Source organism: Sus scrofa, chromosome 7, assembly GCF_054392235.1.
Source record: "Sus scrofa isolate SSC_HxYL_T2T_F1_AM1 chromosome 7, Sscrofa_HxYL_maternal_Yorkshire_Landrace_v2.0, whole genome shotgun sequence".
Classification (NCBI taxonomy): domain Eukaryota; kingdom Metazoa; phylum Chordata; class Mammalia; order Artiodactyla; family Suidae; genus Sus; species Sus scrofa.
In genome coordinates, this window is record NC_139389.1 from 24,752,924 (window position 1) to 24,897,102 (window position 144,179).

General features: G+C 38.6%; 8 protein-coding genes and 4 pseudogenes across 8 annotated transcripts; 4 read left to right on the top strand and 8 right to left on the bottom strand.

Moving 5' to 3' along the window:
• Nucleotides 1-11,641: 11,641 nt before the first annotated feature.
• LOC110259016 (olfactory receptor 2W1-like) lies at nt 11,642-12,604 on the bottom strand. Its single transcript, XM_084970364.1, has one exon. It carries the CDS (start codon nt 12,602-12,604, stop codon nt 11,642-11,644), a length of 963 nt encoding a protein of 320 aa, XP_084826490.1.
• An 11,173-nt stretch (nt 12,605-23,777) lies between these two features.
• LOC146401391 (olfactory receptor 2J3-like) lies at nt 23,778-24,795 on the top strand (annotated as a pseudogene).
• A 10,270-nt stretch (nt 24,796-35,065) lies between these two features.
• On the top strand, nt 35,066-35,935 carry LOC146401392 (olfactory receptor 2J3-like). The gene is made up of 3 exons (XM_084970496.1): nt 35,066-35,306; nt 35,392-35,507; nt 35,639-35,935. The coding sequence occupies exons 1-3, from the start codon at nt 35,066-35,068 to the stop codon at nt 35,933-35,935; spliced, it is 654 nt and encodes a 217-aa protein (XP_084826622.1).
• A 2,208-nt stretch (nt 35,936-38,143) lies between these two features.
• Nucleotides 38,144-39,082, bottom strand: LOC146401393 (olfactory receptor 2B11-like). Its single transcript, XM_084970497.1, has one exon. The coding sequence runs from the start codon at nt 39,080-39,082 to the stop codon at nt 38,144-38,146; it is 939 nt and encodes a 312-aa protein (XP_084826623.1).
• An 11,545-nt stretch (nt 39,083-50,627) lies between these two features.
• On the bottom strand, nt 50,628-51,590 carry LOC146401394 (olfactory receptor 10C1-like; annotated as a pseudogene).
• A 15,050-nt stretch (nt 51,591-66,640) lies between these two features.
• On the top strand, nt 66,641-67,521 carry LOC146401395 (olfactory receptor 2J3-like). The gene is made up of 3 exons (XM_084970498.1): nt 66,641-66,819; nt 66,871-67,090; nt 67,222-67,521. Exons 1-3 carry the CDS (start codon nt 66,641-66,643, stop codon nt 67,519-67,521), a joined length of 699 nt encoding a protein of 232 aa, XP_084826624.1.
• An 8,368-nt stretch (nt 67,522-75,889) lies between these two features.
• LOC110257992 (olfactory receptor 2B11-like) lies at nt 75,890-76,828 on the bottom strand. Its single transcript, XM_084970365.1, has one exon. The coding sequence runs from the start codon at nt 76,826-76,828 to the stop codon at nt 75,890-75,892; it is 939 nt and encodes a 312-aa protein (XP_084826491.1).
• A 14,331-nt stretch (nt 76,829-91,159) lies between these two features.
• LOC146401396 (olfactory receptor 10C1-like) lies at nt 91,160-92,122 on the bottom strand. The gene has a single exon (XM_084970366.1). The coding sequence runs from the start codon at nt 92,120-92,122 to the stop codon at nt 91,160-91,162; it is 963 nt and encodes a 320-aa protein (XP_084826492.1).
• Nucleotides 92,123-99,911: 7,789 nt separating this feature from the next.
• Nucleotides 99,912-100,846, bottom strand: LOC110257988 (olfactory receptor 2B11-like; annotated as a pseudogene).
• A 14,938-nt stretch (nt 100,847-115,784) lies between these two features.
• On the bottom strand, nt 115,785-116,747 carry LOC146401397 (olfactory receptor 10C1-like). The gene has a single exon (XM_084970368.1). The coding sequence runs from the start codon at nt 116,745-116,747 to the stop codon at nt 115,785-115,787; it is 963 nt and encodes a 320-aa protein (XP_084826494.1).
• A 12,319-nt stretch (nt 116,748-129,066) lies between these two features.
• On the top strand, nt 129,067-129,984 carry LOC146401398 (olfactory receptor 2J3-like; annotated as a pseudogene).
• An 8,433-nt stretch (nt 129,985-138,417) lies between these two features.
• LOC146401399 (olfactory receptor 2B11-like) lies at nt 138,418-139,248 on the bottom strand. The gene has a single exon (XM_084970499.1). The coding sequence runs from the start codon at nt 139,246-139,248 to the stop codon at nt 138,418-138,420; it is 831 nt and encodes a 276-aa protein (XP_084826625.1).
• Between the last annotated feature and the right edge of the window lie 4,931 nt (nt 139,249-144,179).

Below are 144,179 nucleotides of genomic sequence, written 5' to 3' on the forward strand. Positions count from 1 at the left end.
GGTGGTGAGTTAGGGCAAGGAGAGATTGTGAGAAGAACTATACCATTTTTCAGAGAACATGTTTACATGATCTCCATGTAGAGGTGGCTTCTCTCCTCTAGCAAGAGGGAAAAAACTACTTCCAGTTTGCAAGGTTCAGAGAAATCTAGATATTCATGTTTTTGAGGTGCCACTGTACAGATATCCATCATTACAGATGCAAATGTCTGACTCTTTCCCTTTTAGGATCCTGACTTTAATATAAACAGTCTGTTCATGTGCATTTTGTATCCTTTGAAATCTTGTGACCCTTATAATCATTTTAAGTGCTTTTCTCTATTCGGGATATAAAAATATCTTTAAATGCTTTCATGGAGGCTTACTTACTGTTACAGCATTCCCTAGTTAGTGGTTCTTTTTTTTCTATTTCTTTGATGGTTTTTATTTTTTCCATTATAGTTGATTTACAGTGTTCTGTCCATTTCTACTGTACAGCAAAGTGACCCAGTCATATTCATGTATATATATATACACACACACACACAAATATATATATTCCTATCCTCCATCATGTTCCATCACAAGTGACTGGATATAGTTCCCTCTGCTATACAGCAGGATCTCATTGCTTATCAACTCTAAATGCAATAGTTTGTGTCTATTAATTCCAGCCTCCCACTCCATCCCACTCCCCTCCCTCTCCCTTGACAACCATAAGTCTGTCTTCCAACTTCATGAGTTTCTTTTCTGTGGAAAGGTTGATTTGCGCAGTATATTCCAGATATAAGTGATATGCTATGGTATTTGTCTTTCTCTTTCTGACTTACTTCACTTAGTATGAGAGTCTCTACTTTCATCCTTGTTACTGCAAATGACATTGTTTTGTTCTTTTTTTTGGCTGAGTAGTATTCCATTGTGTATATATACTACATCTTCTTAATCCATTCCTCTGTCAATGGACATTTAAGTTGTTTCCATGTCTTGGCTATTGTGAATAGTGCTGCAATGAACATGTGGGCACATGTGTCTTTCAAGGACAGTTTTGTCCAGATATATGTCCAAGAGTGGTATTTCTAGGCCATATGGAAATTCTATATTTAGTTTTCTGAGGTACCTCCATACTGTTCTCCATAGTGGCTGTACCAGTTTACATTCCCACCAGCAGTGCAGGAGGGTACACTTTTCTCCACACCCTCTCCAGCGTTTGTTATTTGTCGACCTGTTAATGATGGCCATTCTGACAGGTGTGAGGTGATACCTCATAGTAGTGTTGACTTGCATTTCTCTAATAATCAATGATGTTGAGCAATTTTTCATGTGCTTGTTGGCCATCTGTATGTCTTTGGATAAATGTCTATTCAGGTCTTTTGCCCATTTCTCAGTAGGTTGATTTTTTTTTTATTGTTGATTTGTAAAAGTTGTTTGTATGTTTTAGAGATTAAGCCCTTGTCAGTTACATCATTTGAAACTCTTTTTTTGACCCAGAATCGCCAAAGCAACCCTGAGAAACAAAAACCAAGCAGGAGGCATAACTCTCCCAGACTTCAAGAAATACTACAAAGCCACCGTCATCAAAACAGTGTGGTATTGGTATCAAAACAGACAGACAGACCAATGGAACAGAATAGAGAATCCGGAAATAAACCCTGACACCTATGGTCAATTAATCTTTGACAAGGGAGGCAAGAACATAAAATGGGAAAAGGAAAGTCTATTCAGCAAGCATTGCTGGGAAACCTGGACAGCTGCATGCAAAGCAATGAAACTAGAACACACCCTCACACCATGCACAAAAATAAACTCCAAATGGCTGAAAGACTTAAATATACGACAGGACACCATCAAACTCCTAGAAGAAAACATAGGCAAAACACTCTCTGACATCAACATCATGAATATTTTCTCAGGTCAGTCTCCCAAAGCAATAGAAATTAGAGCAAACATAAACCCATGGGACCTCATCAAACTGAAAAGCTTTTGCACAGCAAAGGAAACCCAAAAGAAAACAAAAGGACAACTTACAGAATGGGAGAAAATAGTTTCAAATGATGCAACTGACAAGGGCTTAATCTCTAGAATATATAAGCAACTTATACAACCCAACAGCAAAAAAACCAATCAATCAATGGAAAAATGGGCAAAAGACCTGAATAGACATTTCTCCAAAGAAGATATACAGATGGCCAACAAACACATGAAAAAATGCTCAACATCGCTGATTATAAGAGAAATGCAAATCAAAACTACCATGAGATACCACCTCACACCAGTCAGAATGGCCATCATTAATAAATCCACAAATAACAAGTGCTGGAGGGGCTGTGGAGAAAAGGGAACCCTCCTGCACTGCTGGTGGGAATGTAAACTGGTACAGCCACTATGGAGAACAGTTTGGAGATACCTTAGAAATCTATACATAGAACTTCCATATGACCCGTCAATCCCACTCTTGGGCATCTATCCAGACAAAGCTCTACTTAAAAGAGACATATGCACCCGCATGTTCGTTGCAGCACTATTCACAATAGCCAGGACATGGAAACAACCCAAATGTCCATCGACAGAGGATTGGATTCGGAAGATGTGGTATCTATACACAATGGAATACTACTCAGCCATAAAAAAGGATGACATCATGCCATTTGCAGCAACATGGATGGAACTAGAGAACCTCATCCTGAGTGAAATGAGCCAGAAAGACAAAGGCAAATACCATATGATATCACTTATAACTGGAATCTAATATCCAGCACAAATGAACATCTCAGAAAAGAAAATCATGGACTTGGAGAAGAGACTTGTGGTTGCCTGATGGGAGGGGGAGGGAGTGGGAGGGATCAGGAGCTTGGGCTTATCAGACACAACCTAGAACAAATTTACAAGGAGATCCTGCTGAATAGCATTGAGAACTATGTCTAGATACTCATGTTGCAACAGAAGAAAGGGTGGGGGAAAAACTGTAATTGCAATGTATACATGTAAGGATAACCTGACCCCCTTGCTGTACAGTGGGAAAATAAAAAAATTAAAAAAAAAAAAAGAAAATAGTGCTGCAATGAACATCGGAGTACAAGTGTCTTTGCGAGTCGTGGTTTTCTCTGGATAGATGGCCAGGAGTGGGATTGCTGGATCAAAGGGTAGTTCTATGCTTAGTTTTCTGAGGACTCTCCATCCTGCTTTCCACAGTGGTTGCACCAATTTACAATCCCACCAACAGTGTACTGGGGTTCCTTTTTCTCCGCACCCTCTCCAGCACTTATTGTTTGTAGACTTTTGGATGATGGCCATTCTGGCTGGTGTAAGGTGGCACCTCAGAGAGGTTTTGATTTGCATTTCTCTACTAATGAGTGATGTTGAACATCTTTTCATGTGTTTTCTGGCCATCCGTATGTCTTCTTTGGAGAACTGTCTGTTTAGATCTTCTGCCCATTTTTGGATGAGGTTGTTTTTTTTTTTTGGTATGGAGCTGCAGAAGGTGTTTATAAATTTTGGAGATGAATCCCTTGTCCGTTGATTCACTTGCAAAGATTTTCTCCCATTCTGTGGGTTGTCTTTTTGTGTTGTTTAGGGTTTCCTTTGCTGTGCAGAAACTTTGAAGTTTGATTAGGTCCCATTTGTTTATTTTTGTTTTTATTGTCAGTACTCTAAGAGGTGGATCTGAGAAGATGGGCAACGCCTGATCCTTAACCCACTGAGCAAAGCCAGGAATTGAACCCGCTACCTCATGGTTCCTAGTCTGATTCATTTCTGCTGCGTCACCATGGGAACTCTGTGGATTCTTTAGTTTTTGAAAAATTTCACATTGGTTTTCCGGGAATGGGTAAATCCAGATTGTGAAGCAAGTGCTTTTGTCTTAGACGTGCAATATAATGTGTTTTTGAACCCCTTTGCCTAAATCGAGATGTGTTTTTCTGAACCCTTTTTATTTCCCTATTTTTTCTTTCTTGCTTTAGCCCTTTACTTATGGGGACCATTTAAATGAAATTATTAGCAGTGCTTCCCCATTTGGCTTCACTTCAGAATAACTGGGATATGTGGAAATTTTAGAAATACAGAATCTAATTCCCGTGCCCTCCCCAGAGGCTATATTATTCTCTGTTTATACTGCTTCTCTGGACAATATCATATAGTTTCAGGGCTTTAAATGCCAGCTACATGTTGATGGCTTTCAAATTTGTTTCCAGTCTTTTCCACTAAGCATGAAACTGGTAATCCCGACCACCTAATTGCATTTACATTTGGATGTCTAACAAGAATATGAACCTAGGAGTTCCTGTGTGGCTCAGTGGGTTAAGGATCTGGCAGGGTCACTGCCGTAGCTCAGGTGGCCCAGGTTCAGTCCCTGGCCCCGGAACTTCCACATGCCATGGGTGTGGCAAAAGGGGAAAAGAGAAAGAATAAGAACCTAAACGTGGCTAAACTAGAACTCTTGATTCCCACTGTGCCAAATCTGCTATCACCTCAATCTTCCTAATCATAGTCTATGGTACAAAGATCTGCCTATCACTGGCCAAAAACCGTAGTCATCCTTAATTATTCCTCTGCCATCACCTTGAAAGTCTGAACTAGTCCAAGTTTAACCTGTTCTTCCCATGTCTACTGTTACACTGAGCACCTGCCTTCTTTTTCCTGGATCACTCAATGGCCTCATATCTTGATCCCTGCTTAATTCATTCTCTGTGTGAGAGCCAAAACTCTTCCTTTTTGGGGGGGGGAGGGGGGCGGGGAACATTCCTGCGGCATGCAGGAGTACTTGGGGCAGGATCAGACCTGTGCCATAGCAGTGACAACGCTGGATGCTGAACTGCTAGGTCACCAGAGGACTCTCCAAAAGAGTTCTTAAAAAAAAAAGCTAAATAAAATATTTTCATTTACCTGTCTGAAATCTTTCAAGACTCTTATGTACCTAGAACAAAATGTAGACTCCTTGAGATGGGGGCCAACCGAGATGGCAACAAAGGAGATTCCTGAACTCCACTCTTCCCATGGACACATCCAATGTGCAACAATACAGAGTATTTCTCTCTGAAAGAAATCCAGAAACTACTTGAGTGACTTCTCTACACCTTGAGTGGATGAGAAAATACTCACGTTCTGATGGGTGGAAATGATTGAGACACCCCCTCACCATAGCTCCCCCCTGCCCTGCCCTGCCCTGGCAGAGCACTATACAATTGGGAGAAACTCCCAGCTCCCAATTCCTCCCTGAGGAGCCCAGGGTTTGGACCCCATAAATGTCTATATTTTTTGGCTTTTTTTTAGGGCCACACCCGAGGCATATGGAGGTTCCCAGGCTAGAGGCCAAATCGGAGCTACAGCTGCCAGCCTACACCACAGCTATAGCAATGTCCGATCCAAGCTGTTTCTGTGACCTATACCACAGCTCACAGCAACACCGATCCTTAACCCACTGAGCGAGGCCAGGGATTGAACCCTCAGCCTCATGGATACTAGTCGGATTTGTTTCCACTGCACTACGAGGGGAACTCCAGAACCGCATTTTTAACACCCCAGCTTTCAAGAGTTCCATCTGAGGGATGGACCCTCCAAACTCTTAACTCTGAAAGCCAGTGAGACTTGCATCCATGAGACCCTCAAGACTAGAGCAAAGAAAGAGGAGTTGTTAACAGATGTAGGAGATGTGACTCATTCCCCTGGGTTGACTGTTGAGGGAGCAAACAGAAAAGCTGATCTCCCAGGCTTTCCCTGAAAGAGGCCCATTGGCAAACTTTAAAAGCAGCTGCCCTAAGGGTCAGGCTTTTAATTTAGCCCACATCTGGTGGCTGGCTGTGATCGGCCCCAGAGACTGGGGAAACTGGTAGGCACCTTTTCTGCCATCTCCCAGTAGTCCCCTCCAAATCACCAGTATCTCCCTGGAAGGAGCTTGTATGTGCCTCAGAAATTTCACCGCGGCCCAAGGGACAGGTCCCTAGATGGGTAGGCTCTGATGACCGATGGGCCTTACATTCGTGAATCCCACAGGACTGTAGCAAACAATGTTATACGATTGATATATGACACTGTGTATGTTCAAGATGTACAGTGTCACATTTAAATATAACATTATAATTACCACCATAATGTTAGCTAACACCTCCATCATGCCACATAATAACCACTTCTTTTTTTGTGACGAGAACATTTAAGACTTAGTCTCTTAGCAGTGGAAACATTTGTTTTGAATATGGTTGACTATAATCACCATGCTGTACCTTAGATTTCCTGAACTATTTAACCTTCTAGTTGTACTCTTAAACATCTCAGTTCCCCAGCTCTCTAGCCCCTGGCAGCCAGCATTCTACTGTCTGTTTCTAAGAGTGTCTGTTTTAGAATTCACGTACAAGTGGTAATGAGTAGGATTTGTCTTTCTCTGCTTAACTTCTCTGACTTAGCATCCTGACTTCAAAGTCCATTCATGTTGTTGCAGATGGCAAGATTTTCTTCTCATAGCAGAATAACATTCCTGTGTGTGTGTGTGTGTGTGTGTGTGTGTGTGTGTGTGTATGTGTGTGTGTGGTATCACATCTTCTTTATCCATTCACCCACTGATGGACATAGAATGGGCTGTTTCTATGTATTGGCCATTGTGACTAATGCTGCAATAAACATCGAAGTTCAGGTATCTCTTTGGGATCCTGTTTTCATTTTCCTTGGCTATATTCCCAGAAGTGGAATTGCTGTGTTATATGGTAATTCTATTTTTAATTAAAAAACCCCTTCATATTCTTTTCCATAGCGGCTCAAACAATTTACATTCCCACCAACATACACAAAAGTTCCCCTTTTCTCCACATCCTGACAAACGCTTGTATTTTTTGCCTCCCAGATGCTAGCCATTCTACTAGGTGTAAGATGATATGTCATTCTGGTTTGGATGTGCATTTCCCGGATGATCCGTGAATTGAGCACCTCCTCATAAATGTGTTGGCCACTTGTATGCCGTCTTTGGAGAAATGTTTATTCACTTCCTCGGACTGTTTTTCAGTTGGGTTGTTTGTTTTTTGGCTATTGAGTTGAATGAGTTCTTTATATATTTTGGATATTAGCCTCTTATCTGAGACATGACTTGCAAATATTTTCTCCTATTCTGTAGGTTGCCTTTGTGTTTTGTAGATTGTCTCTTTTGGTTTTTCGTTTGATGTAGGCCCATTTGTTGATTTTTGCTTTAGCTGCTTGTGCTTTTAATGTCATATCCAAGCATTCTATTAAAATGGTCTCTTTTCTGGTTAGTTTGGTCCATTCTTCCAAAAATCTGTATTTGTTGGTAGTGCCAGGAGAGATTAGGGTGATGTTTGCTTTTTTTTTCCCTTCCAGAATTTGATAGCACAATACATTTGATAAGACATTTATATTTCTTCCATTTCCAGTTGTTTTAGTGACAAATAATTCACTAGAATATTCCTTAGGAGTCTATTTAGGTGATACAAGCCCAAATTTCATGGATTAATTTTAAGTTCTGATTGGCTTTATTAGGTGATTCATGAACTGAGCACCGTCTCACCCAGGGGAATGGGTAACGTCTCCTACATCTGTCAACAACTCTAGAAGGGCATTACAAGGGATTTTACAAATAGGAAAGTTTTTATAGGAAGAAAGGTGGGGTAAGGGAGTTAGTTAATAGCCAAAGAAAAGTAAAGATTTTTTTCATGCCAGAAAATCTTCTCTTTTGGGGGGAAGAAAATGGCAAGGGTTTTATCATGCCGGTTGCCTTTTCTTCCTCTGGGAGAATGGAGAGGGCCCATGTGACAGATTATACCTCATTGGTGCTGACCAGAAAGTTCCACATACTGGTTGATTAAGATCACATGGGTGGTGAAGGTTGAAACTGCAGTTAGGTTAGGTATTAAATCTAGATTTGGTATCATGGACTTTAGCACAAGTGATGTCATTTTGGGCCTCTGGTTTTCCTCTTTAACACGGGGAACTAGAAACATCTTCCAAGTCACCGCATAAGAGAGAATTCTTGCACGGTTGCTCCATATCAACACCTCGTATATTATTGCCATTTTGATTTTTTTGGATTTTATAATTATTATACTTTCTTTAGGAGACCTAAGTTTCATCTTACCTATGCATGTCTCTGAAACAAACCTGAAAAAAAATAATTGCATGGATTTTTTTCCATGTATTTGAGTCTTGTAGTAATTGGGAACAGTACAGGAGGATTTTTTCTTCAAAATTAATCTTTATATTTCCAATTTGCCATAATGTCTGACATTATGTTAGGTACAATGTTTGGTACCTAAAGTAATTTGATTTATATTTAATATGTCTGATCATTGTGATATGTAATTTCTGGTTAATACATCTACTAGCCAGACTTACTTGCCTTTCTTTGCAAAATCAAAACAGTAGATACACATGAAAATTTATGGCAGTCCATCAGTTTGTGTATTTACGTAACATCAAATTGCATGAAATGAATTTCATATGGGTGTTTGGATTTAGTGGTATTGAAAGGTCATTGATTTAATGATTTTTTTTTTGAAAGGTCATTGATTTCACAATTTTCTTTTTTTTTGGAATCATTTTCAGGCAGAGCTACTTGATTAGTGAATGTCGTTAGTGGAAGGAATATTAAATAATACATATGTTCTTTTCTTTATGATATTTGTCTTAAATTTATTTCAAGTTTTATTGAGACATCAGTGGGACATATAAAATTGTATTGGTTTTAGGTGTACAATGTTGTAGTTACTATAATGAGTTAACTTTCATCACCACACACAGTTACAATTTTTTTTTTTTCTTGTGGTGGGAACTTTTAAGTTTTCCTCTTAGCAACTCTCAAATAAACCACATAGCATTGCTAAGTACAGTCAGCACGCTGTATGTTACATCCCCGGGACTCATTTATCTTATGACTGGATGTTTGCACCTTTTGACCACCTTTGCCTATTTTACCAATTCCCATTTGTGGAGCAGGGTGGGGCCCTGCTCTCTGGCAAGTACCGATCTGTTTTCTGTATCAATATGTTGAGTCTTTTTTTAGATGTGACGTGTATGTGAAGTCATATACTATTAGTCTTTGATTTATTTCACTTAGCTTAATGCTTTCAAGTTCCATCTTTTTTTTTTTTGCAAATGGCAGTATCTCCTTCCTTTTTATGGCTAAATAATATATTAATATATTATTATTTACATAATTGCATAGATTTTTCAGGTGTTTACATCATATTAATCATATAATAACTATGGATATATATATATATATATACATATATATATATATATACCGCATTTTCTTTATCTGTCATATTTCTTTGCTAAAGCAAAAGCAGTGGTTCCCAAATGTTGACCATATAACATTTAAACACACAAGGTGATTTCTCATAATACCTTTCACACAGTGGGCATTTCATTCATGTATTCTTATTGATTGCTCAATCTGGTTTCTGTTTATCAACACATTTTTAATCTCTGAGGCTTTTTACTTATATTCTTTGTTCTAAGAGACATCTGTGCTGGTTTTTAGTCTCCATGACTTTACCACACCCTATTCACCTTGATGTTTTCTGCTGTTTTCAGATCTTATAGAACCTTTAGAGTTCATCTCAAGTGCCATCTACTTCATAAACCTATTTCCGTTTCCTCCTAATCAGACTTATCCATTACTTTTCTGAGAGCCTTTGTACTTTTTGCCTGTGCAAAATAATTTAGCACGTATGGTTAAGTCGTTGCGGGGTAGATTCTAATTATATTATGCAATGTTGTTTTTTCAAATAGATAAAATGGTGTTACTTTTGCTTGCATATATAGTTTCACATTTAAACTTATGATACAGAGATCAGGAAGCACGCAATTAATTCTGTCAATCAGATTCATCATTTGCTTGCCTTGAAAAGTCCGCTGGCTCCAAGTGACAGTGCTGTGCCTGGACCCCAGCACTGTCCCAATTTGGAAAGTCTCTCCACTGCCTACACACACACGAGATATCCACTACTGTTTGTTCTGTGCAGAGACAAAGATTGTGAAGCTAAGTTTAGGCAACCATTGAAAGAAGTGGCAGGAAAATAGGGAGATCACTTTAATATCCATTTTAAATTAAACACACAGAGGCTTGGAACAAATTAAGTAATTTTTTTCTCAAGTGGAGAGAAATTGAGGTTCAATGACTGGTCTTCTGAGTCCTAGTCTAATGTGTTTGTATCATACAATTTTTCCCCCTCATTAATCTTTTCTATTTCTGCAAGAATATTGACACTGTGCTAGCAGAGCATTTAAGTTAGATGAGCTAGAGCATCTGTGGTAAACTCTCATGGATGTTGATGTGAGACTCAGGAAAGTAACCTTTCCTCAAGGAGAAAATTAGATTTAATTACTATTACTCTTACTATTACACTTACATTTTTCAAGCGACATATTATTCCACAAGTGTGATATCAGGCTGACTAAATTATGGAAGTCCTGATTAGCTTATAGAAGTTCAGTGTCTTGAAAGGATTTATTGTAATTTAATGTAAATTCCAAGTATATACCCATTAATTGTGAGAAATAAAAGGGAGGTTAAGTATTTGAAATTTTGGTTCAATTTGCAACCCAAATGCCAAAGACTGGAAAAGAAAATAAAAGTAAGTGTAAGCAAGAAAACAAACAATCATGAGCATAACCTGTAATTTTCTCCTGAGTCCATTACTATTGTGTATTTTGTGTACTTGGATAATTGAAGATAGCAAAGTCTTAATGTATTTTCTAGCCCTATTAATTATAGATGGTACTAAGTTAAGAGCAGACTTAGCACAGAACTTATGTACTCTCTGTGAACCTTTTTTTGTGGGATGGTGAGCTGTTTCTGAAGGCAACTCTAAAAAGGTATTATGTGGACCATAAGAACGTCGACACTATTCTTTATCAAATTAAACATGTTTTATGTGAGTCATTATTGTCGTTCAGACTGGGGAAGTGAAAATTATCCAAAGACTCCTCCTTTCTTTACATTTCAAGAATTGTAATGTGATAGAGGAGAAAATATTACCTTTTCTTTTACTTTTAAAGTCCAACAATGTATCCAAAGTTCCAAATCCATCCAGATTATAATTATTAATAAGGATTACAATTATTAAACAAAGCCGTCTTTTAGAGATAGGTTTTAGATCATAGAAAAATACCAAAGTTTTATTCATCATCACATTTTCCCATAAAAATATAAACATTATACCATGATATAGGACAATGAAAATATTTATTTTATGAAATTCCACTACATACACGTATTAGTACAATCCCTCAAAATTTATGTAAATTCCATGTAGATTTATGTCAAAAGCCTAACTCACCTCCAACTTGTCATATTTTCTTTCCATTGGGATTGAGACAATGATGAAATAAATCTTTCATGAATGAATGAGAAATGAGTAAGCCTTTTTTGTCACCTTTAAAATCCTTTAATTTGTGCCTTCTCACTCCTTTGTATCATGATAAAGAGGTAAATAGGCTTAAGTAACTTAGAGCCATTACTCAAGATAATGATATTGATGTCATGATTAGACGCCAGAAAAGGTAGGGTGGTTATATTGTTTGCATCCACAAAGTGTTTGCATCCACAAAGTGTTTGCATACAAGAATTATTACATAAATCGATCTCTGTGATCTAGGGATTACTTGCCTCAGTAAAAACGAAAGTTAGATAACCTTATTATTGCCTCCATCACATTAATTTTTTCTATGACTTCCAGGTCCTTTTTGATTTAGTAGATTTGTGATCAACTCTCATCAGCTTCTTCAGTGCCTCCTTCATGTCTTTATTCCTTAAAGTGTAAATGAGAGGGTTGAGACTTGGTGTGATGATGGTGTAAAAGAGGGTGAGAAACTTACCCTGACCTCTGGAGGCATTGTTACCTGGTTGCAGGTACATGTAGATAATAGCTCCGTAGAAGATAGACACCACGGTGAGATGAGATCCACAGGTATTGATTGCTTTCCGCTGGCCTGCCCTTGACTTCATTCTCAGCACAGCTTTGGCAATGTAGCCATAGGATATAAGAATAAGGATGAGTGGTGTAAGGACAATGGCAATGCCTAAAGCAAAAACAGACAATTCAACTGCTGTGGTGTCTATACAAGCTATCTTGAGCATAGCTGGCAACTCACACAAGAAATGATCCAGAAGGTTGTTTCCACATCTAGGCAGATTCAGAGTGAGTGTACATAGTACAATGGAACAGGCCAAACTAATGCTCCAGACCATGATAATCATCTTGAGACATAAATGTGGGTTCATGATTACCAAATAATGGAGGGGCTTACAAATAGCTGTGAAACGATCGTAGGACATAACAGCTAGGAGAAGGCACTCGATGGAGCCCAACCACATATAAACATAGAGCTGAATGACACAGCCCCCATAGCTGATGGTCTTATGAGGCCCCCACAAGTTAACCAGCATCTGAGGGACGATGCTGGTTGTGAAACATAGGTCTAGGAAAGATAAATTCCGGAGGAAGAAGTACATTGGTGTGTGGAGGTGGGAGTCCAGGAGAGACGCAAGAATGATGGCTGTGTTACCGACCAGTGTGATCAAGTAGAAGGTGGCGACAACTCCTGACAGGGCCATCTCCAGTTTGGGATGGTCAGAGAAGCCCAGCAGAATGAAATCATGCAGAGAAGTAGAGTTTCTTTGGCCCATAGTCCTTCAGTGCCCAAATCCTAAACTGATTTTGGGGTTGGAGAAGGAGAGGGAGGAGAGGGTAGGAGGAAGAGTAGGTGGAGGAAGAGGAGGAGGAGGAGAAGAAGGAGAAGGAATGTGTCAACATAGAGTAAAAATTTGATGAGATACAGAAGTAAACAAGGTAGAGAATTTATATGAATAATTGAAAAAATTAATGGTACAAGTAAAAATTATGGCCAAGTAAGTCTGGTATTTGTAGGTTCTTATAAAGTAATAAATTTAATATTATATTTTTATCTAGATGACCTTACCTCTTAAATTCAGACCTAGCTCTTAAACTTAGGGTCTGAATTTTCTCATATGTCAGTCTGGAAGTTTGGACTAGAACTTTTTCTAAAATAGTGTGATTGTGTGATTATCCATAAAACTCAGCTACTTGATGTGGGAATATTATTCTTTAACTGAGTTAGTGAATTCACTTATTACATCTAATTATTTGGCTTTTGTTGGAATGAAGGATTAGTCCTCTTTTCCATTAGTTATTTACCAATTTGATTTACACCTTTGACTTTCTGATATATTATGTAGTAGATCTGGCATGATTCCTTGGTACCTTTATCTTTCTCAACTCAGTACCTAGTTTATCACCCAAACTGGTACATTTGAATTCAAACATATTTGTTAACCATCCTCTCACTTAAAAATATGTCCTCCATCACTATGCTAATCCAAAAAAGTATCATTCTGGTGAGTGTTATTGATGATGAGGAAGACTGTACATGTGTATGGGGAGGGCATAAATGGGAAATATCTGTACCTTTCTCTCAATTTTGTTGTAAACCTGAAACAGCTCTACAAATAAAGTTGAATAAAAAGATAGAAAACTTAGAGAAAAATATATGAATGAAAATTAAATTTAAATATCAAACTGGTGACACTTTCTCTCTGTATGGTACCAAAATTGTGCTTACTGTTTGTTATACTATTTCAATATATTTCCTGAATATTATGAAGAAATTGCTTCAAACTATGGCCATGATTCATAAGTGGACACATTTATAAGACTAAGTGGTATGGCTGAGACAGTTGTATTGAGAGAGTCATTTGGTGATTTCCTCAGAATTAGCTTCCCAAGAATTATTTGAGTCTAGGTTCTGCCATTGACCAAGTTGGATAGTAAGAAAAAATTAACTTTCTGAAATGTATTACAAGCTTTTATACACCATTAGAATTATGTATTGTCTGAGCAGGGGGTGAATTAATAATTAATGATTACTTATTTTGATAGGCATATGTTTTATGTAACCTCTGAATAAGACAGAACTTCAGTTAAAATTATATGAATGCAAAAATGAAAATTCTTTTAAAATTAAAGACAATACCATACAATTAATTTCTTAACTATTTCAATTATTCTTGTAGCCTCGAAAGATTAATTTGGGAAGGGAAAATACCCATCTATTAAAAATCTCCCATAGGAAATCTCCCCGTAATTTTTCATGCTCATTGTGAGATTTAGAAATGGATCAAAAATGTGAATCCTTTCTAGCTCTTCAGTCTTCATGAATAAAATATTACATTTCAAGCCTTCATTTTCAATTTAATCTACATTTCTCTCTTTTTAAAAATGCTGAATCAAGGAGTTCCCGTTGTGGCTCAGCTTGTTAAAAATCTGACTGATATCCATGAGGATGTGGGTTTGATCCCTGGTCTTGCTCAGTGGGTTAAGGAAGAATCTGGCATTGCTGCAGGCTGTGGCATGGGTCACAGATGTGGCTTGGATCTCGCATTGCTGTGGTTGTGATGTAGACTGCAATTCTGATTTGACCCCTAGCCTGGGAACTTCCATATACCTCAGGTGCAGCCAAAAAAAAAACAAATCCAGATGATTTCTCTGAAATTTCACTAGAGAAAGAAAAAGAAAAAAAAAAGGAGAAATAAAAAGAAAAAAAGGAAAAAAAATGCTGAATCAAAATGTCTGAAATCACAAATCAATAAATAACATTAGGATTATAACTTTTAAAATTGTAAATCACTATGCCATATACGTGAAACATGTAATATTGTACACCAGCGATACCTCAAAAAAGTAATAGCATCATGCCCTCTACTTACAATAGAGAATAAATTTTTTTTTTTGTCTTTTTGCCATTTTCTTGGGCCGCTCCCATGGCATATGGAGGTTCCCAGGCTAGGGGTCGAATCGGAGCTGTAGCCACTGGCCTACGCCAGAGCCACAGCAACGCGGGATCTGAGCCGCTTCTGCGACCTACACCACAGTTCACGGCAACGCCGGATCCTTAACCCACTGAGCAAGGGCAGGGACCGAACCCGCAACCTCATGGTTCCTAGTCGGATTCGTTAACCACTGAGCCACGACGGGAACTCCAAGAGAATAAATTTAATTTTTCCTCCATAATGGAGATAAAGAGAATTTCTCTTCAGAGGTTTACAATATTTATTTGTTCTAAACGTCCTGAAAGTCAGCAGGATCCTTAGTCTTTGTAGTTCCAAATTCTCTTTCTTTTACGTCCCACAAATTGTTTTACCAACTTAGACACACTATTTTCCAAGAGATATTAAAGAGTAACATTACTGTGATCCAGAGAGCGTTTCCCTGATGTTGTACTTTTTGACCCGTGTGGAGCCCACTCTGTGGAAACCAGATCCTGGTTAAGCATTTGCTCTCCGGGGCTGCAGCTTTCTCCTTTTTTTTTCCTGCAGCGCCACTGCGAGTTCTGTTTTTTTCCTGATGTGTGTTAAAATATAGATTCTCGACAGGACTCCTCCTTCTTGAACATGTGACTTCGAGGAAGGGGAGGAAACGTGTCAGAAATTCTTACTACTTGTTCTGACTTTAAATCAGCTTGCAAATAGTCTTGGTCCCAGTGAAATATTAAAAAGCAACCATTAATTCAAAATAAGAATAAAACAAAACCCAGACCTCAAGAAAGGTTTCAAAGCCATCCAGACTACATCCCATTGATTTCAGTAGAGTGCCACAGAAAAAAAGCCTGTAAATGAAACAGCTGGAGAATTAGAAGATATTCTGATATTTCACTAAGAGAAATTTAATAGATGCAAAAGTTATTCACTGACAGAAAAGCATAAGATAGGGAATGAGGAAAATGTCTTTTAGACATTTTTCTCTAGTAGTGAATATGTTACAAATAAACTTTTCTGTTAGAGTGTGCATTTCCAATACTCAAATTATAGTATGTGTTATTTCTATAAAATAATCCTACCATTAATAGTACATATTGATTTGGAAAAAAGTTGCTGTAGCGTATCATTAAAAAAGTTACTGGAGCGTATAAAAAAGATATCTGATGCCTGAGGTTGAATAGTAATTTTATGAAAGATATTCAATCTGCAAATCCCTAAATAATAAGTTGAGGATCATAAGATTTAGACTTTTATACAGTCCTAATGTGGCTTTGTCTTGATGACTGTGATTAGTAATTCAAACACTTCAGTATCTGTAACAACTAATTCTGTTTGTGTCGTAGAGGTCAGTGTTTAAACCCCCCAGTTCTAGAGTGAGTAGTACTCAAAAGAGTTTTATGAGTTGGCTTATGGTCACAAGACTCCCTTGAGTTAAAATTACATTCCACCAATAATTAATAAAATACAGAAGCACAAATTGATTGCCTTATGATATGTACATGTTTAAATATTGCAAGTCTCATCTCTGAGTCATAAAACAATTTTAACTATCTGCTTCAGTATGGTAATAATTTTTGTATTCTATATTTGAAACGTAGTGTGGTGTAAAGTAGATGGAGCCAGACTTTCTGAACTGAAATCCTGTGGTTTTAGTTATCAGCCGTGTGAACTTGGGAAAATTATTTAACTTTTTGGAGCATCAGATTTCTTATCTATAAGAGAGGGATAATAATGCATACTTTAAGCAGTTAGTATGAGGATTAAATAAATTTAATATACATAAAACAGTATAATACTGGTTAACACATAGTAAGCATTCAAACAAGTGTTAGCTATTACTATTTCAATCAATTCAAGAGGTGTGTATGCTGTAAAAATAATCATTTTTATCACTTTTGGTAGAGCTGATACTGGTATTTGACAAGATATATGGTAAACACCTCTCCTTTTTTTTTTTTTTTTTTTGGCAGCACACTTGGCATGTGGAAGTTCCCAGGCCAGGGACTGAACCTGTGCCATAGCAGTAATTAGAGCCACAGCAGTGACAATGCCCGATCCATAACCCGTTGAGTCACCAGGAACTCCAACATTTTCCCTTTTTCAACCACTACTTTTAGAACTGTATACGTATAGTGTAAATATTATTTATTTATTTATAAAGATAGTAAGAAACTTAAAATAAATCAATGACACATTTTTTGGTCTAGCAAAATTCTAAACATATGGAAACTTGACAATATCCACTTTGATTTAAAGATCTCAATTTCATTCTTGTATTTTTTTCTATTTGCCTTTAGTTTTCTATAGCTTTCTTTTTTCTTTTTAAAAATTTCTTTAAAGTTGGAATTGAATTTTATAATTTAAGTCCAATTGTGAAAAATATTCAGTTTTTGTTTAAGAAATTAAAAAACAAAAATGTATATAAATTTTCGTATATGTATATTTGCTTTAATTACATTGCTGCACTGTGATTCCCTAGTCCCTTGATCCTTATTCTATAGGTATATTCCATGGGTTGGCTCCTCTGGAAAAATTACAGAGCAATCATCTAGATTCTTTAATTTTTGGAAAATTTCCCAGTGTTTTTCCAGGGATGGGTAAATTCAGATTGTGAAGCAGGTGCTTTTGCCCTAGACATACAATATAATGTCTTTTTGAACCCTTTGACTAAATCAAGAGGTGTTCTTCTATTTCCTTTTTATTTACCTTTTTTTTTCTTGCTTGCTTTAGTCCTTTACCTTTAGGAGACATTTACAGCGAATTATTAGCAGCACCTCATTGTTTGGCTGCATTTCACAATAACTGGAATATTTGGAAATTTTAGAAATATAGAGTCTGAGACTCCTATGCCCTCACCAGGGATTCTAGTATTCTCTGTTTATGCTGCCCCATTGGACACTATCATATAGTTACAAGGCTTTAAATGCTACCTACATTTTGATGGCTTTCAAATTTGTATTTCCAGTCTTCTCCATTGAGCATCAAACTGGTAGTTCCAACTGCCAAACTTCATTCATTTTTGGATGTTTAGCAAAAATATGAATCTAAACATGGAGAAAATAAAACTCTCGATTCCCATTGTGCCAAATCTGCTCTCTCTTCATTCTTCCTAAGCATAGTAAATGGGAGAAATATCTACCTATTACTGGCCAGAAACCTAAGGCCATCCTTAATTACTCCCTTGCCCTCACCTTGAAAATTTTACCTATTTCAAGGTTTACCTCTTCTCTCCTTATTTATGGCTACTGCCAACAATGAGCCACTCTCTACCCCCGACATCATCCAATGGCCTCCAAACTTGTTTCCCTCCTCTAACTTTATTCCTTTTCAATCCCTCCATTTGGCAGCTAAGTGTTCTTAAAATTTTTATTTTTTTCCACTTACTTTTTTGAAATCTTTTAAGAATCTTTACACACTTAGAATAAGATTCAGACTCCTTATCATGACCTAGCCCCTTTTATCCGACCAAACTTCTTCCATTCTCTTCACCCCTGTGTCTCTCTAGGAATGCAAGCATTTAAAAGGTTTTTGCACTGTCCCACTTACCAGTAACATTGTCCCAAGTTGTGTTCTTTATTTTCACTTTGTTTCTCAGCTATCATCTATTCAATGAGAGCTTCCTTGATTTTCTAATCTAAACTAAGATCCTCTCCACCCCAGTCTTCTCTATCATGTTTTCATATTTTTTCTTTAATAGCCCTTACTATACATTTTGCTTTTTAAAAATGTATTGTCTTAGTCTCTTTGGGCTGCTATAACAAAAATATTGTGATTGGGGACTTAAACCAACAATTATTATTATTATTATTATTATTATTTTGTCTTTTGTCTTTTAAGGGCCACACCTGTGGCATATGGAGGTTCCCAGGCTAGGGGTCTAATTGGAGCTACAGCTGCTGGCCTATGTCACAGCCACAGCAAAGCCAGATCTGAGCCTCATCTGCAATCTAAAGCTCACGTCAATGCTGGATCCTTAACCCACTGAGTGAGGCCAGGAATCGAACCCACAACCTCATGGTTCCTAATCGGATTCATTTCTGCTGTGCCATGACTTGGGAAACTCCCAACAATTATTTCTTATAATTTTAGAAGCTGGGAAAGCCAAGATCAAGATGCTGGCAGATTTGGTGTCTGGTGATGGTCTACTTTCCTAGTTTATAGATGCAGTCTTATTGTTGTGTCCTCTCTGGGCAGAAGGGGCAAGCGAGCTCTGTGGAGTCTTTTAGAAGAGCACTATTTCCATTCTTGAGAGCTCTGTCCTTGTGACCTAGTCACCTCCTGAAGGCTTACCTCCTAGTACTATCACACTGAATCACATTCATCTGCTTTTATGAATCCAAAAAGATATTATTGTGATTTTGTCAAAGAGTGTTCTGCCCAAGTTTTCCTTTAGGAATTTTTTAGTATCTGGTCTTACATTTAGGTCTTTTATCCATTATGAGTTTATTTTTGTATATGGTGTTAGAGAATTTTTTTTGCCACACCCATAGCCTGTGGAAATTCCTGTGCTAGGGCACGGCTGCCATCTATATCACAGCTGTGGCAACACTGGATCCTTAACCCACTGTGCCAGGGCAGGAACTCCTCAGAATGTCCTAATTTCCTTCTTTTACACATAGCTCTTCAGTATTCTTAGCACCACTTTCTGAAGAAACTGTCTTTTCTCCATTGTATGTTCTTGTCTCCTCTGTTGTGGATGAATTGACCATAGTGTGTGGGTTTATTTCTGGGGTCTCCTGTTCCATGGATCCATGTGTCTGTTTTTGTGCCAGTACTGTACTGTTTTGATTACTGTAGCTTTGTAGTGTAGTCTGAAATCAGCGACGATGATTCCCCCAGCTGTCTTCTTTTTTTCTCAAGAGTGTTTTGGCTATTCAGAGTCTTTCGTGTTTCCATACAGATTTCATTTTTTTAATCATTATTTTTAAAATTAATTAATTTATTTTTAGTCTTTTGTCCTTTTAGGGCCACACTCATAGCATATGGAGGTTCCCAGGCTAGGGGTCTGATCGGAGCTGTTGCTGCTGGCCTACACCAGAGCCACAGCAAAACGGGATCTGAGCCGCATCTGTGACCTACACCACAGCTCACGGCAACACCAGATCCTTAACCTACTAAATGAGGCCAGGGATCGAACCTGCAACCTCATGGTTCCTAGTCAGATTCAATGGGAACTCCCCATACAGATTTTAAAATTATTTGTTCTGGTTCTGTGAAAATGTCACTGATATTTCGAATAGAGATTTCATTGAATCTTTTGATTGCTTTGGGTAGTATGGTCATTTTAATAATATTTTTTCTTCTAATCCAAGAACCTGTTATATCTTTCCATCTATTTGTTTTGTCTTCAGTTTCTTTCATTATTGTCTTGTAGTTTTCCAAGTACAGGTCTTTTTCCTCTTCAGGTGGTTTGTTCCTAGGTATTTTATTCTTTTCGATGTGATGGTAAGTGAGATTGTTTCCTTAATTTCTCTTTCTGCTCTTTCATTGTTAGTTTATAGAAATGTAAGGGATTTATGTGTATTAATTTTGTTTCCTATAACTTTGCTAAATTCATCAATGAGCTCAAGTAGTTTTCTTGTGGTATCTTTAGGATTTTCTATACATGATATCATGTCATCTGCAAATAGTGACTGCTTTACTTCTTCCTTTATGGTTTGGATTCCTCTTATTTCTTTTTCTTTTCTGATTGCTGTGGCTAGAACTTCCAAAACTATATTGAATAAAAGTGGCAAGAGTGGACATCCTTATTTGGTTTCTGATCTTAGAGGAAATGCTTTCATGTTTTTCATCATCAAGTATGATTTTAGCTGTGGGTTTGTTATATATGGGCTTTATTATGTTGAGGTATGTTCCCTCTATGTCCTCTTTTATAGAGAGTTTTTTTTTAAATCATAAATGGATGTTGAGTTTTATCAGAAGTTTTTCTGCATCTATTGAGATGATCATATGTTTTTTTTCAATTTTTTTATATGGTATATATCACACTGATTGATTTATAGATATATAAAAATCCTTGCATCCCTGAGATAAATTCTACTTGACCATAGTGTATGTGAATCCAACATAATGTATTGTTGGATTCAACTTGCTAGTGTTTTGTTTGTTGGTGAAAAATTTATTGTCATTTTAGAATGAGTTCATGATTATGCTGAATGCATTTCTGTGAAGAGTTTTTCCTTGTGACTATGACACCAATTTAACCAGGAAAGCTCCTTGAAGGGCATTAACTGCAACCCTGGGATTTATCCTCCCAATGGCCCCAGTCAAGAAAAGAAAGTCATATTACTCTTTTTGTTCCTGTAAAAGCCCCATTTGCTCTGGAGTAAGGGGTGCATCCCCTGATACCTTAAATGCCCTAAAGAGTTCCCATGTTCTGCTAAAAGGAAATCTTTTGGATAAACCTAGGCTCTCTCTTCTGTGGCAATGGTAATCATAATTATTTTCAGACTACTTTCGATAGTTAGATTATGTACATTAGCAAAGATGGACTATGAGGGCAATTAGGTTAATGTTCTTAGGTCACATGACAACCAGAGAGCTTCATATTAGTTTATACATGATGAGGGCATAGACAGGAAGAGAATGATAGAGAAGGTGGACAAACACAGGGAGGTCAGTATTGAAAGAAGTTGATGGAGCACTAAACCAGGTTTACTATAAAGGAACGAATAGGACAAGACTTAGAAAAATGTCTATTAGTAACAATGGGGGTGAGAAGAAAGTGCCAAGCCATCTGCTTTCCCAGTAATGACTTAATGGAAGAAAGAAAATATTTTATTCCATGGTTTATAAAGTCTACCTTTGATAGGGTCTTCATTTACCTCTTTTCCACTAAGAAGAAAATCAAACCACAAACCTTTGAAGTTTTATCTTCCTGAATTCTGTATTTTTTCTGTCCCTTACCTCTTATCCCTTTTTACTTTTAGAAAAATTCTGAAAGACAGGTAATGAAAGTACCACAAAGCTGCTACTTTCTTTTAATTAATATAATATGAAATTAAGGCAGCTTTATAAGGGAGGAAAACTATGTCTGCATCAGAAAAAGTACCCATAGCATTTGAATTCAGATATCTTATGATGTATTAATCCTTATTCTAGGAGAATTTAAAAAATCCATTAGAATTTTTCTGTCATACCTTGAAAAGCTGATAGTCATTGACAATACCAATAACATCAAATGGTATATAGATACCTCTATGCCTGCCTAAATCAGTCTTAGCCAACTTCAATGTTCCTGGGTCTCCAGCTTGTAACTCAACCAATCAGACACCTCTGGTTTTTTTAAGCCAGTAAAAAAAGTCCCTCAAAAGATTGGAGGTGAATCTGTTTGGGTTGAATTTGTCTTTTGTCCTATTCAATTAGAGAATGTGAGAGGAGCAGAAGTGGCAGGGCAAAGCTGTTTGGGAATATTTAAATGGTGGATTACTGTGACTTGCAGCAATAACTATATAATAAAAGTGTTTATTTTTTCTATGAAAGATGGATAATGCACAGAGAAAATAAGCAACTGAAAATCAAACTATTAGTAAACATTTGAATTTCTTAACTTTATTATTATTATTATTTTTTTTTACAAAAGAACCACCACAAGATGACCTTGTATTTGGATTTTATGTGATATTCATGTCATTGTCCCTTATTTTTTTTTATTTTTTATTTTTTTTGCTTTTTAGGGCCACACCATGGTGTGTGGAAGTTCCCAGGCTAGGGGTCAAATCAGAGCTACAGCTGCTGACCTACGTCATAGCCACAACAACCCCAGATCTGAGCCGCATCTGTGACCTACACCACAGCTCACAGCAATGCCACATCCTTAACCCACTGAGCAGGGCCAGGGATAAAATCCTGCTCCTTATGGATACTAGCTGGGTTCTTTTCCACTGAGCCACAACAGGGAACTCCCATGTCTTTGTCTGTTAAAAATTAGTGGATTTTCTATTCAGATTCTCTCATTTCAAATCGTAGACCTAAAGACATATGATGTAATTGTAAATTATGGCTTAGAATTTAATTTCTTAGCTCTTCTTCTAAGAAATTTTGTGGAAACTACCTTTTAGCCTTATTTTCCAGATCTCACAACCTTGTGATATATGCACTTTCAAGTACCACAATCAGAGTTCCTCCTCTCTTTCCTGATCCAAACACTTTCCCTTTCTTGCTCCTTCCTAAACCTTTTCTTTGACTGTCCCTTTTTTTTTTGTCTTCCAAAAAAAGTTGTCTTCTCATTTATGTTTGGAAGCATTTTATCACTGAATTCTCCAATCTATTTCACTTCTCAGTTAATTAATTAAGACTATCAGTCGTTTTTGTTTCTTTGTTTCCATAAAGGCCACTTGAGTATGTGGCTTTACCACCTCAGCACTTCATTCCTCCTTTACCTTCTGGGTGCCATTGTGTGGACATTGTCCAGTGGACCACTTCTGTGAAGTTTCAGCACTGCTGTGATTATCATGTGTTGATACTCATGCAATGAGATTCATCTTAGCTCATTATTGTGAATATTAATAAGTTGGTGTGTGCATGCATGTGTCTTTATACTTGTATTTTCATGTTATTTTTGTCTGAGAATAAGCTGACAACATAAATAAATAAGAATATTTCATCCTTTCTATAAACATATTCAACTGAAATTGACTTTTTCATTCAACATCGACATTTTAAAGTTACTACTGAATTGTTTTTCATCTCATGGTAAATTCTCTCAGCTTTATGTAAGATGATTAAAACTGGAGATATTTCTTTCTGTGTAATCACAAAATTGGAAATAATCTGAACATTACGGAAAGGAGGATAAAGATTTCTTTTTGTAAAGAAAGGGTTTTTTTTAAATGAAAAGATATGGGATATCTTTAATCATTTATCCAAATGCTAACTTATGGATGCACAAAGGAACTCATTAGCTTGAGAAGTTATTGATTGTATCTACAACAGGGCAAATGTCTGAATGAAACTTCAAAACAAAACCATAAAAATCCTACTGTCATATTGCAGTATTTGGAAATGGCATAGATTTTTTCCCCAATCAGTTTTCAGGGGTTTGACAATGAGTGGGGCATCCTTCAGTTTATGTGCTTCTTTCCTCAGGTATTGGAAAAAAATGAATGATGAAGGAAAAAAATGCAAGTTCTCAAGATTACTTTATTCTACTGGGTTTTTCTAATTGGCCTCACCTTGAGTTAATTCTCTTTGTAGTTATTTTGATGTTCTACTTGATGACATTGATAAGCAACTTGTTCATCATTATCTTGTCATACTTGGACTCCCATCTCCACACTCCCATGTACTTCTTCCTCTCAAACCTGTCTTTTCTGGATCTCTGCTATACCACCAGCTCCATCCCCCAGTTGCTGGTCAACCTCTTGGGCCCAGAGAAAAACATTTCTTATGTTGGGTGCATGATTCAACTCTATTTTGTTCTTGCATTGGGAACTGCTGAGCGTGTGCTACTGGTGGTGATGTCCTATGACCGTTATGCAGCTGTATGTAGACCCTTGCATTACACTGTCCTCATGCACCCTCGTTTCTGCCATCTGTTGGCTGTGGCTTCTTGGGTAAGTGGCTTTACCACCTCAGCACTTCACTCCTCATTTACCTCCTGGGTACCCCTGTGTGGACATCGTCAGGTGGATCATTTCTTCTGTGAAGTTCCAGCACTGCTGCGACTGTCTTGTGTTGATACCCGTGCTAATGAGCTGACCCTCATGGTCATGAGCTCCATTTTTGTGATCATACCACTTATTCTCATTCTCAGCTCCTATGGTGCGATTGCCTAGGCTGTGCTGAGGATGCAGTCAACAGCTGGACTTCAGAAAGTCTTTGGGTCATGTGGAGCCCATCTTCTGGTTGTATCCCTGTTTTTCATTCCAGTCATGTGCATATATCTCCAGCCCCCAACAAGAGGTTCTCAAGATCAAGGAAAGTTCATTGCCCTCTTTTATACTGTTGTCACACCTAGCCTCAACCCTCTAATCTATACCTTGAGAAACAAAGATATAAAGGGGGCAGTTAAAAGATTAATGAGGTGGGAGAGGGAGATGTGATGGATCACCTGTTTAGCAGCTTTGAAGAGTATTATCTATCTTGGAGGGTTCTTCTGGTCCTTTGAGACTTTTTTTTTTTTTTTTTTTTTTTTTTTTTTGTCTTTCCTATGGCCGCACCTGCAGCACATGGAGACTCCCAGGCTAGGGGTCCAAATGGAGCTGCAGTTGCCAGCCTACACCAGAGCCACAGCAACGTGGGATCCAAACCATGTCTGCGACCCACACCACAGCTCACGGTGATGCCAGATCCTTAACCCACTGAACAAGGCCAGGGATCAAATCCTCAACCTCATGGTTCCTAGTCGGATTTGTTAACCACTGAGTCACGATGGGAACTCTGAGACTTATTTTTGATCTATAACCCAGCAAGTTTAGAAGAAAAGTTCTGCTCCAAATTTGTTGTTCTTTTAAATAAAAGAATTAACCAATTGGTTAACCAATTAACCAATTGGTTAATTCTGGACTATTATCTAGAGATAAACTTTTTGATGTGTACCACTTTAATCTATTCAATATTTAGTGTCTATAGAAATTAGGCAGTGGGTTTTAAAATCAATACACTAATTTATAGAGCAAATATTAGTAACTATAGAAAGAGAGGGGCATACAGCAAAGACTTCGGCTAATGGAGTTTTTGGTCATTAATAGCCATTACATTTACGTAAATGGTAAAAATTTTTTGGCTGGAACACACTTTTTCCACGATACTACATTACATGAGTGTTTTGTTCTGTGGGCCTATATATATATATATTATAAAGAATTGCCTGTTCTAAATGGTTCATTCATTCATCCATTCCTTTATTTATCTACTTATTCATTCATTCATTCATTCAATTCATTGGCTAAATATCTTCTAGATTGTTGGCTTGGTAACATAGATGAATTTTTCCTGAATAGAACTCACTCTCTAGTGGTGGAAATGACAGTGTTAAGATAGAAAATGAAGTATCTGTATAGGACTTAGTTTCCAATGGGCACAATGCTAATAAATTAATGTATCTTTAAAAAAATCTAAAACAAAAGAAGTTTGGCCAAAACCTTGAAAATAAATACCAGATGGTAATTTCTGCAGGAAGGCAATCTCATTACATGAAATAAAACCAAACAAACAGAACAAGTTTAATTTCCTTTAGTTGAGTTAGTTAATGACAAGGATATCGTTTAAATTTAAGGTACCTTAAAGCTTTTCTTTTTAAATATCATTAGTCTTTGCTGTGTAGCATGAGTTTTTTTTTTTAATGTAGAACATAAAATTGGACCATATTTTTTAAAGTTACCATTCCTTATGGTAGATAATGACCAAAAAAATCACAGCTATGAGAGATTCTCAATTAATACAGCAGATATAGGCTTCTCTTCTCCCTCAACTTTTTCAAGGTAGTTAGAAGTATATGGATAGTGGGAACAATTTCTAACATTGTGATTTATAGACTGCTAATTCATGAGAACTTGTAAACTGGGAACAATCATGTTAAATAATGTTAGAGGATCAAATATCTGAAGCAGTTAATACCAGGCTCTGAAAACAACTTGATTCATCTAATGGATGTCTTAAAAACTTACCCATTTTTATACATGGATGTCTTCTTCTTATTGAATTCTAAGTGGTATTTACATATTCTTGACTCAAGTCCTATGTCAGATAAATGTTTTATAAATGTCTTCTTCCAGTCTGTGGTATGCTTTTAGTTTCTAATAGTGTCTTTCAAAGAGCAAGTTTTTAACTTTAATGAAATATGCATTGTTTCTCCAAAAATCATACTGGCATTTTGATTGTGGTTGCATTGAATTTGTATACCAATTTGGAAAGAGCTGACATCTTGGTGATATTGAGTCTTCTGATTTAGGAACCCAGTATATATCTCTATTTAATTACATCTTTTTAGTTTCTCTCAGAAGGATTGATGTTTTTATTATACAGATTTTGTACCTATTTGGCAAAATTCATCCCTAAGTATTTAATGTTTTCGAATGCCATTGTGAATGACATAGAAGTACAATTGATCTTTGTATATTGACCTTGTATCCTGTGACTGCTAAATACGCATTTTATTTCTGGTAGACTTTTAATAGATTTTTAAAGATTTTCTGAGTACATGATCATGTCATTCATAAATAAGGACTTTTATTTCTCTCTCTCCAACTGTTATTTCTTTTATATTGCTATGTTACTCTGTTGCACTGGCTGTGATTTCCAGCTTAATGTTGAATGGAAGAACTGGGAGCCAAAATGCTTGCCCTAATCTTAAGGGGAAAGTATTGTCTTTTACTAATAAATATATTAGCTATGCTTTATCTGTGTCCTCTACCAGGTTTAGGAAGTTGCATTTTTTTCTTGCTTTTCTGAGGTTTATCATGCAAGGGTATGAAAATTCTGTCCAACACTTTTTCTGCATTTTGTGAGATGATCTGATAGCCTTTCTTCTTTATTCAATTAATACAGTAAATTTCATTGGTTAATTTTCGTAACTTAAAATAACCTTGTCTCCTGAGGGAAAAAAACCTCTTGATATAATATATTGTTCTTTTAAGGCCATTCTGGACTTCATTTGCTAATCTTTTTTTGGTAAGAGTTTTAGAGTCTATAATCACGAGCAATATTAAACAGTATTTTTCTTTTCTTGTGATGTATGTGTCTAGTTTCTGTACCAACTTAATGCTGGATTTATTACATGACTTGGGGAATATTCCCTTCTCTATTTTCTGAAAGAGTTTGTTTAGCATTGGCATTACTTCTTCTTAAATGTTCAATATAATACTCTTGTGGATATATAAGTCCATAGTTCTTTTTGTGGGACCATTTTAGATTAAAACTTCAATTACTTTCATTGTTATAAAAGTATTAAGATTTTTCTATTTCTTTAAGAATCTGTTTTGATTATTTGTATCTTTCAAAGAATCTACTGATTTCACCTTTGTCATCAACTTTATTATTCATAATATTCCATTATTGTCCTCTTAATGTTTGTAGGATTCCTACTGACCTCCATTTTATTTCTGATCTAGTAGTTTATATCTCCCACACTTTTGTGTGAATCAGTCTAGATAGAGATTTGTCAGTTTCATATTTTATTTTCAATAACTTTGTATTTCACAGATCTACTTTTATATTTACCATTCCCTTTCCTTTGCTAAATTTTAGTTTAACATCATCTTCCTTTTTTAGCCTTTTAAGGTAAAAGCTTCTGTCATTGATATTAGATCATTTCCCTTTGTTTAAAATAAGCATTTAAATCTATGCATTTTTCTTTAAGCACTGATTTAGCTGCATCTCACATATTTTGACATTTTCTATTTTAATTTTCACTTTGTTTCAAAGACTTTTTTTTTTTTTTTTTTTTTGTCTTTTTGCTATTTCTTTGGGGCCGCTCCCACGGCATATGGAGGGTCCCAGGCTAGGGGTCGAATCGGAACTGTAGCCACCGGCCTACGCCAGGGTCACAGCAACGCGGGATCTGAGCCATGTCTGCAATGTACACCATAGCTCGCGGCAACGCTGGATCGTTAACCCACTGAGCAAGGGCAGGGACGGAACCCGCAACCTCATGGTTCCTGGTTGGATTCGTTAACCACTGCGCCACGACGGGAACTCCTCAAAGACTTTCTAATTTCCTTTGTGATTTCTTTGACTGAAGGGAGTGGCACAGTTGGTGTTATCATAAAAGAATGACAAAAAACAGATATGAGAAAATAAAGATTCTAGTAAAAGTGATAATTTCCTATAAATCTATAAATATTTGACTATTGTACATCATTTCTATCTTCTATGTAGCTTTTGTGTTGTTCACACAAGTTTAAAGAATTTGTTTTTTCTGAGGTTTTTTTCTTTCTCCCTTATCTGAGTTACAGTTGTCTGTCTTTTCATTTTTATAGGTTTTTGGTGTGGTGCCCTTTTTGCAGATAATACAGTTTTAACTTCTCTTATTTCTGTGTCTGCCTCCCTTGTGGCTGAAGTTGGTCCAGGGGCTTGCTCTAGGCTTCCTGATGGGAGGGATAGGTGCCTGCCCACTGGTGGATAGGGCTGCGCACCAGCTGGATAGGGCTTTGTCCCTGGGTGAGATTAGACGTGGCTGTGTGCCTGGGCTCTTTAGGCAGCCTGTTTACTGATGGGTGGGCTGTGATCCCACTTGGATTGTTGTTTGGCCTGGGGCTTCTCAGCGCTGATGGGTGGGGTCAGGTTTTCCCAAAATGACCACCTCCAGAGAAACACACGCTGATGGATATTCCCAAGAGCTTTGCTTCCAATGTCCTTCCCCACAATGAGCCACAGTCACCCCCTGTTTTCCCGGGAGATCCTCCAAGAACTGCAGTCAGGTCTGACCCATATTCCTATGGAGCCTTTGCTTTGCCCTGGGACCCAGTGCACATGAAAGTCTGTGTGAGTCTTTCGAGAACAGGGTCTCCATTTCCCCCAGTCCCATGGAGCTCCTGCACACAGGCCCCACTGGCCTTCAATGCCAGATGCTCCAGGGGCTCTTTCTCCCAGTGCCTGATCCCTAGGCCTGGGGATTTGATGTGGGGCTCAGAACTCTCACTCCTGTAGGTGAGTCTCTGTGATACAGTTACTTTCCAGTCTGTGGGCTTCCCACCTGGGAGGTGTGGGGTTGTTTATATCATGTAATCGCCCCTCCTACTTCTTGATGTGGCCTCCTTTTTGTCTTCTGGAGTAGGATATCTTTTTGAAAGTTTCCAGTCCATTTGGTTGAAGGTGGTTCAGCATTTGGTTTTAATTTTGTTGTTTTTAGGAGAGAAGTTGAACTCCAGTCCTTCTATTTGGCCATCTTAATCTCATCTGCAAAATAACTCTTTTCTTGAAGTGTTTGATTCAAATATTCCATTCCTTGGGTTGTCGTTGGATCATCCTGGGCAATGATTAGTCTCCTTGCTTGCAGCTGGCTGCTATAGCTGCAGGTAGATGACATGACGTGTGGAGTTGTATCCCCAACCCCAGGGGTGGGAGCCAGGCTGCCAGGGAAAACTAAAGAATTTGTCTTGAGAGTGGAAAATTCTAGTGTACAGTAAAGGCAAGTTTGTAACACGTGCAGGTCATTGTAATCTCCAGAACTAGAAGGCCTTATTGATCAATGGGTGATTTAGAGTCTTGGAAGAAGGCATGGGGGACAAACAGCTTAGGAATACTATGCTATTGTATATTCCTTGGGATAAGCAACTCATTACTTGCCCCAATAAGGGCCTTTTTGATTTGTCAGTACCAGAACCATCTTTATTATATTAGATCTGGGAATATATATACATGTATATACATGTATATATATGTATATATATATTATATGGACTTAAAAAATAATTCTCAAAATAGGCACAACCTTCTTAAGCTTTATCTTCACAGACATCCTTGTTTCTCAAGGTATTGGTGAAGGTATTGACACTGAAGGTGGCAATTACACAGAAGAGAGTAAGGAACTTGCCCTCGTTTTAGCAATAAAATTTTGTTTGCTGGAGAGATATTTATACCTATAATCTGATATATTGCTGTCTCTATGTCTGTCTGTCTATCTATCTATCTATCTATCATTCATCATCATCATCCCATCATCACCTAACCTGGGGTAGCATAGGAGAAATACATGATCAGGAAATACAGATGTTGAAGGTTTTCTTTTCTCCAGCTCCTGAGTTAGTTAAAAACCTACAGGCTTATGTATCTACACTAGAACTATATTGAACATTTAAGAAGAAGTAATACCAATGCTAAACAAGGTTAAGGTCAAGTTATCACATGCAATGTACCTATGAGAGATGAGAGAATGAGACACCCAATGATAAGGGTTGTGAAGACAAAAGCCTTAAGGGCCATAGTGTCTACACAGTAGTGCAGCATCTGGACCTTGGGTCCAATATGACCATTACCAAATTTGTAAGTACATGATGCCATTTAGTACAAGGTTTTCCAGACTGCAGCTTACTTGTCATATGTCTTGACAGCCAGGTGAATACATTTCACCTTTTCCAGTGCTTGATGGCAAACCTAGATAGGTTATGACCTTTATCTGCACCCCAGATACGACTATATAACATTGAGTGAATGGAGCCTATGGTAAGACACACTTCTAGTAATGACAAGGTGACTCCCTGACACAACATTGGTTTGAGGAACTGAAAATTTAGAGTTGAAAGCAAGAAAATATTTATATTTCCCAGGAGAGGAAACAGATAAAATGTGAGGGAAGTCATGAAAAGAATTAGCTCTAGAGCAGAATAGTCAGAGAAACCTACCAAAATACAGATTTCTAAAGATCTGATATTATTCCTTTTCTTTTCTCATAGCCTTGTTTTACCTCTTGGGAAGATAGTGAGTGTTGGTGAAAAGGACATGATTGACAACTCCAAAATGAAATGCTCTTAGGGGAGAAGTGCACATTTGAGTAGAAGTCTTAGCTGTGAGACATTAAACAGATATGAGATTGGAGATGCACACATTTTTGGGGATGATTATTATGGGTCTTGACTGTGAATACTTACTAACATTGTATGCCTTTTTATTTTGTCAGGTATACAAAAGTGATTTCCAAAATCTGAGTATGTACAAGGGGAAGTAAGCTCAATATTTTTCCTTCTTTCCTTTCTGTAATTGGGGGAGTTTCAAATCTTTCATTTTTCCACTCATATTTAACCCAAGAGATGTTTCCCTACATGCCACTGACATTCTGACTTTTATCTTTGGATCAGGGAAAACCAAGATCACTTTAAACAAATGATTAATTCTTGTAAACTTGCCCTTGTGGGATCTAGTCAACCTGTGAACCCAATAAGCTTCTAAATGACCAGGCAATACCTTAGAATACAAATGATAGGGTTATTTTTGATATATCCTTATAATTTGATCTATTCTTTCAAATCTTATGTATTAACATTTATCTCGATTAGATGAGAATGAACAGCTTCTTCTGGCATTTTGATAACCTAGGCCCTGTTCTACCCCAACCTCAGTGGTATCATCATATTATAAGTCACTGGTGTGTTCTCACTCTTGAAGTGTTTATTTTTTCCTAATAGCTTATGAAGATGAAAAGAATGGGAAAATAAATAAATCATATTTAATAATAAACAAATACCAGTGTCTAGAACTCTACTCCACTTGAAGCTCTGTCCATGATAATTTAATAGTTTATAATCTATTCTAATTCACACCCTTCTCAAATAAAATACTCAATTTACCAGAATCCTACAGAGATTAATTAATGTCATTTCTCCCTTTTAATCCTCCACGCATAATTTGTGCCTTATGGTCTATGATAATCTGACAAAATGTTTTGCATTGGTTTCATATCATTGAGAATGAATATGGACTCTGAAAATTACCTAAAATCAGCATATATATTTCTTTTTCTTCTTTTTTAAGCACTGTGGAAAATGTTTATATCTTTTTCTTATTGAATGCTTACAACAGTCAAGACCACAGAAACATAAAGACCGTTTTCTGGTACTTCTCTTAAACAGAAAGCAAAATACCCAAATGCTCTCTTAAAATCATACTTTTTAAAATGATATCACTTATATGTGCAATCTAAAGTATGGCACAAATGAACTTATTAAAAAAACTGAAACAGACTCAGAGACTTAGAGAACAGACTTGTGGTGGCCCAGGGGATGGGCTAGGAGTTTGGGATTAGTAGATGCAAACTATTACATTTAGAGTGGATAAGTGATGAGGTCCTACTGTGTAGCACAGGGAACTAAATTATAAATCAACTATAATTTAATATAATCTTATTATAAAATATAATTTTCAAACTCAGATTTTCTTTCTATAGATGGACTATATTAACCAGAAACAATATAAAAATTTAAAAATATTCATTAATTTATAAACTCATCATGTAATGTTTTTTGTTACAGCAGCAAGTCAATTATTGGATATAGTCTTAATTTCATTTTTTATATACTATAGCAAAACTCTTGATAAGACAGCAAGGGAAATCATTCATAAAAATATTTTGGAAATTTTAAATAGTTACGTTAAGTTTTCAGAGTTTTGGTGGTTACCTTCTGAGTTGTAGTTTGAATGGTATTCAGAGATTATTTTCAGTATTTTGCAGGGCTAAACGTGGCCTTGAATTTTAGAGATGTTAGGCAGAGACAATGAACTCTAATTAATAGTAAAAATGTACAATTTAGTTTTTAATGTATCCCACTTTTCAAATGTCTCATGCTTCTCTACTCTCTCACTTAACACCACCCCTAACAAGTTATTCCTCAAATGTGGCCCTTAGCAGGATGAGGAATTGGGGAAGAAATTTTAGGACAACCTGTTCCCTTCCCTACAAAGACAGCTTCATGAGCATGTTCATCAGTGAAGGTTGGTCTGTAGAGTCATTGTTTTCTTTGGGCAACAGTGTATCATGTTGAAGGTATTCCTCAGCAACTGTTGTAACCAGGACAACTCCTTGAAGGACATTACTTACCACTTTGGGATTTACCCTCCCAATGGCTCCAGTCAAGGAAAGCATGTCCCATTATTCTTTTGTTTCCATAAAACTCCATTTGCTCTAGGAGAAGGGGTCTATCCCCTGAGACACTAAATGCTCTAATGCTCTTCCAGCTAAAACCATATCTTTTAGTAGACTCAGAATTCTCTGCTGTGTAGCATGATAACCATAGTAATTTTCAGACTCTGCTTTCCTAGTGTGATGTGGTAGGTTAGACTCTATGGTACATCCAGCCATCCCTTTGTGTTGGTGATGTGAAAGAGATGAAAACCAGAGATCAGGTTGGTCCCTACATAAAGAGGCATCAATTGGTCAAATAGAGGGAATATGATCAGACACAGAAAGGACAGAAGTGAAAGGAGTTGTAGTTGTTTGAGTGTTACTCAAGTGGTAATTTAAGAGTATTAAAGGACGAACATAAGAATAACGTAAGCTGATTAGTGATATGGGGATGGGAAGGGGAAACTCATATCACCACTCTTTCCTCCATCATGTCGTATTTTTTTTTTTTTTTCGGTCTTTTTGCTATTTCTTTGGGCCGCTCCCGTGGCATATGGAGGTTCCCAGGCTAGGGGTCAAATCGGTGCTGTAGCCACTGGCCTACGCCAGAGCCACAGCAACGCATTATCCGAGCCACGTCTGCGACCTACACCACAGCTCATGGCAACGCCGGATCGTTAACCCACTGAGCAAGGGCAGGGACCAAACCCACAACCTCATGGTTCCTAGTCGGATTCGTTAACCACTGCGCCACGATGGGAACTCCCATCATGTCGAATTTTTGAAAACCGAGATATTTCATTCCACAGTCTGTGAAAACAGTCTTTGATGAGGTCTTTATTTCTCACTCCCTGGTAAAAATAAATTTAACCATAAAGTTCCTATCTTTACTTACATCTGGTAGTTTTATTTTTTTTGTCTCTTATCTCATATCCCTTCTAAATTCTTTAAGAATGCTGAAGGATGGTTCATGCAACAGATCACTATATCCCAAGCTGTACTTTTTGTTTCGTTTTGTTTTTTGTTTTTTTTAGGACCACATCTGAGGCACATGGAAGTTCCCAGGGTTAGAGGTTGAATCGGAGCTGTAGCTGCCTGGCTACACCACAGTCACAGCAATGTGGGATCCGAGCTGCATCAGTGACCTACACCACAGCTCACGGCAAGGCTGAATCCTTGACCCACTGAGTGAGGCCAGGGATTGAATCTACATCCTCATGGATACTTGTTGGGTTTGTTACCTGCTGAACTACAATGAGAACTCTGAATTTGATATTTTTGTGAGGGCAGGCCAGCTCTTTTGCCCAACTTGTCTCAGTGTGGGTTTGTCTCATATTTCTTCATTTTAAAAGTCAGGCTGTGCATTTTTGGCAGGCATATGACTGAAGTGACATTGTGTCCTGTTTAGAGCAACATGTCAGTAGTCACATACTGTTGGTTTATCTCAACATTGGCGACGGTAATATTGATGACTTGGCTATGGTGATGTCCACCAGGATTTCCTCTGGTAAAGCCTACTACTTTTCATTTTGTAATTAACAAGTAATTTGTGGGGAGATATTTTATTTTTATTTTTGGCTGTGCCTGTAGCATGCTGAAGTTACATATTTCTGGGCTCTCTTTTCTGTTCCATGAACCTATATGTCTGTTTTTGATAATACCATGCTGTTTTGATGACCGTTGCTTTGTAGCATAATCTGAAATCTGAGAGGGTTATACTTATAGCTGTGTTCTTTTTTCTCGAAATTGCTTTGGCAGTTGTATTTCCATTTATCTTGAGTGTATGTAATTCTTTTGTCAGGTAAAAGGTGTGAATGATGATGGAAAAACTCAATGCAACCACTGAAGGCTACTTTGTCCTGCTAGGTTTTTCCAATTGGCCTCGTGTGGAAGTAGTACTCTTTGTGGTTGTCTTGATGTTTTACTTGATGACATTGACAGGCAACCTGTTCATCATTATCATATCATACCTGGACTCCCATCTGCACACTCCCATGTACTTCTTCCTCTCAAACCTGTCTTTTCTGGATCTCTACCAGCTTCATCCCCCAGTTGCTGGTCAACCTCTGGGGCCCAGGAAAAAACATGTCTTATGTAGGTTGCATGACTCAACTTTACTTTTCCCTTGCACTGGGATCCACAGGATGTGTGCTGCTGGTGGTGATGTCCTATGACCGTTATGCAGCTGTATGTAGACCTTTGCGTTACACTGTCCTCATGCACCCTCGTTTCTGCCATCTGTTGGCTGTGGCTTCTTGGGTAAGTGGCTTCACCAAGTCGGCACTTCATTCCTCATTTACCTCCTGGGTACCCCTGTGTGGACATGGCCAAGTGGACCATTTCTTCTGTGAAGTTCCAGCACTGCTGCGACTGTCTTGTGTTGATACAAGACAGCTAATGAGCTGGCCCTCATGGTCACGAGCTCCGTTTTTGTTGTCATACCTCTCATCCTCATTCTCAGCTCCTATGGTGCGATTGCCCGTGCTGTGCTGAGGATGCAGTCAACAGCTGGACTTCAGAAAGTCTTTGGGTCATGTGGAACCCATCTTCTGGTTGTGTCCCTGTTTCTCATTCCAGGAATGTTTATATATCTCCAGCTATCAGGAGGTTCTCAAGATCAAGGAGAGTTCATTGCTCTTTTTTATACTGTTGTCCCACCTAGCCTCAACCCTCTAATCTACACTTGAGAAACAAAGAGGTAAGAGGGGCAGTAAAGAGATTAATGGGGTGAGAGTAAGCCTGTGTACTTGTGAAATTAATAGAATAATATCATATGATACCAGTGACCTTCCAGTCCCACTTTTGTAAAACAAAGAATACAGTATGTGACGCTGAGGCCAATGAAAGAGCATAAAACACCTGTATCTGGCCTGGAAGCCAGAGCTAGTGTCTGTGATTATCTGATGATACATCTGTGCCTGCACTGCTGAGATACACTCAGAAGAGATAACTGAGCATGTGTTTAGGGAATATGCTGCACAGGAATGGGTATGAGGGGACGTGAACAAAGACTGGAGCCATCTGTCTGTGTTATTCAATCCATGATAGGTTGCATGAGCTTTGGTGTAGGTTGCAGACGTGGCTCGGATCCCACGTTGCTGTGGCTCTGGTGTAGGCCGGTGGCTACAGCTCCGATTCGACCCCTAGCCTGGGAACCTCCATATGCCGTGGGAGTGGCCCAAGAAATGGCAAAAAGACACACACACACACAAATTAGATACGGGTCACAGTTGGTTCTTGTTTGGAAGAACATGCCATTCTCCAACCAATAGTTTGCTTAGATTTTGATTATACCAGAATGCATGCCAGAAAAGTTCCAATGATTCTCGTTTTTCTTACCTGTTAATGTCTTCACTACACAACACTGTTGATTTCTCATCATATTAATTCAGTATCAAGTAACAATAAAATCCTTTATTTGCTTAAAAACATAACTAATTTTTCGATGAAGTTTTAGGTTGAGTATGAATCCTAGAACTAAGTTTATTTTTGTAACTAAGGTACCTTTCCCTTTTAATGATATAGATTCTGAGCATCAGAGAGCTACTTGTTTTGCTTGAAGTAATCAAGTTGCTTTCCATTCTAGAAATATCAATTGTTTCTTTCTCATAATGATTCTTGCACTGTTTCAGAAGGCATTCCTAGCTGTTTACATCATGCGCCAAATGTTTACATGTTGTGGTTCGTTATTATATCACTAATTTTCTCTTACTGATTCAGGAGGTTCATGCTTATGCTCTTTAAAAGAAATGTTAAGAAACTTATGCACATATTTTGTCCACCTATTTAATTTATTTTAATATTTAAGAATACATTTTAAGGTTTTTAGGTAAATATTCAAACCCTGTATACTTTTTTTGTTAAACAAGACCCACAATGAGTTTTTAAGGAAGCAGTAGCGTCTCCATAAGTTGAGGCTGATTGTCTCATGAGACTCCTGGTTGGTCTAAGGTTTATTTATTTATTTATTTATTTGAATTGATTACATTTATTGTTGTACAATGATCATCCCAATCCATTTTTATAGGATTTCCATCCTGTGACCCCAGTGCATCCTCCCACCCCCCGAACTGTCTCCTTTGGAAACCATACGTTTTTCAAAGTCTGCGAGTCAGTATCTGCTCTGCAAAGAAGTTCACTGTGTCCTTTTTTCAGATTCCACATGTCAGTGAAAGCATTTGATGTTGGTGTCTGATTGTCTGACTGACTTCAATTAGCATGATAATTTCTAGGTCCATCCATGCTGATAAAAATGCCAGTATTTCGTTCCTTAATGGCCGAGTAATATTCCATTGTGTATATGTACCACATCTTCTGGATCCACTCCTCTGTCAATGGGCATTTAGGTTGTTTCTGTGTCTTGGCTATTGACAATAGTGCTGCAATGGACACTGGAGGACATGTGTCTTTTTGAGTCATGGTTTTCCCTGGATAGATGCCCAGTGGTCTAATGTGTAGAGTGTCTCACTTGGAATGCCCAGTGGCAGTATGCTGCCCACGTAGACATGGCCAATCTAACAGAAAGTGGTGGAATATTTCTTAAGGGACACTGTCATAGGAAATCCACTGATGAATAGTTGCCGTGGTGACTAGCTTGAATGAAAGGGTTTATATTATTACTTTATTCACTTCTTAACACCATTAGAATTTTAGTGTGTGCCACCAGAATAGAACTCTTTTTAATACATTTCCACAAACAGAGCCCTTATGGGTGCATTATTAGCCAAGTGTCCCCTTGGTCTAAGAGCATTAGAAAGAACCTGAAAAGTAGGACATAGTTTGCAAGAAGACCCTGTGCCATGATCTGGGGAAGTATGAGACAAGAATGATTTGTCAGAGAAACTCCTATATACCTACTCACTTGTTAAAGAATGTCATTTGATGTCTGCGAACTATCAATTGGAAGTGAAAACGCTCCTCACCAGGTTGCCCCAGGCACCCTTTACATCCTTGTTCCTCAGAGTGTAGATGAAAGGGTTGAGTGTAGGAGTCACCACTCCATAGAAGAGAGCCATGAACTTGGGCAGGTCCCTAGAGATGGAGGAAGGGGGCTGAAGGTACATGCTAATGCCTGGACCATAAAAGAAGAAAACTACAATGAGATGGGAGGAACATGTGCCAAAGGCTTTTTTTCTTCCCTCCGAAGATTTAATCTTAAATACAGCATGTCCGATAGAAGCATAGGAAGCAAGAATGAAGCATAGTGGCACAGCTAACATGAAAATGCAAACCACAGAGAGTGTGAGCTCATTGGAGCCCTTCTCACCACAGGCCGCCTTTATCAGAACGGGAACCTCACATACCAAGTGATCCAGTGTGTTGTGACCACACAGTGGTAAGTGTAATGTGACAGTGGCCTCTGAGACAGCGTAGGTCATTCCACCCAGCCACACAGTGGCCACCAGTAGGATACAGGTGCACCGATTCATGATGAGGGTGTAGTGCAGAGGCTTGCAGATGGCCACGTAGCGATCAAAAGACATAATAGCCAAAAGCAGACATTCTGTGCCTCCCATTATGTGGAAGAAATAAAGCTGAACGGCACAGCCCAGATAGCTGATTGTCTTCTTCGATCGTCCCAGGTGAAAGAGTATCTGAGGGACAATGCTTGTGGTGTAGCACATGTCCAGAAAGGAGAGGTTGGTGAGGAAGAAATACATGGGGCTGTGCAGACGGGAGTCTAAGGTGGACACCAGAATGATGGCTATGTTTCCCACCATGGCCATGGGGTATGTTAGAAGCAGAATAATGAACAGAGGAAGCTCCAGCCAGGGATGATCCGGAAAGCCTAGTAGAATAAACTCTTCTGGATGGCTTTTGTTAATTCGTTCCATTATCTGCAGTTTGCTTCCCCTGTATCGGAGCAGTGGCAGGAAGTGTAGAAAGATTTTGAGAAATGACAAACACAATTGTGTATAGTGGGAGTATATGCATACAATTAAGCATCCATTCATAGAAGATTGGGTGCAGTCACTTGGGTGGGGTTGGGGGAGGATAATTAAAAGATGTGACACCAGGGGACTTAATTTCTCCTCATGACCCTACAGCATAAAGACAGCTACCTTAAGCAAGTAACCGAACCTTTCTGAAATGGAATCTACTACTCTGTGTGATAAAGATGACAATGAGCATGTCCTTGGGCTCTGGTAAGGATTGAATGCCAAGCAGAAGTGACTGTGTTTCAGATGCTCCAAAGTAATGCTCTTTCATCCCTTGGTTTGCAGAAATACCAGCTAAGTTTATTGGTTCCTACCTTCAGGTGCCCGATAAATAGATGTGGCTGGGTCTTAGGAATCAGATAGGTCTTTTTCAGGATCCCTGCTGCAAGGCCTTACTGAAATGTTAAGAAGAGTGAAAGGGTGGAGTTAGCTCTAGCACAAGGAGGAGGTGGAGAGAACCTAGCCCTAGCCCTTAGTTATCATCTAGATAGGCTTGTCCAGATGCAGGTTGAATTATTACATCATCCCCATGGGGACTAAGAAGGCTTTTACAATTTAAATCCATCTTGGTCATTTAGAATTGAGCAAGAAACTTAAACCCTTAGATGACAGCTTGCTGAAGTATAAACTGAGAGAATTTAGCTATAAATATGTTTCTCCCAACTCAAACATTTGTTGTTGGATGTCCCTTTTCTTGCATAACTACTTTGTTGAAACCAGGCCGTTGATTGTTCATGTCAGAATTTATTATCTATCTTGTAGGAGTTTTTCTTTATCCCGGGGGCTTATCTTGTTTTTAGGTAAGGCCTTGGCCTGTTATCAACAGCTTACTTACTTATATGTAGCTACAATTATGACATTTATGTCCAGGGAACTGGAACAGGTGGAAAGCATTTCCACTGAGGACCAGAAACTCAATGGTTTAGAGGCAGCAGATTACATTTGTAGGCTGGGAAAGCACAGTTTTCACATACTCTGTTTCTCTGAGTCCTCAAGGCCATTGTGTGAGGTGTCACATCGAACTCCCCTGGGCTAAGATATTATTTTGATTCCAAAATAACCCTAGGTCTGTTGTGCACAGTGAGATAATATAATAATAATTCCAGCTAATCCTTAATGAGCCTTGTGTGCCAAACAGTACAGTAAACCTTTCAGACCCATGAATCATCTAGTACCTATCCCCAAACGTTATGACAAAGGAAATGTTAGTATCTGAATTGTAAGATACTGTTCATCATTCATCCCAGTTGTCTGCTAATGACTAGGGAGGATCTAAAGATCAAAAAGCCATGAATCCCTTAAATGAGGTATTGAGATGGTGAGACTATAAATCCAGTTTTCAAGGTTCCGTAGATGTATATTAGCTATACATTAGCTCTAAAATTCTATGCTCGAACTCTGATCTTTTCCATGTCATTCTCCTGGTGTTTCATTACTTTCAATTCTCTGATATCATGATGTTTTGTCCAATTTTTGATCTACTTCCAATAATATTCCATCAGGACCTCAGGGCCTCTTTATCTCTGAATTTTTTTTCCTTTGTCCTTGCCCCTAGGCATGCAGACATTCAGAGATCAAAGCTGAGCCACAGCAGTGCCCTAAGCCACAGGAGTGACAATGCTGGATTCTTAGCAGATAGGACTCCAGGGAGCTCCTGTCTGTGAATGTTTAAAGTCCTTTGTCTCTCCATCTCCACTAAGGTTTTTCATTCTAGCGTATCCTTTTTTTTTTTTTTTTTTTTTTTTTTTTTTTTTTTGCCACACCCATGGTATGTGGAACTTCCCAGGCCAGGGATTCAACCCATACTGCAGTTTTGGCCTTTGCCACATCTGCAGCAATGTGGGATCCTGAAGCTGCTGTGCCACAAGGGAACTTCTCTAGTGTATCTTTTTGTACATCATTTTTCATCACACAGCGTATTATTTATATTGACAGAGACTTTTAAGTTATGTGTAGGAAAATGTTATAGAAGAAAGGAAAGGTTTTTATCTGACTTCAAAATGTCTGGATAAAACAGGTGGATGGGTCAATGCATCAGATTTCTACTGCATATTTTAAAAGTTGACATGATTGGATGAAGGCTACACATTTCATTCAGGTATTTAATACCTGTCAGGAATAGTATTTATTCAAATTTACATGCTTTTAAGATGGGTTTAAGTGATAGACTGAGAGACTCTGATTACAAAGAAAAATCCATTGCTTTCTACAGGCAGCAAACTAGTTATTTCCAAAGTTTAGAGAAGACTTCCAGAAATGAAATGCTGTCTGGTTTCCCTATGTATATTTGGTACTCTGATGTACACACATTCCAACCTTCCCTAAGAAGGTTTTTTTTTTTTTTTTTTTTTTTTTTTTTTTTTTTTTTTTTTTTTTTTGTCTTTTTGCTATTTCTTTGGCCGCTCCTGCGGCATATGGAGGTTCCCAGGCTAGGGGTCGAATCGGAGCTGTAGCTGCCGGCCTACACCAGAGTCGCAGCAACGTGGGATCTGAGCCGCGTCTGCAACCTACACCACACATCGTGGCAACGCCGGATCGTTAACCCACTGAGCAAGGGCAGGGACCGAACCCACAACCTCATGGTTCCTAGTTGGATTCGTTAACCACTGCGTCACGACGGGAACTCCTAAGAAAGGGTAGTTTTTAAAGCAAGTATCTTTTTACTTACCTTATGTTGATAACTATAGTTTAAGCAAAAGGAATTATAAAGGAACACATTTGAATTTTTCCAACTGGCCTAGGACAGAGAAATCTGTAGTACACAGATGAATATTTAAGAATGATATTCAGAAGTGTGTATTCCATTCGACACAATGCTGCCCCAAAGAAGAAAGCCCATATTAGGAAGACGGCAGTAGGTAATATCAAGAGTGCTTTGCATGTGTGCAGTCTATTATATCCCGGAGACTCTTGGGCATTATTTTCAGACAGCCCGTTAATGCTTATCCCAGATGAGTTAGCAGACAAATTCCTTTGGGACAGAGTTCTCCATGGAAATGCTTCTGGTGTACAATTAGTTATCTACTGAATTGAGGTTGTTAGATATGTTTTAGAATAAACTCATTTGATTTCTCAAAACACTGGAAACTAATTTTACTTGATTATTTTATTCACTTATTATCTTTGTAATGTTTCTTTTATTGGCAATGCTTTTTTAAATTGAAGCATCATTGACATCCAACAATACATTATTTTTCAGGTGTAGAGTGTAATGCTTTGACCTTCATATACATTGCTAAATGATCACAGTAAATTAACCATCAGTCGCTATACAAAGTTACAATTTTTTCTTTGTGCAGAGATCTTTAAGACTTATTTTCTTAGCAGTTTTTCAGATCTGCAATAGTGACTGTATCACATCAAACCTGTACCACAGAAGTGACCTGAACCACTGCAGTGACAATGCCAGATCCTTAACCTGCCACCTCACAAGGGAACTCCAGGGTTCTCTGTTTTGTTACATGGATCTATGTGTCTGTTTTTGCTTGTTTGTTTTTAGGGCCACACCTATGGCATATGGAAGTTCCCAGGCTAGGGGTTGAATCGGAGCTGCAACTGCTGGCTTATGCCACAGCCGTAGCACTGCTGGATCTGAGCTGTGTCTGCGACCTATACCACAGCTCACGGCAATGCCCCTGAGTGAGGCCAGGGATTGAACCCACATCCTCATGGATACTAAGTCAGACTTGTTACTGTTGATCCACAATGGGAACTCCTATGTGTCTGTTTTTATGCCAGTATCATAGTGTTTTGTTTACGACTGCTTTGTAGTATTGATTAAAATCAGGGAGCATGATGCCTCTGGCTTTGCCCTTAAGATTCATTTGGCTATTCAGGATATTTTGTGTTTCATACAAAGATTTAAAATTACTCATTCTAGTTCTGTGAAAAATGCCATTGGAATTTGATAGGGATTTCATTGAATCTGTAATTGCTTTGGGTAATATTGATATTTAATTCTTGCAGCTCATGAGAGTGGAATATATTTTCATTTATTTGTGTGTTCTTTAGTTTCTTTTGTCAGTGTCTTATAGTTTTCAGTGGACTGGTCTTTCTTCATTTCTAGGTATTTTATTCTTTTTGAGGCGATTGTATATGGGATTCTTTATGTCTGTTTCTGATCATTGTTGGACAGTAATTTTAAATAGGGTTCATTTAGACCAAAGCTAGTTTGAGTAAAAGGATGTGGAGACATTCACGTGAATTTCTTGCATATCTTATTTTGTTCACCTTGTAGAATATCTCCAATAAGATATAATATTTCTGGCTGTACCTAATAAATAAAGGGACACAAAAATAAGTTGAAGAGAAGAAAAAACCGGAAGTGGTCTTTCTGGGAGGAGGAATAAAATGACATTAAAAATCCTTTAAAATATTTAATGATTTTCAGAGTTCCCGTCCTGGCTCAGCAGAAACGAATCTGCCTAGCATCCATGAGGATGCAGGTTCAATCCCTGGCCTCGCTCAGTGGGTTAAGAATCTGGCGTTGCTGTGAGTTGTGGCATAGGCCATCAGCTACAGCTCTGATTCGACCCCTAGCCTAGGAATCTCCATATGCCGTGGGTGCGGCCCTAAAATAAAAAGACAAAATAAATAAATATTAAAAAAAATTTAATGATTTTATGATATGAAGACTGATAGCTTCTCTCTCTTTCTCACACACACAAACCCATAACATCCCACATAATAATAGTCCGATTTGTATACGAACATTAAGATTTAAAAGTTACACATACAATCCATGAGTGCATTATTCGAAAAGCAAATTCAAATGTACTGAATAACAGGTACAAATAGATATGTCTCCCTTTAAACATCCTCTTTCCATGGCCCATAATCTCACTATCTTTTCCCTAAAGTAAACTACTAGTATCATATGATGTGTATTGTTCCACTTTACAAGTGTGATGGATATTCGCTGAGAATATCCACTTGCATAAGAGAAATGCAAATCAAAACTACCATGAGATATCACCTCACACCCGTCAGAATGGCCATCATTAATAAATCCAGAAATAACAAGTGCTGGAGGGGCTGTGGAGAAAAGGGAACCCTCCTGCACTGTTGGTGGGAATGTAAACTGGTACAGCCACTATGGAGAACAGTTTGGAGATACCTTAGAAATCTATACATAGAACTTCCACATGACCCCGCAATCCCACTCTTGGGCATCTATCCGGACAAAACTCTACTTAAAAGAGACACATGCACCCGCATGTTCATTGCAGCACTATTCATAATAGCCAGGACATGGAAACAACCCAAATGTCCATCGACAGAGGATTGGATTCGGAAGATGTGGTATCTATACACAATGGAATACTACTCAGCCATAAAAAAGAATGACATAATGCCATTTGCAGCAACATGGATGGAACTAGAGAATCTCATCCTGAGTGAAATGAGCCAGAAAGACAAAGACAAATACCATATGATATCACTTATAACTGGAATCTAACATCCAGCACAAATGAACATCTCCTCAGAAAAGAAAATCATGGACTTGGAGAAGAGACTTGTGGCTGCCTGATGGGAGGGGGAGGGAGTGGGAGGGATCGGGAGCTTGGGCTTATCAGACACAACTTAGAATAGATTTACAAGGAGATCCTGCTGAATAGCATTGAGAACTTTGTCTAGATACTCACGTTGCAACAGAAGAAAGGGTGGGGGAAAAATGTAATTGTAATGTATACATGTAAGGATAACCTGACCCCCTTGCTGTACAGTGGGAAAAACAAAACAAAACAAACAAAAAAAAGTGTGACGGATATTTTTCACTGTCTTTCCTCCCTCGCCCAGATCCACTCTTTATCCCACTATGTATGTTGAACTCTATGCTCTACTCAAAAGTCTTAATCAAAGGAGTCCTTGATATGTGGCTTCTGTCTGGATTCAGCCAATGGGGGTCACGAGTTGAGGATTAGAGAAAGAGAGAACAGCTAGTTTGGTTTATTTTCCCTTGGCTCCCTCTCAGCTGGGACACATGAGGTGGCCTGTATTGCTCAGGCAAAAGTCATAGCTCTTGGAGATGGCTGTGTATTACAGTTTCTTTTTTTCTGGTTTCCAGTACCACTTCCCCACTTTGTTGCTTCAGGCCTTGGGTGTGTGACAGACGTCCATTGTGGCTAGTTCCAGGGTAATGCATGTACAGTACCCATATAGACACCCCTTGTAGGGGTTCTAAATCCTTCTCACACCTTTGATCAATATTTCCTTTTTTCAGCTTCCCTCATTTTCCCAGGTGGGTGTGCCATCTATTATATCTGATATAACTCTTCATTTACAAACAGACCAGCATCATTCCATGCTTCAGAACTTTTGAATTGCCATTTCTTCTACCTAAAATGCTCTTCTCTTGACTTCATCATGGCTAGCTCCTTCCTGTCTTTCAGTTTTGAGCTTAAACACCCCTTCTAAGAAGGGATACCCAATGTGAATTTACTTCTTAGTCTCTCTATAGCATAATCTTTTAAGTTTCATCAAAAGATTATTTTCCAAGTTATTTTACATTCTGATTCCCTCTGAAAGATGTAAATTTTATGACAATAGTAACTAAAAAATTACAATGGAATCATCTTATGCATATTATTATGTCACTTGATTTTTACACACACAGACTTTCTCATGGTGGAGAAATTGACAAACTGATACTTAAAACATTATTCTTTTCTTTTCTTTCTTTCTTTTTATTTTATTTTATTTTTTTTTTTGTCTTTTCTAGGGCTGCACCTGCGGCACATGGAGGTTCCCATGCTAGGGGTCTAATTGGAGCTATTGCTGCTGGCCTACACCACAGCCGTGGGAACGCCGGATGCCTAACCCACTGAGCAAGGCCAGGAATCGAACCTGCAACCTCATGGTTCCTAGTCAGATTCGTTAACCACTGAGCCATGACGGGAACTCCCATTTTTCTTTCTTCTACAAAATGCTATCTGATATACTTTTGCTGCATTTTCTATGTTTTGGCATGTTGTTTCTGTTTTGATTATTCTCAAAGTATTTGGTTATTTCCCTTGTAATTTCCTTTGATTTATTATTTAGAAGTACATTGTTTAATTTCTACATGCCCATATGTTTGTCAATATTTTTGTTACTTATTCTAAGTTCATTCAGTCATGTTTAGAGGATATACTTTCAGTCATTTTAATTTTTTTAAGGGCTGCATCTATGGCATATGGAAATCTCCAGGCTAGGGATCGAATCAGAGCTGCAGCTGCCAGCCTACCTACAGCCACAGCAACCCGGAATCCAAGCTGCATCTGTGACCTACACCACAGCTCACAGCAATGCCAGATCCTTAACCGGGTGAGCGAGGCCAAGGATGGAACCCGCATCCTCATGGATTCTAGTTGAGTTTGGTACCACTGAGCCACTACGGGAACTCCCCTTTCAGTCATTTTAAATTTATTGTGAGTTGTTTCATGGCCTAATGATCTGTTCTGTAGAATGTTCCTTATGCAATGAGAAATATATCTATTCTGCTTTTTTTGAATGAAGTGCTCCGTATATGTTAGTTTTGTTTACCTTGTTTGGCTCTCTCTTTCCTTGCTGATATTCTGTCTAATTTTTCCATCCATTATTTTAAGTGGGGTACTGAAGTGCAACAGTTATTGTGGAATTAACCATTTCTCCAATTAGTTCTGTTACTTTTTATGTTATGTACTTGGGCAATCTTTTGTTAGATGCATGCGTGTTTGTTAGATCTTCTTGATGGATAGACTAAATTTATCATCATAATTTTTTTGACCATAGTAACAATTCTTGTCTTTATGTCTATATTCTCTGATATCCACATAGCTGTTAGTGCTATCTTTTTTTGCTTTTTTAAGATTATTTTTTGAAGTATAGTTGTTTTAGAATATTAGAAGGAGTTTCAAGTGTACAGTATAGTGATTCACTACTTTTACAGGTTATACTCTATTAAAATTGTTGCAAGATAATGGCTGTAATTCCATGTGTTAGACAATAAAACCTGGTTTCTTATTTGTTTTGTACATAGTAGTTTGTATCCATTAATCTCATACCCCTCTCTTGCCCCTCCCCTCTTCCCTCTTTTCATTGGGAGCCACGGTTTGTTGTCTATGTTTGTGAATCTGTTTCTGTCTTGCTATACGCATTGATTTGTTTAATTTTTTAGATTCCACATATAAGTGATGAGAAGAAGTGTGTGTAAATGTGTCACATCAATGTGTCTTCTTTATCCCCTTCATCCATTCAAGTGTTCATGGATACTACGTTTGCTGTCATTTCTGGGCTATTGTAAATAATGCTGCTCTGAACATTAGGGTGCCTGTATCTTTTCAAATTTGTGTCTTTGTTTTCTTTCGGTATCTACCCCGAAATGGAATTGCTGGATCATGTGGTAGTTCTGTTTTTAACTTTTTGAGACATCTCCATAATGTTTTCCATAGTGGCTGTACCAATTTATAGTCCTACCCAGAATGGGAAAGGGATCCCTTTTCTCTGTTTCCTCACCAATATTTATTATTTGTGTGGTTTTTGATGACTGACATTCTGATAGGTGTGAGGTGACATCTCATTGTAGTTTTGATTTACATTAATCTAATAATGAGTGATGTTGAGCATCTTTTCATATGCCTATTAGCCATCTATATGTCTTCTTTGGAAAAACGTCTCTTCAGATCTTCCACCCATTTTTTGACTGAGTTGTTCATTTTCTGATATTTGTTGTATGAGCTTTTTAGGTATTTTGAATGTTAGCCCCTTATCGTATAGGCTTGAGTATTTTCTCCTATTCAGTAGGTTGTCCTTTTTTTGCAGCTCATTTTCTTTGCATGTGAAAGCTTTTAAAGTTAATTAGTCCCGCTTGTTTGTTTTTGCTTTTATTTCTTTTGCCTGAGCATGTGGATCCAAAAAAATACTGCTATGATTTATGTCATTAGAGCGTTCGACCTGTGTTCTCTTCTAGGAGTTTTATGGTTCCAGGTTTTGTTTTTTGAGGTTTCAGGCCTTACGTTAAGGTCTTTAGTCTATTTGGAATTTATTTTTGAATATGATGTGGGGAAGTATTTTAATCTTATTCTCTTACATGTAATTGTCTAGTTTTTGATCTTTTTAAGTGTATAAAACTTATCAAAATTAGTAAACTAAACACAAAAGTTCATGCTACAAAATCATTTTTAACTGGTTTTAATTTTTAAAAATCATTCTTTTTTTCTTGGAGTTCCCGTCGTGGCGCAGTGTTTAACGAATCCGACTAGGAACCATGAGGTTGTGGGTTCGGTCCCTGCCCTTGCTCAGTGGGTTAACGATCCGGCGTTGCGGTGAGCTGTGGTGTAGTTTGCAGACGCGGCTTGGATCCCACGTTGCTGTGGCTCTGGTGTATGGTAGTGGCTAGAGCTCTGATTCGACCCCTAGCCTGGGAACCTCCATATGCCATGGGAGCGGCCCAAGAAATAGCAAAAAGACAAAGAAAAGAAATTCTTTTTTTGTCGATTAGTCAACATATTTATAAATAATAATCTGTGATGCCTGCAGATAATTCCTGCCTATTTCTGTAGCATAATTGTTAATTGGCTATTTTTTGCATTTTCAGAATATTTCTATTCTTAATTAACTGAACACAGATATAAATAAAAAACTGTGTTTTGTTTTGGTCTTCAGTGAATCAGATAGCTTTTGGTAAAATGGGCATATCTGGCAAAACAGACATCTCGGTCATTAGTAACCATCACTATCATTCCGTGACTGGAGAATTACCACATCTTTTTCTTTTCCAGCTTTATTGAGATGAAATCGACAAATAAAATTGTGAAGACTTAAGGTGTATAATGTGATGATACATATATCAAATATATATCCCTCGATGTATGTATCCACTGTGAGATGAACACCACGATCGAGTTAAGTTCATTGCTCACATGGTATCTTTTGTGTATGTGTGTGGTCAGAAGAGTTAAGATCCGTTCTGTTAGCAAACTTCAAGTACATAATTCAGTGTTATTAACTACCGTCACCATGCTGTGTGTTAGATCCCCAGAACTCATTCATCCTATGCTGTAGGTTGTCACGGTAGCTGTCACAGTTCTCCATTCCTTGTCCTATACCCACTGCTATGTGGGTAGCTGAGAATCTCTCATAGATCACAGCACCTCCCTGAGAACGAAACATTCAAAGCCAAGGTAATGTTCCTATAGATGCCTCAAGCCACTAGACTGTGTTATAACGATGTCCAGTTATCTTAAGAGCAAGTTTTCGGATGATTTCCAAATATATTTGGTCAGGAATCATCTGAACATATGTAAATCTTTTTTTTTATTACTCAAATGAATTTATCACATCTGTAGTTGTATAATGATCATAAATTTAAAATTATTTATATTATTTAGTGTTAGTTCAGTTTTCTTCTTCCATCCTAGAAGTTAAATAGGTGTTCTCCTTCTTTTGAAAAAAAGTTTCACCATGAAGACTCTGGTGAAAATTTCCTGTAATTTTCTTTTAAAATTCTGCAACAGATACTTCTGATTTTTTTTGGGGGGGGAAGCTTTTGGATTACTTTTAAATTTTAATAATTTTCTTTTTTTGGATGTTACATATTTTTACAGTACACACAACTCAAAAAGGAACTATTTAACTCTATGTCATGTACCAATAATTAAGGTTGAAGAATTTTAAACATTTTTATGGAAGAAAGTAACACACATCACAGAGCTAATAGGGCATAAAGAGCCATGTGGGACACACATATGTGGAAGCACTACCCCAGTGACCACCACAGAAGTTATACGGATCTCTCAGGGGCTAGAAAATGCCTAAGAATTTAGAGTGAGAACTTGCTAGGCTTCTGAGATGTAATCTGGCAATTTGTCCTTTTAACCTATACTTTAGCCTAAATGGGAACATTTTGGGAAACCTGTCTAGTGTTGGACTCATCTATTAAAATTCTTTGGTAGCCAACTTCCTTCCGGAATTTGGTAATGAGAACTTTAACTGTGAGTACAGAGGTATCTCCAAAATAACAATCACTGTTATTCAAGAAGGTTCTTACAAAACGGATTGACAAGTGCGGTTCTCCCTCCCTCCGTCCTTTTCTCTTTCTTTCATTTTCTTTCTTTCTTTCTTTCTTTCTTTCTTTCTTTCTTTCTTTCTTTCTTTTTTTCTTTCTTTCTTTCTTTCTTTCTCTCTCTCTCTTTCCTTCCTTCCTTCCTACCTTCCTTCCTCTCTATCTCTCTTTCTTTTTTAGATAATTTTAAATGATAGTTGATTTACATTTTCTGTCAATTTCTGCTGTACAGCACGGTTATCCAGTCATACGTATATGTACATTCTTTTTCTCGCATTATCCTCCACCATGTTCTATAGTAAGTGACTAGATCTTCTTTCCCTCCTTCCCACTTTCCTTTTATTTCATCTTTCTTTCTTTCCTCTTATGTTGGTTTTGCATCTTTTTCAAAGAGCAATTTTTGTGGTCCTCTGGTATCTAGCTATGAGCCAATACTTTTTTCTTGCCTAGAGTTCTCCTAAGAGCTGCCTTGACTTCCTTGTTCCGTAAACTGTAGATGATGGGGTTGAGCATGGATGTCACCACGGTATAGAAGAGGGCTAGGAGTTTATCTATTCCTGGTGAATGGCTAGCCTTGAGTCTCAAGTAGGTGACAGATCCTGAGCCATAGAAGAGTGTTACTACAAGTAAGTGGGAAGAACAGGTGGAAAGAGCTTTTCGGCGACCCTCAGGTGAGGGCATGCTCAGCACGGCAGCTAGAATTCTGCCATAAGAAGCAATGATGAGTAAAAATGGGCTGGAAATGCAAAGGGTGGCTGCAACAAAGACTGCAGCCTCATTATGGGAGGTATCCCCACAGGCAAGTGCCAGGATAGGGGGGAGGTCACAGAAGAAGTGGTCTATTTCACAGGGGCCACAGAAGTCCAGGGAGAAAATATAGTTGGTCTGGCCCAAGCCTACCATGCATCCCACTCCCCAAGAAACCATTGCCAAATGGACACACACTCCACGACTCATTCGTGTTGCATAGTGAAGTGGGGAGCATATGGCCATATAGCGGTCAAAAGCCATGGCGGCCAAAAGACAGCACTCACTGATACCAAAAAATGCGAAGAAAAACATCTGTGTAGCACACCCCTCCTGAGAGATTCCTCAGGCCTCGCTCACAAGGCTCTGCAGCATCTTGGGTGTGACAGAGCACATGTAGCCAATCTCCAAGAGAGACAGGTTGGCCAGGAAGAAGTACATGGGGGTGTGGAGGACCGGGTTGGTCCAGATGGCAGTGGCTATGAGAGCATTGCCCGTCAGTGATGCTAAGAACATGAGCAGGATGAGGGTAAACAAAAGGAAACACTGTTCAGTGACCTCAGAGAATCTGGCAAAGGCAAAGCGTTTGACAGACATGCTGTTGTCCTGCCACAAGGAACAATTGAAGGTCATGCCTGAAAAAAAGAAGGCAAGGTCATCATCAAGAGACTTTCACATAGAAATCTGAATCTTTCTCTTACTCTTAACAAGCTCTCGTGAGTCAGAGAGATAGATTTCTTTTCTGCTATTCTAAAATTCAAAGTTTGGAAGTTACCCTCATCTTGAAACCAAATCCTATTCCATGTTCACTCTCCTAGTTGATTTGTCGTAAATAATCTAGTCAGCAGGCATGAAATGGAAAACAGTTTAGTAAAATTCTCTCTCTCATCCCTTCATTTTACGAGTTGTCAAATACTACCAGATAATGTCCTCCCATACCTACCTATTTCTTTCCTTTTCTTTAGCCACTGACTTGCTTTCTTTACTCATTTATTCACAAGTATTTATTGAGCTCAGCATATTTTCAAAGTATTTTTCAGTTTCTGTTGTAGGTCCTGGATTCAACAAAGAAGGAAAGAAGAACAGAAATAAATGGACCAATTCAGAATTCTATTAAATATGAAATAACAAACATACGATTACAGGGACCCTTAGCGTCTATGACTGCTGAAGAATGTGCTCACACATCAAGCATTCTATTATAATGCATTTACACTTATACTAAAGCATTTAGAAACATTTCCCTTTTGTTGTTACTAATTAACTTAATATAATTTAATATTTCTCTTTTCTATGTGGCACCACAATTCAGTTAAGGTTGTGGCAAAGAAAATAGAGACAATAGTTTATATATTTCTTTGAACCCCAAATATTTTCTTTCTTTCTTTTGCTTTTCAGGGCCACACCCACGGCATATGGAGGTTCCCATGCTAGGGGTCCAGTTGGAGCTACGGCTGCCGGCAGTGGAAAATGAACCCAGTTCATGCCCATGAGGACATGGATTTGATGTCTGGCCTTACTCAGTGGCTCACTTGCTGTGAGCTGTGGTGTAGGTTGCAGATGTGGCTTGGATCCTGCCTTACTGTGGCTGTCACGGAGGTTGGGAACTACAGCTCTGATTTGACCCCTGGCCTGGGAACTTCCATATGCTGTCAGTGCAGCCTTAAAAAGAAAGAAACAAAAAACAAAATAAGAAATTAACATGCACTTTATCACCCTCGAAAATTCTTGCCCTGTAGAAATGTCATGTTAACGGACTCATTGGACACTGTGTGCAATATTCCCTAATAGTGCCAGTCTATAAAAATAACCTATATTAAGAATCAGCCATCAACCAAATAATGCACCATGCTTCTAATCTAAAGATATAGGAGTTTTATGCAAATGATGAACTGTGTTTGTAGATTCCTACTCAATGTGATGACAGATCAAGTGGCCGTTGAACATTGACAAGATTCTGCAGGTTCAAATCTTGAGATGGAGTTTCAGTGATAGGTGGATGTATGAAAAAGTAAATAGAGGAGAGAGACAAGATCATTTCAATAGCTCGTGGCTTTCTTCATGTGCCAGCTTCCCCAGCCCAAGATCCAAGACATGTACCTTGTCTACAGCTCTGCTTTGGAAATAACCCAGCAGAAGTGATTCATTTGGAGCCAGCTCCACGTAACTAGAACTGTTGCTTAACTGACTCAGTCCCTTATTAGTCTCTATTGTCATGATGAAATGTTTCTTTAGTTCCTATCAGCCAGAGGAAATCATGTGATACATTACTAGATGTTTTACCTGAAACGCTTAGTGCAGTGCCTGGAATATAAGAAAAACTCAGTAAATATTAGTCTCCATTATTCTGAAACGGTCATTTCTAAAATGCTTGAATCATAGGTACAATTTAAATAAACTGGCCATTGAATATGGCAGAGATGATTTCCCATTGCTTTCCACCATTTATCCGTAGTTATTTCATCGAGGACCTAACATCTAGCTGAGTGATGCCTTAATATAACCCAGCAGAAACTATTTTATCATTTGATTACAGGACAATCGAGGCATTTCCAATTACCCGAAGATAAGACATATATCTGTTTGCTGTAAAGTAATTAGTTTAGAACAACTTACAGTAGTTTTATGACAGGAGTACTGGCAAGTCTTCAGAGAGGGGCGAATCTATCCGATTAAAATAATGTCCAGAAGTGAATAATGCTTTGAATGCTGGCTATTCATTTTCAAGCTTTAATTCACCATCTTCCACGACACTCTTAAGACATCAGTTATATCACATACCTTTACTCATAGTATTTGAGGGAAGAAAGTAGATGGTATTTGCTTCTGATGAGCCACTTCCTATTTTGTCTGCACAGTCTCCTTATAACCTCCCCAAATTCAGAGGATGTAAAGCTCCCCAATCCTTACTTCTAAAACTAAGCACTGAGAAGCTTTTGTTGTAGTCAGAACCACGTCTGATGCCAGGAAGACTGTGTCTCCTGAGAGAGCATTATGTCCTTCCTCACAGTGCCCTCAGCCACACACACACACACATACACACACAGATTCACACACACACACACACACACACACACAGACACACACACACACAGACACACACAAGCATGTAGGGTTGTGCTGATTACATAATATATTTGAACCTTTCTCATCCTGAAAAAAAGGAATGTGAATATGTTTTACTTCATTTCTTCTCCTTGTTTCTGAATCCTTATGCTTCCCTTCTCCTGAGAGATATTTTCTTCTAACAAGAGGGTCAGGAAGTAGTTTGATTTTCTCTCTGAGGAATTTCAAATGCCTCTATTTGTTGTTGGTTATGAACATTTAGGTAGCAAAATAAATAAATATAAAAGGTAATGTAAAAACAAGAGGATCTTTCTGTATAGCGCTGGGAACTAAACCAGTCACTCATGATGGAGTATGAGGGAGGATAATGTGAGAAAAAGAACGTATATGTGCATGTGTGACTGGGTCACTTAGCTGTACAGTAGAAAACTGACAGAACACTGCAAACCTGTTATAATGGAGAAAATAAAAATTACTGTTTTAAAAAAGAGATGCTTGAGAAAATGCTTTGGCAAGATGCCGTAGTTTGGCTGCTTCTAGTGTCTATATTCCTGGATAAATACTCCTCTATTTCTACAAGTAATGAAATAGCATTGATTGAACATGCAGTATTTTAGGTGCTTTACATGTCATTGCAGTTTTAGTTTAATCATCACAATTAATCAGCGATACATTAGTTTCTTTGTTAACGATGAAGAAGTTGAGTTTCAGCACAGCACAGGGAACTTTATCCAATCTCTTGGGATTTGGGACCATGATGGAAGATAGTGTGAGAAAAGTCATGTGTATATATATATATATATATATATATATATGTATGTATGACTGGTCATCTTGCTGTCCAGCAGAAATGTATACAGCACTGTAAATCAACTACACTTTAATAAAAAATAAAATGAAAAAAATGAAAGTAAAAGCAAATCAATGGTAAAATACGAATAACCCATATTATAGATTACTGCTATGACAGACTGTATGCACAATGTGATAGTAATTCAAGTGAAATCTAGCCAAATATTTGACCCCGTATACTATTAATATGAAATACTGAGATTTACAATTTAGTTTGAATTTAAAGAAGTAGTCATCAAAATAATTATGAAAATGACATAAGTAAGGTTCACACCACATGATATTGAAGCAGTTAGTATTTTTCTGGGATTCTCTCCCCAGATAATAAGAAATGAGTGACAACGGAAAAAAAATCGATGCAACTTGTCGAGGGTACTTTGTTCTACTGGGTTTTTCTAATTGGTCTCATCTGGAGATAATACTTTTTGTGGTTATCTTGATGTTGTACTTGTTGACATTGTAGGCAACCTGTACATCCTTATCTTGTTGTACCTGGACTCATGTCTGTACGCAGCCATGTATTTCTTCTTCTCAAATGTCTCTTTTCTGGGTCTCTGCTATACCACCAGCCCCATCCCTCAGTGGCTGATCAAGCTTTGGGGTCCAGAAAAAAAACTTCCAGGAGATTGACAGAAGCTAAATATTCTCCTACAGATCTAGTGACCACAGTATGAAAAACATTGGAACTTTGTACAGACTTCTCTAGCCTAGGTTGTTGGGCATTTCCCACCTTTTGATAACTGGGTTTTTCTGCTCGTATTGGATCCCTGTTTAAATTCTCTCCCAGTAGGAAAATTTAAACTCTGAATATATAACCATGTAATAATATTAATATTTAGATATTTATTACATACATAATATTTGATATACATTGAACGGAACTGGAATGATACATGCCAAGCTCATAATAGTAGTTACCTCTGGGTTGGTTTTTGGGTCAGAGAATGATGGTTAGAAAGGACACTGATTTTCTCTGTGATATATATATATATATATATTTTTTTTTTGGTGCTATTTCTTGGGCCACATATGGAGTTTCCCAGGCTAGGGGTCTAATCGGAGCTACAGCTGCCGGCCTACCCCAGAGCCACAGAGCCACAGCAATGCAGGATCCGAGCCGCGTCTGCAACCTACACCACGGCTCAAGGTAACGCCGCATCCTTAACCCACTGAGCAATGCCAGGGATCAAACCCTCAACCTCATTGTTCCTAATTGGATTCGTTAACCACTGTGCCACGACGGGAACTCCCTCTGTGATATTTTATTGTGGGGAGCTGAGGAGATACAGGGACTCAAAAAAAGGACCTTGCCTGATGGCAGAAAAACCTGAAAGCAGGTTCCTAACCAAGGAAGGGAGCTCACCTGAATGGTACAAGCCGAAGGTGGGCTTCTGGTCAGGATGAAAGCCTGCCTGTACTGTACAAGCCGAGGGCAGGCCTCAGGTTACACAGCTCTCATTTTGATGTTGATGGGGAAGAATTGGGGCTTTCCCGGGAAAACAATTTCCATGTTTGCGCTGGAGAACATGGATTGCTTCTCGGGTGACCTAGTCTTTCCTGTCGTTTTATTTGTTATTCAGTTTTCCTCAGTCTTTCCTGATTATTTACTTATTATTCTTATTTTCCATTCTTATTTTCCTGTGGTGATTTGTGACTTAGCAAAGTTACAACAATAATATAATAAGAATTTCATCCTGAAGGACTTTCCCCTATTTAAATCCAACTTAGGTAAAATATAGTGTTTATCTACTAACTAGTTATACAGTAAACTTTAGAGTTAGGATTTTAATGAGGTTCATAGAAGTTAGACATATATTATCCATGAAACCCAGCTGTGAGTTTTGTCCTTGATTTTAAAAGCTTTTAAGTGATAGCTAGTTAAGTTGGTTTATATTTTCTTATACTGTCTCCCTGCCATAATGCTTTAAAGATAAGCACCAGTCTAAAAGCAAGATTTGTGAGTACCAAATTCTTGTGTCTGTGACCTCTTCAAATTGTAAAGACTGGCTGGCCATGGGATGATTTGTACTGAGTCTCCTCCTTTCCACATGATGTATTGTACCTAATTGCCCTTAAATTGTATTCACTAAGTTTAGTTAAGATAAAGATCTTAGAACATGATGTATAGCTGCTATACCGTGTAATAGTTAACCAATGTACTTTTAACACTGTGATGTAATCTGTAGTAAAAAACTCTCCGTATAATCAACCACTTATGCCAATAAAATGTGAGCAGTCCAGTGCCCTGAAAGAAGGGACAAAGAGGCTGTCTCCCTATGTACATTCGCCGATGCTGTCCATCTCCTATCGGGAAAGTGTACACTCCCTGGCCACCTGAGCAGGCCTCTGGCATTTTATGTGCTAGAAAATGCTGGAAATAAATATGACAAAAGTAATAGTTGATGATTCTGAGTTGTGGGAATATAGGTTTTCTATGTGTGTGTAATATTTTAAATATCCGAAATAAAGAATAACAGAGAATTAAAGTAGAGTTGTTTGTTAAAATATCAGTTCAAGTTAAAATTCACCGCGATGGTAATAGCAGCTCACATGTATGGAGTAATTATGTACTAAGCACTGTGGAAAATGTTTGTATCTTTTCCTTGTTGAATTTGTACAACAATCAGGACCAAGGACACATAAAGACTGTTTTCTGGTACCTGTCTTAAACAGAAAGCAAAATACCCAATTGCTCTCTTAAAATCACAATTTTTAAAATGACATCACTTAGATGTGCAATCTGAAATATAGCACAAATGAACGTATCGACAAAACCAAAACAGACTCAGAGACTTGGAGAACAGTCTTGTGGTTGCCAAGGGGGAAGGGGAAGTGGGATGGACTAGGAGTTTGGGGTTGGTAGATGCAAACTATTACATTTCTAATGGATAAGCAGTGAGGTCCTACTGTAGAGCTCAGGGAACTATACTCAGTTTCTTGTGGCAGAACATGATGGGAAGATAATATGAGAAAAAGAATGTATTTGTATAAGTATGGCTGGGTCCCTTTGCTTTATAGCAGAAATTGGTTCAACATTGTAAGTCAACTCCACTTAATAAAAAATGTAATCTTATTATAATTTCCAAACCCAGATTTTCTTTCTATAGATGGCATATATTCGCTAGAAACAGTGTAATGATTTAAAAATGTTTATGAATTCATAACCTCATCAGATATTTTTACAGTAACATGTCAGTTCTTGGATATAGTCTTATTTTATTTTTTATATATTATGGTAAATCCCTTGACAAGACATCATGGGAAATTACTCATAAAAATGTTTTGGAAAATTTATTTATTTTTATTTGTTTTTTTAATTGATTTTTATCTTTTTATTGTTATTTCCCCAACACATTTTTTCCCTACTGTACAGCATAATGACCCAGTTACACATACATATAGACGTTCTTTTTTTTCACATCATCATGCTCCGTCATAGTTGACTAGATCTAGTTCTCAGTGCTTAACAGCAGGATCTCATTGCTAATCCACTCCAAAGCAATAGTCTGCATCTATTCACATCACGTTCCCAATCCATTCCAACCCTCCCCCTCCCCTAGGCAACCACAAGTCTATTCCCGAAATCCCTGATTTTCTTTTCTGTGCAAAGGTTCATTTGTGCTGTATATTAGATTCCAGATATCAGTGATGTCATATGGTATTTGTCTTTCTCTTTCTGACTTACTTCACTCAGGATGAGAGTCTCTAGTTCCATCCACGTGGTTGCAAATGGCCTTATTTTTTTTTTTTTATAGCCGAGTAGTATTCCGTTGTGTATCTATACCACATCTTCCTAATCCAATTGTCTGTCAATGGACATTTGGGTTGTTTCCATGTCGTGGCTTTTGTGAATAGTGCTGCAATGAACATGTGGGTGCATGTGTCTTTTTTAAGGAAAGTTTTGTCTGGATATATGCCCAAGAGTGGGATTGCTGGGTCATGTGGTAGTTCTATGTATAGTTTTCTAAGGTACCTCCATACTGTTCTCCATAGTGGTTGTACCAGCTTACATTCCCACCAACAGTGCAGGAGGGTTCCCTTTTCTCCACACCCTGCCCAGCATTTGTCATTTGTGGACTTATTAATGATGGCCAGTCTGAAGGTGTGAGGTGGTATCTCGTGGTAGTTTTGATTTGCACTTCTCTAACAATGAGGGATGTTGAGCATTTTTTTCATGTGTTTGTTGGCCATCTGTATAACTTCCTTGGAGAATTGTCTATTCAGGTCTTTTGTCCATTTTTCCATTGTGTTGTTGGCTTTTTTGCTGTTGAGATGTATAAGTTGGAATTTTTAAATAGTTATGTTTTCAGAATTTTGGTGGTTACCTTCTGTGTTATAGTTTGAATGGTCTTTGAAGATTATTTTTAATACTTTTGCAGGGCTAAACTTGTCCTTGAAATTAGAGAAGTTAAGTGGAGACAATTAACTCTAGTTAATAAAGCAATAATATACAATGTAGGTTTTTTTTTTTTTTTCTTTTTTGCTTTTTAGGGCTGCACACACGGTGTATGGATGTTCCCAGGCTAGGGGTCAAATTGGAGCTATAGCTGCCAGCCTAGACCACAGCCACAGCAACGCCAGATCTGAGCTGGGTCTCTAATCTATACCACAGCTCATAGCAACACCGACTCCTTTAACCCACTGAGCAAACGTTATGGATGACTCATGGATGCTAGTCGGGTTCATTAACCACTGAGCCATGATGGGAGCTCCCAATTATTTTTTAGGTAACCCATTTTTCAAATGTCTCATGCTCCCTATTCCCCCACTTAGACCACCTCTAACAAGTTATTCCTCAAATGTGGCCCTTAGCAGGATGAGGAATTGGGGAAGAAATTTCAGGGCAACCTGTTCCCCTCCCTGTAAAGACAGCTTCATGAGCATGTTCATCAGTGAAGGTTGGTCTGTAGAGTCATTGTTTTCTTTGGGCAACAGTGTATCATGTTGAAGGTATTCCTCAGCAACTGTTGTAACCAGGACAACTCCTTGAAGGACATTACTTACCACTTTGGGATTTACCCTCCCAATGGCCCCAGTCAAGGAAAGCATGTCCCATTATTCTTTTGTTTCCATAAAACTCCATTTGCTCTAGGAGAAGGGGTCTATCCCCTGAGACACTAAATGCTCTAATGAGCTCCTCTTCCCTGCTAAACCAGATCTTTTAGTAGACTCAGAATTCTCTGTTGTGTAGCATGATAACCATAGTAATTTTCAGACTCTGCTTTCCTAGTGTGATGCAGTAGACTAGACTCTATGGTGCATGCATCCAGCCATCCCTTTATGTTGGTGATGTGAAAGAGATGAAAACCAGAGATCAGGTTGGTCCCTACATAAAGAGGCATCAGCTGGGCAAAGAGAGGGAATATGGACAGACACAGAAAGGGCATTTAGTGAAAGGAGTTGTTTGAGTGTTAGGCATGCCCTAGTTAAGGGTATTAAAGGACAAATATAAGAACAAAGACAGCTGACCAGTGATATGGGGATGGGGAGGTGAAACTCATGTCCATCACCATTTCCTCCATCATGTCATATTTTTAAAAACCGAGATATTTCATTCCACAGCCCAAAAGAACAGTCTTTGTTGAGGTCTTTATTATCCTCTCCCTTGTAAGAATAAATTTAACTGTAAAGTTGCTACCTTTCTTTTCCTACACCTGGTAGTTTTATTTTTTTGTCTCTTATCTCCTATCCCTTCTAAATTCTTTAAGAATGCTGAAGAATGGTTCATGCGACAGATCAGTATATCTCACAGCTGTTTTTAATTAATGTACTAAGTTATTCAGGCAACTTTATGAAGAATAAGAAAATTACATCTGCATCAAAAGAAGTAATGATAGCATTTGGGTTTACCTTTCTCATGAGCTACTCTCTCCCTTTCTAGAGATTATAAAAAAAACTTTGCATTTTCTCATCATCCCTCAAATGGCAGTGACCTCTAAGTGAAATAATCTGCTTCATTTATTTGGCCATCACTGTTTTTTTAATTCGGCCATGGTGAACTTCTTCAGCATCCACTGGGCTTCAACCACACCTTCTTGGTGTGGTCTGAACTTCAACCTTGGGGAGGAATCCCCTCTTCCACGTTTGTTCTTTCTTGGATGCTATTGCTTGGTCCAAGGTATCTTTTAGAGTTCTCTCATAACTTAATAATTCTTTATTTAAATTTTGGTTTCATTACAAAAATTATTCCTTTTATTTCTTGTTGTACTTGCAGCATGTGGAAGTTCCCAGGCCAGGAATCAAACACACACCACAGCAGTGGCCTGAGCTACTGCAGTGACAACACTGCAGCCTTAACCTGCTGCACCATGAGGGAACTCCCCCCAAATTCTTTTTCAGCAATGTACTGTCTGATTGTCTAGTATAGTTTCTGAGCTGTAGAAAATAGTCTAGATTAGTGTGTCAACTAGTTAATGAATTTGAGTTTAGGGCTTGAATCAGTCTTACAACCTTGGGGCCAAACTGTTTCTGCCTTTCCTGTTGAAATTCACTATCTACTGCTGCTAACATCTTTTTCAAGAATGGTACTTATAAAACGTGAGCAATTAAGAGACCTCATTTGTGCCGTATATTAGATTCCAGATATAAGTGATATCATATGGTATTTGACTTTCTTTTTCTGACTTACTTCACTCAGGGTGAGAGTCTCTAGTTCCATCCATGCGTATAATGAAAAAAATAAAATAAAAAAAAGAGCCCTCAAAGGAGGTAACCACATGTGGTCCTGCTGTGGTTTCTTTTTCTTTCCTTTTGTTTTATTTTTAGTCACAGTTTGTAAATGTGAGAGAAATAATTGTATGTGTGAGGAATCAGAAGTGATGTGATTACTCACAGAGAGACAGAGGGATATTTGACTGGTGGGATACTTATGACATGAACCAAGCTGAAAATCTTAGTTCACGTGAATAGATCTGTGAAGCAGTTGCAGAGAACCTTGACAAAATGCCTCTTAAAAGACATGTGAGGAGTTCCTGTTGTGGCTCAGTGATTAACGAATCTGACTAGCAGCCATGAGGAAGCAGGTTCAATCCCCGCCCTTGCTCACTGGGTTAAGGATCTAGTGTTGCTGTGAGCTATGGTGTAGATCACAAACTCGGCTTGGATCCTGCGTTGCTGTGGCTGTGGTGTAGGCCAGCAGCTACAGTTCTGATTCAACCCCTAGCCTGGGAACCTCCATATGCCACAGGCGTGGCCCTAAAAAACCAAAAAAAAAAAAAAAAAGAACCCCCCCCCAAAAAAAAAGAGACATGGATTTAACTGATTTTAAAGGAGAAATTTTTAGGAAAAAGAAGATATAAATTCATTGAGTAGAAGAAAGGAAGAGTGTGGGAATGGCAGAAATGGCTTGTCACAATAACAATATAAAACTTTCCTATGAAAGAGAAGAATTGCTTAAGAGTTATAACTGTTTATGAAATGTTAAACGAACAAAAAAAAAAAAAAGAAACAAGCTCTCTGGGAACCATGTATTAAGTGATGAACAGCCATTTAATGGTTTCATTAAATATTCAGAATTCTTCTCTAAGTTGGAGAATAAAAACATTTGTAGACATTAGTAATTATGATCGAAGTTTAAATACTGTCTCTGTTATTGTCCTGAAGAAAAGGGAATATAGAAACGTCCTCAAGGCCTTTTGTTCAGGTTTCTAGCCCTGTGATATACACATATACACTTTCAGCTTTAAGCACTAGTAGTCAGGTCACTCTCCATTTCCCTCAACCTCACACCCTTCCTTGCTTCTTTGCTCTCTCAAAGAACTTCTATCTTCCTTTCCCTAAAATGTTCTCTTTTCAAGACAGTTATATTCAGATGTCCTTTAGGATGTGTTCTGCCACCGCTTTCCCCATCTACTTCACAGATCTGTTCAAGTGACCTGAGGTTTTCAGCTGTGTTCATATCATGATTATCCCCATAAGTTGATGTGCCTGTGTCTGCCTTTTTTTTCGTATTTCTCTTTGTGTTTTTAATTTCCAGTTAAGAAATAAGCTGTGAGTGTGAGTAAACAAATCAGAAGATAAAATTCTTCCTAAGAATTTTTAAGAATAGTTAATTGGAGCTCAATATTTTTTACCCTGTGTCAATATTTTGAAATAATAAATAAATTAATATTGTTCATTATATCTTTTTATCTGTGTTTAAGATTATTTGGATTGCAATTATTATGTTTTCTATAAACACATAAGCAGGAATGGCATGAAAATGCTGAAAAGAAAACTAAAGCTGTTTGTTAAAAAGATTATTTGTTCCATGGAAATTTTCCTTTGTAGCTATGTTAGAAGATTTTCAAGTTACTATTTACCCAGACGTCACCCTGGGGCAAGTTAGGAGGATTCAAAAGTTAAGAAGTTATTTTTCTGTAGTAGGGAAAAATATCTGGATGAAATATAAAAGTAAAAAAAAGCCTTTGTATTAACTTAAAAAATTTTAATGTGGTAAAATATTAAATTTGTAGAAAAATTGCAAAAGTGGTTCAAAAACTACCATTAACCTTTTAACAAGAGTCAATAATAATTATATTCTACCTAAAATAGTTATTCTATTATCCACCTGTCAATCATATCCATCTGCCTGCCTGCCTGCCTGCCTGCCTATCTATCTACCTACCTATCTATCTATCTATCTATCTATCTATCTATCTATCTATCTATCTATCTATGTAGCTAGCTAGCTGTCATCTTTATATATGTATCTATCTGTCATCCATCATTATCTGCCAACTATGTGTATGATCTCTTTTTGTGGACCATTTGAGACTAATGTCGAGACGTCCTGTCCTTTTACTGCTAAATGCTTAAGTGTTTTTCCCTAAGATTAGAGACACTATTTTACATAACTAATGTGTAGGTAACAAAATATAATATGGAGACAATATTATTATCTGACCAATAGTTCATATTAATATTTCTCCAATTGTCTCACAATATTTTTGTCCCAGTCCAGAATCAGACATTTAGATATCATGTCTTTTTTTTAATGCAATATTATTTCTTTTTTTTTTATAATTTTTTTTAATTTCCCCACTGTACAGCAAGGGGGTCAGGTTATCCTTACATGTATACATTACAATTACATTTTTTTATCATGTCTTTTTGACTTTTAAAAATCTGGACCAATTCCTTAGCTTCATTGAAATCTATATTTGCTTATTAGGGTTGCACCCGTGGCATATGGATTTCTCAGGTTAGCGGTTGAATCAGAGCTGCAGCTGCCAGCCTACACCACAGCCACAGCAACGTGGGATCTGAGTCACATCTGTGACCTACACCACAGCTCACAGCAAAGCCGGAGATCCTTAAGCCACTGAGCAAGGCCAGGGATCGAGCCCACATCCTCATGGATACTGGTTGGGTTTGTTACCTGCTGAACCACAACAGGAACTCTGAATCTGATATTTTTGTCAGGGCAGGCCAGCTCTTTTGCCCAACTTGTCTCAGTGTGAGTTTGTCTTATATTTCTTCATTTTAAAAGTCAGGCTGTGCATTTTTGGCAGGAATATGACTGAAGTGACATTGTGTCCTGTTTAGAGCAACATGTCAGTAGTCACATGCTGTTGGTTTGTCTCAACGTTGGTGATGTTAATATTGATGACTTGGCTATGGTGATGTCCACCAGGATTTCCTCTGGTAAAGCCTACTACTTTTCATTTTGTAATTAACAAGTAATTTGTGGGGAGATATTTTATTTTTATTTGATTTTTATTTTTGGCTGTGCCTGTAGCATGCCAAAGTTCCTGGGCCCGGGATTGAACCTGACTCACAGCAGTGACCATGGTGAACCCTTAACCTCTAGGCCACCAGGGGACTCTGTGGGAAAATATTTTAAACTATATAAATATCCCATCTCTCATCATACTTTCATTCACTAGTTTTTAGCATCCATTTATGTTTTTCTAACTCTATCATTCCTTCTATGTTTATTAATTATGATCCTAAATATGAGGATAGCTTTCTCTTCTTTACTATTTATTCTTTTAAAATTTATGAATATGAATTCTTTCTTCTTGCAGATCATTGGTATCATGGTTTCTCTTAATATCCAAATTGAAAAGTGGTAGGCCCTTCAAACTGGTTTCTGTTTGTGTGTGTGTGTTTGTGTGTGTGTGTGTCCCTCTGGTTCTTGGAGGATATTTTTTCTTTACTGAAGCATAGCTAATTTATAATATGTGAGTTACAGGTGTACAGCATTGTGATTCATTATTATTGCAGATTGTACTCCATTATAGCTCATTGCAAGATAATGGCTATAATGACCTGTGCCACAGAATCTATACTTCTTCCTTATCTATTTTATGCATGGTAGTTTTTAATCTGTTAATCCCATACCCATAATTTGTCCCTCCTCTCTTCTCTTTCCCCCTTGGAAACCACAAGTTAGTTGTCTATATTTGTGAGTCTGTTTCTTTTTGGAATAGTCAGTTATATTAATTTTTAGATTGCACATAAGTGATATGATGCAGTGTTTGTCTTTCTCTGATTTATTTCACTATGCGTAATATAATCTAGGGCCTCCCACTTTGCTGCAAATGTCAGTGTTTTGTCTTTTTAATGGCTGAGTAATATCCCATGGTATGTATGCACACACCCCCACACCCCCCCACACCCCCACACACCCACACCCACCCTATATCTTCTTAATCCAATCATGGACTCTTGGGCTGCTACCATGTTTTGGCTATTCTAAATGGTGCTTCTGTGAACATTGAGGTGTGTTTTTTTTTTGGAATTGATTCCCCCCACCCCGGCTATATATACCTGGGAGTGGAATTGTTAGATCTTATGGTAGTTGTATATTTCTAGTTTTTTGAGGAACATTCTTACTCTTTTCCACAGTGGCTGCACCAGTTTACATTGCCATCAATAGTATACAAGGATTCCCTTTTCCCCACATCCTCTCTAACATTTGGTATTTGTAACCTTTTTGATGATAGACATCCTAACAGATGTAATGTGATATCTCATTTTCAACTGACTGGCATTTCTCTAATAATTAGCAATGTGGAGCATCTTTTTCATTTGCTTGTTAGCCATCTGTATGTCTTTGGAAAAATTTCTGTTCAGGTCTTCTATTCATATTCAGATGGACGTACTTTTTTGATATGGAGTTGTATATGACCTGTTGATTATTTTGTAGGTTAAACCCTCGTTGGTTGCATCATTTGCAAAAATTTTCTTTCATTCTGTAGGGTATCCTTTTGTTTTGTCAATGGTTTCTTTTGCTGTGAAAAAAACTTTTAAGTTTAGTTAGGACTTAAAATTTTTTGCTTTTTTTTATTTCTTAGGAAACTGATGCAAAAAATGTTGCTATGATTTCTCTCAAAGAGTGTTCTTCCTATGCTCTCTTCCAGGAGTTTTATGGTTTTGTTGTTACATTTAGATCTTTAAGCCATTTTGAGTTTATTTTTGTATGTGGTGTGATTAAATAGTCTAGCCTCCTTGTTTTATATGTGGCCATCCAGTTTTCCCAGCACGACTTGCTGCAGAGACTGTCTTGTCTGCATTATATATTCCTGCCTCCTTTTTTTGTAGATTAATTGACCACAGGTGAGTGGGTTTATTTCTGGGCTCTCTTTTCTGTTCCATGAACCTGTGTGTCTGTTTTTGATAATACCATGCTGTTTTGATGACTGTGGCTTTGTAGTATAATCTAAAATCTGAGAGGGTTATACTTATAGCTGTGTTCTTTTTTCTCGAAATTGCTTTGGCAGTTGTATTTCCATTTATCTTGAGTGTATGTAATTCTTTTGCCAGGTAACAGGAAATGAATGATGATGGAAAAACTCAATGCAACTTCTGGAGGCTACTTTGTCCTGCTAGGTTTTTCCAATTGGCCTCGTGTGGAAGTAGTACTCTTTGTGGTTGTCTTGATGTTCTACTTAATGACATTGACAGGCAACCTGTTCGTCATTATCGTATCATACCTGGACTCCCATCTGCACACTCCCATGTACTTCTTCCTCTCAAACTTGTCTTTTCTGGATCTCTGCTACTCTACCAGCTTCATCCCCCAGTTGCTGGTCAACCTCTGGGGCCCAGGAAAAGCCATGTCTTATGTAGATTTCATGACTCAACTTTACTGTTCCCTGGCACTGGGATCCACCGAATGTGTGCTACTGGTGGTGATGTCCTATGACCGTTATGCAGCTGTATGTAGACCCTTGCATTACACTGTCCTCATGCACCCTCGTTTCTGCCATCTGTTGGCTGTGGCTTCTTGGGTAAGTGGCTTCACCAACTTGGCACTTCATTCCTCATTTACCGCCTGGGTACCCCTGTGTGGACATGGCCAAGTGGACCATTTCTTCTGTGAAGTTCCATCACTGCTGCGACTGTCTTGTGTTGATACAAGACAGCTAATGAGCTGGCCCTCATGGTCACGAGCTCCATTTTTGTTCTCATGCCTCTCATCCTCATTCTCAGCTCCTATGGTGTGATTTCCCGTGCTGTGCTGAGGATGCGGTCAACAGCTGGACTTCAGAAAGTCTTTGGGTCATGTGGAGCCCATCTTCTGGTTGTGTCCCTGTTTCTCATTCCAGGAATGTTTATATATCTCCAGCCCCCATCAGGAGGTTCTCAAGATCAAGGAGAGTTCATTGCCCTTTTTTATACTGTTGTCCCACCTAGCCTCAACCCTCTAATCTACACTTGAGAAACAAAGAGGTAAGAGGGGCAGTAAAGAGATTAATGGGGTGAGAGTAAGCCTGTGTACTTGTGACATGAATAGAATAATGGAGCATCTCTTCACCAGTGGTTCATCTGCCCATCCATGTATCAACCACTCTTTCATTCACTTGCTTTGTCAGCACTGATGGAGCATGTACTTTCACTATATCACAGAGTTTGTGGCATTAGATATGAATTCAACACAGACTGCCCACATGACAACCTCCCTAGAGTGGAGAAAACAACCATGTAAAATCAAAATCAAACTCAATATTAGATTTTTTTCAGTGGTGCAATCCTAAAAAAACAAAGGTATGCCTTTCTTAATTGAAAATGAGATATGGATTTATTCTAAAAATTGATAAAAGGGCAGGTGTTATATATGTTTCTCTTTTGGCCACACCTGTGGCATTTTAAGTTCCTGGGCCAGGGATCAAATCTGAGCTGCAGCTGCAACCTATGCCACAGCAGCGTGAATACCGGATCATTAACCTGCTGAGTCACAGTGGGAGCTCTGAGCAGGTCTAATTCTTATGGAGAGATGATATTCTTAATTGTAAATAACCTATACTGTGTCTTTTAATTTCTTGCTTTTTGGGCAGAATTTGTCATAAAATTTGTCTTGTTTTGATTAACTATAGTCTTAAATCTTTTCTCCAATACATCCTTTTTTTGAAAGTAGTTAATTTTGAGAGAAATTTTGGTCTATGTTCTTTATTATACCTTTATCAATAGTAAGAAAATAAGTTTCATGAATCAGCGGTCTCTGAAAAAATGTAGCAGAAGTAAGCACCTCATATTTGGTTTTTCCCTCCAATATAGTGAGTAGTGTAAAGGAGATGGAAATAACTTGTAGTTATAATATATAGCTTGTGAAGTAACGGTCATCCATAGACTAGGTCAGGTAAGTACTTGGGGCCCCTGTATAACCTAAGTTTCTAAAAAGAATATCAGAAGCAACCAAGTACTAGGCTCTGAAAGCAATTTGATAAATCTGATGTGTACTTGAAAGAATTATGTGAAAATATACTGGAAAAATTATGATAAAGCTGTTTGAAAAATGTTAGTTTTTTTCTTTTTGAGCTTGATCTGACTTAAATATTAGTGGTAAGTACATTACGAAAATCAACTTATATATTTTCCGAGTAAGGAAATGTATTTTTATTAAAGTAATAGTTTTATAACCTGTATTATTGCTGCTATCTCTATCTGAAATAAGTGTAGCATGCACATAACTTTTTAAACTGGAATCCGTATTGTATGGTAATCCAATTGCCAGCTGTAGTTTTGAGGCCTGTAACGTTTTCACATGATTGATTCAAATCCCATTCCCAGAGTTCCCATCATGGCGCAGTGGGAACGAATCTGACTAGGAACCATGGAGTTGTGGGTTCGATCCCTGGCTTGCTCAGTGGGTTAAGGATTCAGCATTGCCATGAGCTGTGGTATAGGTCGCAGATGCAGTTGGATCCCATGTTGCTGTGGCTGTGGTGTAGGCTGTCGGCTATAGCTCTAATTTGACCCCTAGCCTGGGAACCTGCATATGCTGCGGGTGTGGCCCTAAAAGGCAAAAAACAAACAAATAAAAAAACCTTATCAAATCCCATTCCCTAAATTTTTTTTTCTTTTCTTTCTTTGTTTGTTTGTTTTTTGTTTTTTTTTTTCTTTGCTTTGCTTTTTAGGTCTGCACCTGGGGCATATAGAAGTTCCAGGCTAGGGGTCCAATAGGAGCTGTATCTGCAACCTACACCACAGCGCATGGCAATGCCTGATCCTCAACCCACTGAGCAAAGCCAGGGATTGAAACCGCAACCTCGTGGTTCCCAGTCAGATTCATTTCTGCTGTGCCACGACGGGAACTCCCATTCCCTAAATTTTTAAAATGAAAAACACATCCCCAAACTTCCCCTCAGTTTCTGGTGTGGTTTGCAATTACATTGATTCTGATGTCTTTGCCTTTGTGTGTCTGTCATTCTTTATCTCCACCTCGACACAAACAGTAATACGGCATACATTCATTTGTCCTTAACCTATTGTCTAAGAAAGGAAGAACCAAGAATCATGTACATGTAAGGACTGTTAGTAAATAATTAGTGCCGCACAGAGTGAACCATCACAGAGCAAAATAAAACTTTTAAAAGCAAACCCAATAGTTTAGTTCTTTGAACCACCGTGTACTTATGGAAATCTTATTGTTTGCAACACTTCATGTAATACCCTGGCCTCTCACTATCTAATTCAAGAAAACTGTGGGAGTTCCCACTGTGGCTCACTGGTACTGAACCTGACGAGTATCCTTGAGAAAGCGGGTTTGATCGCTGGCCCTGATCAGTTGGTTAAGGATCCAGTGTTGCGTGAGCAGTGGTATAGGTCACAGACGTGGCTTGGATGCCACGTTGCTGTGGCTGTGGTGTAGGCTGGCAGCTGCAGCTCCGATTGGACCCCTAGCCTAGGAACTTCAATGCGCTGTGAGTGCAGCCCCCAAAAGACAAACAAACAAACAAACAAACAAAACCCCAAAATAAAACCCAGACTTTGACATTTCTTGTCTCTTTTCTTTCTTTTTTGCTTAAAAACCATATGAATTAAAAAAAATGTAGACAATTTTTTTGGAATGCTGTAGTTATAGCATACATATATATTGAATCCTAGCTCCATTACCATGATCTTCTAATTAATTTGTAATTGAAAACAAAGTTCAGTTAACAAAATCCCCTCAAAAATTAACACAGATTTTGAGTTTATTGTTTTGTACTTTTCAAACTACTTATGTGAATCTTATGCAACTTTATCACAAACCACAATGAGATATCTCCTCGTGCCTGTCAGAATGGCTATCATCAAAAACAAGACAAATAACAAACGTTGGTGAGGAAGTAGAGAAAATGGAAACTTCCTGCACTGTTGGTGGGAGTTTAACTTGGTAGAGCCACTATGGAAAACAGGGTATAGGTTCTCAAAAAGCTAAAACCAGAAGTACCATATGACCCAATAATTCCACTCCTGGATATAGATCTGAAAAGAAGAAACACTAATCTGAAAAGATATATGCACCCCAGTGTTCATAGCAGCATTATTTACAATTGCCAAGATGCGGAAACAACCCAAGTGTCCACCAACAGATAAATGGATAAAGGAGATATGATATGGGGACACACACACACACACACACCCAATGTGTGTTTTTACTTAGCCTTAAAAAGAAATCAGATTTTGCCATTTGTAGGAACATGGGTGGACTTGGAGGCAATTATGCTGAGTGAAAAAGTCAAACAGAGAAAGACAAATATTGCATTACATCACTTATATGTGGACTCTAAAAAATATACCAACCTAGTGACTCTAACAAAAAGAAGCAGATTCACAAATATAGAGAACAAACTAGTAAGAGGCGGCAAGTGGGCGTGGCAACATGGTGGTAGGAGACTGAGAGGTACAAACTATTGTGTGTAAAATAAGCTACAAGTATATATTTTACAACACAGAGAATATAAACAGTATTTTATAACTAGAAATGGAAGATAATTTAAAATTGTGAATCACTGTATTATACACCTGTTGACATCTAATATTGTACATAACTGTATTTCAGAAAAAATAAAGGGAGTTCCCATTGTGGCTCAGTGGTAAGGAACCTGACTAGTATCCATGAAGATGCAGGTTTGCTCCCTGGCCTCGCTCAGTGGGTTCAGTGATCCGGCATTGGCATGAGCTGTGGTGTAGGTCGCAGACGTGGCTCGGATCTGGTGTTGCTGTGGCTGTGGTGCAGGCTGGCAGTGCAGCTCCAGTTTGCTAGACTTGGACTTCCATAGGCTGAGGGCGCAGCCCTAAAAAGACCAAAAAGAACACCCCCTGCCCCAAAAAAGAGAACAGAAAAGAGAGAAAATAAATTGCCTAACTTTGGCTTTTCACCAACAATAAAATCTGAAGGGAAGAAGACACATGGCTTGCCGAAGTTTAAATGACCTCTGTGTGGCAAAATCAAGGTAATGACAGTAGAGTTTTGGTTCTGAGGCCCTTTGTCGTGACCAGCAATGCCCAGGGTAAACTAGAAGGTCTGAAATCCTACCACTGCCATCTCTGAACCTTGAACCACTCTTTGGTACTTTGACACTCACACTGCACACATGAGTGTGGGTCGCAGGCAACTTTACTGAAGAACTAAGAAGGAATCCAGCTTGTTCTCAGCGAAGAATGGAGACTAAATGCTGTGAAGGACCAGCTTCTTCTCTACCCCAGGAAGTTTCTGCTCCCCATCCAGACAGATGGCTCCAGTCCCCTCATACCCATTCCTGTGCAGCGTATTCCCTAAACCCTGAGTGTGTCTCAGCAGTGCAGGCACAGATGTGTCATCAGATAATCACAGACACTAGCTCTGGCTTCCAGGCCAGATTCAGGTGTTTTATGCTCTTTTATTGGCCTCAGCGTCACATACTGTATTCTCTGTCTTACAAACATGGGACTGGAAGGTCACTGGTATCACATGCTATGACAACATTAAGTGAGTTGAAGCACACTAAGTTTTCAAATATAAGTCCATCATATTCCAATTACAATTCGACAACTAAAATAATAACACTTAGAGGAAAAAGTAGTACCTGATTTACTATAGATTTCACAATGATAATACTTTACCATGGGAATCTGGCCTTGTCACTGCAGCAGCTCGGGTTGCTGCTGTGATGCGGGTTTCCTCCCTGGCCCGGTAATTTCCCCATGCCACCAATGTGGCCAAAAATGATTTTTACCATGGGAGTAAAATTTTCTGTCTATAATAATGTCGTATTAACATATGTTTTAAATACTTTTCTGAAACATTGCAGAGTCTAATGCACACTTACGCCTAAGTGCTCCTGAGAGTATCTCCTAAAGACAGGATCTAATCCAGGATCACCGATTAGATGTTTGTGTTATGTCTCTTAGTGTGCTTTCTTTCTCACTCCACTGTGTCTAACCTTTTTTCCCCCACCCTCTCCCCGACTCAGGCCCTAGTGGTCTCTGGGACTCTTCCAAGTCATTGGAATCCTGAGTCTCACAATTTGAGTAGTCAATTGGTTTTATGATAGCTGTAAGACTATTTTTGTTTGTTTGTTTTTGCTTTTTAGGGCGGCACCCACTGCACAGGGAAGTTCCCAGGCTAGGAGTCGAATCGGAGCTGTAGCTGCTAGGCTATACCACAACCACACCAATGCCTGATCCGAGCTGAATCTGCGACCTCCACCACAGCTCATGACAATACCGGATCCTTAACCCACTGGCAAGGCCAGGGGTTGAACCTGCAACCTTATGGTCACTAGTTGGATTTGTTTCCGCTGCACCACAGTGGAACTCCTGTAAGACGGTTTTCGAACCAGAATTGTGATTTGCACTTACTTGAATCATCTCCCTTAGAGCAGGGTGCACTTCTGCCTTGCAGGTAGTTTTGCCATGCAGACCTGAGGACACCTCTCGTGAGAACAAAATCATGGGTAAGCCTTTTTGATTTCATCCTTAAAGACAATCTCAAATACATGTTTGCATTTGTAGTATCTTTAGAGCTAGAGGTTAAAAGATTTTGCCGCTTTCCATTTATTCTTCAGGCAAGACATGCTTGGTTGGGAGAAGAAGAAAAGATTTTGGCTAACTTCCTTGCAAGGGCAATCTTGAGATTGTTCATGCAACCTCTCAAGGATAGAATAGAGTATACTCCCACCTTCGCATGTAATATGAAACTTCCTTCGGCAGGGCTTCTCAGTGGTTAATGACAGTATTCTTCATGCTGGAATATACTGAACATATATGACTTGGAAATGTAAAGCAGTCTCATACAAACAGCATGTTTCTGTGGCTTTTCCCTGCCACTACCCTCAACATTCTTTATCCTTAAATTTTTTGGTGTATTCCCTTAGGAAGTCCCAATATTTCAGAGTCTGGAAAACACTCACAATTTTGAAATTAGTTGTCTTTACAGGCCTTCAAGATGAAGAAGCAGTCAGAATAGCTCTTAACTGTCTCATAACTAAGCTTTTGACACAAATCTTGCTGGGTTTTTCCCTCCAAACTAAAAATTACCAATGCCTCTGTGTTTAAGACTAGGTTAGACAAAGGATGTCTTTAATGAAAATGATTAGAGATATTATTTCACATCACAAAATTTTCATTTGTATTGCTCTCTCTCTGTGTGTGTGTGTGTGTGTGTAAAATTAAAAAACCCATTTGGCAACCAGCCACCAATCAGGCAAATTGTAAAATTATTTAGAATTTTTTCCAAACTGTATATACCAAAGTCTATTTGTCTCAAGAACTGGACCAAGCATTGGAAGATTTTTTTTTTCAAATGGCTGCACCTGCAGCATATGGAAGTTCCCAGGCTGGGGTTGAATTGGAGCTGCAGCTAGGTCCTGTGCCCAGCCACAGCAGTACCAGATGCATCTGCAACCTATGGCTCAGCTTCTGGAAATTCTGGGTCCTTATGCTGAGTGAGGCTAGGGATCAAACCTGGATCCTCATAGAGACATTGGGTCCTTAACCCACTGAGCCACAATGGGAACTCCAGATGATCTTTTTTTTTTTTTTAAATTAAAAATTAGATATGGGTTGGAGTTCCTGTCGTGGCTAAATTGGTTAACAAATCTGACTAGGAACCATGAGGTTGCAGGTTCAATCCCTGGCCTTGCTCAGTGGGTTAAGGATCCCGCATTGCCGTGAGCTGTGGTGTAGGTTGCAGACGTGGCTCAGATCCCGCGTTGCTGTGGCTCTGGTGTAGACCGGTGGCTACAGCTCCGATTTGACCCCTAGCCTGGGAACCTCCATATGCCGCCGGAGCAGCCCAAGAATGGCAAAAAGACAAAAAAAAAAAAAAATTAGATATGGGTCACAATTGGTTCTTCTTTGGAAGAACATGCCATTTTCCATTAATAGTTTGCTTAGATTTTGATTGTACCAGAATGCATGTCAGAAAAGTTCAAATGATTCTTGTTTTTCTTACCTGTTAATTTCTTCACTAAACAACACTGTTGATTTCTCATCATATTAATTCAGTATCAAGTAACAATAAAATCCTTTCTTTGCTTAAAAACATAACTAATTTTTTGATGAAGTTTTAGGTTGAGTATGAATCCTGGAACTAAGTTTATTTTTGTAACTAAAGTACCTTTCCCTTTTAATGATACAGATTCTGAGCATCAGAGAGCTACTTGTGTTGGTCGAAGTAATCAGTAGCTTTCCATTCTAGAAATATCAATTGTTTCTTTCTCATAATGATTCTTGCACTGTTTCAGAAGGCATTCCTGGCTGTTTCCATCATGCGCCAAATGTTTACATGTTGTGGTTCGTTATTATATCACTAATTTTCTCTTACTGATTCAGAAGGTTCATGCTTATGGTCTTTAAAAGAAATGTTAAGAAACTTATGCACATATTTTGCCCACCTATTTAATTTATTTTAATATTTAAGAATACATTTTAAGGTTTATAGGTAAATATTCAAATATTCAAATCCAATTTTATAGGATTTCCATCCCATGACCCCGGTGCATCCTCCCACCCCCCGAACTGTCTCCTTTGGAAACCATACGTTTTTCAAAGTCTGCGAGTCAGTATCTGCTCTGCAAAGAAGTTCATTGTATCCTTTTTTCAGATTCCACATGTCAGTGAAAGCATTTGATGTTGGTGTCTGATTGTCTGACTGACTTCACTTAGCATGATAATTTCTAGGTCCGTCCATGTTGCTACAAATGCCAGTATTTCGTTCCTTAATGGCCGAGTAACATTCCATTGTGTATATGTACCACATCTTCTGGATCCACTCCTCTGTTGATGGGCATTTAGGTTGTTTCCATGTCTTGGCTATTGACAATAGTGCTGCAAAAAACATCAGAGTACACTAGTCTGCGAGTCATGGTTTTATCTGGATAGATGCCCAGTGGTCTAATGTTTAGAGTGTCTCACTTGGAATGCCCAGTGGCAGTATGCTGCCCTCTTAGACATGGCCAATCTAACAGAAAGTGGTGGAATATTTCTTAAGTGACACTGTCATAGGAAATACACTGATGAATAGTTGCCGTGGTGACTAGCTTGAACGAATGGGTTTATATTATTACTTTATTCACTTCTTAACTCCATCAGAATTTTAGTATGTGCCACCAGAATAGAACTCTTTTTAATACATTTCAACAAACAGTGCCCTTATGGGTGCATTATTAGCCATGTGTCACCTTTGTCTAAGAGCATTAGAAAGAACATGAGAAACAGGACACAGGACAAGAAGACCCTGTGCCATGATCTGGGGAAGTATGAGACAAGAATGATTTGTCAGAGAAACTCCTATATACCTACTCACTTGTTAAAGAATGTCATTTGATGTCTGCGAACTATCACTTGGAAGTGAAAACGCTCCTCACCAGGTTGCCCCAGGCACCCTTTACATCCTTGTTCCTCAGAGTGTAGATGAAAGGGTTGAGTGTAGGAGTCACCACTCCATAGAAGAGAGCCATGAACTTGGGCTGGTCCCTAGAGATGGAGGAAGGGGGCTGAAGGTACATGCTAATGCCTGGACCATAAAAGAAGAAAACTACAACGAGATGGGAGGAACATGTGCCAAAGGCTTTTTTTCTTCCCTCCGAAGATTTAATCTTAAATACAGCATGTCCAATAGAAGCATAGGAAGCAAGAATGAAGCATAGTGGCACAGCTAACATGAAAATGCAAACCACAGAGAGTGTGAGCTCATTGGCGCCCTTCTCACCACAGGCTGCCTTTATCAGAACAGGAATCTCACATACCAAGTGATCCAGTGTGTTGTGACCACAGAGTGGTAAGTGTAATGTGACAGTGGCCTCTGAGACAGCGTAGGTCATTCCACCCAGCCACACAGTGGCCACCAGTAGGATACAGGTGCACCGATTCATGATGAGGGTGTAGTGCAGAGGCTTGCAGATGGCCACGTAGCGATCGAAAGACATAATAGCCAAAAGCAGACATTCTGTGCCTCCCATTATGTGGAAGAAATAAAGCTGAATGGCACAGCCCAGATAGCTGATTGTCTTCTTCGATCGTCCCAGGTGAAACAGCATCTGAGGGACAATGCTTGTGGTGTAGCACATGTTCAGAAAGGAGAGGTTGGTGAGGAAGAAATACATGGGGCTGTGCAGACGGGAGTCTAAGGTGGACACCAGAATGATGGCTATGTTTCCCACCATGGCCATGGGGTATGTTAGAAGCAGAATAATGAACAGAGGAAGCTCCAGCCAGGGATGATCCGCAAAGCCTAGTAGAATAAACTCTTCTGGGTGGCTTTTGTTAATTCGTTCCATTATCTGCAGTTTGCTTCCCCTGTATCGGAGCAGTGGCAGGAAAGATAGAAAGATTTTGAGAAATGACAAACACAGTTGTATATATTGGGAGTATATGCACACAATTAAGCATCCATTCATAGAAGATTGGGTGCAGTCACTTGGGTGGGTGGGGGAGGATAATTAAAAGATGTGACACCAGGGGAGTTAATTTCTCCTCATGACCCTACAGCATAAAGACAGCTACCTTAAGCAAGTAACCAAAACTTTCTGAAATGGAATCTACTATTCTGTGTGATGAAGGTGACAATGAGCATGTCCTTGGGCTCTGGTAAGGATTGAATGCCAAGCAGAAGTGACTGTGTTTCCGATGCTCCAAAGTAATGCTCTTTCATCCCTTGGTTTGCAGAAATACCAGCTAAGTTTATTGGTTCCTACCTTCAGGTGCCCGATGAAGTAGATGTGGCTGGGTCTTAGGAATCAGATAGGTCTTTTTCAGGATCCCTGCTGCAAGGCCTTACTGAAATGTTAAGAAGAGTGAAAGGGTGGAGTTAGCTCTAGCACAAGGAGGAGGTGGAGAGAACCTAGCCCTAGCCCTTAGTTATCATCTAGATAGGCTTGTCCAGATGCAGGTTGAATTATTACATCATCCCCATGGGGACTAAGAAGGCTTTTACAGTTTAAATCCATCTTGGTCATTTAGAATTGAGCAAGAAACTTAAACCCTTAGATGACAGCTTGCTGAAGTATAAACTGAGAGAATTTAGCTATAAATTATGTTTCCCCCAACTCAAACATTTGTTGTTGGATGTCCCTTTTCTTGCATAACTACTTTGTTGTAACCAGGTCATTGATTGTTCATGTCAGAATTTATTATCTATCTTGTAGGAATTTTTCTTTATCCTGGGGGCTTATCTTGTTTTTAGGTAAGGCCTTGGCCTGTTATCAACAGCTTACTTACTTATATGTAGCTACAAATATGACATTTATGTCCAGGGAACTGGAACAGGAGGAAAGTATTTCCACTGAGGACCAGAGAGTCATTGGTTTAGAGGCAGCAGATTACATTTGTAGGCTTGCAAAGCACAGTTTTCACATACTCTGTTTCTCTGAGTCCTCAAGGCCATCGTGTGAGGTGTCACATCGAACTCCCCTGGGCTAAGATATTATTTTGATTCCAAAAGAACCCTAGGTCTGTTGTGCACAGTGAGATAATATAATAATAATTACAACTAATCCTTAATGAGCCCTGTGTGCCAAACACAACAGTAAACCTTTCAGACCCATGAATCATCTAGTACCTATCCCCAAACCTTATGACAAAGGAAATGTTAGTATCTGAATTGTAAGATACTGTTCATCATTCATCCCAGTTGTCTGCTAATGACTAGGGAGGTTCTAAAGATCAAAAAGCCATGAATCCCTTAAATGAGGTATTGAGATGGTGAGACTATAAATCCAGTTTTCAGGGTTCCGTAGATGTATAGCTAAGCTCTAAAATTCTATGCTCGAACTCTGCTCTTTTCCATGTCATTCTCCTGGTATTTTATTACTTTCAATTCTCTGATATCATGATGTTTTGTCCAATTTTTGATCTACTTCCAATAATATTCCATCAGGACATCAGGGCCTCTTTATCTCTGAATTTTTTTTCCTTTTGTCCTTGCCCCTAGGCATGCAGACATTCAGAGATCAAAGCTGAGCCACAGCAGTGCCCTAAGCCACAGGAGTGACAATGCTGGATTCTTAGCAGATAGGCCTCCAGGGAACTCCTGTCTGGGAATGCTTCAAGTCCTTTGTCTCTCCATCTCCACTAACACATCTGCAGCAAGGTGGGATCCTGAAGCTGCTGTGCCACAAGGGAACTTCTCTAGTGTATCTTTTTGTACATCATTTTTCATCACACAGCATTTTATTTATATTGACAAGGACTTTTAAGTTATGCGTTGGAAAAATTATAGAAGAAAGGAGAGGTTTTTGTCTGACTTCAAAATGTCTGGAGAAATCAGGTGAATGGGTCAACGCATCAGATTTCTACTGCATATTTTAAAAGTTCACATGATTGGATGAAGGCTGCACATTTCATTCAGGTATTTAATACCTTTCAGGAATAGTGTTTATTCAAATTTACATGCTTTTAAAATGGGTTTAAGTGATAGCCTGAGAGAATCAGATTACAAAAAAATCTAGCTGCTTTGTGTAGGTGCCAAACTAATTATTTCCAAAGTTTAGAGAAGACTTCCAGAAATGAAATGCTCTCTGGTTTCCCTATGCATATTTGGTACTATGATGTACCTAAGAAAGGGTAGTTTTTAAAACAAGTATCGTTTTACTTACCTTATGTTGATAACTATAGTTTAAGCAAATGGAATTTTAAAGGAACACATTTGAATTTTTCCAAATGGCCTAGTACACAGATGAATATTTAAGAATGATATTCAGAAGTGTGTATTCCATTCGACACAATGCTGCCCCAAAGAAGAAAGCCCATATTAGGAAGATGACAGTAGGTAATATCAAGAGTGCTTTGCATGTGTGCAGTCTATTATATCCCCGAGACTCTTGGGCATTATTTTCAGACAGCCCGTTAATGCTTATCCCAGATGAGTTAGGAGACAAATTCCTTTGGGACAGAGTTCTCCATGGAAGTGCTTCTGGTGTACAATTAGTTATCTACTGAATTGAGGTTGTTAGATATGTTTTAGAATAAACTCATTTGATTTCTCAAAACACTGGAAACTGATTTTACTTGATTATTTTATTCACTTATTATCTTTGTAATGTTTCTTTCATTGGCAATGATTTTTTAAATTGAAGCATCATTGACATCCAACAATACATTATTTTTCAGGTGTAGAGTGTAATGCTTTGACCTTCATATACATTGCTAAATGATCACAGTACATTAACCATCAGTCGCTATACAAAGTTACAATTTTTTCTTTGTGCAGAGATCTTTAAGACTTATTTTCTTAGCAGTTTTTCAGATCTGCAATAGTGACTGTATCACATCAAACCTGTACCACAGAAGTGACCTGAACCACTGCAGTGACAATGCCAGATCCTTAACCTGCCACCTCACAAGGGAACTCCAGGGTTCTCTGTTTTGTTACATGGATCTATGTGTCTGTTTTTGCTTGTTTGTTTTTAGGGCCATACCTATGGCATATGGAAGTTCCCAGGCTAGGGGTTGAATCGGAGCTGCAACTGCTGGCTTATGCCACAGCCGTAGCACTGCTGGATCTGAGCTGTGTCTGCAACCTATACCACAGCTCACGGCCATGCCACTGAGTGAGGCCAGGGATTGAACCCACATCATCATGGATACTAAGTCAGGCGTGTTACTGCTGATCCACAATGGGAACTCCTATGTGTCTGTTTTTATGCCAGTATCATAGTGTTTTGTTTACGACTGCTTTGTAGTATAGATTGAAATCAGGGAGCATGATGCCTCTGGCTTTGCCCTTAAGATTCATTTGGCTATTCAGGATATTTTGTGTTTCATACAAAGATTTAAAATTACTCATTCTAGTTCTGTGAAAAATGCCATTGGAATTTGATAGGGATTTCATTGAATCTGTAATTGCTTTGGGTAATATTGATATTTAATTCTTGCAGCTCATGAGAGTGGAATATATTTTCATTTATTTGTGTGTTCTTTAGTTTCTTTTGTCAGTGTCTTATAGTTTTCAGTGGACCGGTCTTTCTTCATTTCTAGGTATTTTATTCTTTTTGAGGCGATTGTATATGGGATTCTTTATGTCTGTTTCTGATCATTGTTGGACAGTAATTTTAAATAGGGTTCATTTAGACCAAAGCTAGTTTGAGTAAAAGGATGTGGAGACATTCACGTGAATTTCTTGCATATCTTATTTTGTTCACCTTGTAGAATATCTCCAATAAGATATAATATTTCTGGCTGTACCTAATAAATAAAGGGACACAAAAATAAGTTGAAGAGAGAAGAAAAAACCGGAAGTGGTCTTTCTGGGAGGAGGAATAAAATGACATTAAAAATCCTTTAAAATATTTAATGATTTTCAGAGTTCCCGTCTTGGCTCAGCAGAAACGAATCTGCCTAGCATCCATGAGGATGCAGGTTCAATCCCTGGCCTCGCTCAGTGGGTTAAGAATCTGGCATTGCCGTGAGTTGTGGCATAGGCCATCAGCTACAGCTCTGATTCGACCCCTAGCCTGGGAATCTCCATATGCCGTGGGTGCGGCCCTAAAATAAAAAGACAAAAATAAATAAATATTAAAAAAATTTAATCATTTTCTAATATGAAGACTGATAGCTTCTCTCTCTCTCTCTCACATACACACAAACACATAACATCCCACATAATAGTAGTCCGATTTGTATATGAACATTAAGATTTAAAAGTTACACATACAATCCATGAGTGCATTATTTGAAAAGCAAATTCAAATGTACTGAATAACAGGTACAAATAGGTATGTCTCCCTTTAAACATCCTCTTCCCATGGCCCATAATCTCACTGTCCTTTCCAAAGAGGAAACCATTAGTATCACATGAATGTGTATTGTTCCACTTTACAAGTGTGATGGAGGAGACGGGATTAAGATGGTGGAATGGAAGGATTGGAGCTCAACTTCTCTCCTAAAAACAACAAAATTCACAACTAAAGACTGAGCACTCTTCACCCCAATGGACCAGAAACCTTTAAAAAGATACCCTACTCCAAAAGAAAAAGAGGAGGCCACATCAAGAGGTAGGAGGGGTGATTTCATGATATTAACAACCCCGTACCTCCTGGGTGTGAAACTGGTTCACAGAGACTCACCTACAGGAGTGAGAGTTCTGAGCCACACATCAAACTCTCATGTGTGGGGATCTGGCATGGGGAAAAAGCGCCCTGGAGCATCTGGCATTGAAGGCCAGTGGGGCTTGTGCGCAGGAGCTCCATGGGACTGGGGGAAATGGAGACCCCATTCTTAAAAGGTGCACACAGATTTCATGTGCACTGGGTCCCAGGGCATAGCAAAGTCTCCATGGGAGTCTGCGTCAAACCTGACCGCAGTTCTTGGAGGACCTCCTGGGAAAACAGGGGTGAACCTGGCTTGTTGTGAGGAAAGGACACTGAAAGCAAAGCTCTTGGGAATATTCAGCAGCAGTGCCTTTCTCTGGAGGTGGCCATTTTGGGGAAATCTGGCCCCACCCGTCAGTCAGCTGCTGAGAAGCCCCAGGGCAAACAACAACCCAGGTGGGATCACAACCCCACCTCTCAGTAAACAGGCTACCTAAAGACCCCTCAGGGACACAGCTGCCTCTAATCCCATCCAGAGACTAAGTCCCACCCTCCAGAGGGATTAGAATCTATTCCACCTACCAGGGGGCAGGCATCAGCCCCTCCCATCAGGAAGCCTACAGCAAGCCCCCATGCTGACTTCAGCCACAGGGGGCAGACATCAGAAGTAAGAGAGGCTACAACTCTATTATCTGTAAGAAGGTCACCACACCAAAAACCTATAAAAATGAAAAGACAGAGAACTATAACTCAGATGAGGGAGAAAGGAAAAATCCCAGAAAAACAGCTAAGGGAGGAGGAGATTCTTAGCCTCCAGGAAAAAGATTTTAGACTGTTGATGCTGAAGATGATGCAAGACATTGGAAATAAACTGGAGGCAAGGATGGATAACTTACAGGAAACACTGAGCAAAGAGATACAAGATATAAAACTTAAACAAGAAGAGATGCAAAATACAATAACTGAAATAAAAAATTCACCAGAAGCAGCTAACAACAGAATACGGGAGGCAGAAGAACGAAAAAGCAAGGTGGAGGACAGATTAGTGGAAATTATGGATGCAGACCAGAAAAGAGAAAAAAGATTGAAAACAAATGAAGAGAGTCTCAGAGAACTCTGGGACAACATTAAACGCACCAACATCCATATTATAGGGGTGCCAGAAGGAGAAGAGAGAGAGAAGGAGACAGAAAAAATATTCCAAGAGATAATAGCCGAAAACTTCCCTAACACAGGAAAGGAACCACTCACTCAAATCCAGGAAGCACAACAAGTACCACATAAAATAAACCCAAGGAGGAACACCCCCGAGACACATCTTAATCAAACTGACCAAAATTAAGGACAAAGAGAAAATCTTGAAAGCAGCTAGGGAAAAGAAACAAGTCACATACAAGGGATTATGGTTATCGGCAGATTTTTCAACAGAAACTCTGCAGGCCAGAAGGGAGTGGCATGATATACTTAATGTGATGAAAGGAAAAAACCTTCAACCAAGATTACTCTACCCAGCAAGGCTCTGATTCAGATTTGAAGGAGAAATCAAAAGGTTCACAGATAAGCAAAAGCTGAGAGAATTCAGTGACACTAAACCAGCCTTACAACAAATGCTAAAGGAACTTCTCTAGGCAGAAAAGAACAAGAGAAGAAGGAAAGAAAAAAGAGCAGCAAAAACGAATCCAAAGTAATTAATAAAATGGCAATAAGAACATACCTATCAATAATTACCTTAAATGTTAATGGACTAAACACCCCAATCAAAACACATAGACTTGCTGAATGGATACAAAAACAAGACCCATATATATGCTGTCTTCAAGAGACCCACTTCACTTCTGGGGACACATACAAATTAAAAGTGAGAGGATGGAAGAAAATATTTCATGCAAACGGGGACAAAAGAAAGCTGGAGTAGCAATACTCATATCAGACGAAATAGACTTTAAAATGAAGAATATTTTCAGGGACATAGCCTTCTCACTCAAATATGGAACAAGACAGGGATGCCCACTCTCACCACTGCTCTTCAACATCGTTTTGGAAGTCCTGGCCACAGCAATTAGACAAACCAAAGAAATAAAAGGCATCCATATAGGAAGAGAAGAGATAAAACTGTCACTGTATGCAGATGACATGATACTATACCTAGAAAACCCTAAGGACTCAACCCCAAAACTCCTTGAACTGATTAATAAATTCAGCAAAGTGGCAGGATATAAGATTAACATTCAGAAGTCAGTTGCATTTCTGTATACCAGCAATGAAACATTAGAAAAGGAATACAAAAATACGATACCTTTTAAAATTGTACCTCACAAAATCAAATACCTTGGAATACACCAAGTCCTGACCAAGGAGGTAAAGGACTTATATGCCGAGAACTATAAAACTTTAATCAAAGAAATCAAAGAAGATGTAAAGAAATGGAAAGATATTCCATGTTCCTGGATTGGGAAAATCAATATTGTGAAAATGGCCATCCTACCCAAAGCAATCTACAGATTCAATGCAATCCCTATCAAATTACCCATGACATTTTTCACAGAACTAGAACAAACAATCCAAACATTTATATGGAACCACAAAAGACCCAGAATTGCCAAAGCAATCCTAAGAAACAAAAACCAAGCAGGAGGCATAACTCTCCCAGACTTCAAGAAATACTACAAAGCCACAGTCATCAAAACAGTGTGGTACTGGTATCAAAACAGACAGACAGACCAATGCAACAGAATAGAGAATCCGGAAATAAACCCTGACACCTATGGTCAATTAATCTTTGACAAGGGAGGCAAGAATATAAAATGGGAAAAGGAAAGTCTATTCAGCAAGCATTGCTGGGAAACCTGGACAGCTGCATGCAAAGCAATGAAACTAGAACACACCCTCACACCATGCACAAAAATAAACTCCAAATGGCTGAAAGACTTAAATATACGACAGGACACCATCAAACTCCTAGAAGAACACATAGGCAAAACACTCTCTGACATCAACATCATGAATATTTTCTCAGGTCAGTCTCCCAAAGCAATAGAAACTAGAGCAAAAATAAACCCATGGGACCTAATCAAAATGACAAGTTTTTGCACAGCAAAGGAAACCAAAAAGAAAACAAAAAGACAACTTACAGAATGGGAGAAAATAGTTTCAAATGATGCAACTGACAACGGCTTAATCTGTAGAATATATAAACAACTTATACAACCCAACAGCAAAAAAACCAATCAATCAATGGAAAAATGGGCAAAAGACCTGAATAGACATTTCTCCAAAGAAGATATACAGGTGGCCAACAAACACATGAAAAAATGCTCAACATCGCTGATTATAAGAGAAATGCAAATCAAAACTACCATGAGATACCACCTCACACCAGTCAGAATGGCCATCATTAATAAATCGACAAATAACAAGTGCTGGAGGGGCTGTGGAGAAAAGGGAACCCTCCTGCACTGCTGGTGGGAATGTAAACTGGTACAGCCACTATGGAGAACAGTTTGGAGATACCTTAGAAATCTATACATAGAACTTCCATATGACCCCACAATCCCACTCTTGGGCATCTATCCGGACAAAACTCTACTTAAAAGAGACACATACACCCGCATGTTCATTGCAGCACTATTCACAATAGCCAGGACATGGAAACAACCCAAATGTCCATCAACAGATGATTGGATTCAGAAGAAGTGGTATATATACACAATGGAATACTACTCAGCCATAAAAAAGGATGACATCATGCCATTTGCAACAACATGGATGGAACTAGAGAATCTCATCCTGAGTGACATGAGCCAGAAAGACAAAGACAAATACCATATGCTATCACTTATAACTGGAATCTAACATCCAGCACAAATGAACATCTCCTCAGAAAAGAAAATCATGGATTTGGAGAAGAGACTTGTGGCTGCCTGATGGGAGGGGGAGGGAGTGGGAGGGATTGGGAGCTTGGGCTCATCAGACACAATTTAGAATAGATTTACAAGGAGATCCTGCTGAATAGCATTGAGAACTATGTCTAGATACTCATGTTGCAACAGAAGAAAGGGTGGGGAAAAATGTAATTGTAATGTATACATGTAAGGATAACCTGACCCCCTTGCTGTACAGTGGGAAAATAAAAAAAAAAAGAATATTTTCAGGGACAAAGAAGGACATTACATAATGATCAAAGGATCAATCCAAGAAGATGATATAACAATTTTAAATATCTACACACCCAACACAGTTCACCACAATATATAAGCAACCGCTAACAACCTTTAAAGGAGTAATTGACAATAACGCAATAATAGTGGGGAACTTTAACACCCCACTTACAGCAATGGACAGATCAACCAGACAGAAAATCAATAAGGAAACACAGGCCCTGAATGACGCATTAAATCACATGGACTTAATAGATATTTATAGGACATTTCATCCAAAAGCAACAAAATACACATTCTTCTCAAGTGCACAAGGAACACTCTCTAAGATTGATCACATCCTGGGCAACAAATCCAACCTCGGTAATTTTAAGAAAATTGAAATCATATCAAGCATCTTTTCTGACCACAAGTGTGATGGATATATTTCACTCTCTTTCCTCCCTCACCCAGATCCACTCTTTAACCCAATATGTATGTTGAACTCTATGCTCTATGCAAGAGTCTGAATCAAAAGGAGTCCTTGATATATGGCTTCTGTTTGGGTTCAGCCAATGGGGGTCACGAGTTGAGGATTAGAGAAAGAGAGAACAGCTAGTTTGGTTTATTTTCCCTTGGCTCCCTCTCAGCTGGGACATATGAGGTGGCCTGTATTGCTCAGGCAAAAGTCATAGCTCTTGGAGATAGCTGTGTATTACGGTTTCTTTTTTTCTGGTTTCCAGTACCACTTCCCCACTTTGTTGCTTCAGGCCTTGGGTGTGTGACAGACGTCCATTGTGGCTAGTTCCAGGGTAGTGCATGTACAGTACACATATAGATGCCCCTTACTGGTGTTCTAAATCCTTCTCACACCTTTGATCAATATTTCCTTTTTTCAGCTTCCCTCATTTTCCCAGGTGGGTGTGCCATCTATTATATCTGATATAACTCTCCATTTACAAACAGACCAGCATCATTCCATGCTTCAGAACTTTTGAATCACCATTTCTTCTACCTAAAATGCTCTTCTCTTGACTTCATCATGGCTAGCTCCTTCCTGTCTTTCAGTTTTGAGCTTAAACACCCCTTCTAAGAAGGGATACCCAATGTGAATTTACTTCCCAGTCTCTCTATAGCATAATCTTTTAAGTTTCATCAAAAGATTATTTTCCAAGTTATTTTACATTCCGATTCTCTCTCTGAAAGATGTAAATTTTATGACAATAGTTAATTAAAAAATTACAATGGAATCATCTTAAACATATTATTATGTCGCTTGATTTTTACACACACACACTTTTTCATGGTGGAGAAGTTGACAAACCGATACTTAAAACATTTTTCTTTTCTTTTTTTTTTGGTCTTTTCTAGGTCCACACCCACGCCACATGGAGGGTCCCAGGCTAGGGATTGAATCAGAGCTGCAGCTGCCAGCCTACCTACAGCCACAGCAACCCGGAATCCAAGCTGCATCTGTGACCTACACCAAAGCTCACAGCAATGCCAGATCCTTAACCTGGTGAGTGGGGCCAAGGATGGAACCCACATCCTCATGGATACTAGTTGAGTTTGTTACCCCTGAGCCACTATGGGAACTCCCCTTTCAGTCATTTTAAATTTATTGTGAGTTGTTTCATGGCCTAATGATCTATTCTGTAGAATGTTCCATATGCAATGAGAAATATATCTATTCTGCTTTTTTTGGACGAAGTGCTCTGTAGATGTTTGTTAGTTTTATTTTGTTTACCTTGTTCGGATCTCTCTTTCCTTGCTGATATTCTAATTTTTCCATCCATTATTTTAAGTGGGGTACTGAAGTGCAGCAGTTATTGTGGAATTAACCATTTCTCCAATTAGTTCTGTTACTTTTTATGTTATGTACTTGGGCAATCTTTTGTTAGATGCATGCGTGTTTGTTAGATCTTCTTGATGGATAGACTAAATTTATCATCATAATTTTTTTGACCATAGTAACAATTCTTGTCTTTATGTCTATATTCTCTGATATCCACATAGCTGTTAGTGCTATCTTTTTCTGCTTTTTTAAAAATTATTTTTTGAAGTATAGGTGTTTTAGAACATTAGAAGGAGTTTCAAGTGTACAGTATAGTGATTCACTACTTTTACAGGTTATACTCTGTTAAAATTGTTGCAAGAAAATGGCTGTAATTCCATGTGTTAGACAATAAAACCTGGTTTCTTATTTGTTTTGTACATAGTAGTTTGTATCCATTAATCTCATACCCCTCTCTTGCCCCTCCCCTCTTCCCTCTTTTCATTGGGAGCCACTAGTTTGTTGTCTATGTTTGTGAATCTGTTTCTGTCTTGCTATACGCATTGATTTGTTTAATTTTTTAGATTCCACATATAAGTGATGAGAAGAAGTGTGTGTAAATGTGTCACATCAATGTGTCTTCTTTATCCCCTTCATCCATTCAAGTGTTCATGGATACTACGTTTGCTGTCATTTCTGGGCTATTGTAAATAATGCTGCTCTGAACATTAGGGTGCCTGTATCTTTTCAAATTCGTGTCTTTGTTTTCTTTTGGTATCTACCCTGAAATGGAATTGCTGGATCATGTGGTAGTTCTATTTTTAACTTTTTGAGACATCTCCATAATGTTTTCCATAGTGGCTGTACCAATTTATAGTCCTACCCAGAATGGGAAAGGGATCCCTTTTCTCTGTTTCCTCACCAATATTTATTATTTGTGTGGTTTTTGATGACTGACATTCTGATAGGTGTGAGGTGACATCTCATTGTAGTTTTGATTTACATTAATCTAATAATGAGTGATGTTGAGCATCTTTTCATATGCCTATTAGCCATCTATATGTCTTCTTTGGAAAAACGTCTCTTCAGATCTTCCACCCATTTTTTGACTGAGTTGTTCATTTTCTGATATTTGTTGTATGAGCTTTTTAGGTATTTTGAATGTTAGCCCCTTATCATATAGGCTTGAGTATTTTCTCCTATTCAGTAGGTTGTCCTTTTTTTGCAGCTCATTTTCTTTGCATGTGAAAGCTTTTAAAGTTAATTAGTCCCGTTTGTTTGTTTTTGCTTTTATTTCTTTTGCCTGAGCATGTGGATCCAAAAAAATACTGCTATGATTTATGTCATTAGAGCGTTCTGCCTGTGTACTCTTCTAGGAGTTTTATGGTTCCAGGTTTTGTTTTTTGTGTTTCAGGTCTTACATTAAAGTCTTTAGTCTATTTGGAATTTATTTTTGAATATGATGTGGGGAAGTATTTTAATCTTATTCTCTTACATGTAATTGTTTAGTTTTTGATCTTTTTAAGTGTATAAAACTTATCAAAATTAGTAAACTAAACACAAAAGTTCATGCTACAAAATCATTTTTAACTGGTTTTAATTTTTAAAAATCATTCTTTTTTTCTTGGTTAATAAATATATTAAAAAAATAATCTCTAATGCCTACAGATAATTCCTGCCTATTTCTGTAGCATAATTGTTAATTAGTTATTTTTTGCATGTTCAGATTATTTTTATCCTTTATTAATGGCACATAGATCTAAATACAAACCACAATGTATTAAGTTTCGGTCTTCAGTGAATCAGACAGCTTTTGCTGAAATGGGCATATCTGGCAAAACACACAGCTTGGTCATTAGTAACCATCACTACTATCCCCTGGCTGTAGAATTATCACATCTTCTTTTTCTTTTCCAGCCTTATTGAGATGAAATCGACAAATAAAATTGTGAAGACTTAAGGTGTATAATGTGATGATACATATATCAAATATATATCCCTCGATGTATGTATCCATCGTGAGATGACCACCACGATCGAGTTAAGTTCATTGCTCACATGGTATCTTTTGTGTATGTGTGTGGTCAGAAGAGTTAAGATCCGTTCTGTTAGCAAACTTCAAGTACATAATTCAGTGTTATTAACTACCGTCACCATGCTGTGTGTTAGATCCCCAGAACTCATTCATCCTATGCTGTAGGTTGTCACGGTAGCTGTCACAGTTCTCCATTCCTTGTCCTATACCCACTGCTATGTGGGTAGCTGAGAATCTCTCATAGATCACAGCACCTCCCTGAGAACGAAACGTTCAAAGCCAAGGTAATGTTCCTATAGATGCCTCAAGCCACTAGACTGTGTTATAACGATGCCCATTTATCTTAAGAGCAAGTTTTCGGATGATTTCCAAATGTATTTGGTCAGGATTCATCTGTACCTATGTAAATCTGTACCTGAAAATGTTTAAAATTATTTATATTATTTAGTGTTAGTTCAGTTTTCTTCTTCCATCCTTGAATTTAAATAGGAGTTCTCCTTCTTTTGAAAAACATTTTCACCATGAGGAATCTTGGTGAAAATTTCCCCTAATTTTCTTTTAATAGTCTGCAACAGATATTTCTGATGTGTTTTTTTGGTTTTTTTTGGTGCCCAAACCTGGGATGAACCAGGGACCTTTTGGATTACTTTTAAATTCTTAATAATTTTCTTTTTTTTGGATGTTTACATATTTTTATAGTACACACAACTCAAAAAGGAACTATTTAACTCTATGTCGTGTACCAATAATTAAGATTGAAGAATTTTGAAACCTTTTTATGGAAGGAAGTGATGCACATTACAGAGCTAATAGGGCATAAAGAGCCATGTGAGACACACATATGTGGAAGCAGTAACCCAGTGACCACCACAGAAGTCATACAGACCCCTCAGGGGCTAGAAAATACTGAAGAGTTTAGAGTGAGAACTTGTTAGGCTTCTGAGATATAATCTGGCAATTTGTGCTTTTAGCCTATACTTTAGCCTAAATGGGAACACTTTGGGAAACCTGTCTAGTGTTGGACTCATCTATTAAAATTCTTTGGTAGCCAACTTCCTTCCAGAATTTGGTAATGAGAACTTTAACTGTGAGTACAGAGGTATCTCCAAAATAACATTCACTGTTATTCAAGAAGGTTCTTACAAAAGAGATTGACAAGTACAGTTCTCCCTCCTCCGTCCTTTCCCTCCTTCCTTCCTTCCTTCCTTCCTTCCTTCCTTCCTTCCTTCCTTCCTTCCTTCCTTCCTTCCTTCTTTCTTTCTTTCTTTCTTTCTTTCTTTCTTTCTTTCTTTCTTTCTTTCTTTCTTTCTCTCTCTCTCTTTCCTTCCTTCCCTCCTTCCTACCTTCCTTCCTTCCTTCCTTGCTTCCTTCCTTCCCCTCTTTCTTTTTTAGATATTTTTAAATGATAGTTGATTTACATTTTCTGTCAATTTCTGCTATATAGCACGGTTATCCAGTCATACATATATGTACATTCTTTTTCTCACATTATCCCCCACCATGTTCATTAACAAGTGACTAGATCTTCCTCCCCTCCTGCCTTCCCTCCTTCGTTCATTTTATTTCATCTTTCTTTCTTTCCTCTTATGTTGGTTTTGCATCTTTTTCAAAGAGCCATTTTTGTGGTCCTCTGGTATCTACCTATGAGCCAACACTTTTTTCTTGCCTAGAGTTCTCCTAAGGGCTGCCTTGACTTCCTTGTTCCGTAATCTGTAGATGATGGGGTTGAGCATGGATGTCACCACGGTATAGAAGAGGGCTAGGAGTTTATCTATTCCTGGTGAATGGCTAGCCTTGGGTCTCAAGTAGGTGACAGATGCTGAGCCATAGAAGAGTGTTACTACAAGTAAGTGGGAAGAACAGATGGAAAGAGCTTTTTGGCGACCCTCAGGTGAGGGCATGCTGAGCACGGCAGCTAGAATTCTGCCATAAGAAGCAATGATGAGTAAAAATGGGCTGGAAATGCAAAGGGTGGCCACAGCAAAGACTTCAGCCTCATTATGGGAGGTATCCCCACAGGCAAGTGCCAGGATAGGGGGGAGGTCACAGAAGAAGTGGTCTATTTCACAGGGGCCACAGAAGTCCAGGGAGAAAATATAGTTGGTCTGGCCCAAGGCTACCATGCATCCTACTCCCCAAGAAACCATTGCCAAATGGACACACACTCCACGACTCATTCGTGTTGCATAGTGAAGTGGGGAGCATATGGCCATATAGCGGTCAAAAGCCATGGCGGCCAAAAGACAGCACTCACTGATACCAAAAAATGCGAAGAAAAACATCTGTGTAGCACACCCCTCCCGAGAGATTCCTCGGGCCTCGCTCACAAGGCTCTGCAGCATCTTGGGTGTGACAGAGCACGTGTAGCCAATCTCCAAGAGAGACAGGTTGGCCAGGAAGAAGTACATGGGGGTGTGGAGGACCGGGTTGGTCCAGATGGCAGTGGCTATGAGAGCATTGCCCGTCAGTGATGCTAAGAACATGAGCAGGATGAGGGTAAACAAAAGGAAACACTGTTCAGTGACCTCAGAGAATCTGGCAAAGGCAAAGCGTTTCACAGACATGCTGTTGTCCTGCCACAAGGAACAATTGAAGGTCATGCCTGAAAAAAAGAAGGCAAGGTCATCATCAAGAGTCTTTCACATAGAAATCTGAATCTTTCTCTTACTCTTAACAAGTTCTCGTGAGTCAGAGAGATAGATTTCTGCAATTCCAAAATTCAAAGTTTGGAAGTTACCCTCATCTTGAAACCAAATCCTATTCCATGTTCACTCTCCTAGTTGATTTGTTATAAATAATCTAGTCAGCAGGCATGAAATGGAAAAAAGTTTAGTAAAATTTTCTCTCTCATCCCTTCATTTTACCAATTGTCAAATACTACCAGTGAGGTCCTCCCATACCTACCTATTTCTTTCCTATTCTTTAGCCACTGACTTGCTTTCTTGACTCATTTATCAAGAAGTATTTATTGAGCACAGCGTATTTTCAAAGTATTTTACAGTTTCTGTTGTAGGTCCTGGATTCAACAAAGAAGGAAAAAAGAACAGAAAAAAACGGACTGGTTCAGAATTCTGTTAAATATGAAATAACAAACATTATATGATTACAGTGACCCTTAGCGTCTATGACTGCTGAAAAATGTGCTCACACCTCAGGTATTCTATTATAATGCATTTACACTTATATTAAATCCTTTAGAAACATTTCCCTTTTGTTGTTATTAATTAACTTAATATAATGTAATAGTTATCTTTTTTATGTGGCACTACATTCAGTTGAGGTCATGACAAAGAAAATAGAGACAAGTTTATTTATTTCTTTTAAACCAAAATATCTCCTTTCTTTCTTTAATTCTTTTCTTTTGCTTTTTAGGGCCACACCCATGGCATATGGAGGTTCCCAGGCTAAGGTTCCAATTCTAACTGTAGCTTTTGGCAGTGGAAAACGAACCCAGCTAATGTACATGAGGACATGGATTAGATCCCTGGCCTCACACAGTGGCTCAAGGATCCAGCCTTGCTGTGAGCTGTGGTGTAGTTTGCAGATGTGGCTTGAATCCTGCCTTGCGGTGGCTGTCACGGAGGTTGACAGCTGCAGCTCCGATTTGACCCCTGGCCTGGGAACTTCCATATGCTGTAGGTGCAGCCCTAAAAAGAAAGAAAGATACCAAAAGACAAAATAAGAAATTAACATGCACTTTATCACCATCAGAAACTCTTGCCCTTTAGAAATGTCATGTTAATGAGCTCATTAGACACTGTGTGCAATATTCTCTAATATTGCCAGTCTATAAAAATAACCTATATTAAGAATCAGCCATCAACCAAATAATGCACCATGATTCTAATCTAAAGATATAGGAGTTTCATGCCCAATGATACACCGTGTTTGTAGATGCCTACTCATGTGATGAAAGATCAAGTGGCTGTTGAACATTGACAAGATTCTGCAGGTTTAAATCTTGAGATGGAGTTTCAGTGATAGGTGGATGTATGAAAAAGTAAATAGAGGAGAGAGACAAGATCATTTCAATAGCTCGTGGCTTTCTTCATGTGCCAGCTTCCCCAGCCCAAGATCCAAGACATGTACCTTGTCTACAGCTCTGCTTTGGAAATAACCCAGCAGAAGTGATTCATTTGGAGCCAGCTCCACGTAACTAGAACTGTTGCTTAACTGACTCAGTCCCTTATTAGTCTCTATTGTCATGATGAAACGTTTCTTTAGTTCCTATCAGCCAGAGGAAATCATGTGATACATTACTAGATATTTTACCTGAAACGCTTAGTGCAGTGCCTGGAATATAAGAAAAACTCAGTAAATATTAGTCTCCATTATTCTGAAATGGTCATTTCTAAAATGCTTGAATCATAGGTACAATTTAAATAAACTGGCCATTGAATATGGCAGAGATGATTTCCCATTGCTTTCCACCATTTATCCGTAGTTATTTCATCGAGGACTTAATATCTAGCTGAGTGATGCCTTAACATAAGCTCGCAGAAACTATTTTATCATTTGATTACAGGATAATCGAGGCATTTCCAATTACCCGAAGATAAGACATATGTCTGTTTCCTGTAAAGTAAATAGTTTAGAACAACTTACAGTAGTTTTATGACAGGAGTACTGGCAAGTCTTCAGAGAGCGGAGAAACTAACCGATGAAAATAATGTCCGGAAGTGATTAATGCTTTGAATGCTGGCTATTCATTTTCAAGCTTTAATTCACCATCTTCCACAGCACTGTTAAGACCTCAGTTATATCACATACCTTCAATCATCATTTTTGAGGGAAGAAAGTAGATGGTATTTGCTTCTGATGAGCCACTTCCTATTTTGTCTGCACAGTCTCCTTATAACCTCCCCAAATTCAGAGGATGTAAAGCTCCCCAATCCTTACTTCTAAAACTAAGCACTGAGAAGCTTTTGTTGTAGTCAGAACCATGTCTGATGCCAGGAAGACTGTGTCTCCTGAGAGAGCATTATGTCCTTCCTCACAGTGCCCTCAGCCACACACACACACACATACACACACAGAGTCACACACACACACACACACACACAGACACACACAAGCATGTAGGGTTGTGCTGATTACATAATATATTTGAACCTTTCTCATCCTGAAAAAAAGGAATGTGAGTATGTTTTACTTCATTTCTTCTCCTTGTTTCTGAATCCTTATCATGCTTCCCTTCTCCTGAGAGATATTTTCTTCTAATAAGAGGGTCAGGAAGTAGTTTTATTTTCTCTCTGAGGAATTTCAAATGCCTCTATTTGTTGTTGGTTATGAACATTTAGGTAGCAAAATAAATAAATATAAAAGGTAATGTAAAAACAAGAGGATCTTTCTGTATAGCGCTGGGAACTAAACCTAGTCACTCATGATGGAGTATGATGGAGGATAATGTGAGAAAAAGAACGTATATGTGCATGTGTGACTGGGTCACTTAGCTGTACGGTAGAAAATTGACAGAACACTGCAAACCTGTTATAATGGAGAAAATAAAAATTACTGTTTTAAAAAAGAGATGCTTGAGAAAATGCTTTGACAAAGATGCCGTAGTTTGGCTGCTTCTAGTGTCAATATTCCTGGATAAATACTCCTCTATTTCTACAAGTAATGAAATAGCATTGATTGAACATGCAGTATTTTAGGTGCTTTACGTGTCATTGCAGTTTTAGTTTAATCATCACAATTAATCAGCGATACATTAGTTTCTTTGTTAACGATGAAGAAGTTGAGTTTCAGCACAGCACAGGGAACTTAATCCAATCTCTTGGGATTTGGGACCATGATGGAAGATAGTGTGAGAAAAGTCATGTGTATATATATATGTATGACTGGTCACCTTGCTGTCCAGCAGAAATGTATACAGCACTGTAAATCAACTACACTTTAATAAAAAATAAAATGAAAAAAATGAAAGTAAAAGCAAATCCATGGTAAAATACGAATAACCCATATTATACATTACTGCTATGACAGACTGTATGCACAATGTGATAGTAATTCAAGTGAAATCTAGCCAAATATTTGACCCCTGTATACTATTAATATGAAATACTGAGATTTACAATTTAGTTTGAATTTAAAGAAGTAGTCATCAAAATAATTATGAAAATGACATAAGTAAGGTTCACACCACATGATATTGAAGCAGTTAGTATTTTTCTGGGATTCTCTCCCCAGATAATAAGAAATGAGTGACAACAGAAAAAAAAATCGATGCAACTTGTCGAGGGTACTTTGTTCTACAGGGTTTTTCTAATTGGTCTCATCTGGAGATAATACTTTTTGTGGTTATCTTGATGTTGTACTTGTTGACATTGTAGGCAACCTGTACATCCTTATCTTGTTGTACCTGGACTCATGTCTGTACACAGCCATGTATTTCTTCTCTCAAACGTCTCTTTTCTGGGTCTCTGCTATACCACCAGCCCCATCCCTCAGTGGCTGATCAAGCTTTGGGGTCCAGAAAAAAAACTTCCAGGAGATTGACAGAAGCTAAATATTCTCCTACAGATCTAGTGACCACAGTATGAAAAACATTGGAACTTTGTACAAACTTCTCTAGCCTAGGTTGTTGGGCATTTCCCACCTTTTGATAACTGGGTTTTTCTGCTCGTATTGGATCCCTGTTTAAATTCTCTCCCCAGTAGGAAAATTTAAACTCTGAATATATAACCATGTAATAATATTAATATTTAAATATTTATTACATACATAATATTTGATATACATTGAACGGAACTGGAATGATACATGCCAAGCTCATAATAGTAGTTGTCTCTGGGTTGGTTTTTGGGTCAGAGAGTGATAGTTAAAGGACACTGGTTTTTCTCTGTGATATTTTATGTGCTAGAAAATGCTGGAAATAAATATGACAAAAGTAATAGTTGATGATTCTGAGTGGTGGAAATGTAGGTTTTCTTTGGGTGTGTAATGTTTTAAGTATCTGAAATATCATTTGTTGTATTTGGACTTATTAACAGAGAATTAAAGTAGAGTTGTCTGTTAAAATATCAGTTCAAGTTAAAATTCACTGCGATGGTAATAGTAGATGGTAATATGTATGGAGTAATTATGTACTAAGCACTGTGGAAAATGTTTATGTCTTTTCCTTGTGGAATTCGTACAACAATCAGGACCAAGGACACATAAAGACTGTTTTCTGGTACCTGTCTTAAACAGAAAGCAAAACACCCAATTGCTCTCTTAAAATCACAATTTTTAAAATGATATCACTTATACGTGCAATCTTAAATATAGCACAAATGAACGTAGCAACAAAACCGAAACAGACTCAGAGACTTGGAGAACAGACTTGTGGTTGCCAAGGGGGAAGGGGAGGGAGTGGGATGGACTAGGAGTTTGGAGTTAGTAGATGCAAACTATTACATTTAGAATGGATAAGCAGTGAGGTCCTACTGTAGAGCTCAGGGAACTATACTGTTTCTTGTGACAGAACATGATGGGAAGATAATATGAGAAAAAGAATGTATTTATATAAGTATGGCTGGGTTGCTTTGCTTTATAGCAGAAATTGGTTCAACATTGTAAGCCAACTCCACTTATTAAAAAAATGTAATCTTATTATAATTTCCAAACCCAGATTTTCTTGCTATAGATGGCATATATTCACTAGAAACAATGTAATGATTTAAAAATGTTTATGAATTCATAACCTCATCAGATATTTTTACAGTAACATGTCAGTTCTTGGATATAGTCTTATTTTATTTTTTTATATATTATGGTAAATCCCTTGACAAGACATCACGGGAAATTATTCATAAAAATGTTTTGGAACACATTTTTTCCCCTACTGTACAGCATAGTGACCCAGTTACACAAACATGTACACATTCGTTTTTCTCACATTGTCATGCTCTGTCATAAGTGACTAGACCTAGTTCTCAGTGCTTAACAGCAGGATCTCATTGCTAATTTACTCCAAAGCAATAGTGTGCCTCTTAACACCATGTTCCCAATCCATCCCACTCCCTCCCCCTCCCCTAGGCAACCACAAGTCTATTCTCGAAATCCTTGATTTTCTTTTCTGTGGAAAGGTTCATTTGTGCTGTATATTAGATTCCAGATATCAGTGATGTCATATGGTATTTGTCTTTCTCTTTCTGACTTACTTCATTCAGGATGAGTGTCTCTAGTTCCATCCACGTGGTTGCAAATGGCCTTATTTTGTTCTTTTTTATAGCCAAGTAGTATTCTGTTGTGTATCTATACCACAGCAGTACCAGATGCATCTGCAACCTATGGCTCAGCTTCTGGAAATTCTGGGTCCTTATGCTGAGTGAGGCCAGGGATCAAACCTGGATCCTCATAGAGACATTGGGTCCTTAACCCACTGAGCCACAACGGGAACTCCAGATGATCTTTTTTTTTTGAAATTAAAAATTAGATATGGGTTGGAGTTCCCGTCATGGCTAAATTGGTTAACAAATCTGACTAGGAACCATGAGGTTGCAGGTTCAATACCTGGCCTTGCTCAGTGGGTTAAGGATCCCGCATTGCCGTGAGCTGTGGTGTAGGTTGCAGATGTGGCTCAGATCCCGCGTTGCTGTGGCTCTGGTGTAGACCGGTGGCTACAGCTCCGATTTGACCCCTAGCCTGGGAACCTCCATATGCCACCGGAGCAGCCCAAGAATGGCAAAAAGACAAAAAAAAAATTAGATATAGGTCACAATTGGTTCTTCTTTGGAAGAACATGCCATTTTCCATTAATAGTTTGCTTAGATTTTGATTGTACCAGAATGCATGTCAGAAAAGTTCAAATGATTCTTGTTTTTCTTACCTGGTAATGTCTTCACTAAACAACACTGTTGATTTCTCATCATATTAATTCATTATCAAGTAACAATAAAATCCTTTCTTTGCTTAAAAATATAACTAATTTTTTGATGAAGTTTTAGGTTGAGTATGAGTCCTAGAACTAAGTTTATTTTTGTAACTAAGGTACTTTTACCTTTTAATGATATAGATTCTGAGCATCAGAGAGCTACTTATGTTCGCTGAAGTAATCAGTTGCTTTCCATTCTAGAAATATCAATTGTTTCTTTCTCATAATGATTCTTGCACTGTTTCAGAAGGCATTCCTGGCTGTTTCCATCATGAGCCAAATGTTTACATGTTGTGGTTCGTTATTATATTACTAATTTTCTCTTACTGATTCAGAAGGTTCATGCTTATGCTCTTTAAAAGAAATGTTAAGAAACTTATGCACATATTTTGCCCACCTATTTAATTTATTTTAATATTTAAGAATACATTTTAAGGTTTTTAGGTAAATATTCAAACCCTGTATACTTTTTTTCTTAAGCACGACCCACAATGAGTTTTTAAGGAAGCCGTAGCATCTCCATAAGTTGAGGCTGATTGTCTCATGAGACTCCTGGTTGGCCTAAGGTTTATTTATTTATTTTTTCTTTTATTTATTTATTCATTTATTTATTGAATTTATTACATTTATTGTTGTACAATGATCATCACTATCCAATTTTATAGGATTTCCATCCTGTGACCCCAGTGCATCCTCCCACCCCCCGAACTGTCTCCTTTGGAAACCATACGTTTTTCAAAGTCTGCGAGTCAGTATCTGCTCTGCAAAGAAGTTCATTGTGTCCTTTTTTCAGATTCCACATGTCAGTGAAAGCATTTGATGTTGGTGTCTGATTGTCTGACTGACTTCACTTAGCATGATAATTTCTAGGTCCGTCCATGTTGCTAAAAATGCCAGTATTTCGTTCCTTAATGGCCGAGTAATATTCCATTGTGTATATGTACCACATCTTCTGGATCCACTCCTCTGTTGAGGGGCATTTAGGTTGTTTCCATGTCTTGGCTATTGACAATAGTGCTGCAATGAAAATCAGAGTACACTAGTCTGCGAGTCATGGTTTTATCTGGATAGATGCCCAGTGGTCTAAGGTTTAGAGTGTCTCACTTGGAATGCCCAGTGGCAGTATGCTGCCCTCTTAGACATGGCCAATCTAACAGAAAGTGGTGGAATATTTCTTAAGTGACACTGTCATAGGAAATACACTGATGAATAGTTGCCGTGGTGACTAGCTTGAACGAATGGGTTTATATTATTACTTTATTCACTTCTTAACTCCATCAGAATTTTAGTATGTGCCACCAGAATAGAACTCTTTTTAATACATTTCAACAAACAGTGCCCTTATGGGTGCATTATTAGCCATGTGTCACCTTTGTCTAAGAGCATTAGAAAGAACATGAGAAACAGGACACAGGACAAGAAGACCCTGTGCCATGATCTGGGGAAGTATGAGACAAGAATGATTTGTCAGAGAAACTCCTATATACCTACTCACTTGTTAAAGAATGTCATTTGATGTCTGCGAACTATCACTTGGAAGTGAAAACGCTCCTCACCAGGTTGCCCCAGGCACCCTTTACATCCTTGTTCCTCAGAGTGTAGATGAAAGGGTTGAGTGTAGGAGTCACCACTCCATAGAAGAGAGCCATGAACTTGGGCTGGTCCCTAGAGATGGAGGAAGGGGGCTGAAGGTACATGCTAATGCCTGGACCATAAAAGAAGAAAACTACAATGAGATGGGAGGAACATGTGCCAAAGGCTTTTTTTCTTCCCTCTGAAGATTTAATCTTAAATACAGCATGTCCAATAGAAGCATAGGAAGCAAGAATGAAGCATAGTGGCACAGCTAACATGAAAATGCAAACCACAGAGAGTGTGAGCTCATTGGCACCCTTCTCACCACAGGCTGCCTTTATCAGAACGGGAACCTCACATACCAAGTGATCCAGTGTGTTGTGACCACAGAGTGGTAAGTGTAATGTGACAGTGGCCTCTGAGACAGCGTAGGTCATTCCACCCAGCCACACAGTGGCCACCAGTAGGATACAGGTGCACCGATTCATGATGAGGGTGTAGTGCAGAGGCTTGCAGATGGCCACGTAGCGATCGAAAGACATAATAGCCAAAAGCAGACATTCTGTGCCTCCCATTATGTGGAAGAAATAAAGCTGAACGGCACAGCCCAGATAGCTGATTGTCTTCTTCGATCGTCCCAGGTGAAACAGCATCTGAGGGACAATGCTTGTGGTGTAGCACATGTCCAGAAAGGAGAGGTTGGTGAGGAAGAAATACATGGGGCTGTGCAGACGGGAGTCTAAGGTGGACACCAGAATGATGGCTATGTTTCCCACCATGGCCATGGGGTATGTTAGAAGCAGAATAATGAACAGAGGAAGCTCCAGCCAGGGACGATCCGCAAAGCCAAGTAGAACTCTTCTGGATGGCTTTTGTTAATTCGTTCCATTATCTGCAGTTTGCTTCCCCTGTATCGGAGCAGTGGCAGGAAAGATAGAAAGATTTTGAGAAATGACAAACACAGTTGTATATATTGGGAGTATATGCACACAATTAAGCATCCATTCATAGAAGATTGGGTGCAGTCACTTGGGTGGGTGGGGGAGGATAATTAAAAGATGTGACACCAGGGGAGTTAATTTCTCCTCATGACCCTACAGCATAAAGACAGCTACCTTAAGCAAGTAACCAAAACTTTCTGAAACGGAATCTACTATTCTGTGTGATAAAGGTGACAATGAGCATGTCCTTGGGCTCTGATAAGGATTGAATGCCAAGCAGAAGTGACTGTGTTTCCGATGCTCCAAAGTAATGCTCTTTCATCCCTTGGTTTGCAGAAATACCAGCTAAGTTTATTGGTTCCTACCTTCAGGTGCCCGATGAAGTAGATGTGGCTGGGTCTTAGGAATCAGATAGGTCTTTTTCAGGATCCCTGCTGCAAGGCCTTACTGAAATGTTAAGAAGAGTGAAAGGGTGGAGTTAGCTCTAGCACAAGGAGGAGGTGGAGAGAACCTAGCCCTAGCCCTTAGTTATCATCTAGATAGGCTTGTCCAGATGCAGGTTGAATTATTACATCATCCCCATGGGGACTAAGAAGGCTTTTACAGTTTAAATCCATCTTGGTCATTTAGAATTGAGCAAGAAACTTAAACCCTTAGATGACAGCTTGCTGAAGTATAAACTGAGAGAATTTAGCTATAAATATGTTTCCCCCAACTCAAACATTTGTTGTTGGATGTCCCTTTTCTTGCATAACTACTTTGTTGAAACCAGGTCATTGATTGTTCATGTCAGAATTTATTATCTATCTTGTAGGAATTTTTCTTTATCCCGGGGGCTTATCTTGTTTTTAGGTAAGGCCTTGGCCTGTTATCAACAGCTTACTTACTTATATGTAGCTACAAATATGACATTTATGTCCAGGGAACTGGAACAGGAGGAAAGTATTTCCACTGAGGACCAGAGAGTCATTGGTTAGAGGCAGCAGATTACATTTGTAGGCTGGCAAAGCACAGTTTTCACATACTCTGTTTCTCTGAGTCCTCAAGGCCATCATGTGAGGTGTCACATCGAACTCCCCTGGGCTAAGATATTACTTTGATTCCAAAAGAACCCTAGGTCTGTTGTGCACAGTGAGATAATATAATAATAATTACAACTAATCCTTAATGAGCCCTGTGTGCCAAACACAACAGTAAACCTTTCAGACCCATGAATCATCTAGTACCTATCCCCAAACCTTATGACAAAGGAAATGTTAGTATCTGAATTGTAAGATACTGTTCATCATTCATCCCAGTTGTCTGCTAATGACTAGGGAGGTTCTAAAGATCAAAAAGCCATGAATCCCTTAAATGAGGTATTGAGATGGTGAGACTATAAATCCAGTTTTCAAGGTTCCATAGATGTATAGCTAAGCTCTAAAATTCTATGCTCGAACTCTGCTCTTTTCCATGTCATTCTCCTGGTATTTTATTACTTTCAATTCTCTGATATCATGATATTTTGTCCAATTTTTCATCTACTCCCAGTGATTTTCCTTCCCTACATAGGGGACTATTTATCTGTGCATATTTTTTATGGCTTTGGCATTGCCCAAATTGTGCAGCCATTCCCAGGTCAGAGGTCAAACCTGAGCCACAGCAGAGACCTAAGCCACAGCAGTGACAATGCTCAATGATGGGTCTTTATCCAAAAGGCAGCCAGGGAACTCTGTTTGAATATTTAAAGTCCCTTGTCTCTCCAGCTCCACTAACATTTTCATTCTAGTGTATCTTTTTTTTTTTTTTTTTTTTTGCCACACCCATGGCAAGTGGAACTTCCCAGGACAGGGATTCAACCCATACTGCAGTTTTGGCTTTGCCACATCTGCAGCAGTGTGGGATCCTGAAGCTGCTGTGCCAAAAGGGAACTTCTCTAGTGTATCTTTTTGTACATCATTTCTCATCACACAGCATTTTATTTATATTGACAGGGACTTTTAAGTTATGTGTAGGAAAATATTATAGAAGAAAGGAGAGGTTTTTCTCTGACTTCAAAATGTCTGGAGAAATCAGGTGGATGGGTCAACCCATCAGATTTCTACTGCATATTTTAAAAGTTCACATGATTGGATGAAGGCTACACATTTCCTTTAGGTATTTAATACCTTTCAGGAATAGTGTTTGTTCAAATTTACATGCCTTTAAGATGGGTTTAAGTGATAGCCTGATAGAATCTGATTACAAAAAAATTCTAGTTGCTCTCTATAGGCACCAAACTAGTTCCAAAAAGTTTAGAAAGACTCTCTGCCAGCAATGAAATGCTTTCTTAATTCCCAGTATATATTTGTTACTATGATATACACACATTCCAACCTTCCCTAAAAATGGATAGTTTTTAAAATGGGTCTTTTGACTTACCTTATGTTGATAACTATAGTTTAAGCAGCAAAAGGAATTATGAAGGAACACAGCTGAATTTTTCCAACTTTCAGAGAAAGACAGAGAACCCTAGAGTACACAGATGAATATTTATGAATAATCTTTGGAAGTGTGTTTTCCATTTCATAAAATGCTGCCCCAAAGAAAAAAAAACCCAGATTAGGAAGACAATCGTAGATAATATCCAGAGTGCTTTGCAGACGTGCAATTTATTTTATTCCTGAGACTCTTGGGCATTATTTTCAAACAGCCCATTTATGCTTATCCCAGATGAGTCAGCAGGCAAACTTCCTTGGGACAGAGTTCTCCATGGAAATGCTTCTGATGTACAGTTAATTACCTCCTGAATATGGGTTGGTAGCAAGTCTCCTTTCTTGTTAATTTGGTTTAGAATAAACTCATTTGATTTCTGAGAAAACTGGAAACTACTTTTATTATTTAATTCATTTATTTCTCTTTTTAATGTTTCTTTTACTGTCATGATTTTTTAAAGTGAAGCGTAATTGACATGCAACAATACATTATTTTCAGGTGTACAATGTCATGATTTGACATTCCTATACCCTGCAAAGTGGTAACAGTAAATTTAGCCACCATCGGTCACTATACAAAGTTAAAATTTTCTGTTTTTTTCCTTTTTTATTTAAAATTTTTATTTTTTATAATGATTGCTATTTTTTCCACTAGGGCTGATTCACAGTGTTCTGTCACTTTTCTTCTGCACAGCAAGGTGACTCAGTCACACATACATGTATCCATTCTTTTTTCTCACATTATCATGCTTCATCACAAGTGCCCAGACATAGTCCCCAGTGCTATACAGCAGGATCCCATTGCTTATCCATTCCAAAGGCTATCGTTTGCATCTATTAACCCCCAATTCCCAGTCCCTCCTACTCCCTCCCTGTCCCCCCCCCCCCGGCAACCACAAGTCTGTTCTCCAAGTCCATGATATTCTTTTCCGTGGAAAAGTTCATTTGTGCCGTATGTTAGATTCCAGACAATACATCATATGGTATTTGTCTTTCTCTTTGTGACTTAACTTCACTTGGTATGAGAGTCTCTAGTTCCATCCATGTTGCTGCAAATGGCCTCATTTTGTTCTTTTTTATGGCTGAGTAGTAGTCCGTTGTGTATCTATACCACATCTTCCTAATCCAATCATCTGTCAATGGACATTTGGGTTGTTTCCATGTCTTGGCTATTGTGACTAGTGCTGCAATGAACATGCAGGGCATGTGTCTTTTTCAAGGAAAGTTTGTCCAGGTCTATGCCCAAGAGTGGGACTGCGGGGTCATATGATAGTAGTATGTATAGTTTTCTAAAGGTACCTCCATACCGTTCTCCATAGTGGTTGTACCAGCTTACATTTCTTGCCAACAGTGCAGGAGGGTTCTCTTTTTCTCCACACCCTGTCCAGCATTTGCTATTTGTGGACTTATTGATGATGGCCATTCTGACAGGTGTGAGGTGATATCTCATAGTAGTTTTGATTTGCACTTCTCACATAATCAGTGATGTTGAGCATGTTTTCATGTGCCTGTTGGCCATCTGTATATCTTCTTTGGAGAAATGTGTATTTAGGTCTTTTGCCCATTTTTCCATTGGGTTGTTGGCTTTTTTGCTGTTGAGTTGTATAAGTTGTTTGTACATTTTGGAGATTAAGCCCTTGTCAGTTGCGTCATTTGACACTATTTTCTCCCATTCTGTAAGTTGCCTTTTTTTTATGGTTTCCTTTGCTGTGCAAAAGCTTGTCATTTTGATTAGGTTCCATTGGTTTATTTTGGCTTTTATTTCTGATGCTTTGGGAGACTGTCCTGAGAAAACATTTGGAAGGTTGATATCAGAGAATGTTTTGTGTATGTTCTCTTCTAGGAGTTAGTTGATGGTGTCTTGTCTTATATTTAAGTCTTCAAGCCATTTTGGGTGTATTTTTGTGCGTGGTGTGAGGGTGTGTTCCAGTTTGGCCGATTTGCCTGCAGCTGTCCAGGTTTCCCAGCAATGCTTGCTGAAAAGGCTGTCTTGTTCCCATTTTATCTTCTTGCCTCCTTTGTCAAGGATTAATTGACCGTAGGTGTCTGGGTTTATTTCTGGGTTCTCTATTCTGCTCCATTGGTCTGCCTGTCTGTTGTGGTACCAGTACCACACTGTCTTGATGACTGTGGCTTGTAATGTTGCCTGAAGTCTGGGAGAGCGATGCCTCCTGCTTGGTTTTTTTTCCTCAGGATTGCTTGGGCAATTCTGGGTCTTCTGTGGTTCCATATAAATGTTTGGATAGTTTGTTCTAGTTCTGTGGAAATGTCAGGGGTAATTTGATAGGGATTGCATTGAACCTGTCGATTGCTCTGGGTAGTATGGCCATTCTTACAATATTAGTTTTTCCAACTCAGGAGCATGGACTATCTATTTCTTTGACTCCTCTTTAATTGCCTTGATTAATGTTTCATAGTTCTCAGGAGGTAAGCTTTTGCCTCGTTGGTCAGGTTTCTTCCCAGGTATTTGATTTTTTGGGGTGCAATTTTAAAAGGTATTGTATTTAATACACATTGTGACCTACACCACAGCTCATGGCAACGCCGGATCCTCAACCCACTAAGCGAGGCTAGGGATCGAACCTGCAACCTCATGGTTCCTCGTCGGATTTGTTAACCACTGAGCCATGACGGGAACTCCCATGATCTTTTTAAAATGTTATTGGATTGGGTTGGCTAAGATTTGGTTGAGAATTTTGGAGTCTATAGTCATCAAAGATATTGGCCCCTAGTTTCTTTTTTGGTATCTTTGTCTCGTTTTGGAATTAAGATGATTGAGGTGTCATAGAATGTGTTTGGGAGTGTTCCTTCTTCTTCAACATTTTGGAAAAGCTTAAGGAGGATGGGTATAAGTTCCTCTTTGTATGTTTGGTAGAATTCGCCTGTGAAGCCATCTGGTCCTGGACTTTTATCTGTAGGGAGTGTGTTTTACGACATATTCAATTTCCTTTCTAGTGATGGCTTTGTTCACTTGATCTGTTTCTTCTTGATTCAGTTTTGGCAGCCTGTAAGTCTTGAGAAAGTTGTCCATTTCTTCTAGGTTGTCAAATTTGTTGGCATTCAATTGTTTGGAGTCTTCTCTTAGGGTTTTTTGTATTTCTGCCGTATCCGTTGTGATGTCTCCTTTTTCATTTCTTATTTTGTTTATTTGGGTTTTTTCTCTCCTTCTCTTGGTGAGTCTGGTCAGAGGTTTGTCAATTTTGTTTACCTTTTCAAAGTACAGCTCTTGGTTTTATTGATTTTTTTAAATTTAAAAAAAAATCTCTATTTCACTGATTTCCTCTCTGATCTTTATGATTTCCTTTCTTCTGATGACTAGGTTTCTTTCGTTCTTCTTTTTCTCATTCATTTAGGTAATGGGTGAAGTTGTTAATTTGAGATTTTTCTTTTTGAGGAAGGCCTGTATTGCTATGAATTTCCTTCTGAGCACTGCTGTTGCAGCATCCCATCGATTTTGAGTGGTTGTGTCTTCATTATCATTTATCTCAGTGTATTTTCTAATTTCTTCTTGATTTCCTCCTTGACCCATTGGTTTTTTAGTTGCATGTTGTTTAGTCTCCACATAGTTAGTTTTTTCTCTTTTCTTTTCATGTGCTTGATGTGTGCTTTCATGCCATTGTGGTCAGAGAAGATACTTGAAATAATTTCTGTACTCTTAAATTTGTCGAGGTTAGCTTTGTGCCCCAGTATGTGGTCCCTCCTTGAGAATGTTCCATGTGCACTTGAGAAGAATGTATATTGTGATTTTTTTGGATGTAATGTCCTGAAAATGTCAATTAGGTCTAATTTTTCTGTTGTGTCATTTAGGATCTCTGTCGCCTTATTGATTTTCTGTCTAGAGGATCTGTCCATTGGTGTGGGTGGAGTGTTAATGTCTCCTACAAATACTGTATTCCCATCGACTTCTCCTCTTTGTCTACTAGTATTTGTTGTAGGTATCTGGGTGCTCCTATATTAGGGGCATCTATATTGATGATTGTAATATCCTCTTCTTGAATGGATCCTTTTCCCATTAAGTAGTGTCCTTCTTTGTCTTTCTTCATGGCCTTCGTTTTAAAGTCTATTTTGTCTGACACGAGGATTGCAACTGCTGCTTTCCTGTCTTGTCCATTGGCATGAAAAATCTTTTCCCATCCTCTCACTTTCAGTCTCTCTGTGTCCTTTGCCCTAAGGTGAGTCTCTTGTAGACAGCAGATTGAAGGTTTTGCTTTTGTATCCAATCTGCCACCCTGTGTGTTTGGATGGGAGCATTAAGTCCACTGACATTTAAGGTAATTATTGATAGATATATATTTGTTGCCATTTTAATCCTTGTTTTCCAGTTGATTCTATGTTTCTCCTTTCTTCCTTTCTTTTTTTGGTTGGATGATTTCTGCTTATTTTTTGCCCGAGTACTTTTCTTTTTAGTTTTTGTGAATGTGATGTTTGGTTTTGATTTGTGGCTGCCCTATTTTTAAAGTATGTTAACCCCTTCCCGCATCTGTTTGCTTTAGCCTGATAGTCATATAGGCTCAAACACATTGTGAAAAAAAAATCTATTTTTTCTTACTTTCCTTCCCCACATTCTATGATTGTGTAGTCCTGTTTTCTTTTTTTTAACATCTTCGTATATATCTTTTTGCTGTTCCTTGTGTTTATCAGTGCTTTTACAGTAGCTTTTTTGTGTTGTTTTGGTTTTTAGAACTATGTGCAGGCTTATTCAGGTGACTGCTTTCCAATTGTGGTTTCCTCTATCCTAGGTTTCCTCCCAGGTTCGGCTCCTCAGCCTGTGGTTTTTGGCTCCCCGTCCTGTGGTGCACCACTCCCTAGCCCTTCAGGCTGTCTCCACCCACCCAACCCTAGTCATCTCCCTCGAACTGAACTCTGGAGCCTGAGTCTCAGTGACCAGCCTCCGCCCGAGCGTCTCGGGCTGTGCCATCTGGGGCACTGGTGCAGATGGTCTGTGTGGCTCTCACTCTGTTTTGCCCTCCTTAGTCCAGTTGCTCTGCTTTTCTCAGAGACTTTGAAGTTCCTCGGCTCTGCTGATCTCCCTGTCAATAAGGTGGCCTCCCAGGGTGTGGGTTCCTTTTTTCTTCCACAGCTACCTCTCAGGAGTGCTATTCCTGTCCTGATTCCTTCTGTCTCTCTCTCTCTCCTCCTGCTTTTTTCTACCCAGTTATGTGGAGGGTTTCTTGCCCTTTTTGGAGGTTTAAGTTTTTCTGCCAGCATTCAATAGATGGTCTTTGTGAACTGTTCTACATGTAGATACGTTTTTTTGATGTGTTTTTCGGCGAAGGTGAGTGCAATGTCTTACCCCTTCGACATCTTTATCCTTCTCTAGAATCTCTGGACATTTAAATTAATTCTTCCAGTTCATGAGTGTAGAATATACTTGCATTTATTTGTGTGTTCTTCAGTTTCTTTCTTCAGTGTCTTTTATTTATTTTATTTTTTCAGGCCACACCAGCAGCACATGGAGGTTCCTAGGCTAGGGATCGAGTTGAAGCTGTACCCGCTGGCGTATGCCCCAGCCACACCAATGCCAAATCTGAGCAGCATCTGTGACCTACATCACAGGTCATGGCAATGCAGGATCCTTAATCCATGGGAGCGAGGCCAGGGATTGAACCTGCATCCTCGTGGATACTAGTCAGATTTGTTTCTGCTGAGCCAAAATGGGAACTCCTCATCAGTATTTTACAGTTTTCAGTGAACTTGTTTTTCACCTCCTTGCTTAAATGTATTTCTAAGTATTTTATTCTTTTAGATGCAATGGTATATGGGGTTACTTTCTTAATTGCTCTTTCTAGTAGTTGTTGGACCACAATTTTAAATAGAGTTAAGTTAGACCAAAGCTAGTTTGAAGGTTGTGGAGAATTTCATGTGAATTTCTTGAATATCTTACATTGTTCATTTGTAGAATTCTCAAATAAGGTATAATATTTCTGGGCTTAAACAATAAATAAGGGGACACAAAAATGAGTTGAAGAGAGAAGAAAGAACCATAAGTGGTCTTTCCAGTGAGGAAGAATAAAATGACAGTAAAAATCCTTAAAATATTTAATAATTTCCTAATATCAAGACTAAGAGCCCATCTTTTCTCTCTCTCACACACACACAAACACGTAACATCCCACATAATAGTAGTCTGATTTGTATACCAACATTAAGATTTAAAAGTTATCCAGGAGTTCCCGTCGTGGCGCAGTGGTTAACGAATCCGACTAGGAACCATGAGGTTGCGGGTTCGGTCCCTGCCCTTGCTCAGTGGGTTAACGATCCGGCGTTGCCGTGAGCTGTGGTGTAGGTTGCAGACGCGGCTCGGATCCCGCGTTGCTGTGGCTCTGGCATAGGCTGGCAGCTACAGCTCCGATTACACCCCTAGCCTGGAAACCTCCATATGCCGTGGGAGCGGCCCAAGAAATGGCAAAAAGACAAAAAAATAAAAAAAAAAAAAAAAAAAAAAAAAAAGTTATCCACATAATCCATGAGTACATTACTTTGAAAAGCAAGTTCAAATGTACTGAATAACATGTACAAATAGTTACATCTCCCTTTAAACAGCCTCTACCCATGGCCCATAATCTCACTGTCCTTTCTGTAAAGGAAACCACTAGTATCATGTGGGTGTGTATTGTTTCACTTTACAAGTGTGATGGGTATATTTCATTCTCTTTCATCCCTCACCCAGATCCACTCTTTATCCCACTATGCATGTTGTACTCTATGCTCTACTCAAGAGTCTGAACCAAAAGGAGTCCTTGATATATAGCTTCCATTATAGTCAATGGGGGTCACCAGTTGAGGATTAGAGAAAGGGAGAAAACAGCTAGTTTGGTTTATTTTCCCTTGGCTCCCTCTCAGCTGGGACACATGAGATGGCCTATATTGCTCAAGCAAAAGTCATAGCTCTTGGAGATAGCTGTGTATTACGGTTTCTTTTTTTCTGGTTTCCAGTACCACTTCCCCACTTTGTTGCTTCAGGCCTTGGGTGTGTGACAGACGTCCACTGTGGCTAGTTCCAGGGTAGTACATGTACAGTACACATATAGATGCCCCTTGTTGGGGTTCTAAATCCTTCTCATGCCTTTGTTGATACTTCCTTTTTTCAACTTCCCTCATTTTCTCAGGTGGAGCGTGCCAACTATTTTATGCTGGGATTATAGCTGATATAACTTTCCATTTACAGACAGACCAAGATCATTCCATGCTTCACAACCTTTTTTTTTTTTTTTTTTTTTTTTGGTCTTTATATGGATGTTCCCAGGCTAGGGGTTAAATTGAAGCTATAGCTGCTGGCCTATGCCACAGTGACAGCAACGCCAAACCTGACCCATGTCTGTGACCCACACCACAGCTCACAGCAGTGCCGGATCCTTAACCCACTGAGTGAGGCCAGGGATTGAACTCGCAACCCCATGGTTCCTAGTCAGATTCGTTTTGGCTGCACCATAATGGGAGCTCCCATGCTCCAGAACTTTTGAAATCACCATTTCTCCTGCCTCAAATGCTCTTGGAGTTCCCATCGTGGCTCGGTGGTGAATGAATCTGACTAGGAACCATGAGGTTGTGGGTTCCATCCCTGCCCTTGCTCAGTGGGTTAAGGAACCAGCATTGCTGTGCACTGTGGTGTAGGTCCCAGACGCGGCTCAGATCCGCATTGCTGTGTCTCTGGTGTAGGCTGGTGGCTACAGCTCTGATTGGACCCCTAGCCTGGGAACCTCCATATGCCACGGGAGCGGCCGAAGAAATGGCAAAAAGGCAAATACATAAATAAATAAATAAATAAAAAATAAAAAGCTCTTTCCCTGATTTCATCTTGGCCAGCTCCTTCCTGTCTTTCAGTTTTGAGCTTAAAGATCCCTTCTAAGAACGGATACCCAAAATGAATTTACTTCCCAGTTTCTCTATAGCATAATCTTTTAAGTTTCATCAAAAGAGTATTTTCTAAGTTATTTTACTTTCCAATTCTCTCTCTGAAAGATGTAAATTTTATGACAATAGTAGCTCAAAAATTCTAGTGAAATTATTATTATATACATGATTTTTATAGACATACATGCACACACATTTTCGATGGCACAGAAATTGTCAAATCAATAATTTAAAAAAGATACATATTTTTACAAATCTCTGATATGCTTTTGCTGCCTTCTATATGTTTTGGTATGTTTTGTTTCTGTTTTTATTATTCCCAAATTAGTTGGTGATTTCCCTTGTAATTTCTTCTGAGATATTTATTATTTGGAAGTGCATTGTCTAATTTCTCTGTACTCATGTTTCTCAACATTTTTGTTATCCATTGTATCTCATTCTGTTTTGTTTAGAGGACATACTTTCAGTCATTTTACCTTTTTTGGGGGGGCTGCACCTATGGCATATGGGAGTACCCAGTCTAGGGATAGAATTGAAGCTGCAGCTGCCAGGCCTACCCAACCTACAGCACAGCTCACAGCAACACCGGATCCTTAACCCACTGCTCATCCTCATGGATAGTAGTCAGGTTTGTTACCACTGAGCTACTGTGGGAACTCCACTTTCAGTCATTTTAAATTTATTGTAACTTGTTTCATGGCCTGACCAATGATCGATTCTGTAGAATATTCCATATGCAATGACAAATATGTATATTCTGCTTTTGTTGGGTGAAGTGTTCTGTAGATGTCTGTTAGTTTTATTTTGTTTATATTGTTCACATCTCTCTTTCCTTGCTGATAGTCTGTCTAATTGTTCTATCCATTGTTTTAAGTGGGGCATTGAGGTTCAACAGTTATTGTGGAGTTATCTATTTCTCCAGTTAGTTCTGTTACTTTTCATGGTATGTATTTTGGCAGTCTTTTATTAGATGCCATATCTATCCATATCTTCTGGATGGATAGATCAAATTTAACATTATAAATTTTTTTTGACTGTAATAACAATTCTTGTCTTTATGTCTATATTTTCTGATATCCACAAAACTGTTAGTGCTCTCTTTTTTTGCTTTATTTATTAATTTTTTTGAAGTACAGATGTCTCAGAATATTATAGAAGTTTCAGGTGTACAGCATAGTGATTCACTACTTTTATAGCTTATATGCTATTAAAATTGTTGCAAGATAATGGCTATAATTCTCTGTGTTAGACAATAAAACCTGGGTTTCTTATCTATTTTATAGGTAGTAGTTTGTATCTATCAATCTCATACCCCTATCTTGCCCCTCCCCTCTTCCCTCTTTTCACTGGGAACCACTAGTTTGTTCTCTGCATTTGTGAATCTGTTTTTGTTTTCTTAAATACGTTCATTTTTTTTATTTTTTAGATTCCATATATAAATGATAGCGTGGAGTGTTTGTAAATATGTCACATCAATATGTCTTCTTTATCTCCTTTATCCATTCAAGTGTTGATGCACACTAAGTGGGCACCCATATCTCGGCTATTGTTAATAATGCTGCTCTGAACATTAGGGTGCCTGTATCTTTTCAAATTCATGTCTTTGTTTTCTTTAGGTATCTACCCAGAAATGGAATTGCTGGATCATGTGGTCGTTCTATTTTTGGTTTTTTGAGAAATCTCCGTAATGTTTTCCATAATGGCTGCACCAATTTACATTTCTACCAAGAAAGGACAAGGGTTTCCTTTTCTCCATATCCTCACCAATATGTGTTATTTGTGTGGTTTTTGATTATTAACATTCTAGTAGATATGAGGTGATATCTCATTGTAGTTTTGTTTTACATTTATCTAATAATTAGTGATGTTGAACATCTTTCGATGTGCCTGATAGCCATGTATATGTCTTCTTTGGAACAATGTCTTTTCGGATCTTCCACCCATTTCTGGATTGTTTGTTTTTTTTGATATTGAGTTGTATGAGCTTTTTATATATTTTGGCTCTTAGCCCCTTATCCATCGTATCATATAGGCTTGAGTATTGTCTTCTATTCAGTAGGTGGTCTTTTTTTGTAGATCATTTTCTTTGCTATGCAAAAGCTTTTAAGGTTAATTAGTCCTATTTGTGTGTTTTTGCTTTTATTCCTTTTGCCTTAGCATGTGGATCCAAAACGAATTGCTATGATTTATGTCATTAGAATGTTCTGCCTATGTTCTCTTCTAGAGTCTTATGGTTTCAGGTCTTACGTTAAGGTCTTTAATCTATTTGGAGTTTGTTTTTGTATAGGATGTGGAGAAATGTTTTAATCTTATTATTTTACATGCAATTGTCCAGTTTTGGATCTTTTGAAGACTATAAAACTTATCAAAATTAGTAAGGGAAACAAAAAGGATTGTGCTGTAAAATTGTTATTAACTTTCTTTTTTTCTTTGTTGCTGTTAGGGCCACACTTGTGGCATATGGAATTTCCTAGGCTAGGAATCGAATCGGAGTCCCAGCTGCTGGCTTATGCCACAGCCACAGCACTGGGCTATCTTAGCTGTGTCTGTGACTCACCCCACAGCCCATGGCAATGCTGGATCCTTAACCCATCGAGTGAGGCCAAGGATCGAACCTCCATCCTCATGGACACCAGTGGGGTTCGTTACTGCTGAGCCACGACTGGAACTCCCAACTTGCTTTAATTTTTAAAAATCATTCATTTTTCTTGATTAATCAACATATTTATAAATAATAATCTCTAATGCATGCAGATAATTCCTGCCTATTTCTGTAGCATAATTGTTAATTAGTTATTTTTTGCATGTTCAGATTATTTTTATCCTTTATTAATGGCACATAGATCTAAATACAAACCACAATGTATTAAGTTTCGGTCTTCAGTGAATCAGACAGCTTTTGCTGAAATGGGCATATCTGGCAAAACACACAGCTTGGTCATTAGTAACCATCACTACTATCCCCTGGCTGTAGAATTATCACATCTTCTTTTTCTTTTCCAGCTTTATTGAGATGAAATCGACAAATAAAATTGTGAAGACTTAAGGTGTATAATGTGATGATACATATATCAAATATATATCCCTCGATGTATGTATCCACTGTGAGATGACCACCACGATCGAGTTAAGTTCATTGCTCACATGGTATCTTTTGTGTATGTGTGTGGTCAGAAGAGTTAAGATCCGTTCTGTTAGCAAACTTCAAGTACATAATTCAGTGTTATTAACTACTGTCACCATGCTGTATGTTAGATCCCCAGAACTCATTCATCCTATGCTGTAGGTTGTCACAGTAGCTGTCACAGTTCTCCATTCCTTGTCCTATACCCACTGCTATGTGGGTAGCTGAGAATCTCTCATAGATCACAGCACCTCCCTGAGAACGAAACGTTCAAAGCCAAGGTAATGTTCCTATAGATGCCTCAAGCCACTAGACTGTGTTATAACGATGTCCATTTATCTTAAGAGCAAGTTTTCGGATGATTTCCAAATGTATTTGGTCAGGATTCATCTGTACCTATGTAAATCTGTACCTGAAAATGTTTAAAATTATTTATATTATTTAGTGTTAGTTCAGTTTTCTTCTTCCATCCTTGAATTTAAATAGGAGTTCTCCTTCTTTTGAAAAACATTTTCACCATGAGGAATCTTGGTGAAAATTTCCCCTAATTTTCTTTTAATAGTCTGCAACAGATATTTCTGATGTGTTTTTTTTGGTGCCCAAACCTGGGATGAACCAGGGACCTTTTGGATTACTTTTAAATTCTTAATAATTTTCTTTTTTTTGGATGTTTACATATTTTTATAGTACACACAACTCAAAAAGGAACTATTTAACTCTATGTCGTGTACCAATAATTAAGATTGAAGAATTTTGAAACCTTTTTATGGAAGGAATTAATGCACATTACAGAGCTAATAGGGCATAAAGAGCCATGTGAGACACACATATGTGGAAGCAGTAACCCAGTGACCACCGCAGAAGTCATACAGACCCCTCAGGGGCTAGAAAATACTGAAGAGTTTAGAGTGAGAACTTGTTAGGCTTCTGAGATATAATCTGGCAATTTGTGCTTTTAGCCTATACTTTAGCCTAAATGGGAACACTTTGGGAAACCTGTCTAGTGTTGGACTCATCTATTAAAATTCTTTGGTAGCCAACTTCCTTCCAGAATTTGGTAATGAGAACTTGAACTGTGAGTACAGAGGTATCTCCAAAATAACATTCACTGTTATTCAAGAAGGTTCTTACAAAAGAGATTGACAAGTACAGTTCTTCCTTTCTTTCTTCTTTCCCTCCTTCCTTCCTTCATTCCTTCTGTCCTTCTTTCCTTCCTCCCTCCCTCTTTCTCCCTTCCTTCCTTCCTTCCTTCCTTCCTTCCTCCCTCCCTCCCTCCCTCCCTCCCTCTCTCCCTCTCTCCTTCTCTCTTTCTCTCTTTCTTTCTTTCTTTCTTTCTTTCTTTCTTTCTTTCTTTCTTTCTCTCTCTCTCTATCTCTCTCTCTCTCTCTCTCTCTCATTCCTCTTAGGCTGACTCTACATCTTTTTCAAAGAGCAATTTTTGTGGTCCTCTGGTATCTACCTATGAGCCAATACTTTTTTCTTGCCTAGAGTTCTCCTAAGGGCTGCCTTGACTTCCTTGTTCCGTAAACTGTAGATGATGGGGTTGAGCATGGATGTCACCACGGTATAGAAGAGGGCTAGGAGTTTATCTATTCCTGGCGAATGGCTAGCCTTGGGTCTCAAGTAGGTGACAGATCCTGAGCCATAGAAGAGTGTTACTACAAGTAAGTGGGAAGAACAGATGGAAAGAGCTTTTTGGCGACCCTCAGGTGAGGGCATGCTGAGCACGGCAGCTAGAATTCTGCCATAAGAAGCAATGATGAGTAAAAATGGGCTGGAAATGCAAAGGATGGCCACAGCAAAGACTGCAGCCTCATTATGGGAGGTATCCCCACAGGCAAGTGCCAGGATAGGGGGGAGGTCACAGAAGAAGTGGTCTATTTCACAGGGGCCACAGAAGTCCAGGGAGAAAATATACTTGGTCTGGCCCAAGCCTACCATGCATCCCACTCCCCAAGAAACCATTGCCAAATGGACACACACTCCACGACTCATTCGTGTTGCATAGTGAAGTGGGGAGCATATGGCCATATAGCGGTCAAAAGCCATGGCGGCCAAAAGACAGCACTCACTGATACCAAAAAATGCGAAGAAAAACATCTGTGTAGCACACCTCTCCCGAGAGATTCCTCGGGCCTCGCTCACAAGGCTCTGCAGCATCTTGGGTGTGACAGAGCACGTGTAGCCAATCTCCAAGAGAGACAGGTTGGCCAGGAAGAAGTACATGGGGGTGTGGAGGACCGGGTTGGTCCAGATGGCAGTGGCTATGAGAGCATTGCCCGTCAGTGATGCTAAGAACATGAGCAGGATGAGGGTAAACAAAAGGAAACACTGTTCAGTGACCTCGGAGAATCTGGCAAAGGCAAAGCGTTTCACAGACATGCTGTTGTCCTGCCACAAGGAACAATTGAAGGTCATGCCTGAAAAAAAGAAGGCAAGGTCATCATCAAGAGTCTTTCACATAGAAATCTGAATCTTTCTCTTACTCTTAACAAGCTCTCATGAGTCAGAGAGATAGATTTCTGCTATTCTAAAATTCAAAGTTTGGAAGTTACCCTCATCTTGAAACCAAATCCTATTCCATGTTCACTCTCCTAGTTGATTTGTTATAAATAATCTAGTCAGCAGGCATGAAATGGAAAAAAGTTTAGTAAAATTTTCTCATCTCTTCATTTTACCAGTTGTCAAATACTACCAAATAAAGGTCCTCCCATACCTACCTATTTCTTTCCTTTTCTTTAGCCACTGACTTGCTTTCTTTACTCATTTATTCACAAGTATTTATTGAGCTGAGCATATTTTCAAAGTATTTTTCAGTTTCTGTTGTAGGTCTTGGATTCAACAAAGAAGGAAGAAAAAACAGAAATAAACGGACTGGTTCAGAATTCTGTTAAATATGAAATAACAAACATTATATGATTACAGTGATCCTTAGCGTCTATGACTGCTGAAAAATGTGCTCACACATCAGGTATTCTATTATAATGCATTTACACTTATATTAAAGCATTTAGAAACATTTCCCTTTTTTGCTATTAATGAATACAATTTAATATTTCTCTTTTCTATGTGGCACCACAATTCAGTTAAGGTTGTGGCAAAGAAAACAGAGACAATCGTTTATCTTTTTTTTTTTTAATCCAAAATATTTTCTTTCTTTCTTTTCTTTTTTTTTTTCTTTTGCTTTTCATGGCCACACCCACAGCATATGGAGGTTCCCATGCTAGGGGTCCAATTGGAGTTGTAGCTTTGGGCCTGCACCATAGCCATAGCCATACCCTTGCAGCACCAGATCCAAGCTGCATCCACGACCTATACCACAGCTGTTGGCAATGCTGGATCCTTAACTGTTTGAGAGAGGCCAGGGATTGAACCTGCATCCTCATGGATCCTAGTTGGGTTTGTTAACTGCTGAGTCACGACGGGAATTCCCCAAAATATTTTCTTGCTGTCCTGACTTCTTAATATAGCCTATGCAGTTGCATAGAAAATTCTGGATGTGGAGTTGTCATCTGTTCTGTTGCTTAAGTGTAAAGATGTGTATCTTACTCATTCTGTCTTTGTGTATCTGAAACAAATTGCAGTTTCCTCAGTGACTCTGATGGCAGGCCTGAGGGGGAAATCCCAACCACAAAAGGAGAATGCGTGACTCTTTCGCAACTGGTGACATCGCAAAGATTTCTTTTGCTAAATATCTTGCTCCTGTTTAGACTGTAGACAGCAGAAGTCCGTGTTGTGCGTTGGAGTCAGGGGCTGTGGGAATGAGAGACACCTACTGGTGGATGGCCCACAGTGCGGGCTGAGTGCACAAAGGCTGATGCCTGCTCTTAGTCAGGTGATAGTCTTAGACCCACAGGGTGAATTTAAAAGACTTCCTGTGGTAAGGACTTTTTAAAACCTGGTAAACTTCAGAGACAGCTGAAAATCTAAGGCATCCAAGATAGTGAAGATCTCTGAGTGCTTCTAAACATTTAAAAAGGCAAAGACGGATACTCTGTCTAGAAATAATTATTAAATCATATAGAAATAAATATATAGGTCTCCCTGGGGGTGAGAATGCAAGCAAAATTGTTCAGTTCTCTTCTCCCTCCCTGTCACTTGGAATAATTCTACACCAGGTAAAATCTGATTTTTTTCAGTACTCTTCCTGTTGTTTTCTGGATTTACTCTCCGTCTTGACCTTTGTCTGTTGACCTAAGATCGGTGTAGTAGAGGTCAGCTTTATGTAGACACCAAGAATGGTTAATTTTAATCATTGCCTACAGAAAGGGTGCGAGAGGCTCAAGGCAGGTGTCAGGGGTCTGCAGGAAGGAGCATCTCAGGCAGTATAGTTGGGCATGAACATTCTCTGTCTCTCACCTGGTACATATTTTCTCGAGCTAAAGTTTCTGATTTGTCATGTTGGTGTGAAGGAAGAATGATGAAGCCCTTCCTCTTTCTTGCTGAATTGCTTTGGTTTTAATGTGCCAACATTGTAGAGGCAACTGTGAATTCAAACTAAGAAATTAAGGAGTGCCTGGACTTCGCATTGTGGCACCGAGGAAACAAACCCAACTAATATCCATGAGGACATGGAGTTGATCCCTGGCCTCACTCAGTGGCTCGAGGATCCAGCGTTGCTGTGAGCTGTGGTGTAGGTTGCAGATGTGGCTTGAATCCTGCCTTGCGGTGGCTGTCACGGAGGTTGACAGCTGCAGCTCCGATTTGACCCCTGGCCTGGGAACTTCCATATGCTGTAGGTGCAGCCCTAAAAAGAAAGAAAGATACCAAAAGACAAAATAAGAAATTAACATGCACTTTATCACCATCAGAAACTCTTGCCCTTTAGAAATGTCATGTTAATGAGCTCATTAGACACTGTGTGCAATATTCTCTAATATTGCCAGTCTATAAAAATAACCTATATTAAGAATCAGCCATCAACCAAATAATGCGCCATGATTCTAATCTAAAGATATAGGAGTTTCATGCCCATGATACACTGTGTAGATTCCTACTCAATGTGATGAAAGATCAAGTGGCTGTTGAACATTGACAAGATTCTGCAGGTTTAAATCTTGAGATGGAGTTTCAGTGATAGGTGGATGTATGAAAAAGTAAATAGAGGAGAGAGACAAGATCATTTCAATAGCTCGTGGCTTTCTTCATGTGCCAGCTTACCCAGCCCAAGATCCAAGACATGTACCTTGTCTACAGCTCTGCTTTGGAAATAACCCAGCAGAAGTGATTCATTTGGAGCCAGCTCCACGTAACTAGAACTGTTGCTTAACTGACTCAGTCCCTTATTAGTCTCTATTGTCATGATGAAATGTTTCTTTAGTTCCTATCAGCCAGAGGAAATCATGTGATACATTACTAGATATTTTACCTGAAACGCTTAGTGCAGTGCCTGGAATATAAGAAAAACTCAGTAAATATTAGTCTCCATTATTCTGAAATGGTCATTTCTAAAATGCTTGAATCATAGGTACAATTTAAATAAACTGGCCATTGAATATGGCAGAGATGATTTCCCATTGCTTTCCACCATTTATCCGTAGTTATTTCATCGAGGACTTAATATCTAGCTGAGTGATGCCTTAACATAAGCTCGCAGACTATTTTAGCACTCGATGTGTGTAACATGTACAGGATGATACAGGCATTTCCAATTACCCAACAACAAGAGCTGTATCTAATTCTTGTGAAATAATTAATTTAAAACAACCTACAGCATAAGTCACAACTTATCCTTTATGACAGGGATACTGGCAAACTGAGGAAATTTTTATGGTCTTCAGAGAGGGGAGAAACTAACTGATTAAAACAATGTCCAGAACTGAATAATGCTTCGAATGCTGGCTATTCGTTTTCAAGCTTTCATCCAGCATCTTCCACAGCACTCTTAAGACCTCAGTTATATCACATACCTTCAATCATCATTTTTGAGGAAAAAAAGTAGATGGTATTTGCTTTTGAGGAGCCACTCCCTGATTTTGTCTGCATGCTCTCCTTCTAACCTCCCCATGTTCAGAGGATGTAAAGCTCCCCAGCCCTCACTTCTAAGGCTATGCACTGAGAAGCTTTTATTGTCGTCAGGACCGTGTCTGATGCCAGGAAGATTGTGTCTCCGGAGAGAGCATTATGTCCTTCCCAGCAATGCCCTCTCTCCACACACACAAGCGTGTAGGGTTGTGCTGATTACATGATACTATATTTGAACGTTTCTCATCCTGAAAAGAAGGAATATGAATATGTTTCACTTCCTTTCTTCTCCTTGTTCTGAATCTTTATCGTGCCTCCCTTCTCCTGAGACATATTTTCTTCTAACAAGAGGGTCAGGACATAGTTTGGTTCTGTCTCTGAGGAATTGCAATGGACCTGTCTGCCTCTATTTTTGTTAATTATGGAACACTTAGGAAGCAAAATAAATAAATGTAAAAGGTAATATAAGACAAAAGTAAAAGTAAATCAACAGCGAAATATGATGAATAGCCTATATTATAGATTACTGTTATCCTAGACTGTATGCACAATGAGATATTAATTCAAGTGAGATGTAATCCTGGGGCCAAATATGTGATGCCTGTATACTATGAATATGAACTACTCATATTTAAAATTTTGTTAGAATTAAAAAAGTAGTCATCAAAATAATTAGTAGTCACTTTCACATCGTATTATATTGAAGCAATCAGTGTTTTTCTGGGACTCTCTCCCCAGATAATAAGAAATGAGTGACAATGGGAAAAAATCAGTGCAACTTCTCGAGGCTACTTTGTTCTCCTGGGTTTTTCTAATTGGCCTCATCTGGAAGTAATACTCTTTTTGGTTATCTTGGTGTTCTACTTGATGACATTATAGGCAACCTGTTCATCATTATCTTGTCGTACCCTGACTCCCATCTGCATGCAGTCATGTGTTTCTTCCTCTCAGACCTCTCTTTTCTGGATCTCTGCCACACCACCAGCCCCATCCCTCAGTGGCTGGTCAACCTTTGGGGTCCAGAAGAAAACGTCCAATGGATTAACAGGAGCTAAATATTCTCCTACAATCTAGTGACCAAAGTATGAATATTGGTGCTTGATACAAACTGCTCTAGCCCAGGTTGTCAGACATTTCCCACCTTTTGATAGCTGGGTTATTCTGCTAGTATTGGATCCCTGTTTAAATCCCCCCCAATAGAAAAATTTAAACTCTGAATATATAGCCATGTAATTATATCAATATTTAAATATTTATTACATGCATAATATTCGATAGCATTGAACGGAGCTGGAATGATACATGCCAAGCTCATAATAGTAGTTGCCTCTGGGTTGGGTTTTGGGTCAGGGAGTGATAGAAAGGACACTGATTTTCTCTGTGATATTTTATGTGCTAGAAAATGCTGGAAATAAATATCACAAAAGTAAGAGTTGATGATTCTGAGTTGTGGGAATATAGGTTTTCTATGTGTGTGTAATATTTTAAATATCTGAAATAAAGCATAACAGAGAATTAAAGCAGAATTGTTTGTTAAAATATCAGTTCAAGTTAAAATTCACCGTGATGGTAATAGTAGCTCACATGTATGGAGTAATTATGTACTAAGCACTGTGGAAAATGTTTGTATCTTTTCCTTGTTGAATTTGTACAACAATCAGAACCAAGGACACATAAAGACAGTTTTCTGTTACTTCTCTTAAACAGAAAGCAATATACACAATTGCTTTCTTAAAAATCACAATTTTTAAAATGATATCACTTATACATGCCATCTAAAATATAGCACAAGTGAACGTATCAACAAAAGTGAAACGGACTCAGAGACTTGGAGAACAGACTTGTGGTTGCCAAGGGGGAGGGGGGAGTGGGATGGACTAGGAGTTTGGGGTTAGTAGAAGCAAACTCTTATATTTCTAAGGGGCAAGTGATGAGGTCCTACTGTGTAGCACAGGGAACTACACCCAGTCTCTTGTGGCAGAACATGATGGAAGATAATATGAGGAAAAGAATGTATGTATATGTATGGCTGGGTCACTTTGCTATAGAGCAGAAATTGGTTCAACACTTTTTTAGTAAGTCAACTCCACTTACTAAAAAAATGTAATCTTATTGTAATACAATTTCCAAACCCAGATTTTCTTTCTATCGATGTTGTATATTAGCTAGAAACAATATCATAATTTTAAAATGTTTCTTAATTCATAAACTCTTCATATACTGTTTTTTTGGTACACTAACAAGTCAGTTACTGGATATAGTCGTATTTTATTTTTTCTATATTATGGCAAATCTCTTGGCAAGACCTCAAGGGAAATTATTCATAAGGATGTTTTGGAAATTTTAAATAGTTATGTTAGGTTTTCAGAGTTTTGGTGGTTACCTTCTGAGTTATAGTTTGAATGGTCTTCAAAGATTATTTTCAATATTTTGCAGGGCTAAACTTGGCCTTGACGTTTAGAGATGTTAGGCAGAAGCAATTAACTCTAATTAATAGTAAAAATGTACAATTTAGTTTTTAATGTATCCCACTTTTCAAATGTCTCATGCTCTCTATTCCCCCACTTAGACCACCTCTAACAAGTTATTCCTCAAATGTGGCCCTTAGCAGGATGAGGAATTGGGGAAGAAATTTCAGGGCAACCTGTTCCCCTCCCTATAAAGACAGCTTCATGAGCATGCTCATCAGTGAAGGTTGGTCTATGGAGTCATTGTTTTCTTAGGGCAACAGTGTATCATGTTGAAGGTATTCTTGAGACACTGTTGTAACTAGGACAACTCCTTGAAGGGCATTACTTACCACTTTGGGATTTACCCTCCCAATGGCCCCAGTCAAGGAAAGCATGTCCCATTATTCTTTTGTTTCCATAAAACTCCATTTGCTCTAGGAGAAGGGGTCTATCCCCTGAGACACTGAATGGTCTAATGAGCTCCTCTTCCCTGCTAAACCATATCTTTTAGTAGCCTCAGAATTCTCTGTTGAGTAGCATGATAATCATAGTAATTTTCAGACTCTGCTTTCCTAGTGTGATGCAGTAGACTAGACTCTATGGTGCATCTGTCCAGCCATCCCTTTATGTTGGTGATGTGAAAGAGATGAAAACCAGAGATCAGGTTGGTCCCTACATAAAGAGGCATCAGCTGGGCAAAGAGAGGGAATATGGACAGACACAGAAAGGGCATTTAGTGAAAGGAGTTGTTTGAGTGTTAGGCATGCCCTAGGTAAGGGTATTGAAAGACTAATATGAGAACAAAGACAGCTGACCAGTGATATGGGGATGGGGAGGCGAAACTCATGTCCATCACTATTTCCTCCATAGAAATTTAAAAATAAGGACATTTAAAAATAATGTCTTATTATTATTTTTTAGTCTTTTTATCTTTTCTAGGGCCACTCCCACAGCATATGGAGGTTCCCAGGCTCAGGGTCAAATGAGAGTTGTAGCCACCAGCCTACGCCAGAGCCACAGCAACGTGGGATCCAAGCCTTTGTCTGCGACCTACACTGCAGCTCACGGCAATGCCGAATCCTTAACTCACTGAGCAAGGCCAGGGGTCGAACCTGCGACCCCATGGTTCCTAGTCGGATTCGTTAACCCCTGAGCCACGACGGTACCTCCATTGATGTCTTATTTTTAAGAAAAGGCGATATTTCATTCCACAGCACAAGAAAACAATCTTTGTAGAGATCTTTTTTCCCACTCCTTTGTAAAAAATAAACTTACCTGTAAAGTTTCTACCTTTTGTCTACTTACATCTGATTATTTTATTAAGAGTTTTAAGTCTTAGAGGCTTGGGGACAAACTGTTTCTAACTTTCCTGTTGAAACTCAATAATAGTGCTAACATCTTTTTTAAGAATGGTACTTGAGCAAGTGAGAGACCTCAAAAGAGGTAACCAGAGGTGGCTCTATTATTTTTGTTTGTTTGTCTGTTTTTTCATTTCTTTTTTTCTTTTTTCTTTTTTTCCATAGCTTGTTAGGAAGTGTGAGAGAAAGAATTGGCTGTGTGAGGAAACAGAAGTGATGAGACATTTTTGGATGAGGCAAAACTCTCACGGAGAGACAGAGGGATATTTCAATGGTGGGATACTTATAATACGAAGCAAGCTAAAAATCTTAGTTCACATGAATAGATCTGTCAAGTACAGGGGGAGAACCTTGATAAAATGCCCCTTTTTTGGTGAGGGGGGGGCAGAGGAAGAGCAATTTATTGCTTCTTTGGGCTTTAAACCGCCAAAGTGCACTCATAGTCCACAAGAAGGAGCATAAATTTGTAACACAGTGGTATCACCGTAAAATGCCTCTTAAAGGACACATGAATTTAACTGATTTGAAAAGAGAAATGTTTTAGGAAAAGGAAGCTATAGATTCAGCGAGAGAGCCAAGAAGAAAGGAAGAGTGTGAGGTTGGAGGAAATGGCTTGTCACAATACAGTGGAAAACTTTCCTATGAAAGAGGCGAAGAAATCACTTGAGTTATAGCTATTTATGAAATGTATCTTTTCTTAAAGAAAAGGAAACATAAGATCCCTGGTAACAATATATTAAATGATGAACAGCCATTTAATGATTTCGTTAAACATTCAGAATTCTTCATGAAACTTACTTCAGGCCCTTTGTTCAGGTTCCTCAGCCCTGTGATAGACATATATGCACTTCCAGCTTTAAGCACTAGTATTCAGTTTACTCTCTGTTTTCTCCATCCCACACCCTTCCTTGCTTCTTTGCTCTCTCCATGAGTTTATACCTTCCTTTTCCTAAAAATTTCTCTTTTCAAAATAGTTATATTTACATGTTCTTTAGGAGGCATTCTACCACTGTTCTCCCTATCTGCCTCACAGATCTATTCATGTGAACTAAGGTTTTCAGCTTTGTTCATATCACAGGTATCCATAAATGGATGTGCCTGTGTCTGTCTCTCTCTTTTTTTTTGGTATCTCTATGTGTATTTAATTTTCAGTTTAGAAATAAGCTATGAGTGTGAGGAAACAAATCGGAAGATAAAGTTCTTTCTATAAGAATATTTACTTGAAGCTCAATATTTTTTACCCTATGTCAAAAATTTTGAAATCATAAATGAGTTTATATTGTTCATCATATCTTTTTATCTGTGTGTAAGATTATCTGGATTGCATTTATTGTGTTTTTGATAATCAGATAAGCAGAAATGGCATGAAAATGCTGAAAAGAACACTAAAGCTAATTGTTTAAAAGATTATGTTCCATGGAAATTTTCCTTTGTAGCTGTTCTAGAAAATGTTCAAGTCACTATTTACCCAGACATCACCCTCGGGTGAGTGAGAAGAATTCAGCAGTGAAGAAGTTATTTCTCTGCAGCAGGGAAAATATCTGGATGAAACATAAAAGTAAAAAGAAAAAAACCTTTGTATTTACTTAAAAAATTTTTAATCTGGTAAAATATTACATTTGCAGAAAAGTTGCAAAAGTGGTACAAAGAACTATCATTAGCCTTTTGACCAGAGTCAGCAGAAGTTTACATTCAGCCTGAAATATTTATTCTATTATCTGTCAGTCATCTAGCTAGCTATCATCGATGTCTATGTATCCATCCGTCACCCATCTCTCCTTATCTCCCTCTCATCTATCTATATCATCTCTTTTTGTGACTAATGTGGAGACAACCCATCCTTTTATTGTAAATACTTAAGTGTTTTCCCCTAAGATCAGAGATATTATTTTACATAACCAGTGTATAGTTAACAAAGTAGAAAATTTAATATGGATACAATATTATCATCTGACCCGTAGTTCATATTCATTCTTCTCCCGTTGTCTCAGTAATGTTGTTAACAGCTATTTTTTCCCAGTTCAGAAGCAGACATTTAGGTAGTATGTCTCTTTGACGTCCTTTAATCTGGACCAGTTCATTTATCTTCTTTGAATATGATCTTTTTGAAGCGTGCAGGCCAGCTCTTCTGTCCAAGTTGTCTCCGTGTGAGTTTGTCTCATTGTTTCTTCATTGTTAAGGTCAGGCTGTGCATTTTTTGGCAGGAATATGACTGAAACATAATGTCCTATTCATAGCATCATATCAGTAGTCACATGCTGTTGGTTTGTCTTAACATCGGAGATGTTAACATTGATTACTTGGCTATATGGTGATGTCCGCCAGGTTTTTCTAATGTAAAGGCTACTGCTTTTCATTTTGTAATTAGCAAGTAATTAGTGGGAAAATATTTAATTAAATTTGTTTTAATTTTTGGCTGAACCCATAGCATGCATAAGTTCCTGTGCTAGGGATAGAGCCTGAGGCATAGCATTGACAACACCAAATCCTTAACTGCTAGGCTGCCAGGGAACTCTGTGGGGAGATATTTTAACCTATGTTCCTATTTCTCATCTTACTTTCATTCCCCATTTTTTAGCATCGGTTTATGCTTTTCAAACCCCATCATTCTATTTTTTCAATTTAATTTTATTGGCGTGTAGTCGATTTACAATGTTATATTACTTGAAGGTATATAGCGACGTGACTCGGTCATACATGTAAAAACATCCATTCTTTTTCCCGTATAGGTTTTTACAGACAATTGAGTAAATTTTCCTGTGCTATGTACAGCAGGTTCTCATTAATCATCTATTTTACACAGTGGTGTTTATGTGTGAATCCCACCCTCCCAATTTTTGTCTCCCCCCAATGGTTTCCCCCATGGTAACCATAAGAATGATTTTGAAATCTGTGTGTTTGTTTCTGTTTTTTAAATAAGTTATTTTGCATAATTTTCATTAGAGTCCACATATAAGTGATACCAGATAGTGTTTTTCTTTCTCTGTCTGACTTACTTTACTTAGTATGGTAAACTCTGGGTCCATCCATGTTGCTTAAGTGGCATTATTCCATTCTTTTTCATGCCTCAGTAATATTCCACTGTGTATATGTATCACATATGTTCTTATATTTATTAATTAGGATACTGCTTACAGAGATAACTTTGTCTTTTCTACTATCTATTTTTTCTTTTAAAATTCCTCATACGAACGTGGATTCTTATTTCTTTCATCTCATTAGTATCACAGTTTCCCTTAAAGCCTAATTGTCTCAGAATTGAAAAGTGGCAGGCTCTTCAAACTGGTTTCTGTTTCTTTTTTGTGTGTCCCTGTGGTTCTTGGAGAATTTTTTCTCTATTGAAGTATTGCTGATTTATAATAATATATTAGTTTCAGGTGTACAGCAGAGTGATTCATTATTATTGCAGATTAAACCCCATTATAGGCCATTATAAGGTAATGGCTATAATTTCTGTGTTGTAGAGTATATCTTTTTTACCTATCAATTTGGTACATAATAGTTTGTATCTGTTAGTCCTGTACTCCTAATTTGTCTCTTCTCCCTTCCCTTTCCCTTTTGGAAACCACCAGTTTGTTTTCTGTATTTGTGCGTCTGTTTCTTTTTGGAATAATTAATAATGCTAATTTTTAGATTCCACATAAGTGACTCTTATGTGGAGTGTGTGTCTTTTTCTGTCTGACTTAGTTCACTAGGCATAATGTAATCTAGGGCCATCCCCATGGCTTCAAGGGGCAGTATGTCATTCCTTTTAATGGCTGAGTAGTATTCCATTGTGTATATGTATATATACGACATCTTCTTAATCCAACCATCTGTTGATGGGCACTTGGGTTGCTACCATGTCTTGGCTATGGTACATAGTGCTCCTATGAACACTGAGGTGCATTTTTTGGAACTAGTGTTTTTGTTTTTTTCTGGGAGTGGAATTGCTGGATTGTGTGGTAGTTATATTTTTAATTTTTTGGCTGCACCTCCTTACTGCTTTCCACAGTGGCTGCACCAGTTTACATTCCCATCAACAGCATGCAAGTGTTCCCTTCCCCCCAACTCCTCCTCAACATTTGTTATTTGTAAACAACAAATGTTGTTATTTGATGATAGACATTCTGACAGATGTAATGTGATATCTCATTGTTGGTTTGATTTGCACTTACCTAATAATTGAGCATCTTTTTATGTGCCTGTTAGCCAATTGTATGTCTTTGTAAACATTTCTCTTCAGGTCTTCTATTCATATTAAGATTGAGTTGTTTGTTCTTTTTTCTTTTTTCTTTTTTTTTTTTTTTTTTGATAGGGAATTGTACCTGAACTCTGTGGATATTTTGTATGTTAACTCCTTGTTGGTCACATATTTGCAAAACTTTTCTTCCTTTCTGTAGGGTATCTTTTTGTTTTGTCCGTGGTTTCCTTTTCTGTGCAAAAGCTTTTAAGATAAATTAGGTCCCCCCTTTTAATTTTTGTTTTTATTTCTTTTCCCATAGGGAGTGATCCAAAAAATATTGCTATGATTTATCTCAAAGAGTGTTTTTCCTATGTTCTCTTTTGGAGTTTTGTGGTTTTGTTGTTACATTTAGATCTTTAAGCCATTTTGAGTTTATTGTTGTATGTGGTGTGATTAAATGTTCTAGTTTCCTTGTTTTATATGTGGCTGTCCAGTTTTCCCAGCACGACGTGCTGCAGAGACTTTCTTTTGTGCATTGTATAGTCCTGTCCCCTTTGTTGGAGATTAATTGACCATAGGTGAGTGGGTTTATTTCTGGGCCATTCTGTTCCATGGATGTATGTGTCTGCTTTTGTACCAGTACCACGCTGCTTTGATGACTGTAGCTTTGTAGTAAAATCTCAGGTCTGGGAGGGTTGTACTTATGGCTGTGTTCTTTTCTCTCGAAATTGCTTTGGCAGTTGTATTTCCATTTATCTTGAGTGTATGTAATTCTTTTGCCAGGTAACAGGAAATGAATGATGATGGAAAAACTCAAGGCAACTTCTGGAGGCTACTTTGTCCTACTAGGTTTTTCCAATTGGCCTCGTGTGGAAGTAGTACTCTTTGTGGTTGTCTCAATGTTTTACTTAATGACATTGACAGGCAACCTGTTCATCATTATCTTATCATACCTGGACTCCCATCTGCACACTCCCATGTACTTCTTCCTCTCAAACCTGTCTTTTCTGGATCTCTACCAGCTTCATCCCCCAGTTGCTGGTCAACCTCTGGGGCCCAGGAAAAGCCATGTCTTATGTAGGTTGCGTGACTCAACTTTACTTTTCCCTTGCACTGGGATCCACAAGATGTGTGCTGCTGGTGGTGATGTCCTATGACCTTTATGCAGCTGTATGTAGACCCTTGCGTTACACTGTCCTCATGCACCCTCGTTTCTGCCATCTGTTGGCTGTGGCTTCTTGGGTAAGTGGCTTCACCAAGTCGGCACTTCATTCCTCATTTACCTCCTGGGTACCCCTGTGTGGACATGGCCAAGTGGACCATTTCTTCTGTGAAGTTCCAGCACTGCTGCGACTGTCTTGTGTTGATACAAGACAGCTAATGAGCTGGCCCTCATGGTCACGAGCTCCGTTTTTGTTCTCATACCTCTCATCCTCATTCTCAGCTCCTCTGGTGCGATTGCCCGTGCTGTGCTGAGGATGTAGTCAACAGCTGGACTTCAGAAAGTCTTTGGGACATGTGGAGCCCATCTTGTGGTTGTATCTCTGTTTTTCATTCCAGCCATGTGCATATACCTTCAGCCCCCATCAGGAAGTTCTCAAGATGGAGGTAAGTTCACTGCCCTCCTTTATACTTTTGTCACACCCAGCCTCAACCCTCTAATCTACACCTTGAGAAACAAAGATGTAAGAGAGGCAGCAAAAAGATTAGTGGGGTGAGAGTGAGCCTGTATACTTTGACATTAAGAGCATAATGGAGCATCTCTTCACCAGTGGCTCATCTGCCCATCCATGTGTCAGCCACTTTTTCATTCATTCACTTTCTCCGCACTTATGGGCTCTCACAAGGTCACAGAGTTTGTGGCAGCCAATATGAGTTAAACACAGACTCCCCAAATACACGTCACTCTCTAGCAGAGAAAAAAATCATGTGCAATCAAGATCAAATTCAGTATTAATTTTTTTTGCAGTGGCACAAACCTAATAAAGAGAAGTATCCTTTTTCTTAATTGAAAATGAGACATGGAACTGTGTTATGTTACGTTATGTTATGTTATGTTATGTTATGTTATGTTATGTTATGTTATGTTATGTTATATTATGTTATGTTATTTTTTGTCTTTTTGTCTTTGTAGGGCTGCACCTGTGGCATATGGAGTTTCCCAGGCTAAGGGTCTAATCGTAGCTGTTGCTGCTAGCTATGCCAGAGCCACAGCAATGCCAGATCCGAGCTGCGTCTGTGACCTACACAACAGCTCACGGCAATGCCAGATCCTTAACCCACTGAGTGAGGCCAGAGATCGGACCTCATGGTTCCCAGTTGGATTTGTTTCTGCTGTGCCATGACGGGAACTCCAAGGGAGGAGTTGTTTTAAATATTGATTAAAACAGCAAGCGTAGTTCTTAGGGAGAGATGATATAATTAAATTTTTTTTTTGGTCTTTTGCCATTTCTTGGGCCGCTCCCGCGGCATATTGAGGTTCCCAGGCTAGGGGTCTAATTGGAGCTGTAGCCACTGGCCTACGCCAGAGCCACAGCAACAAGGGATCTGAGGCACTTCTGCGACCTACACCACAGCTCACGGCAACGCCAGATCCTTAACCCACTGAGCAAGGGCAGGGACCAAACTCGCAACCTCATGGTTCCTAGTCGGATTCGTTAACCACTGCGCCACGACGGGAACTCCTGATCTTATTAATTTTAAATAACCTAGAATATGCCTTTTAATTTCTTGCTTTTTAGGCAGAATTCATCATAAAATTTATCCTCATGGATTTGATTAAAAATACAGTGAAATGTCTTCAATCCTTTCTCCAACACTTACTCTTTTGTTGAATAATAGTTACGATTGAAAGGAATTTTGGCATGTATTCTTTACTATGCCATCAATAGTAAGAAAACAAGTTTTGGAAGTTCCTGTTTTGGTGCAGCCAAAATGAATCTGACTGGGAACCATGAGGTTGTGGGTTCAATCCCTGGCCTTGCTCAGTGGGGTAAGGATCTGGCTTTGCTGTGGGCTGTGGTGTAGGTCGCAGACATGGCTGGGATCCTGTGTTGCTGTGGCCGTGGTGTAGGCTGGTAGCTATAGCTCTGATTGAACCCCTAGCCTGGGAACCTCCATGTGCTGTGGGTGTGGACCTACAAAACAAACAAGTACAAAGAAAGAAAGGAAAAAAATGGAGGCAACTGAGTACTAGGCTCTGAAAGTGACTTGATAAATCTGATGGGTATTTGAAAGAATTAGTGAAAGTATATTGGAAAATGTTGTGATAAAAGCTATATGAAAATGTAGTGTTTTTCCTTCTTAAGGAAATTGGTCTAATTTGAACAGTTCTGATTAGTAAGTTCATTATGAAGATCAAGGCATATGTTTTCCAAAGAAATGAATGTATTTTTATTACAGTAATAGTTTTGTGACCCTTGTTATTGATACCTTCTCTATCTGAAAGAAGTGTCCTATGTATGTAACATTTTAAAACTGGAAACCATATGGAGCTCCCGTGGAATAAGGTTAAAGGACAATTCAACATAAAATAAACACCTGAGTTTTGTGTGGTGACCGTGTTGTCCGTTGTGGTTTTGAGGCCTTTAACCTTTTCATATGATTGATTCAAATCCTATTTCCTAAATTTTTAAAATGAAAACCACATTTTCAGACTTCCCCTCAGTTCCTTGGTTGGTTTGCAGTCACACTGATCCTGATGTCTCTGCCTTTGTGTGTCTGTGATTCTCTATCTCCAGCTCGACATAAACGGTAATATGGGCTATGTGCCTTTGTCCTTAACCTACTGTCCAAGAAATGAAGAACCGAGACTGTGTATATAAAAGAATTTTTAGTAAGTAATTGGGGCCACATAGAGTGAACCATCACAGGGTGAAATAAGACTTTTAAAAGCAAAAACGATAGTTTAATACAAAACAAAAGCTGACTCACAAGCATAGAGAACAGACTTGTGGTTGCCAAGGTAGGGGGAGTGGGAGATGGAGAGGGAATTTGGGGCTAGTAAGATGCAAACTACTGCATTTAGAAGGGATAAGCAATGCGATCCTACTGTGTAGCACAGGGGACTATATCCAATCTCTTGGGGTAGAACATGAGGGAAGATAATATGAGAAAAAGAATGTGTGTATGTGTGTGTGTGTGTGTGTATATATATATATATGTGTGTGTGAGTGTGTGTGTGTGTATGAACCGGGTTACACTGGTGTACAGCAGAAATTGGCACAACATTGTGAATAAACTGTACTTTAATTAAAAAAGGGATAGGAGTTCCTGTCATGGTGCAGCAGAGACATGAGGTTGTCAGTTTGATCCCTGGCCTTGGTCAGTGGGTTAAGGATCCGACATTGCTGTGAGCTGTGGTGTCGACTGCAGACATGGCTCGGGACTGACGTTGCTATGGCTGTCTCTTAGGCTGGTGGCTACAGCTCTGATTTGACTCCTAGCCTGGGAACCTCCATATGCTGTGGATGCAGCCCTAAAAGCCAAACAAAAGGGGGGAATTAAAAAAAAACTCCCCCCCCCCCGTAGTTTAGTTCTTTGAACCACCTTGTGCTTATGGACGTTCCAACACTTCCTGTAATACACGAGTCTCTGACTATCTAACTTTAAAAAAAGTTGAAATTTCTCATCTGTTTTCTTTCTTTTCTGCTTGAAAACATAAATTTAAAAAATTTGTATTGACTATTTTTCTTGGAATGCTATAATTATAGCATATATGATATCGAATCCTAGCCATATTACCATGATATTTGAATTAATTTGTAATCCAAAACAAAGGTCAGCTACCAAAATTCCCCCAAAGAGTAACACATACATTATTGTGTTTATTGTTTTGAACTTTTCAAACCACTAATGTGAATCTTATGCAGTTGTATCACACACCAAAATGAAATATTGCCTTGTACCTGTTGGGATGGCTATCATCAAAAATAACACAAATAATAAATGTTAGCAAGGATATAGAGAAAAGGGAACCCTCCTACACTATTGGTAGGAATGTAAATTAGAACAGCTGTATTATCCTATGACCCAGTGATTCCATTCCTGAGTATAATCCCCCCAAACCCCACTAATTTAAAAAGATACATGTACCATAGCGTTCATAGTAGCATTATTTATAATTGCCAAAATATGGAAACAATCTAAGCATTCATCAACAGAAAAATGGATCAGGAACACATGGAATGAATATATATACACACACAGACACATATGTACACAATGGAATACTACATGGCCATAAAAAGTAATCAGATTTTGCCATTTGTAGCAACATGGATGGACTTGGAGGGTATTATCATACGTGAAATAAGTCAGGCAGAGAAAGACAAATACTGTATGATACTACTTATTTGTGGAATCTAAAAAATACAGCAAATTAATGAATGTAACAAAAAATAAGCAGATTCACAGATAGAACAAGCTGGTGGTTACTAGTGGGGAGAGGAAAGAGGAGAGTGGCAACGTGGTGGTAGGAGATTAAGAGGTACAAACTATTGTGTGTAAAATAAGCTACAAGTATATGCTGTACAACACATAGAATATAACCAATATTTCATAATAACCATAAATGGAGTATAACCATTAAAATTGTGAATCACTGTATTTTGTATACTTACAATTTATGTAATTTGAACCTAACTATACTTCAAAAAAAAAAGAGAGAAGTACCCGTCGTGGCACAGTGGTTAACGAATCCGACTAGGAACCATGAGGTTGCGGGTTCGATCCCTGCCCTTGCTCAGTGGGTTACCAATCCGGCGTTGCCGTGAGCTGTGGTGTAGGTCGCAGACGCGGCTCGGATCCTGCGTTGCTGTGACTCTGGCGTAGGCCGGTGGCTACAGCTCCGATTCGACCCCTAGCCTGGGAACCTTCATATGCCGCGGGAGCGGCCCAAAGAAATAGCAAAAAGACAAAAAAAAAAAAAAAAAAAAAAAAGAGGGAGAGAAAATAAATAGCCTAACTTTGGGTTTTCAACAACAACAACAAAAACTGAAGGAAAGAAGCCACATGACTTGCTTAAGTTTAACTGACTTTTATGTGATGAAATCAGGGTAATGAGAATAGATTTTTTATTTTTAATTTTAATTTTAATTTTTTTGCTTTTTAGAGCCTCACCTGCAGCATATGGAGATTCCCAGGTTGGGGGGTCTAATCAGAGCTACGTCTGCTGGTCTACACCACAGCCACAGCAACGCCAGATCAGAGCCACATCTGTGACCTATACCACAGTTCACAGCAATGCCAGATCCTTAACCTGCTGAGCAAGGCCAGGGATCGAACCCACTACCTCATGGTTCCTAGAAGGATTCATTTCCACTGGGCCACGACCACAACTCTACAATAGATTTTTGTAGTTCTGAGGCCCTTTGTCATGGCCAATGATGCCCAGGGTAATCTAGAAGGTCCGAAATCCTAGCATTGCCAACCCTAAACCTAAAACCAAGAATTGGCAAGTTGGCAATCACCCAGTGCACATGAATCTGAGTCACAGACAACTTTACTGAAGAACTGAGCAGCCTTTTCTCAGCTAAGAATGGAGGCTAAATGCAGTGAAGGACCAGCTTCTTCTTTATCCCAGTAAAATTTTCCTTCCCTTCCAGACAGCTCTTGTCTCCCAGTTTTTGTCCACTTCCTCTCATGCCTATTCCTGTGCAGCATATTCTCTGAACACATGCTCAGTTATCTCTTCTGCGTATGTCTCAGCAGTGCAGGATGATTGGCACAAGCATGGTATCAACAATTACAGAAACCAGCACGGCTTCCATCCCAGATACACTCGTTTTCTTTTCCTTTGTTGGTCTCAGCTTCGCATATTATATCTCTATTTTACAAATGTGGGGCTAGAAGGGCACTGGTTATCATATGTCATGACAGCTTCAAGTGATTTCAAGCATAATAAACTTTCAAATTTAAGTCCATCATATTCCAATAACAATTCAACCACTAAGATAATAAAAATTATGGCAAAAATAATGGTATAGAGACTTAGTATATTGCACCACCAGATTTCACATTGTCAATTTTTACCAGGGGATTTTATTTTCTCCTGTTTATAATAATATAATATGAATGTACATTTAAAATATTTTTTCCTGAAATATTACAGAGTATAATGCGACCTATTCCTCAATGTTGCTGAGAGTATTTCCCAAAGACAAGATTGAGGAAGTTCCCTTGTGGTGCAGTGGATTAAGGATCCGGTGGTGTCACTGCATCGACTGGGACACTGCTGTGGCATAGGTTTGATTCCTGGCCTAGGAATATCCACATGCCATGGGTGTGGCAAAAAATAAATAAATCAAAGATCGAATCAAGGATCACATTGATTAACTTTATGTATCTGTCTCTTAGTGTGCTTTAGTGGAAACTCTTTCTCACTCCTCTCATCTCCCCCCTCTTCCACCCCTACCCCACTCCTGCCCTAGTGGCCTCTGGGACGCTTCCAAGTCATTGGAATTCTGAATATCACCTTTCGAGTAGACATTGGATTTATGGTAGCTGTAAGACATTTGTTGAACCAGAATTCTTATTTGCATTTACTTTATTTTATTTTACTTTGTTTTATTTAGTTTATTTTTTGCTTTTTAGGGCCACACCTGTGGCATATGGAAGTTTCTAGGCTAGGGGTCGAATTGGAGCTGTAGCTGCCGGCCTATACCACAGCCACAGCAACCTGGGGTCCGAGCTGCGTGTGTGATCTACACCATAGCTCATGGTGCAATGCCGGATCCTTAACCCACTGAGCAAGGCCAGGGATCGAACCTGTGTCCTCATGGATACTAGTTGGGTTCATTACCACTGTGCCACCATGGGGACTCCTGATTTGCATGTATTTTGTTTTAATCCTGTCCCTTAGAGCAGGATGCACTTGTTGCATAGGAGTTATACTCTGCAAATCTGAGAACACCTCTAATGTGAAGGAAATCATAGGTAAGGTTTTGTTTGTTTGTTTCTGGCTGCACCCACGGCATGTGGAAATTCCAGGGCCTGGAATCGAACCTGTGCCATAGCAGCAACCCAAGCCGCTGCAGTGATAATGCAGAATCCTTAACCTGCTGTGTCACAAAATAACTAGTGAAGACTTTTTGACTTCTCCCTTAAAGACAGTCCTAAATACATGTCTACATTTTTAGGATCTTTTAGAACAAAAGTGAAAATATTTTGCTGTCTTCCTTTTGTTCTTCAGGAAAGATTTGCTTGGTTGGGAAAAGAAGAAAAGCTTTTGACCAACTTCTTTGAAAAAGCACTCTTGAGATTGCTCATGCTTTACATTAAGGATAGAGTACACACTAAACTTCACATGTAATATGTACTTCCTTCAACAGAGCTTCTTAATGGTTCCTGACAGTATTCTTCATGCTGGAATATACTGAACGTACATGCTGTGGAAACGTGAAGTAGTTTAGTAAAAAGGACATGTTTCTGTGACTTTCTCCCTACCACTACACTCAATATTCTTTATGCTTAAATGTTTGTGTATATTTCCTTTAGGAAGCCCCGATATTTCAGAGTCTGGAAAGCCCAGTTCTGAAATGAGTTGTCTTTACAGACGTAAAAGATAAAGAAGTAATCTGAAGAGCTCTCAACAGTCTCATTGCTAAGCTTTTGACACAAATCTTCCTGGATTTTGCCCTCCAAACTAAAAATTATCACATTCCTCTGTGTTTAAGACTAAGTAAGACAAAGGGTGTCTTTATTATTTCTTTTTTATTCAAGTGCAGTTGATTTACACTGTTGTGCCAATTTCTGCTTAGAGCAAAGTGATCAAGAATATCGTTACTCAAAATGATCAGAGACATTATCTAACATCACAGAATTTTTTACTTTCATTGCCCTGTGTGTGTGTGAAATTAAAAAAAAATTTTGGGGGGCATTCAGGCCAAAACTCAGGCCAAAATTTTAAATTATTTAAACAGCTAAATTTTAAAATTATTTAGAATATTTTCCAAATGAGATAAACCAAAGTCTGTTTGTCTCAAGAACTGGATCAAGCCTCCTATGATCCTCCTTTTTTTTAAATCAAACATTAGATATGATTTCAAATTGTTTCTTGTTCAGGATTACATGCAACTTTTCATCCAGTGCTTTGCTTAGATTTTGATCATACCCGAACCCATGCCAGAGAAGTCTAAATGGTTCTTGTTTTTCTTAGCTGCTAGTATCTTTGCTACACAACCATTATGTTGATCTCTCATCCTATTAATTTAACAGCAAGTAACCATAAACTCTTTAATTTGCTCTAAAAGTGTAACTAATTTTGTGACAAAAGTTTGTTAGATATGAACCCTAGAGCTCAGTTCAGTACTTTGAACTTGTCATGATACAGATTGTGAGCATCAAAGAGATACTCAATTGCTTTCCCTTCTAGAAATACAAATTGTTTCTTCTTGTAAAAGATTCTTGAAGGATTTCAAAAGGCATTCCGGGCTATTTCCATTATGCACAAAATGTTTCCAGGTTGTGGTTCATGATTCTCTCAGAAGGTTCATGCTTATAATATTTAAAAGGGATGTTAAGAAACTTAGGCACACATTTTGTCCATTTTAATATTCAACAATAGATCCTTTAGGTAAAAATACAAACCCTGTACACTTGTTAGTTAAACAAGAGTCACAGTGTGCTTCTGAAGAAGCAATAGGATCTACGTAAGTTGAGGTTGATTGCCTTCTGAGACTCACGGTTGGTCTGAGGTGTAGAGTGCCTCACTCGGAATGCACACTGGCACCGTGCTGCCCACTTGGATGTGACCAGTCTTGCTGAGAGTGATGAAATTGTTCTTAGGTGGCACTGTCATAGGAAATCCATTGGTGAATGGTTACCATGCTGTCTTCTGATTATTAACTTTAACTAATTAGTTTGTATTGTAATATATAGTACTTTTTAAATACTGTTTGACATAGTTACTATTTCAGTATGTATTAACCAGTGTAGACTATTTGTAGTGTATTTCCAGGATTGGCCTAACTGGTGCATACTAGCCAAGTATCACCCTTGTCTAACACCATTAGAAAGAGTGTTAGAAATATGACATATTTTGCAAGAAGAGTGACATGATCTGAGGAAAAATGAGATGAGAATGATTTGTCAGAGAAACTCCTATATACCTACTCACTTGTTAAAGAATGTCATTTGATGTCTGCGAACTATCACTTGGAAGTGAAAACGCTCCTCACCAGGTTGCCCCAGGCACCCTTTACATCCTTGTTCCTCAGAGTGTAGATGAAAGGGTTGAGTGTAGGAGTCACCACTCCATAGAAGAGAGCCATGAACTTGGGCTGGTCCCAAGAGATGGAGGAAGGGGGCTGAAGGTACATGCTAATGCCTGGACCAAAAAGGAAGAAAACTACAATGAGATGGGAGGAACATGTGCCAAAGGCTTTTTTTCTTCCCTCCAAAGATTTAATCTTAAATACAGCATGTCCAATAGAAGCATAGGAAGCAAGAATGAAGCATAGTGGCACAGCTAACATGAAAATGCAAACCACAGAGAGTGTGAGCTCATTGGAGCCCTTCTCACCACAGGCCGCCTTTATCAGAACAGGAATCTCATATATCAAGTGATCCAGTGTGTTGCGACCACACAGTGGTAAGTGTAATGTGACAGTGGCCTCTGAGACAGCGTAGGTCATTCCACCCAGCCACAAGGTGGCCACCAGTAGGATACAGGTGCACCGATTCATGATGAGGGTGTAGTGCAGAGGCTTGCAGATGGCCACGTAGTGATCGAAAGACATAATAGCCAAAAGCAGACATTCTGTGCCTCCAATTGTGTGGAAGAAATAAAGCTGAACGGCACAGCCCAGATAGCTGATTGTCTTCTCAGATCCTCCCAGGTGAAACAGCAACTGAGGGACAATGCTTGTGGTGTAGCACATGTCCAGAAAGGAGAGGTTGGTGAGGAAGAAATACATGGGGCTGTGCAGACGGGAGTCTAAGATGGACACCAGAATGATGGCTATGTTTCCCACCATGGCCATGGGGTATGTTAGAAGCAGAATAATGAACAGAGGAAGCTCCAGCCAGGGACGATCCGCAAAGCCAAGTAGAACTCTTCTGGATGGCTTTTGTTAATTTGTTCCATTATCTGCAGTTTGCTTCCCCTGTGTCGGAGCAGTGGCAGGAAAGGTAGAAAGATTTTGAGAAATGACAAACACAATTGTGTGTAGTGGGAGTATATGCATACAATTAAGCATCCATGCATAGAAGATTGGGTGCAGTTACTTGGGTGAGTGGGGGAGGATAATTAAAAGATGTGACACCAGGGGACTTAATTTCTCCTCATGACCCTACAGCATAAAGACAGCTACCTTAAGCAAGTAACCGTACCTTTCTGAAACGGAATCTACTACTCTGTGTGATAAAGATGACAATGAGCATGTCCTTGGGCTATGGCAAGGATTGAATGCCAAGCAGAAGCGACTGTGTTTCAGATGCTCCAAAGTAATGCTTTTATACTTTGATTTGCAGAAATATCAGCGAAGGAGGCAGTTAAAATGAAGTTTATTTGTTCCTATCTTCAGGTGACCAATAAAGTAGATGTGGCTGGTCTTAGGATTCAGATAGGTCTTTTTTTGAATCCCTGCTGCAAGGCCTTACTGAAATGTTAAGAAGAATAAAAGCGTGCAGTTAGCTCTAGCACAAGGAGGAGGTGGAGAAAACCTAGCCCTTAGGCATCATCAAGATAGGCTTGTCCAGATGCAAGTATATTATTATAGTCGAATAATTACATCATCCCATGGGGACTAAGAAGGCTTTTAATATTTAAATCCATCTTGGTCATTTAGAATTGAGCAAGAAACTTAAACACTTTGATGACAGCTGGCTGAAGTATAAACTGAGAGAATTTAGCTATAAACATGTTTCCCCCAACTCAAACATTTGTTGTTGGATATCCATTTTCTTGCATAACTACTTCGTTCAAACCACACAGTCGATTTTTCATGTCAAATTTTATTATCTATCTTGTAGGAGTTTTTCTTTATCGGGGGACTTATGTTATTTTTATGTAAGACCTTGGTCTTTTATCAATGCTTTACTTAATTGTATGTAGCTACAAATACAACATTTATGTCCCGGGAACTGGTATAGGAGGAAAGTATTTCCATTGAGGACCAGAGACTTAAAAGTTTAGGGGCAACATGTAGGCTTACAAGGCACAATTTTCACATACTCTGTTTCTCTAAGTTCTCAAATCCATCGTGTGAGGTGTCACACAAAGCTCCTCAGGGCTAAGATATCACTATGGCTCTTAATTCCAAAATAACCCCAGGTCTGTTGTGTACAATGAGGTAATATAATAATAATTCCAACTAATCCTTAATGGGCCTTTATGCCAAACACTAAAGTAAGCATTTACACCCACAAATCATTTAGTACTTATCCCCAAACCTTATGACAAAGGAAATTTTAGTATCCGTATTTTAAGATATTGTTAATCATTCATCGCTATTGTCTGCTAATAACTATGGGAGCTTCTAAAGATCAAAAAGTTATCAATTCCTTAAATGAGTTATTGAGATTGTGAAACTATAAATTCAGATTGCAAGGTTCCATAGATTATATGTAAGCTCTTTAATTCTGTGCTAGATCTCTGATCTTTTCTATGTCATTCTCATGATATTTCATTACTTTTAATTCTTGTATACCATGACTTCTTTATCCAATTTTTAATCTTCTTTTTTTCCAATTTTTGATTTACCAGTGACTTCACATCCTTATTTAACTGCATAGGGATTTGTTTATCTGGAACTTTTTATTTCTTTTGGCTGTGCCCAAGGTACATGGAAGTTCTCACCCATCTATTGACTTAAGCCACAGCAGTGGTGACGCCAGATCCTTAACTGATAGGCCACCAGGGAATTCCTATCTGTGATTTTTTAAAGTTTTGTCTCTCCACTATTGTATCTTTTTATACATCATTTTCATCACACAGTATTTTATTTATATTTACAGTTATTTTTAATGTATGTTTAGGAAAATGTTATAGAATAAGTGAGATTTTTATCTGACTTTAAAACATCTAGATAAAACATGGACAAATTAATCCACCAAATTTTTATTGCGTATTTAAATAGCTCACATAATTGAATGAAGGCTATACATTTCATTCAGTTATTTAATATCTTTCAGATATAGTGTTTACTAAAATTTACATGCTTTTAAGACAGTTTTAGATGATAGACTGAGAGAATCTGATTACAAAGGAAAAAAATGTAGTTGCTTTCTATGGGCACCAAACTAGTTATTTCCAGAGTTTAGAGGAGGCTTCCAGAAATGAAATGCTCTGATTTCCCTATGTATATTTAGTACTATCATATACATACATTTCAACCTTCCCTAAGAATGGGTAGTTTTTAAATCAAATGTCATTTTACTTACCTTATGTTGATAAAAATAATTTAAGAAAAGGAATTATGAAGGAACACACTTGAATTTTTCAAACTTTCAGAGAATGACAGAGAACCCTATAATACACAGATGACTATTTAAGCATGATCTTTGGAACGAAAAAAGCCCTTATTAGGAAGACAATAGTAGATAATATTGAGAGTGCTTTGCGAATGTGCAATTTATTATAATCCTGAGACTCTTGGGCATTATTTTCAAACAGCCCATTTACGCTTATCCCAGATGAGTTAGCAAAGTTCCTTGGGACTGGGTTCTCCATGGAAATGCTTCTTATGTACAATTACCTACTGAATATAGGTTGGTAGCAAGTCTCCTCTATTGCTAGGTTTGTTTTAAAATAAGTTGATTTCCCCAAACACTGAAACTTAATTTTATTTTATTATTTTATTCATTTCCCCCATCCTTTTTCTTTTTTGCTTTTTAGGGCCCCACCTGCAGCATATGGAAGTTCCCAGGCTGTATAGCTGCTGGCCTATGCCACAGCCACAGCAATGCCAGATCCTAGCTGCGTCTGTGACCTATAACACAACTCATGGTAATGCTGGATCCTTAACCCACTGAGTGAGGCCAGGGATTGAACCCACACCTTCATGGATCCTAGTCGGGTTTGTTAACCGCTGAGCCATGAAGGGAACTCCCTCACTTTTTCCCTTTTAAGTGTTTCATTTATTCTCACGATTTTTTAAATTGAAGCATGATCGACATACAATGACGCATTAATTTCAGGTATATAACATAATGATTTGACATTTGCATACATTGCAAAATGATCACAGTAAATTTAGCTACCATTGGTCACTGTACAAAGTTACAATTTTTTTTCTTTGTGATAATGTCTTTAAGATTTATTTTCTTTCTTTTTTTCATTTATAATGATTTGTATTTTTTCTATTAGGGCTGGTTTACAGTTTCTATCAATTTTCTACTGTACAGCAAGGTGACCCAGTTAAACATACATGTATCCATTCTTTTTTCTCACATTATCATGCTCCATCATAAGTGCCCAGACAGAGTTCCCAGCGCTATACAGCAGGATCCCATTGCTTATCCATTCCAAAGGCAATAGTTTGCATCTATTAACCCCAAATCCTAATCCATCCCACTCCCTCCCTCCCCTTTCATCTTGGCAACCACAAGTCTGTTCTCCATGCCCATGATTTTCTTTTTGTGGAAAGGTTCATTTGTGCCATATATTAGATTCCAGATATAAATGATATCATATGGTATTTGTCTTTGTCTTTCTGACTGACTTCACTCAGGATGAGACTCTCTAGTTCTATCCATGTTGCTGCAAATGGCATTATTTTGTTCTTTTTATGGCTGAGTAGTAGTCCATTGTGTATCTATACCACATCTTCCTAATCCATTCATCTGTTGACGGACATTTAGGTTGTTTCCATGTCTTGGCTGTTGTGAATAGTGCTCCAATGAACACGTGGGTGCATGTGTCTTTTTTTAAGGAAAGTTTTGTCTGGATATATGCCCAAGAGTGAGATTTCTGGGTCATATGGTAGTTTTATGTAGAGTTTTCTAAGGTACCTCCATAATGTTCTCCATAGTGGTTCTACCAGCTTACATTCCCACCAATAGTGCAGGAAGGTTCCCTTTTCTCCACACCCCATCCAGCATTTGGTATTTGTGGACTTATTAATTGACAGTAGGTATCTGGGTTTATTTCTGGGTTCTCTATTTTGTTCCATTGGTCTGTATGTCTGTTGTGGTACCAGTACGACACCATCTTGATGACTGTGGCTTGTAATATTGCCTGAAGTCTGGGAGAGTGACGCCTCCTGCTTGGTTTTCATTCCTCAGGATTGCTTGGGCAATTCTGGGTCTTCTGTGGTTCCATATAAATGTTTGGATTGTTTGTTCTAGTTCTGTGGAAATGTCATGGGTAATTTGATAGGGATTGCATTGAACCTGTAGATTGCTCTGGGTAGTATAGCCATTCTTACAATATTAATTTTTCCAACCCAGGAACATGGACTATCTTTCTATTTCTTTGACTCCTCTTTAATTGCCTTGATTAATGTTTTCTAGTTCTCAGCATATAAGTCTTTCACCTCCTAAGATTTACGTTTTTAGCAGTTTTAAAATTTGCAATGTAATATTGACACTATCACCATGATGTACATTACACCCTCATGACTTATTTTATATCCGGATATTATATATCATTGTCTTTGGAGTCATATCCAAGGAACTATTGCCAAGAGTGATGTCCAGGAGCTTAATGCCTGTGTTTTCTCCAAGGACTTTTATGCGTTTTGGTCTTACATTGGAATGTTTAATTCATTTTGAATTAATTTGATGTATGGTATCAGATAGTGGTCCAGTTTCATCCTTATGCATGTAGCTTTCAAATTTTTACCACACCATTTGTTGAAGAGCCTGTCTTTCTCCCATTCTTTTTGTTTTCGTTAACATAAATTAATCAGCCTTATGTGAGCAGGTTTGTTTCTGGGCTGTTTTGTTATATTGATGTATATGTCTGTTTTTA

Coding starts and splice junctions, on each gene's coding strand:
- LOC110259016 (XM_084970364.1), bottom strand. CDS start 12,604: ATGGGCCAAAGAAACTCTACTTCTCTGCATGATTTCATTCTGCTGGGC.
- LOC146401397 (XM_084970368.1), bottom strand. CDS start 116,747: ATGACCTTCAATTGTTCCTTGTGGCAGGACAACAGCATGTCTGTGAAA.
- LOC110257992 (XM_084970365.1), bottom strand. CDS start 76,828: ATGGAACGAATTAACAAAAGCCACCCAGAAGAGTTTATTCTACTAGGC.
- LOC146401392 (XM_084970496.1), top strand. CDS start 35,066: ATGATGGAAAAACTCAATGCAACCACTGAAGGCTACTTTGTCCTGCTA. Junction 35,307..35,391: donor GCTTCATCCCCCAGTTGCTG/GTCAACCTCTGG, acceptor TGGGATCCACAG/GATGTGTGCTGCTGGTGGTG. Junction 35,508..35,638: donor TGTTGGCTGTGGCTTCTTGG/GTAAGTGGCTTC, acceptor TGTTGATACAAG/ACAGCTAATGAGCTGGCCCT.
- LOC146401396 (XM_084970366.1), bottom strand. CDS start 92,122: ATGACCTTCAATTGTTCCTTGTGGCAGGACAACAGCATGTCTGTGAAA.
- LOC146401399 (XM_084970499.1), bottom strand. CDS start 139,248: ATGGCCATGGTGGGAAACATAGCCATCATTCTGGTGTCCATCTTAGAC.
- LOC146401395 (XM_084970498.1), top strand. CDS start 66,641: ATGATGGAAAAACTCAATGCAACTTCTGGAGGCTACTTTGTCCTGCTA. Junction 66,820..66,870: donor TCCCATCTGCACACTCCCAT/GTACTTCTTCCT, acceptor CTACTCTACCAG/CTTCATCCCCCAGTTGCTGG. Junction 67,091..67,221: donor TGTTGGCTGTGGCTTCTTGG/GTAAGTGGCTTC, acceptor TGTTGATACAAG/ACAGCTAATGAGCTGGCCCT.
- LOC146401393 (XM_084970497.1), bottom strand. CDS start 39,082: ATGGAACGAATTAACAAAAGCCATCCAGAAGAGTTTATTCTACTAGGC.